This window comes from Nerophis lumbriciformis, linkage group LG07 (genome assembly GCF_033978685.3).
Source record: "Nerophis lumbriciformis linkage group LG07, RoL_Nlum_v2.1, whole genome shotgun sequence".
In the NCBI taxonomy this organism is placed as follows: Eukaryota; Metazoa; Chordata; class Actinopteri; order Syngnathiformes; family Syngnathidae; genus Nerophis; species Nerophis lumbriciformis.
The window spans coordinates 24337369-24481547 of record NC_084554.2 but is presented as its reverse complement, the minus strand read 5'-3'; the positions used below and the strand labels follow the sequence as shown (position 1 = coordinate 24481547).

At 41.7% G+C, this 144179-nt stretch overlaps 3 protein-coding genes and 1 pseudogene across 5 annotated transcripts; 3 read left to right on the top strand and 1 right to left on the bottom strand.

Annotated features, from left to right (window-relative positions):
* Nucleotides 1-49231: 49231 nt before the first annotated feature.
* On the top strand, nucleotides 49232-50084 carry LOC140678936 (uncharacterized; annotated as a pseudogene).
* A 12978-nt stretch (nucleotides 50085-63062) lies between these two features.
* fbxo15 (F-box protein 15) lies at nucleotides 63063-85887 on the bottom strand. 3 transcript variants are annotated; one of them, XM_061965614.2, is made up of 9 exons: nucleotides 85621-85887; nucleotides 85304-85408; nucleotides 83488-83715; nucleotides 71627-71818; nucleotides 71436-71565; nucleotides 67783-67865; nucleotides 67168-67313; nucleotides 66895-67019; nucleotides 63063-65394 (listed from the first exon to the last, which is right to left on the bottom strand). In XM_061965614.2, the coding sequence occupies exons 1-9, from the start codon at nucleotides 85686-85688 to the stop codon at nucleotides 65128-65130; spliced, it is 1344 nt and encodes a 447-aa protein (XP_061821598.1). In that variant the 5' UTR covers nucleotides 85689-85887; the 3' UTR covers nucleotides 63063-65127. The 3 variants fall into 3 exon arrangements, with proteins under 3 accessions (XP_061821598.1, XP_061821599.1, XP_061821600.1); XM_061965615.2 differs by lacking the exon at nucleotides 85621-85887 and adding an exon at nucleotides 84870-85012 and having other exon boundaries at nucleotides 85304-85400; XM_061965616.2 differs by lacking the exon at nucleotides 85621-85887 and having other exon boundaries at nucleotides 85335-85410.
* Nucleotides 85888-92807: 6920 nt separating this feature from the next.
* Nucleotides 92808-99950, top strand: cbln2b (cerebellin 2b precursor). Its single transcript, XM_061965617.2, has 4 exons — nucleotides 92808-93083; nucleotides 93245-93738; nucleotides 96521-96640; nucleotides 96716-99950. Exons 2-4 carry the CDS (start codon nucleotides 93454-93456, stop codon nucleotides 96911-96913), a joined length of 603 nt encoding a protein of 200 aa, XP_061821601.1. The 5' UTR covers nucleotides 92808-93083; nucleotides 93245-93453; the 3' UTR covers nucleotides 96914-99950.
* An 11908-nt stretch (nucleotides 99951-111858) lies between these two features.
* LOC140678935 (uncharacterized) lies at nucleotides 111859-123794 on the top strand. Its single transcript, XM_072913407.1, has 4 exons — nucleotides 111859-112020; nucleotides 120335-120544; nucleotides 121527-121656; nucleotides 123001-123794. The coding sequence occupies exons 1-4, from the start codon at nucleotides 111859-111861 to the stop codon at nucleotides 123792-123794; spliced, it is 1296 nt and encodes a 431-aa protein (XP_072769508.1).
* Nucleotides 123795-144179: the final 20385 nt, after the last annotated feature.

Genomic DNA, 144179 nt, shown 5'->3' with positions numbered 1-144179 from the left:
TTATATAAGCCAAATTATCCCGATCCAGACATTACTTTAATTCAAGTAATTATTTCCAGGGCTTGAATTTACAACCATTTTAGACACATGTGCCCAAAATGTAATCTGTGCAACTTCAAAATTTGGGAACAAACAATTATTGTATTATTAGCGAAAGTCGAGGCATTAGCCTCTATGTTGTGAATGAATAACAGAGGCTAATGCCATGACTTTCATTGTGTTTCAGTGTATCTTGAAGGATCATGCAAGTAATTGTTTCTTGATGCTGTAAACAAAATGTCACTGTGCAAATCCATGTTTGTTGTTGTACTGAATACAGATTGAAAATAAACCGACTGAAATAATAATGAATAAGTTCTAAGTCTTTGTTAGCCGTTTGTGAAGTTTTGTGCTTGTGCGCTATGTTCGCTCGCATCCTGATCTCCTGGGGGCTAAGCCCCCCCTGTCCTTAAAAGCTAGTGTCGCCCCTGCCGGACACGTTTGTTACTGGATACTGTCTACTATGCTTATGCCTTTGTATGTGTAAGTAATATACAACTAAAACGTATTTGATCCTTTAATTGACACAGGTACTGTTTAAGACTGTCAGAGTGTGTAGGTGACGAACCCCAAGATGCACAGAAGGCGGCAGGCATTGTGCGGGGAAAGATTTAATGTTCAAAAAATAAAGAATAAAGAAAAGACACCAACCAGGAACTAGGAATGGACAAACTGGAAACAGTGAACAGGGATCCAGCAAACAGGGACTAGGAACAAAAAGACAGTAAGCTACAAACAGCTACAAAATATAGCTTACTGCATACAGCGACACTGATAGACACGACAGGTCGGAACGACAATAATCCAGCACTGACTGGAGGAGAAGGCAGGTTTAAATAGCAGCTGGCTGATTGACACCAGGTGTGGCCAGGTGCCAATCAGCCACAGCTGAGGGGACACAGCACTCAGGGAGACAAGTAGGAAATAACCTAAATAAGAGCGCCGACAGGAAATAAAGACAGAGGAAAATCTCAAAACATAACTAAACTGTCAGTGACAAACCTGACAGTAGCCCCCCTTCCCACAACGGATACCAGACGTTCTAGGAACCCCCCCCAAAAAAACAGTCCAAAGTCACGGGAGGGTGGAGGGAGGACAAGGTGGTGGGCAGCCAGGCCAAGTGTTCCCGCAACCAGCGGGGAAGAGTCAGGTGGCGACGGCGAGTTGAACGCCGTCGCAATTGGCGAGGCGGTCGCCCATGGAACGACCACATTCGTGGTCGACGAGAGGATGGTGGCGCCCTCTGCTGGCCCACCGGGGAGGATGGTGGTGGCGCCCTCTGCTGGCCCACAGGGGAGGATGGTGGTGGCGCCCTCGGTTGCTGGCCCAACGGGGAGGATGGTGGTGGCGCCCTCGGTTGCTGGCCCACTGGGGAGGATGGTGGTGGCGCCCTCGGTTGCTGGCCCACCGGAGATGATGGCGGCGCCCTCGGTTGCAGACCCACCGGAGATGATGGCGCCGTTGGTTGCAGACCCACCTGAGATGATGGCGCCGTTGGTTGCAGACCCACCGGAGATGATGGTGGCGTCTGCCGGCCCACCGGACTGCATGGTGGCGTCTGCTGGTCCACCGAACTGCATGGTGGCGTCTGCTGGTCCACCGAACTGCATGGTGGCGTCTGTTGCAGGCCCACCGGAGATGATGGCGCCGTCTGTTGCAGACCCACCGGAGATGATGGTGGCGTCTGCCGGTCCACCGGACTGCATGGTGGCGTCTGCCGGTCCACCGGAGAGGATGGCGCCGTTTGTTGCAGACCCACTGGGGTGAGGAATAGCTGTGCCTCCCCAGCTGCACAGCTACTCATAGCCCCCCCCTCAAGGGACGGATCCAAGACGTCCCACGAGAAGCCAACACAGGACAGGGATGGGTGGGAGGGATCACAAAAAGACAGTAAGCTACAAACAGCTACAAAATATAGCTTACCGCATACAGCTACACTGATATCGACACGACAGGTCGGAACGACAATAATCTAGCACTGACTGGAGGAAAAGGCAGGTTTAAATAGCAGCTGGCTGATTGACACCAGGTGTGGCCAGGTGCCAATCAGCCACAGCTGAGGGGACACAGCACTCAGGGAGACAAGTAGGAAATAACCAAAATAAGAGCGCCGACAGGAAATAAAGACAGAGGAAAAACTCAAAACATAACTAAACTGTCAGTGACAAACCTGACAAAGACTACAGTATTGTTCAATCAACGTGTTTACCTTTTGTAAATGATTTCAAGAAAATACAAGAAAATATCAACAATACATTTGCTTTGAGGCTAAAAAAGTGTGTCTTATTCAATTACTTGATTAAGCGAACAAACTAATCAATAGATTACTTGATAACTGAAATAATCCATAATTTTATCTCTGTATCTAATTAATATGCAAGTATAATGATTGACTCTTGTTAATATTGACAAATGCGCTGTTTTAGATTGCAATATTGTTTAATTAATGACACTCACTATGTATGTCTAGCTTGTGCGCTATTTTGTGCTTAGCTGCTGTGTAGTTGCTCCTAGTAGCCTATAGCCTACCATGTTTACCTTTTATATACGAATTCACTAAAATGATATAAAAAAACAAACCTATGTGCTTATTGGAGGACATTTAGATGGCTATGATCTTTGCACAAGTAAACGTGCTGCAGGACTGCTTGTATCGTGGATTTGTGATGCAAGCCGATATGGTTTTTTTTTTGCTGATATCAGACCAATATCTGATATATATATTAAATCGGGGTACACATAATTAGTATGAGTTTTTTCGCAAGGAATTAGGTGTTCTTGTATGCAGAATTGTTCATATAGGGGCTGTGCTTAAAATACTAAGGGGCGCAGATGTTGGACATTGGACACTGTTGCTATAATACTACAATATTGTTTTTTTTACAACGTACATTTTGGAATGGACATTGGTTATATACAGTTGCATGCCCCACTTTTCTTACGATTGGGTATCTGAGTAATATTTTCGCCAAGATTGCCATACAGTGTTTATCATCGCGTCAAACAAACTAGCTCATGTCATCCCGTGGAATACAGTTCCCAAACAAAGAGTCCCTCTCAGTTTTTTTTTTTACTGTTTTATTGAGTACGACTGCAAAGAAGCCACCATGGGGCCAAAGAAAGTTGTGAGTGCCAGTACTTTGATAAAGAAGGTGAGAAACACTATTTCAATAGCTATACCGGCCCTAAAAAAGTACAGCGGGACTAATGAATTAAAAACTATACTATACTGCCTTTGAAAAATACCGGTACTTTTTTTCATCCGCATGCTGTCGTGTGGTGGTGACTTACAGAGCCAAGGCACATGATGTTAAATGTGTCAGCATGCACATACATCTGCATATACATGCAAAAACAGTGTGGAGAGGAAGAATAGCAAAAAAGAGCATTTCAGCTTGTTAACAAAGAGGGTGCGTGAAGCACAATATGGAGGTATTTGGGCGTTAAAACTAATGATAAAGATGACGTTTGAAACACGGAAGCGCCACGATGCAAATGGTGTTGGTTTAAAACACGCCTCGCCAAAGGTGGCATTAAAGCAGTGGTTCTCAAACTTTTTTTGTCATCCCCCACTTTGGACAAGGGGGACTTTTCAAGCCCCACCTGCCCCCATCGCCACAACAGAACGCTAATGCCAAGCTTAACATTTTCAAATTTATTGAACATCAAGTAACATCAAGTTGTATACATTCAAACTCAATAACATAAAATAACATCAAGTTCAATAATGAATAAAATAACTGTGCAGCTGTGGTATAACTTGCATCAAGTTCAATAAGAAGTACAATAACTTGCATAAAGTTCAATAATAAATAAAACAAAAGTGTTATAACTTGCATCAAGTTCAATAATAAATCAAATACAAGTGTTATAACTTGCATCAAGTTCAATAATAAATCAAATAAAAGTGTTATAACTTGCATCAAGTTCAATAATAAATCAAATAAAAGTGTTATAACTTGCATCAAGTTCAATAATAAATCAAATAAAAGTGTTATAAGTTGCATCAAGTTCAATAATAAATCAAATAAAGGTGTTATAACTTGCATCAAGTTCAATAATAAATCAAATAACTTGCATCAAGTTCAATAATAAATAAAATAAAAGTGCCACTTTGCAATCTTTGCAAAAAAAAGAGGAGCTATGCATTTGGCAAGACAGGGCAAGTGACAGCACTTTGCCCTGGGAGAGCCACTTTGATTCACTGTGAAACAGCACGGCCGTATGATCAGCTCCCATTTCCTCACACAGTGCAGAGAACAGTCGCGCTTTCAGTGGTCGTCCATCCATCCATTTTCTACCGCTTATTCCCTTTTGGGGTCGCGGGGGGCGCTGGAGCCTATCTCAGCTACAATCGGGCGGAAGGCGGGGTACACCCTGGACAAGTCGCCACCTCATCACATCCACACACTAGGGCCAATTTTAGTGTTGCCAATCAACCTATCCCCAGGTGCATGTCTTTGGAGGTGGGAGGAAGCCAGAGTACCCGGAGGGAACCCACGCAGTCACGGGGAGAACATGCAATGTTTTGATCAAATGTACCGCGCTCACAACATGTTAAAACCTCATTGAGTTCAGGGCTGAGCTGCCTTGACGCGAGTGCTTCCCGGTGAATGACGCAGTGTGTCCAATGCGCATTTGGCGCAACCCTCTTTATTAAAGCCTACAGCCTGTTTCTTGACCCTGCCATGGTCTGTGCGCCATCAGAGCAAAAGCCCACACAGTTTTCCCATTTAAGGTCGTGTTCTTTGAGGAAACTGTCCATTATCTTGAACAGCTCATCAGCAGTGGCTCTATTTTTGATGTATTTGCAAAACAGCAAATCCTCGCACAGTGACTCGCCATTCACAAAGCGGACGTATGCGATGAACAGGCAGTCTTTATTGCTGTCAGTAGCTTCGTCCACTTGTAAAGCAAAACGACTTTATTTTAATTTGTCTCCGAGTTGTTCCTTAAGATCACTTGCAATGTCGCATATACGTCTCGCAACTGTGTCGTTTGACAGTGGGACAGCTTTTCATTTTGCTGCGCTTGTCACGTCAAATTTGTTCCGCTTAGCCCCGCCCCCATTAGTTACTGTTGCTATGTCTGTCAAACTTTTGCTCCTCCAGAAATTTAAAGCCTACAGGAAAAATAAGTAATTTACATGTATTTATATAGCAGATTTCACAGACAGAATCACAAAGTGATTTACAGTGTGTATAGAAAATGAAAGCATAGTAAAAAAAAAAATCTAAGAATATAATAAAAATAAAAAAATTAAAGTGAAATTTCCTCCCGTTCCTCGCGCCCCACCTGTCATGTCTCTATTCCCCACCAGTGGGGCGCGCCCCACACTTTGAGAAACGCTGCATTAAAGTATTACAATCTTTGCTTCAAACTTAGGTAAACATTTAAATAACAATCACCCAAACCTGCACGAGGAGTTTAAAGGTAATACAGTAAACTAGCTCCCCTGCTGTGAAGATATAGAAATGTAGACACACACACAGCTGATAATCGGCTCCATTATCCATAATTATTTAATATATTGCCTTTTCTTTGGCCCACCCCTATAATGTTATTTGTTTTCTCTACCTACAGTAAAAACAAAAAATTCAGCATCCATCCATTTTCGTCATATCTTAACGGAAAAAAAATCAATGACTTGTGTGTTGTTTGGGAACACTTGGTAATTGTTATGTGCAGTAAAACTTTTTCAGAAACTCAACTCACCTTAATGTGTGTTCTTAAATTTGTGTTCCGATTAAGAGAACAGTTTTGGTTTTGAGCATTGTTTTCTCTAAATGCATACATTTGTCTAAAAATGGCTCAGGACACGCATTATTGTGTTTCCTGCACGCCATCTTCATTACTCAAGGAAAATGTTAATTTTAAAGATAATTCAACTGCAATTTTAAGAATTTGTTTTTGAGTCGTCTGCTTGAAGCGTCCCTCTGTCTCTGACTCGTTCGTCATCATGTTACATGAGTGCGTGACTGTTATGATTTTGCTTACTAGTTTCGATGACCCGCCTTATCTTGCCTCTGATTTGCCAGTTCGTAATGTTTTACCCTTACCTTAGCCAATTGTGACTCATCATGCGAACGCCAACAAATCCAGGTCATTGTATTTCGTCCATATTTTTTTTTGTGCTTGGATTCGCAGTCCATTTTCTCTCTTAGTAGCTTGTAGCTTTGATGTAAGCTACGTAGCAACAAAGGTCTAAAAATAGCAAAGCTACAGGAAAAGTTGACTAGTTAAAGTAGCTAAGCTACCGCCAAGCTACTGGAAAATATAGTTAAGCTACGTGGCTTAGCTACATGGAGCTTGTTACTACTACCCATCACTATCTGGAACAGGTTAATTGGATTTACCGTACAATATTATAGGCTATACTGCTTGGTTCCTTACGACTCTGTCTACGTCTGACCTTTTTGGAACGAATTACTAACAAGTACCACTGAGCTAATTGTCATACAGTATATACTGGTACACTATTCATGCATGAAATATGGTGTTTTCATTCGTTGTAATTCCAGCATGGGAATTCAAGCATATTGTAGGAAAGTAAATGATCCCTCTTTCTAAAAAACACTCTTATGGAATAAAACAATTCAAGCATATTGTAGGTATTCAAGTATATTTGTCACGGCCAGGGCGCATTCCAATGCGCCCTCATCTGTTCGTCCTGACGAGCGCACGTCGGGACACGCCCACGGCCGCGGCGCACATCCAGGGATGTGCCGTGCGCGTCGCCGCCCTGCAGCAGCCACCAGCTTTAATCATTTACCGGCAGTCAGCACACCTGCCAGTAATGAAGGAGCTGCCTTCATAAGTCTGGACAATTTAGCATGCCGGCGCCGGAATATAATCTTCTGTTGTTGTTCAGTAAGCTATTCTTCTGATGCTTGATGCAACTCTCGCTTTATGCTCTATCTGTCCTCTCTGTGATTTCCCTGCGTTGATTGTCGTGTCCTTCCTCACCCCGCAGTTCCCTGTGTGCATCCCCGAGTCAAGCTGTGCGTCTTGTGCTCCCGGATCTTCCCTGCCTCCCCCACGCTTCCTGGTTTTTGACTCCTCGCTCGCCCCCGGACTACGACGACTCGCTCCAGCCTCTCGACCACGCTTCCGCCCTTGGACTACCCTGCCTGCTTTGCCCTTGTCGAACAGCACCACTCCTCCCAACACGGACCTCCAACATTTACGGTAAAACGCTCCAGTTAAATACTACACATAATCTTACACCATACACACTCTTGGATTTTGTCACACTACATTTGCTTAATTCGTATATTTAGTATTGTTTGATTATTATATATAATTGAAATATATATAAATAAATTATAGAACATAAACGCCCTCTGGTGTCAGTTGCCGTCATCTTCCCCTGCAAACCATAACAGTATTGTCGGAAAGTAAATGATCCCTCTTTCTAAAAAACACTCTTATGGAATAAAAAAATTCAAGCATATTGTAGGAATTCAGGTATATTGTAGGAAAGTAAATGATCCCGCTTTCTAAAAAAACACTTTTATGGAATAAAAAAAATTCAAGCATATTGTAGGAATTCAAGTATATTGTAGGAAAGTACCGGTAAATGATCCCTCTTCCTAAAAAAACCTCTTTCTAAAAAACACTCTTATGGAATAAAAAAATTCAAGCATATTGTAGGAATTCAGGTATATTGTAGGAAAGTAAATGATCCCGCTTTCTAAAAAAACACTTTTATGGAATAAAAAAAATCAAGCATATTGTAGGAATTCAAGCATATTGTAGGAAAGTAAATGATCCCTCTTCCTAAAAACACTCTTGTAGAATGAAAAAAGTAGAGTGATCCAGGGTTATTTACCAACATTGTAGTGGCATTGTTCGCCCTTCACGCTGCTCCTCTAATTCAAAGGGAAAACTCATTAATCTGCTCCTCCCCTCTTGGCCTCTCCTCTCCTTCCTGGAATCACAGAGCAAGTTTTTCTTTCAGCTTTCATCAAGAAGTTTTTCTTCATGCTATCGTATCATTTGCTCGACGCTTCAACGGTGCCGAGTCGTGTCATTTCACGGCACAACACTTTTTTTGTCAGCCTGTGTGAGTGACAGCAGCAGGATGAACTCTTGGTAATTAATGTCTTCACCCTGTATGCAGAGGAGATGCTTGTCAAAAGGCTTGCATCTGTTCTAAATGCAAGGAAAGTTGCATCGTGTTTCCAACTGACCCCCAATAAAAGAATGAAAGGTCACCTGCAAAACAAATAAATACGATACCGATATTGGAGTCTTGGCTATTACCGATATTGATTTGATACGACATCAGCACAAATCATACATTCTTGTATTATTTTGTCATGGGGCTTTTTAGAGAAGCTTTGATCAAGTGAAATTACTCAAACAGAGAACATTGGTAGGTTTGAAAAACTTTAGCCAATTTATTATTAGCTGTCTGGAATTTATTTCGCGCTTTTCTATTGTTAGATACTCAAAGCGCTCACAGAGAAGTGGGAACCCATCATTCATTCACACCTGGTGGTGGTAAGCTACATTTGTAGCCACAGCTGCCCTGGGGTAGACTGACGGAAGTGAGGCTACCAGTTTGCGCCTACGGCCCCTCCAACCACCACCTATCATTCATTCATTCACCAGTGTGAGCGGCACCGGGGGCAAGGGTGAAGTGTCCTGCCCAAGGACACAACGGTATAGCTCGGTTGGTAGAGTGGCCGTGCCAGCAACCTGAGGGTTGCAGGTTCGATCCCTGCTTCCGCCATCCTAGTCACTGCCGTTGTGTCCTTGGGCAAGACACTTTACCCACCTGCCCCCAGTGCCACCCACACTGGTTTAAATGTAACTTAGATATTGGGTTTCACTATGTTAAAGCGCTTTGAGTCACTAGAGAAAAGCGCTATATAAATATAATTCACTTCACTTCACACAACTGCAGCAATTTGGATGTCAAGAGGCGGGTAGCAAACCTGCAACCCTCAGGTTTCTGGCACGGCCGCTCTACCCACTACGCCATACCGCACCACAATTACATTTATGCTGTCTTTAAATTGAAGTGGAGTGGTAAATATTTTTTGGGTGACACTGAGGCCCTGTCTATATTAAGCCAGATAACTCCTTAAACAAATAATTATTTAGCCGAAGCCCTGTGTCAGCCACACTAAACCATTATTTAGGTTCCTCACCTCGGATAATTTTTTACACGGGTAAGTGCGCCGTGTATTTCTTGAGTCTCCGGGTCTTAGCTTTGTATGGACTCATCCATCGTTTACAAAATAAGTTCAGAGAGGAAGTGACGCCAGAAAGACCGCGCGCCACACAGGAAGTGACGTGAGAAAGAACGCGCCACAGCCAGCTTTATAACAACGGGCATCGTAAAAGTTAAAGTTAAAGTACCAATGATTGTCACACACACACTAGGTGTGGCGAGATTATTCTCTGCATTTGACCCATCACCCTTGATCACCCCCTGGGAGGTGAGGGGAGCAGTGGGCAGCAGCGGTGGCCGCGCCCGGGAATCATTTTGGTGATTTAACCCCCAATTCCAACCCTTGATGCTGAGTGCCAAGCAGGGAGGTAATGGGTCCCATTTTTATAGTCTTTGGTATGACTCGTAACGCGCAATTGCAGCTATTTCGGATACAACACATCTCAGACGGCAACATAGCAATGTTGAGCGACGGTTTTGGATAAGCCCTGGAAGAACAGCAGCCTGGTGGGATATGATTGTCACCGAGTGTGTTGTGCCAGAGGAACGGCAAGAGAACTTTCGAATGTCCAGGTCAGCTGTGATTCTACTCAGCAAAAAAACTTTGTCCATTTGTCCAAGGGGAGACAACGAGAATGCGGGCTGCCTTGCGAAAAACCGTGAATGCATTTGGACTTGCAAAGCAGACTGTCAGTTATTGTTCGCGATGTATGTCAAGCGATTATTCAACGTCTAGTTTTGTACTCCATAACTATTGTGAAGCCATGAAGTGGTTGCGGCCGTCAAGTACGACCGCCAATTTCAGCCTACAAGCACAGTGTCCTGAACAGAGTATCGAGATCCCTAGATCAATTGTTGTAAAATGTTATTTATCACATTGTTTACTTTCACACGTCCATTAAAGATATTATTCATGTATGATGTCTCAGGCGTGATTCACTACAATAGTCTAACAGCTGCTAATAGTGAGACAAGCAAGGTTTAAAATAAATGTGGCAATTGTCTACATTGAATTACAGAGTAAGGATACACTTCCAGGTCAAAGGCAACTATGACGTGCGCTTTTTTTTTCGGCGGACGGAGGGGGGAAGGGGTCTTAAACGGTGGAATTGCGTGTGTGTGGACACGGATAAGGTTAGGTGGGATATAGCCTGGATAACCTTAGCCGGCTTAGTGTAGAAGGGGCCTGAGTGGCCACAAAAATGTATTCATGACGCAGTGAGTGAAATGATGCTGCCATGTTTGTCTCTAGATACTTTCTAATATGCCTTAGAGACTAACAGACTGATTTACTAAAGGTTTGCGTGTATTAAAACATTATAACTTAAACATAACTTTATGGCACACAAGAAGCTAATCTACTAAATGTGTACAAAGTGGATTGTGTGTGTTAAGTGAGCAGAATAAGGCGTTCAATCCATTGTGCGTCTTCATTATTATGTCGAATATATTCTGATCATCCAAACACAAATATATTATACGGCACACGCACTGTGATTTATCAACACTCATCACTGTTTTGGGAGCACTATTTTGCATTTTATATCGCACGTGAAAGAGGAGTGCTGGCGCTTTAAAGACACCCCATGGACAGAGAATCCTCCGTCCTATACGTGAACATTTCAACATATTTGGACAGTCAGAAATGACAAAAGTATTAGACTTAATTTCGATTCAGCAACATATTTTTATGATTTCATATCTGAGAGATGACTTAAGGCAGTAGTTCTCAAATGGGGGTACGCGTACCCCTGGGGGTACTTGAAGGTATGCCAAGGGGTACGTGAGATTTTTTTTAAATGTCTGTCAAAAAGAACTGTGAAAAGAAATGCAGCAATGCAATATTCAGTGTTGACAGCTAGATTTTTTGTGGACATGTTCCATAAATTTTGATGTTAAAGATTTATTTTTTTGTGAAGAAATGTTTAGAATTAAGTTCACGAATCCAGATGGATCTCTATTACAATCCCCAAAGAGGGCACTTTAATTTGATGATTACTTCTATGTGTAGAAATCTTTATTTATAATTGAATCACTTGTTTATTTTTCAACAAGTTTTTAGTTATTTTTATATATTTTTTTCCAAATAGTTCAAGAAAGACCACAACAAATGAGCAATATTTTGCACTGTTATACAATATAATAAATCAGAAACTGATGACATAGTGCTGTATTTTACTTCTTTATCTCTTCTTTTCAACCAAAAATGCTTTGCTCTGACTAGGGGGTACTTGAATTAAAATAATGTTCACAGGGGGCACATCACTGAAAAAAGGTTGAGAACCACTGACTTAAGGGACTGAAGAAAACTAATTCCACTGATTTGTTTTGGTGTCATTTAATACTTTTTTAATGATGATCATTTTTTTCACATAGAATATATGTCACTAACATATATCCTTTATGATAAAAACTTCTTGAAGTACGCACATGTTTCGTCTTGAGCAGAGTAGTGCAGCTTCTCTCTCATACACCTTCAACGGTAAAAAAGAAAAAGAAAAAGTGGTGTGAATGTAGATGCACAGCACAACTGCTTCTAAAATGCCCATAAAAAGTGGTAAATGCCTCCTACTTGTTTGAAAACTTAGCAAAACGCCACAGGTAGGAGCATGATGACATGAACGTGCAGTAAATGAGTGTCTCCGTAGTCACAGTACACGGAAATCCTCATTTAAATAAGGTGGTCTATACCTTTTTTCAATTGCACACAGCATCTTAGTAGATCACATGCAACACGCTCACTAATAGTACACACTATTTCATACATTGCACAGGCTTTTAGCGCGAGGTATTTGGAGCTTAGTAAAGCTGGCCCTTTGTATGTTTAAGTAATATGCAACTATAATTATTTGATACTTAATATTTGATAAATTGACAAATGTTTTAGACTGCAATATTGTTCAATTAAGAACACTTTACATATGTTTAGCTTGTGTGCTTAGCTGTTAAGTTTACCTTTTGTTAAACTACTTCACTACAATACAAGAAAACATCAAACTTTTGTGTTATTGGAGGGCATTTAGCTGGCTATCGACCTTTGCAAAAGTTAACGTGCTGCTGGATTGCCTTTATCTGAAATTTTAGATGCAAGCCAATATATTAGTTTTTTGCTGCTATTGGACCGAGACACCTTTATTTTGGGTCGAGCTTCATACAAGCAAACCGACCAAACCAGTTGGCGCCAAACGACTTCTGACGGAGTAGGTCAGAACTTTTCATTCTGTCACTCACATGCATGTGACCAGGAATGCAAAAAGGTTGGGCAAATATATGCCCATTGCCAAAATGATGCTAATTTTAACATAATGATGATCAAAGCATCATCAAACCGTTATGTCGGAGTCGCATGGTTTTGCGGTGGTCGTTTCCCCAAGATGCAGAAGGACGTCCGGAAGCAATGTGCAGGTAGGAAGGTGATTTATTCAAATAGACAGGACAAGTACAAACCCCGTTTCCATATGAGTTGGGAAATTGTATTAGATGTAAATATAAACGGAATACAATGATTTGCAAATCATTTTCAACCTATATTAAATTGAATGCACTACAAAGACAAGATATTTGATGTTCAAACTCATAAACTTTTTTTTTTTTTTTTTGCAAATAATAATTAACTTAGAATTTCATGGCTGCGACATGTGCGAAAGTAGTTGGGAAAGGGCATGTTCACCACTGTGTTACATGGCTTTTCCTTTTAACAACACTCAGTAAACGTTTGGGAACTGACGAGACACATTTTTAAAGCTTCTCAGGTGGAATTCTTTCCCATTCTTACTTGATGTACAGCTGAAGTTGTTCAACATTCCGGGGGTCTCTGTTGTAGTATTTTAGGCTTCATAATGCGCCACACATTTTCAATGGGAGACAGGTCTGGACTACAAGCAGGCCAGTCTAGTACCCGCACTCTTTTACTATGAAGCCACGTTGATGTTACACGTGGCTTAGCATTGTCTTGTTGAAATAAGCAGGGGCGTCCATGGTAACGTTGCTTGGATGGATGGCAACATATGTTGCTCCAAAACCTGTATGTACCTTTCAGCATTAATGGCGCCTTCACAGATGTGTAAGTTACCCATGTCTTGGGTAGTAATACACCCCCATACCATCACTGATGCTGGCTTTTCAACTTAGCGTCTATAACAATCTGGATGGTTCTTTTCCTCTTTGGTCCGGAGGACACGACATCCACAGTTTCCAAAAACAATTTGAAATGTGGACTCGTCAGACCACAGAACACTTTTCCACTTTGTATCAGTCCATCTTAGATGAGCTCAGGCCCGGCAAAGCCGACGGCGTTTCTGGGTGTTGTTGATAAACCCAAATGGTTTGTACAAAAAATCAGACACAAGCCAAGTGGGGAGCCAAAAACACAAGATAATTGCCAGGGGTGAACAGCGAGAAAGTCTTACACTAGGAAAATACAAAAGCGTGGTGAAAACAGGAACCAACATTAATGTCGCGAAGAGCAAGCAAGACTGCCAGGCAAAATGTGGTGCGAGGCAGGAATAAATAGCTCTCTGATTAGTGACCAGGAGCAGGGCACAAAATATTTTATTTTTCCTAGGGGTGGCGTAACAGGAAATATTTGGGACGCACTGGCTTAGCTGAACATTAACGAAACAAAAAGAAATATCTTAATTAGGTCGGTCAAATTTCACAAGTTATGTGATTAATCCCCCCCAAAAATATTATTATTCATGTGTCAATGCAGATTAATCACAACGTTTATTTTAAGACCACATGCTCCTTTATCTAAATCGCTGAACAATTCTAAATACATCCAACTTCAGACAGAAAAATAAAACAATTTGCATACATCTTATTGGGACAGAACATGTTTAAAATAGCTAAAATCTAAAATTAAAACTTTTTTTTTTAAACGAGCAAAAATGCTAGAAGTACCACAGATAATGCAGCAATGTTGTCAGCAAACGAACGGCAGATCGGTTAAGCAACACTTTTGTAGCAATTGTGATTAATCATTATTAATCCAGTCTCAAAAATTTTATCAACCTGATTAAAAATTGATAGTTTGACAGCACTGGTTTTAACTGGAACCCCCGATCCGAAAATACAACTTTTTCCAAGTATGGAGGTACACATTTTGTCATTGGCTTTGTTGCAGCAGGGATAAAAGAGGCACCATATGATGATGCAGTGCACAAGCTTTTATCTTGAAAATGCCATCTACTTACCTTCATTTCCAGCCCCTGCCTCACAGTGGTTTCCAGGGAAACGCTGCATCGCTAACGATACAGCATCCACCTGCAAACTTTCTCACATCCAAATCAAATCTTGATGAATAGTGATTACTCGAATTAGGAATAATGTTTGGAAACTTCCTAAAATACACACCGTTGTTGTAAGTGTTTATCAGTGATGCAAAGGCCTTGTCTTTGTGAACCATGTCAAAGCAGCGAGGTCATATTATTAAACAGGAAGCCAGCGATCAATATTGGTTGCACCAGGAGTACAAATTAGATGAATTCCAGGAAGGCTGCTAATGCCACCCTCACCCTCGTCCCCCCCGTATGACTACAAACAGCCCCTGCAGGTATTCAAGGTTATCGCTTAGTCCGTCAAGCAACAAATCTGACAGATTTCTCGGAATGTTTGTGTTTTGCTATCTAAAGTCCTGACATGCAGAACGACGCTACATTAAACATCTGTCACAAATCCTCCCCCCTCCTGAGATAGCGCACAACTCTGTCGCACATCTGCACACTGCAACGCCTCAGGGATTGGGGGAGATCTGCTGACAGTAATTTTCACACTTTTACCAGCCATGGAGGTGTTTGGAAAACATTGAAATTTACAAAAGCCATCATGCCGCATGCTCGTTTCTCTGCAGACTTCTAGGGTAGCATTGTTGTTTCTACTGCTGTCTTTTCAATACTTCCCTCTTTAAAAAAATAAATCTTAATTGCTCTTTATCTTCCCATGGGACAATACTATAGAAAAACAATTCGGATAAACTATAGAGTAGTCCTTGTACAGCTTGTATGGAAGTGTGGACTTACCCTATTGTAGTGGTTCTTAACCTGGGTTCAATCGAACCCTAGGGGTTCGGTGAGTCGGCCTCAGGGGTTCGGCGGAGGTCAAAACACTCCCGACTCATAGTGTAAATAAAAACTTCTCCCTATCGGCATATTAAGGATACGGCAACAGCAGAAGTCAGACTGATTTGCAGGTGTGTAATTTGTTGTGAGTTCATGCACTGTGTTGGTTTTGTTCTTTGAACAAGGTGATGTTCATGCACGGTTCATTTTGTGCACCAGTAAAAAAACATGGTAACACTTTCACCATTAATTAGTTGCTTATTAACATGCAAATTAGTAACACATTGGCTCTCAACTAGTCATTATTAAGTACTTATTAATGCCTTATTTAGCATGGCCTTATTATAACCCTAACCCTCTAACCCTGACCCTAACCCTCTAACCCTAACCCTAACCAAATATCTATAAATTAAGTCTTTATTACTTAGAATATGTTCCCCTAGTGTTCAAATAACTCTAAATTAAGTCTTTGTTACTTAGAATATGTTCCCCATACTAAAGTGTTACCAAAAACATATAACTTTGTCTGGAATTTGAAAAAAAAAAAAACATTTTATTTTCCACTAAAAAAGGGTTCGGTGAATGCGCAAATGAAACTGGTGGGGTTCAGTACCTCCAACAAGGTTAAGAACCACTGCCCTATTGTCATGTGACTTGCAATTCTCTGCCAAAACACTAGGGGGCTGTTTTCTTTTTTTTTTTAGCAATGGGTTGTACTTGTATAGCGCTTTTCTACCTTCAAGGTACTCAAAGCGCTTTGACACTACTTCCACATTTACCCATTCACACACACATTCACACACTGATGGAGGGAGCTGCCATGCAAGGCGCTAACCAGCACCCATCAGGAGCAAGGGTGAAGTGTCTTGCTCAGGACACAACGGACATGACGAGGTTGGTACTAGGTGGGGATTGAACCAGGGACCCTCGAGTCGCGCACGGCCATTCTTCCAATGATAGCTCTTGTTGTCTTGCTATTCAGCTTCCTGTGTAATTCGGTTCGTTGTTGGAAATGACTCAAACCACTTTTATTGTACATGTTGCTCCGAAATCAGAAAATATGTTTGATTTGTTTTTTAATAAATAAATAAACTTTTGCGGGACGGAAAAACGGGACTAGTTACATACCGGAAATGATTTACGAAAAACATAGTATAGTATGCGTATGTTTAAGCTGTACACTGACTACCTAAGTTGTATCCAAGTTGCCTTTCTCTAGTATTGTCCTTGTCCCTTGTCGGGATGTGTACCAAATCCAGAACATTTACAGGTGCCGACCAAATTATGTTGTTACAAATGAGCACAACCTCACATACTATCAAACAGTAGCATATTTTGATACCTTTGTTGTGCTCAATCACTTTGCTTGATGCTAATTTTGGCTTGATGCTGATTCACATTGGATATGCTACTGATTAGTATTGGCGAAATTTGGTGATCAACAACATCTACAATATGCACGCTACCATCAAACAGCTGGTGTGTATTAAGTACAAAACTTACAGTATAATACAGTATAATTTGTTGACACCTACGATGTGTAGGTGTCAACAAAAGACAAGACACATTCAACTTAATGGCAAAGACTACTTTATGACTTAATAAACAAATTAGACTCAGAAGAGTAGAAAAAAGAGATGTAACAACTGGACAGCACAGTTATCAATATCAGTTGATAGTAAAATGTTCAATTAAAATGTTGATTTTGTTATTAAACAAATACAAACATAACCATTTATTAACACATGAACACACACAAAAGTACCAACAATTAGTACGATATAGATTCCCAGGTACCTGGGATTTGTTATCGGTTTAAATATGAAAGGTACACATCCTGAGAGACCTGAGACCTTTGTGGGTCTTTTTATTGCCTTTGAAAATGACGTCAAGCAACAGAATGTTCATTTTAAAGGTGAGCCGGATGAAATATGTAAGGAATTAATCTAAACATGTGCATTGTCTGTTCTTTGCTAAGTTGTTTTTAGCACAAGCTATTGAGTGAGCGTACATTGGAGTTCACCGGAACCCGTTTGTCCCCCATTGACTCCCTTTTATAATGGCACATTTTTCAATTTACAATATTTTTTCAAGAAAACCAAATGATTCCAAGCATTTCCCTTTGAAATTTGTGTGAATCCGATTAAATGTGTAATTTGACCCTTCAACTACTAAATATTGCCAGAGAGCCATTGACTACCATAAAGTCATATTGGACGCAAAGTTCAATAAATCAATCATCCATCCATCCATCCATTTTCTACCCCTTGTCCCTCTCTGAGTCACGGGGGTGCTGGAGCCTTTCTCAGCTGCATTCGGGCGGAAGGCGGTGTACACCCTGGACAAGTCGCAACCTCATCACAGGGCCAACACAGATAGACAGACAACATTCACACTCACATTCACACACTAGGGCCAATTTAGTCTTGCCAATCCCAATCAATCAATGAAAGTTTATTTCTAAAGTCCTTAAAGGCCTACTGAAATGCGATTTTCTTATTTAAACGGGGATAGCAGGTCCATTCTATGTGTCATACTTGATCATTTCGCGATATTGCCATATTTTTGCTGAAAGGATTTAGTAGAGAACATCGACGATAAAGTTCGCAACTTTTGGTCGCTGATAAAAAAGCCTTGCCTGTACCGGAAGTAGCAGACGATATGCGCATGACGTCACAGGTTGTGGAGCTCCTCACATCTGCACATTGTTTACAATCATGGCCACCAGCAGCGAGAGCGATTCGGACCGAGAAAGCGACGATTTCCCCATTAATTTGAGCGAGGATGAAAGATTTGTGGATGAGGAAAGTGAGAGTGAAGGACTAGAGGGCAGTGGGAGCGATTCAGATAGGGAATATGCTGTGAGAGGCGGGTGGGACCTGATATTCAGCTGGGAATGACTAAAACAGTAAATAAACACAAGACATATATATCCTCTATTAGCCACAACACAACCAGGCTTATATTTAATATGCCACAAATTAATCCCGCATAACAAACACTTCCGCCCTCCCGTCCATATAACCCACCAATACAACTTAAACACCTGCACAACACACTCAATCCCACAGCCCAAAGTACCGTTCACCTCCCCAAAGTTCATACAGCACATATATTTCCCCAAAGTTCCCAAAGTTACGTACGTGACATGCACATAGCGGCACGCACGTACGGGCAAGCGATCAAATGTTTGGAAGCCGCAGCTGCATGCGTACTCACAGTACCGCGTCTGCACATCCAACTCAAAGTCCTCCTGATAAGAGTCTCTGTTGTCCCAGTTCTCCACAGGCCAATGGTAAAGCTTGACTGTCATCTTTCTGGAATGTAAACAATGAAACACCGGCTGTGTTATCCGGCACAACAGTCAAGGGGTGCATTCTACGGCGGGGGTGCGTTATCCGGCACAACACCTGCCGCAATACACCGCTTCCCACCTACAGCTTTCTTCTTTGCTGTCTCCATTGTTCATTAAACCAATTGCAAAAGATTCACCAACACAGATGTCCAGAATACTGTGGAATTTTGTGATGAAAACAGACGACTTAATAGCTGGCCACCATGCTGTCCCAAAATGTCCTCTACAATCCGTGACGTCACACGCAGGCGTCATCATACCGAGACGTTTTCAGCAGGATATTTCGCGCGAAATTTAAAATTGCACTTTAGTAAGCTAAATGCCGTATTGGCATGTGTTGCAATGTTAAGATTTCATCATTGATAAATAAACTATCAGACTGCGTGGTCGGTAGTAGTGGGTTTCAGTAGGCCTTTAATCACAAATATCTCAAAGGGCTGCACAAACCAACATCCTCGGCTCAGATCCCACATCAGGGCAAGAACAATTTAAACCCAGTGGGAACAACTTGAAACCCTGCAAAGGACGGCAGATGTGAGGAATTTGTAGAAATCATAATAATGCTTCTGACATGGAAGAAGAAGGGTTTTGAACAGCATTTAGATTGAAAACACTTTAAAAGGCTCAAGCCAAATGCAATCCCGGAGCGAAAGACAGAGTCAGAACCTGCGGAAAAACAGTGACAGAAGAACAGACCCGGCACTCAAAAATGAAAGAAAACGTAGGTAAGTTGCTCATATTCTATTTAGTGTCCTCTTCTACTGATGTTTTCCTCAAGCTGCTTGGGGAAATACTGAAAGAGCATGAGCATGCTGTGGGCCCTGTGGGGTCTATGAAAGAGGAGATGGAAGAGCAGGGATGTCGGGAAATGTATACTTATTTTTTACTCATAATGTCAACCATATCAGTTTTGAAGTAACCATTGACCAGGGTGAAAAAATATGCAAATAAGTGAAGAAAATATTTGTTTTACATGCCTTAACAAACGTCTATGCAGGGAAATGGGATCCAGTTCTGTAGATGACGTCACACTAGAGTTGTAATGATACCAATAGTTTGGTACTGGTACCATAATTATTTTGGTACTTTTTTAAATAAAAGGGGACCACAGAAAAATTGCATTATTGGCTTTATTTTAACAAAACATCTTACGGTACATTAAACATATGTTTCTTATTGCAGTTAAGTCCTTAAATAAAATAGAGAACATACAAGACAACTTGTCTTTTAGAAGTAAGTAAACAAACAAGACTCCTAATTAGTCTGCTGATGTAAGCAGTTACATATTGTGTCATTTATCATTCTATTATTTTGTCAACCTTATTAAGGACAAGTGGTAGACAATGTATTATTAATCTACTTGTTCATTTGCTGTTAATATCTGCTTACTTTCTCTTTTAACATGTTCTGTCTACACTTTTGTTAAAATGTAATAATCACTTATTCTTCTCTTGCTTGATACTTTACATTAGTTTTGGATGATACCACAAATGTAGGTATCGATGCGATACCAACTCGTTACAGGATCATACATTGGTCATATTCAAAGTCCTCATGTGTCCAGGGACATATTTCCTGAGTTTATAAACATAATATACATTAAAAAAAAATGAAAGAAGATGTTGTGATGCCAAAAAATATCGACGTAATCATAGTAGTATCGACTGGATACGTGCCTGTACTTGATATCATTACAGTGGATGTCAGGTGTAGATCCACCCATGGCGTTTGTTTACATTTTGATGCCGGTGAGCACAAAATATATACAAATATATAAAGAAAGCATGTTAGTGAAATTTCAGTCAGCTGGATGCACACACTTCATATCAGACCCAAAAACTGGTATATTAAGAGCTCCATGATGTGTTCATGGACATAACTCTTCATTTAATCAGAGGTAAACCTACAGTAGACCTTCTTGTTCTGTGAACATTAAACATTTTGGAGAAAGTTCCTTTCTGTTCTGGCATGCTTGAGTGGATTTGACAGCCCCATCAAATACCTTCCACCCTCCAACGTGACCTCTGACCCGCAAATGTGCGGTCGTCTTCTCGGGGGAGCTTATAGCTGTTGAAGCACCACTTTCAGAAAAGTTGACTTCAGTACAATATTTCATTTCTTCTAAGTTCCCTAATCACCTCCAAGCTCATGTTAGGCACAGAATCCAGATAAAGTCGCACAAAGAATGAAGAAAAACTACAAAAATATTGTATTATTATTTCCCCAGCTTGGAACCAAATGACCGCCTTGTCCTCTTGTGGCTTGATAGAATTGCGGTACAGTACTTTTAAAAAGACCTTTACTTACCATTGTAGCAGATATTTTTCCCACTTTGCTTCCTCGGGGAGATTAACTGAAGGTTCAAGTGCAGGACGCTTGCTAAATGTGTGGAGGAACAGCTGCTTGACAAACACTGCAATGTCTCCTTTTACTTTTTACGACCTTTTACTCATACGCTTCATTTTCGTAATCACGCATTCCTCTCAGGTCTTGTCCTCGCTGTGCAGTTTTGTGGCGGTCCAGTGTAAATCTTTGATGAGATTCCATAATCCTCACTGGCTTCCTTCCCTTGTTAAGACTTATAAGATCAGATGTGAGACTTCCAAACAAATCCCAAGAGACATGTGCTCGCTGCTGTTTATCATTTCATGTCAAAACCTCTGCAAGTACGCCATTTTTTGTTACTCACAGGACCAACCAATCACTGATGAGCTCTTAGGGCTACGTATTGTACATTACAACTGGTGATATGTCAATAAACTATTAGGGTTCTTGCTGTGACATGGACAAAATTTAACAAAAAAAAATGTGTATTAAATGTTTTGTCATGTCCAAAACAAATAGGAGTCGGAAGATTCAATTGCAAGTCACAGAGATGGAAATATTACTGAATAGATTTTTGAGTCAGAGAGCACTCAAAATCAATAGGGTTCTGGCTGTGGCCGAGGACAATCTGCAAGAATTAGGATGACCAAGTAAGAATTAATGCTGACAAAAATATGAATAAACATAAACTGCTCAGTGGCAGCATGGTGGAAACAGGGGTTAGTGCATGTGCCTCACAATACGAAGGTCCTGAGTTCAATCCTGGGCTCGGGATCTTTCTGTGTGGAGTTTGCATGTTCTCCCCGAGACTGTGTGGGTTCCCTCCGGGTACTCCAGCTTTCTCTCACCTCCAAAGACATGCACCTGGGGATAGGTTGATTGGCAACACTAAATTGGCCCTCGTGTGTGAATGTGAGTGTGAATGTTGTCTGTCTATCTGTGTTGGCCCTGCGATGAGGTGGCGACTTGTCCAGGGTGTACCCCGCCTTCCGCCCATATGCAGCTGAGATAGGCTCCAGCACCCCCCGTCACCCCGAAACGGACAAGCGGTAGAAAATTGATGGATGGATGGATGCTCAGTGGCCTTGTGGTTAGAGTGTCCGCCCTGAGATCGGTAGGTCGTGAGTTCAAACCCCGGCCGAGTCACACCAAAGACTTTAAAAATGGGACCCATTACCTCCCTGCTTGGCACTCACCATCAAGGGTTGAAATCGGGGGTTAAATCACCAAAATTATTACCAAGCCCGGCCACCGCTGCTGCTCACTGCTCCCCTCACCTCCCAGGGGGTGGAACAAGGGGATGGGTCAAACTTAATCTTAGACTTAAACGCAGAGAGTAATTACACCACACCAAGTGGGGACGGCGTGGCGCAGTGGAAGAATGGCCGTGCGCGACCCGAGGGTCTCTGGTTCAATCCCCACCTAGTACCAACCTCGTCATGTCCGTTGTGTCCTGAGCAAGACACTTCACCCTTGCTCCTGATGGGTGTTGGTTAGCGCCTTGCATGGCAGCTCCCTCCATCAGTGTGTGAATGGGTAAATGTGGAAGTAGTGTCAAAGCGCTTTGAGTACCTTGAAGGTAGAAAAGCGCTATACAAGTACAACCCATTTATTTATTTATTTAAGTGTGTGTGTGACTATCAGTGGTACTTTAACTTTGTGTATTGTTTACCCCAAAGTACCTAAACCATCTCGTGTCAAATAGCACTCAAAATCAATAGGTTTGTTGCTCTGGCCGAGGACAATCACATCTGTAAGTTTTAAGATGATCAGCTAAGCAACAAAATAATAAACATGCACCAATTGAATGTATTACCCATCAGGGACAAGAGATAGAAAATGGATCGGATGGCTGGAACTACCTCGACAATCTTGTGTCGGATAGCACTCAAAATCTATAGGGTTCTTGCTGTGGCAGAGGACAATAATTTCTGTGCATTTTAAGATGATCAAGTGAGAATTAATGGTGGCAAAAAACATACTGTATAAACGTGCACCAATTTGATTTTGTACCTTGACTAGCTCGAACATCTTGTGTCAGATACCACTTAAAATCAGTAGGGTTCTTGCAGTGGCATACAACATTCACATATGTGCATTTTAGGATGATCTAGTGAGGATTACGGCTGCTAAAAAAGTAATAAACATGTACTTGTTGATATGTTTTTACTTGTAACTACCTCAAACATCTTGGGTTGGATAGCAGTTAAAATCAGTAGGGTTCGTGCATAGAACAATCTGTACATTTTAAGATGATCAAGTGAGAATTACTGCTGGTATAAACGTAAAGAATAAATATTCACCAACTAGATTGTTTACCCTTAACTACCTCATACGTCTTGTGTCGGCTAGCACTTAAAATCAATAGGGTTCTTGCTGTGGCATAGAAGAATCACATCTGTGAGTTTTAGGATGATCAAGTAGGAATCACTATTCGCAGATGAGTCATAATAAATATATTAAACATGCACCGATTAGTTTTTTTTACTTGAACTGCTGCAAACGTCTTGCCTCAGATAGCACTCAAAATCAATAGGGTTCTTGCAGTGGCACAGCACAATCACATCTGTAAGTTTCAAGATGATCAAGTAAGAATCACTGCTGACCAAATAATTATAAACATGCACCAATTGATTTTTAACCTTAACTACCTCAACCGTCTTTTATCGGATAGCACTCAAAACCAATAGGGTTGTTGCTGTGGCAAAGAACAATCACATCTGTATATTTTAAGATAATCAAGTGATAATTACTGCTGGCAAAAAAGTAATAAAACATGCGGCAATTAGATTATTTTTTTTTACCCATAACTACCTCAATCGTCTTGTGTTAGACCACACTCAAAATCAATAGTGTTCTTGCTGTGGCATACAACACTCACACATGTTCTTTTTAAAACGATCAAGTGAGAATTACGGAAGGCAGAAAACATTATAAATGTGCACCATTCTGATTTTAGAGCTTAACTAACTCAAATCTCTTTTGTCAGATAGCCATCAAAATCAATAGAATTCTTGCTGTGGCAAAGAAAAATCACATATGTATGTTTTAAGATGATCAAGTAAGAATTACTGCTTGCCAAAAAACATGCACAAATAAGATGTTTTACCCATAAATACTTCAATCATTTTGTGTTAGACCACACTCAAAATCAATAGTGTTCTTGCTGTGGCATACAACACTCACACATGTTCTTTTTAAGATGATCAAGTGAGAATTACGGAAGGCAGAAAACATCATAATAAATGTGCACCTTTCTGATTTTAAAGCTAAACTAACTCAATTGTCTTTTGTTGGATAGATTTTTTACCCATAACTACCTCAACTGTCAAAATCAATAATGTTCCTGCTGTGGCATAGAACTGTCACTTCTGTTTTAAAGGCCTACTGAAACCCACTACTACCGACCACGCAGTCTGCTAGTTTATATATCAATGATGAAATCTTAACATTGCAACACATGCCAATACGGCCGGGTTAGCTTACTAAAGTGCAATTTAAAATTTTGCGAGAAATATCCTGCTGAAAACGTCTCGGTATGATGACGTCAGCGCGTAACATCACGGATTGTAGAGGACATTTTGGGACAGCATGGTGGCCAGCTATTAAGTCGTCTGTTTCCATCGCAAAATTCCACAGTATTCTGGACATCTGTGTTGGTGAATCTTTTGCAATTTGTTCAATGAACAATGAAGACAGCAAAGAAGAAAGCTGTAGGTGGGAAGCGGTGTATTGCGGGCGGCTGCAGCAACACAAACACAGCTGGTGTTTCATTGTTTACATTCCAGAAAGATGACAGTCAAGCTTTACCATTGGCCTGTGGAGAACTGGGACAACAGAGACTCTTACCAGGAGGACTTTGAGTTGGATACGCAGACGTGGTACCGTGAGTACGCATGCAGCTGCGGCTTCCAAACATTTGATCGTTTGCCCGTACGTGCGTGCCGCTATGTGCATGTCACGTACGTAACTTTGGGGACTTTGGGGAAATATATGTGCTGTATGAACTTTGGGGAGGTGAACAGTACTTTGGGCTGTGGGATTGAGTGTGTTGTGCAGGTGTTTGAGTTGTATTGGCGGGTTGTATGGACGGGAGGGGGGAGGTGTTTGTGGCATATTAAATATAAGCCTGGTTGTGTTGTGGCTAATAGAGTATATATATGTCTTGTGTTTATTTACTGTTTTAGTCATTCCCAGCTGAATATCAGGTCCCACCCGCCTCTCACAGCATCTTCCCTATCTGAATCGCTCCCACTGCCCTCTAGTCCTTCACTCTCACTTTCCTCATCCACAAATCTTTCATCCTCGCTCAAATTAATGGGGAAATCGGCGCTTTCTCGGTCCGAATCGCTCTCGCTCCTGGCGGCCATGATTGTAAACAATGTGCAGATGTGAGCAGAGGTGGGTAGTAACGCGCTACATTTACTCCGTTACATCTACTTGAGTAACTTTTGGGATAAATTGTACTTCTAAGAGTAGTTTTAATGCAACATACTTTTACTTTTACTTGAGTATATTTATAGAGAAGAAACGCTACTTTTACTCCGCTACTTTTATCTACATTCAGCTCGCTACTCGCTACTAATTTTTATCGATCTGTTAATGCACGCTTTGTTTGTTTTGGTCTGTCAGACAGACCTTCATAGTGCCTGCGTTTCAACAAATACAGTCACTGGTGACGTTCACTCCGTTCCACCAATCAGATGCAGTCACTGGTGACGTTGGACCAATCAAACAGAGCCAGGGGTCACATGACCTGACATAAACAAGTTGAAAAACTTATTGGGGTGTTACCATTTAGTGGTCAATTGTACGGAATATGTACTGTACTGTGCAATCTACTAATACAAGTTCCAATCAATCAATCAAAAGTGTGAAGGAAAAAAGATTTTTTTTTATTTCAGCCTAAAGACTGACTGCACAGTTCCTGTCTTCACAATAAAAGTGCCGCTCCATCGCGCCTGCGCTTTCAAATTAAGAGTCTCCGAAAGCCTGCGCAAACAAGCTAGCAAGCTACGGAGTTTGCCGCCAATGTATTTCTTGTAAAGTGTATAAAAACGAAAATGGAAGCTGGACATATAAGATGCCAAAAACCAACCACTTTCATGTGGTATTAGACAGAAAGGAGGAACTTTTCTTCTCCTCCATTTGAAAACGTGGACGTTTGTCATCACTACTGTCTGATTCCAATCAATGCAAGTCATCAGAATCAGGTAATACACCAACTTATATTCTTGTCTTCATGAAAGAAAGGAATCTATATGTGTTAAACATGCATGTATATTCATTAAAACACTATTAACATGTAAACAAAAACGGCAAAAAAAATAAATATAAATTATATACTGTATATATCAATGTATATATATATATATATATATATATATATATATATATATATATATATATATATATATGTGTGTGTGTATATACCGTATATGTATATATGTGTGTGTGTGTGTATATATATATATATATATATATGATATGTGTGTGTATGTTACTCATCAGTTACTCAGTACTTGAGTAGTTTTTTTACAACATACTTTTTACTTTTACTCAAGTAAATATTTGGGTGACTACTCCTTACTTTTACTTGAGTAATAAATCTCTAAAGTAACAGTACTCTTACTTGAGTACAATTTCTGGCTACTCTACCCACCTCTGGATGTGAGGAGCTCCACAACCTGTGACGTCACGCTACTCGTCTGCTACTGCCGGTACAGGCAAGGCTTTTTTATCAGCGACCAAAAGTTGCGAACTTTATCTTCGATGTTCTCTACTAAATCCTTTCAGCAAAAATATGGCAATATCGCGAAATGATCAAGTATGACAAATAGAATGGACCTGCTATCCCCGTTTAAATAAGAAAATCGCATTTCAGTAGGCCTTTAAGATTCTCAAGAAATAATAAACATGCACCAACTCGGTTTTTGACCTTAACTACCTCAACCGTCTTGGATTGAACAGCACTTAAAAATCAATAGGGTTCTTGCTGTGGCATAGAACAAAGAAGATGGTCATGTGAGAATAGCAGCTGGCAGAAAAGTAATAATAAACACGCCCCAATTTGATTATTGGCCATAGCTACCTCAAACATTGTGTCAGACAGAACTCAAAATCAATAGGGCCCTTTGTCATGACATCAAGCCGACATATATGAAACATTTTTAAGATGATGAATTAGAAAGTAATAATAAACATTAACCAGTTTGGTTTGGGACCTGAGCTGCCGCAAAAGTGCTCAAAACAAATAGGTTTCTTGCTGTGTCCTCGATTAATCAGCCAGGGTGGTTTAAAGAAGCTTAACCAACAATTTTGGTTGGCATAACCCAGCCCTGACCTTATAGCTAACCCCAACATGTTCAGATGATCACAACAAAGCCAAATGAATAGGGTACTTGCTATGTCTTGCTGCAGATCAGTCAAGTTTTAAGATGATTAACAGTTATGCTGAAAATTGTTTTTTTGCCTGATCTGCCTCCAACTTCTTGTATGATACACGGTAGCATTAAAAATCAACAAAGTTCTTGCATTGGCATACATCAGTTTTTCAAACTATTAACCTCAGTGCAGTCAATAGTATTAATCATTGCGCTGTAGAGGAAGGCAGCATCACAATCAGCTAACAATCCTTTAAAGGATTCAATTAACGAGCAGGAAGGAAGCAGCTTGGTAACGGCAGGAGATAAGGGGCCGCATTTGTAAGATGTGTGAAATGACAAAGTGAGCGTTGGCGATACAAGAGGCGGTTTGTCAAGAGTGTGTCATCCTTTTTATTTTCTTCTGCGCATTCGCTCGAAATGGAGGAGAATAAATGGTGGAAGGATGCGAACATGAAAAAGGTGGTTTGAACATTGTGTGTGTTAGTCTTTATAGCAGGATTGCAGTAAGTCAACAAAATATTACTTGTACTTTCAGTACTTGGGCAACTCTCATATGCATGAACTACTTTACATGTGTGCTGGCCCATCTCAGAAAGCTTTCTTTAATTTTTGAGAAGGTTCCTAAGCCGAAGATAACTCATTTGAGTAACAAAGCTGAAAGTAACAGGAGTGAGTTTTAGCATAGAATTGGCAAATGCATTAAATATACTGTAGCCACAATTTATTTATGCTCATAGCATGTTGATACTAAGGACGTTAGAGTGATACAACAAAATAGTTGGAATAAAAAAATAAAAAATAATGTAAATTATTATTATATGTAATATTATTAGGGCTGTCAAACGATTTAAATATTTAATTGCGATTAATCACATTGTTCATAGTTAACTTAAAATTAATCACAGTTAATCGCAGATAGATATAATTTTCATCGTTAATAAGTGTACCTTAGACAGATAGTTTTCAAGTTTTATTACCATTACTGGCCAAATAATTTGCTTTAATGAAATGTGTTCTAAACATGCTTTTTTTTAAAAAACAGCTCAACACAAAAAAGACAAACACGATTTTAATTTTAAAAAAAAGACCTGCAATGTGTTGGTGTCTTGCAAGCTTTTGTATTTTGTAGGAATACAGAATGTGTATTCCGGCTCTAGGAGCACTTGCATTCAGAGGAGGAGGTACACCATGTTTAGATATCAGTTTCATGCATTTATAGCACCAAATGTGGATTGTAACCATCATGATTTGATTGTCAATGATGTTCGGTCATGTAGTCCTTGATATTTCTACCCAAATGCTTTTGATTAATCTGTCATTTATTTTGCAAAAGTTAATGATATTCATATCTCCGTATTACAAGGTCTTAACCTTCTCTATTTATTAATAAAATGTAACATTCAGCCTGCTAAACATTCTGTAATTGCAGATTCAAACGGAACATGCTATGAAAGAATTTACACAATATTTCAGCAATTCAGAAAATCTGCCCACCCATATTCCTCAACTGGCGTACAAATATTGTTTCTATAAGAGTTGGGAAATTGTGTTAGATGTAAACTTAAACAGAATACAATTATTTGCAAATCCTTTTCAACCCATATTCAATTGAATGCACTATAAATACAAGATATTTGATGTTCAAACTCATAAACTTTATTTTATTTTTTGCAAATAATAATTAACTTAGAACTTCATGGCTGCAACACGTGCCAAAGTAGTTGGGAGAGGGCATGTTCACAACTGTGTTACATGGCCTTTTCTTTTGACAACACTCAGTAAACGTTTGGGAACTGAGGAGACACATTTTTTAAGCTTCTCAGGTGGAATTCTTTCCCATTCTTGCTTGATGTACAGCTTAAGTTGTTCAACAGTCCGGGGGTCTCCGTTGTGGTATTTTAGGCTTCATAATGCTCCACACATTTTCAATGGGAGACAGGTCTGGACTACAGGCAGGCCAGTCTAGTACCCGCACTCTTTTACTATGAAGCCACGTTGATGTAACGCGTGGCTTGGCATTGTCTTGCTGAAATAAGCAGGGGTGTCCATGGTAACGTTGCTTGGATGGCAACATATGTTGCTCCAAAACCTGTATGTACCTTTCAGCATTAATGGCACCAGATGTGTAAGTTACCCATGTCTTGGGCACTAATACACCCCCATACCATCACAGATGTTGGCTTTTCAACTTTGCGCTTATAACAATCCGGATGGTTCTTTTCCTCTTTGGTCCGGAGGACACGACGTCCACAGTTTCCAAAAACAATTTGAAATGTGGACTCGTCAGACCACAGAACACTTTTCCACTTTGTGTCAGTCCATCTTAGATGAGCTCAGGCCCAGCGAAGCCGACGGCGTTTCTGGGTGTTGTTGATAAACGGTTTTTGCCTTGCATAGGAGAGTTTTAACTTGCACTTACAGATGTAGCGACCAACTGTAGTTACTGACAGTGGGTTTCTGAAGTGTTCCTGAGCCCATGTGGTGATATCCTTTACACACTGATGTCGCTTGTTGATGCAGTACAGCCTGAGGGATCGAAAATCACGGGCTTAGCTGCTTATGTGCAGTGATTTCTCCAGATTCTCTGAACCCTTTGATGATATTACGGACCGTAGATGGTGAAATCCCTAAATTCCTTGCAATAGCTCGTTGAGAAAGGTTTTTCTTAAACTGTTCAACAATTTGCTCACGCATTTGTTGACAAAGTGGTGACCCTCGCCCCATCCTTGTTTATGAATGACTGAGCATTTCATGGAATCTACTTTTATACCCAATCATGGCACCCACCTGTTCCCAATTTGCCTGTTCACCTGTGGGATGTTCCAAATAAGTGTTTGATGAGCATTCCTCAACTTTATCAGTATTTATTGCCACCTTTCCCAACTTCTTTGTCACGTGTTGCTGGCATCAAATTCTAAAGTTAATGATTATTTGCAAAAAAAATTTTTTTTTATCAGTTTGAACATCAAATATTTTGTCTTTGTAGCATATTCAACTGAATATGGGTTGAAAATGATTTGCAAATCATTGTATTCCGTTTATATTTACATCTAACACAATTTCCCAACTCATATGGAAACGGGGTTTGTAATATACTTATAAATAAAACCTCTGCCTTGTTTTTAATGAATACTTAGGCCTACTACACAACTGTATTGTAATGTTGGTACTTGGAGAGCCAAGATTTTTCTGAGGTGTTACTCGGTGAAAAAAGTTTGAGAACCACTGCATTTAGGTGTTAACTTTGACGGCCCTAATATATAAATTTCTTGGTGGATGCAACTATTGCAGCACCAATTTGAAGAAACACAAACACCTTTGCATTATGTCTATCATTGACAGATGAGGCAGTTTACATTATATTAGATAGAACAATATTGATTCCTGCGTGTGTGCGCTCAGGGAAATTAAGGGTCTAGTAACAGCAGCATTGAGTACAGTACATATACTGAACAAAAATATAAACAAAACAGATCATCCATCCCACTTTACGGGTGTGGTATATCAAGATGCTGATTAAACAACATGATTATTGCACAGGTATGCCTTAGGCTGCCAACGATAAAAGGCTACTATGAAATGTGCAGTTTTGCTTTATTGGGGGTCTGGGGGGGGTCAGAAAAGCAGTCAGTATCTGGTGTGACCACCATTTGCCTCACGCAGTGCAACACATCTCTTTCACATAGAGTTATTTCTTCTGTCGTGTGTCTTTAGATTTTCAGCTCTGTTGAGGCGAGCCAGGTCAACGTGTCATCGTCCAGGTCAATCAGACCTTGTTCGCCATTCGGTGGCTGGTGTTTGGGGCAACTAGTTACTATATGTTCTACTGTCTGGACTGGGTCCCCACACTCGCAGGAGGCATTTCCCGCAAGTCCCCACCTCTTCATTGCTGCTCCGTAGCGTCCGACGCCGGTCCTCAAGCGGTTGAGGGTTGTCCACTGCTTCTGGAGCAGTTCCTGGCCGGAGACGTCTGTGGGGTCGTTGATGTAGTGGTGTAGCCTAGATGGTTCTGCTAACTTCCACTGTTCTCTCCATCTCGTCTTGACCCAGGTGGCCTTGGAAGTATCAGCTGATGTTGTGCTGAGCAGCTCGTGGGTTAGCATGGCAAAGGGGCGCCTTGACTTTAGGCGCACGCCTCGTGGTGTTTCTGTGACGATCTCATGGAGGAGGTTGGATTCGCTGGTCTGTGCGTTTCGGGAGAGGGCCAGTGTGGCTGCTTCTCGTCTGATGTTTGCCGGGGCGATACCAGCGAGGATGGGCAGTTGGTTTACTGGGGTCCCTCGGAGACAGTCTGCAGGGCGCTATTGAGGGCGACATCCAACTTCTTTACATGGGCGCTACGCCACCAAACCGGGGCACAGTACTCGGCGGCTGAGAACACCAGGGCCAGCGTGGACATTTAATTTCACATAGAGTTCATCAGGTTGTTGATTGTGTCCCGTGGAATGTTGGTCCACTCCTCTTCAGTGGCTGTGCAAAGTTGCTAGATATTGGCAGAAACTGGAACACGCTGTCGTATACACCGATCCACAGAATCCCAAACATGCTCAATGGGTGACATGTCCGTTGAGTATGCTGACCATGCAAGAACTGGGATGTTTTCAGCTTCCAGGAATTGTGTACAGATCCTTGCAACATGGGGCCGTGCATTGTCATGCTTCAACATGAGGTGATGGTCTCGGGTGAATGACACAATAGGCCTCAGGATCTCGTCATAGTATCTTTGCGCATTTAAAAGACCATCAACGAAATGCACTTGTGTTTGTTGTCTATAACATACGCCTGCCCATACCATAACCCCACCCCCCACTATTGCCCATTCGATTCACAACGTTGACATCAGCAAACAGCTCTCTCACATGACGCCACACGCTGTCTGCCATCTGCCCTGAACAGTGAAAACCGGTAGTCATCCGTGAAGAGAACACCTCTCCAACGTACCAGACGCCATCGAATGTGAGCATTTGCCCACTCAAGTCAGTTACGACAACAAACTACAGTCAGGTCGAGACCCCAATAAAGCCGATGAGGATGCAGAGGAGCTTCCCTGATATGGTTTCTCTCAATTTGTGCAGAAATTATTTGGTCTCAGACAATCATGGAGGTGCACCTGCTAGATGTGTAGGTCGTGGACTGGTGTAGTTACAGGTGGTCTGCGGTTGTGAAGCCGGTTAGATGTACTGCCAAACATTCCTGCAGTCAACCTGCCGACTGCTCGCTCCCACAAAACGTGTGCTATCTGTGGCATTGTGTTGTGTGATAAAACTGCACATATCAGAGTGGTATTTTATCATGGGCAGCCAACAATCATGCTGTTTAATCAGCATCTTGATATGCTACACCTGTGAGGTAGGATGGATTTTCTTGAAAAAGACAAAATGCTCACGAATGCAGATTTAGACAAATTTGTGAACAATAGGTATTTTGTGTATATAGTAAAAGTTCATGAATAACTCTTGAAAAATGAGAGCAAAAACAAGTGTTGCGTTTATGTGTTCAGTGTTCAAAGCGACTAAAACATGTATAAAAAGAAATACAATAACATAAGAAAACAAAAAAAATACAATTTGAAAAAGAAATAGTCCAAAGCACCTAGTTAGGAGCAGTGTTGGGACTAACACGTTACAAAGTAACGCGTTACTGTAACGCCGTTAGTTTCGGCGGTAACTAGTAATCTAACGCGTTATTTTTTTTTATTCAGTAATTTAGTTACCGTTACTACATGATGCGTTACTGCGTTATTTTACGTTACTTTTGATGTAGTATCGGCTAGAAACAGAAGCGCTGCGGTGTCGTTCTTCTGAATCTTCCTCTGTCACAAGCCGGAGAGAAGAAAAGAGGCGCGGTCTATGTGTGTGTGGGTGTGGGTGTGGGGAAAAAAAGTTGTTGGCACGTTCAGTCCACACACAACGTGGTCATGGCGAGCGGAGTAAAGGAGGAGCTTGAACGCCCCCGCCATTGAATCGGTGTGTTTATAAGTGCAGACTCGGTTGTGCAAAACGAGGGTTTTAAACACATGCTGAACGTACTTGAACCACGTTACGACATCCCGTCGCGCACCCACTTCAGCAATAAGATTGTGCCAGATCTTTATGAGCAGGAGAAGAAAAAAGTTGTGGATGAACTATCCCGAGCATCATCTGTTGTGCTCATGACAGACGGGTGGACGTCCAGCGGAACTATAAGCGCTCACTTCATCACAGCAGACTGGGAGATGAGAAGACACGCCCCCTCTACGAGAGTCACCTTGCGCAGGTACTGACACAAGCAGTGGAGGACTGGAAGATAAAGATATCCCAGTCACACGTGATAATGCCAAAAATCAAATAATTACAGAGAATGAGGCAGGACTGGGACCACAGATAGGTGCTTTGCACATGTAGTGAATTTGGCATCACAGAAGGGAATCTCAGTCAATAGGATGGAGCGCCTCTTTGGGAGGATCAGGAAGGTTTCTTACTTCCACCCAAGCACAACAGCTGCTCATGTGCTTAAGACAAAGCAAGAAATGCTAAAGCTGCCTGCTCATACATGATGTCCCAACGAGGTGGAACTCCACTTATGATATGTTGGAGCAGCAGGCAGCTATATACTCTGCATTGACCCACAACACCCTGAAGACAAATGTCACCCTGTCTGATGATGATGTGAGAGTGGCAGGTGAGGTCCTCCAGGTGCTTAAACCCCTCAAAAGTGTTCCATCTCTACTGAGCACTGAAACTTCACCATCTGTGTCAATGATCCTGCCACTGAAAACAAGTATTCTACAATCCATGGCTCCAAGTGTGGAAGACAGCAGCATCACTCCAGATGTCAGGCTTTATGTTTCAAGGAAGATGATGTGCCTTCTTATGTTGCACTTTAACTTGTTTTTTATTCATGGTCATTGGTCCAAGTTTAAAGAAAGGAGGAATGCCTTTTTATGTTGCACTGTTTTTCATTAATTATGTTAAAAGGAAAATAAAAATGTATGTCAAGTTGATCAACAGATTGTATTATTCTCCAGTGCAATAACAGTACTGAAATGAAGGCAAAAAGGGCATTAATGGGAGCTTTAAAAAAAAAGAAGAAAAAAAGAAGTAACTAAATAGTTACTTTTCACAGTAACGCATTACTTTTTGGTGTAAGTAACTGAGTTAGTAACTGAGTTACTTTTGAAATAAAGTAACTAGTAACTGTAACTAGTTACTGGTTTTCAGTAACTAACCCAACACTGGTTAGGAGTCACATTGTGTTTTATTGGTTGTATTTCTGTTTAGACGTTGTACACTGTTACGCATGTTCAAATGTTGCCTGTACAGTTTATACAGGGTTTCTTTAGGTATCAGCAAATCTACTTCGATGATTTTACATGCCTTATTTGATGCCACTTTAAACCAATTGAATGCCCATGTTCTACTATAGAATAGAACTTTTAATTAACCAGATAAGAAACCCATTGAGATCAAGATCTCTTTCACAAGGGTGACCTGGCCAAGAGGTCAACAGCACAGAGCAGTTTCAAAAAAGTAATACGTTAAGACATATATTTTAAAATACATAAAAGAGAACTGTAACACAATAAAGATTTGCACCTTTTAAAAACACAGGCACTGTGCAAAAGTCTCTTGCGGTCAGTCCCTCAGGACAGAACGGAAGGCTCCAAATGGAAGTAGTTCAGTGAGTTTCAGTTTTGTCTGCAATGCATTCTATGCCATAGGGGCAGCAATGCCCAAAGCTCTTTTGCCAAATTCAGTCCGTACACGGGGAACAGTTAAAACATACAAATTGTTAGAGCGTAATGCATAAGAGTTGCTTTTTCTTTGTAATAAAGTACACAAGTATGGAGGCATTAAACCTAAAAGAGCCTTATAAATGATAGCCTGCCAATGTGTGTATCTGCGTGCACTCAATGAAGATAAGTCTGACTTCATATACAGTTGACAGTGGTGGGTGAGACGACGACAGCCAGTAACAAATCTTAGTGCTGAGTGAAAAACAGTGTCCAAGGACTGGAGGCATTTAGATGAAGCATTAAAATAAAGCACGTCTCCATAATCAATTACGGGCAAGATAGTTGCTGTCACCAATTTCTTTCTGACTTTAAGAGAGAAGCAGTTTTTATTTCTAAAAAAGAAACCAAGCTTTACCCTAAGCTTAGAGACCAAGTTGTTAATATGGGCTTTAAATGAAAGCTCCTGATCAAGAGTAAAACCCAAGTACTTGTAATTTAAGACCTGCTCTATAGGGTTTCCATTTGATGTTACAATATTTGGAATATTTTCCAGTAGCACCCTTGAATGAGAGAAAACCATTACCTTGCTTTTATCTGTATTTAAAACCAAGTTAAGATCAAATAAGCGAGCCTGGATCAAAAGCAGCTTGTAAAAACTCAAAAGCCTGAGTGATGGAGGTTGAACAGCAATAAATAACGGTGTCGTCTGCATAAAAATGGTACATTGGATTTGACAAATTATTGCAAAGATTATTTAAGAAGATAGAAAATAAAATGGGCCCCAGCACTGAGCCTTACTGCAGATATTTATTGTGTATAGTCAAAAGCTTACAAATGTCTGTATAGATAAAATTGTAAGCCTAACAATGACAACCTTCAGTAGTCAAAAGGTTTAACTGTTACTCCATAGTGAAAAAAAAATGGCTCACAAGACTGTTTAATCAAATCAAATCAAATCAAAACAACTATCGGGGAAATAATTACTGAATAAATGTATATTTTTGTTTACGTATTTGTATGCAGAAAATAAACTTTCTATGTGAGACAGTTATTAGTCAAGCATCCTTGGGTCTCTTGAGGCTATACAAGTACCAGTCAAACATTTGGATACATTGAAACATGTGTCCAAACCTTTGAATTATACTAGTTTATGCAGTACTGTATTTCTACCTCAACTTAAGTGGTCTCAAAGTGACAAGTGATTAGAATGGTTTTGATTTGTATCATTACAAGCTACAAAACACTCAGGCCCCTTCTACACTAATGTTATCTAGGGTAAATCCCACTTAACCATATCTGTGTCCACACACCACAATGACTGCGGTTACATGGGCATTTCCAAACGTTTTTGGTGTCCTGCTTTTCAGTTTTCCCTCGGAGGTTAGTTTTCCAATTGTTAGGTTTACGGTGTTTACATGAGCTGCGAGAACTACCGTATGTCGTTTACATGTCACTAGCAGAAAGCCTATAAATAGATTACATTATGGCTTCAGTGAGTGTGTGTTAGTGCTTGACCTACTCAGTGGTCTAGTGGTTAGAGTGTCCGCCCTGAGATCGGTAGGTTGTGAGTTCAAACCCCGGCTAAGTCATACCAAAGACAAAGACATTCACCACACCTACTGTGTGTGACAATCATTGGTACTTTAACTTTAGGGTTAGAATTTGGCTTGTTCTAAAACGGTTTTACTTATGCTAGCAAGTTGGCTAACGTTAGCCAAACTTACCGGGGTCGTCGTCGACAACGTGGCCCCCCTCGAAGCCGACATCCACTCCGCTTGACTCCTCCGCTGCCAAGGTCAGCGGTCTATTCCCCAATATTTCATCCATTAGGTCGTAATGGACAAAACCGGCAGGATTCCAGCCGCTGGTGTTGTTCTGTTTTTTAGCCTTATAGTATGCTGTCTTGAGCGTCTTCCAACGATACTTAACTTTCTCGGTTGTCCAAACATAGCCAGCATCACGCAAGTCTTCACACACTTTTTTATAAATGTCACCGTTTCTGTGCTTTCTTCCATCTATAAGCGCCATAATGTTAAGTTCTTTCAGAATGCTAAGGCAGACCGTAGTCTCCTTGTCACACCAGTAACGCTGACTTTTGCTCGCCATGCTGTTTGTTTGTATTTCTCCTTCTTCTTCCTCGTTCTCATGTCTCTCCCGCCCCGCTTTTGAAGTGTCACTCAACGTAACACCGTAAAGGTGATGACGTTCCGTTCGACGTCAGAGTAAATAGGTCTCGGGTGTATACATGCGTGATTAAACGGTTGTGGACAGGCGTACCCCAGCAGTCCAAACGGTTCATCCGCACATAGGTTGGAGCCCGGAACGTTTGATTTCACGCGTTTACATGTGCAGTGCAAACCTTTTTCCCGAGGGAAAACTGAACAGCAGGGGACCAAAAACGTTTGGGAAATGTGCATGTAACCAGGCTCAGTGCCATCATTTAAGATCCCTTTTCCCTCCGTCTGCCGGCACAACGCGACCTAGTACGCATGCGCAAAAAAAATGTGCGCGTCATAGTCACCTCTGTTCTGGAATGTATTCTTACCCTTTGTTTCAATGTAGACTATTGCCACATTTCTTGTAACAGTAAACCTTGCTTGCCTCACCATCGGCAGCTGTTAGACTATTGTAGTGAATCACACCTGAGCCATCATACATGAATCATATCTTTAATGAACGTGTGAAAGTAAACAATGTGATAAAGAACATTTTACAACAACCAACAGGACACTACACTGTGCTTGTAGGCTGAAATCAGTGGTCGTACTTGACGGCAGCAACCATTCCATGGATTCACAATAGTTATGGAGTACAAAACTAGACATTGTGTAATCGCTCGACATACATTGCGGACAATAACTACTTTGCCAGTCCAAATGCATTCGCTATTTTTCGCGCATTGTCGTTGTCTCTCCTTCGACAAATGGACAAAGTTTTTCACTAAGTAGAATCACAGCTGACCTGGATATTCGAAAGTTCTCTTTCCGTTCCTCTGACACAACACACTCTGTGACAAACATATCCCACTAGGCTGTCGTTCTTCTAGGGCTTATCCAAAACCGTCGCTAAACATTGCTATGTTGCCGTCTGAGAGGTGTTGTATCTGAAATAGCTGCAATCGGCCATTTCCTTCTCTTAAGGTATTGATTAGTGATTTCCAAAGCGCCTGTACATGTACAAGAAGGAGAAACACGGGCATTTCTGGATGATTCGCCTCCATCTTTCTAGTGGTTGCCGCCGAGTTACCGATGAACCTGGCTGTGGCGCCTTTTTTCTGAAGTCACTTCCTCTACGAACTCACTTTGTAAACGATCAATAAGTCCATACAAAGCTAACAGACAGAGATTCAAGAAATAGACGGCGCACTTACCCGTGTAAAAAATTATCCGAGGAGGGGGACCTTAAACGATGATTTTGTGTGGCTGAAACAGGGCTTAGGCTAAATAAGTATTCGTTTAAGGGGTTATCCGGCTTAGTGTAGAAATGTAGCCTAAGAAACACATGTGTTGGTGTCATTTCATAAAATAAATATTGTAGTGTTTGATGTGCGATTTGGAAGCTTCAGTGGTCGCCAAGTGACGAGAATGGTTTTGATTTGCATAGACCAAATATCACCACAAGTTACGCCACATATGGACGAGAAATCCTGTGATACCTCCCTAGTAGCATATATGATGCATGTTGGGAGCTCAAATGGTGATTAGATTAGATGATTAGAATGATTTTGATTTGCATAGGCCAAACATCATCACGAGCTACAAAAACCTAAAAAACACATGTTGGTGAAATTTTAAATGAGAAATATTTTAGTGTTCCCTGTGATGTTTGGAAGTTTAAGTGGACACGCAATGACAAGTGATCAGAATGATTTTGATTTGTATCATCACAAGCTATAAAACACTAAGAATATTTAACACATTTGTTGGTGAATACGGCATTTGCAGATAAGTTGCGCCAACTATGCACTGGGAACCCTGAGATACCTCCCAAGTAACATATATGATGCATGTTGGAAGCTTACTGATTAGAATGGTTTTGATTTGCATAGGCCAAACATCTTCTCACGCTACAAAACACTAAATAGTTTGTCTGTGCTAACGTTTATAATAACAATATCACTAATACTTGGTTATTATTCAAGTCACAAAATGTAAATGGAGTATTGTTGCCGTTTTTTAAATGGTTATTTATTTAACTTTAAGGGCAAAATAGAGGAGCTCCCATTGGTTCCGCTGTAAGCAGACTTTTATTTACGGTTATTTAATATTTAGAATGCATAAAAAAAAACCTCCATCCGGCGTCATGTCTTTCAAAAAGACTGTAAACGACAGACAAAATTCCCAAAAAAGTGCAGTTCTCCTTTAAAGCTCGAGATCGCCAAACATTTCCAACAATTGGCATTTGAGCGTATCAATGCTCGTCTGCCCCATACTGAAGCGCAGTTGAGAATTTCAAAATTGAATTTAAACAGTGGCCATATATGTAATTAAAATATGTAATACGTAAAAGCTGCTGATGGTGTGTTTGATGGAGAAGCAGCTAGAATGAGATTCCGTCGAAATTCCACTCTCCAAGTCCAAGGTAAATGCTCTACATTTTTATTACATTACTTCATAAAACTACTGGATTTTTTTGTACTACATTCTATTGTATTGTTTTTTACACAATATTGTTTTCTTACCGAAATGTTTGCTTTTCTTTTTTGAAAGGCATTTTAAAAATTGAAGTTTTTTGGGGGCTAACACCAATATAAATGATTTAAATCTATTTCAATGGGCAACGTTGAATTGAGATGCAAGTGTTTTGAGCTAAGAGCTCCCTCATCAAACTCATTTAGCTTGTAAGTCAAGATAGATAGATAGATAGTACTGTATTGATTCTTTCAGGAGAGTTCCCTCAGGAAAATTAAAATTCCAGCAGCAGTGTACAGAATTGAGATCGAATTTAAAAAGTAAAAAGTAAATAATGGGGGTATAAATGGAAATAAAATATTACAATAACAATAAAAATTAAAGCTGCAAGCAGCGATGGACGGGACCGACTTTGACGGCACATACAATCCAAACCGAAGCAGTAATTAAAACTCTTTGGTCAACTTTTAATCAGAAGGGTTCAATCTCTCTCCTGTGCTAGTTTGAAGCTGACACAACAAACACGCTCAGAGGAGATAATGTTTGAAAAAAGGTGACCGGTTTTTACAAAACTTTTGTTTTGAAGGGGGAGTTGTAAACTTCCTGTTGATTTTTGCTGGGGGTTGTCAATATATGAAATGTAGGTCTAAGTGAGACCTACATAGAGGTGTTCCATGTCTCTAAGACATTCCTACTGGAAGGTACAGGCAGTTTTGTCTGAGTTTTCTTCCTAGGAGCAGTTGTGTCTGTGTTTTCTTCCTAGGGGGCGCTAGAGCGCAATTTTGAGTTTAAAAAAAAAAAAAAAAAATGTATTTTATTAGATTGCAATTTTTGCCAGTCCTGATGTGTGTGTCAAATTTGGTGAGTTTTTAAGCATGTTAAGGGGGTCAAATTACAGCTCAAAGAGGCGGCAGTATAATAATAAAGAATAAAACGTTACAATTACAATAGGGTCCTCTGTCCCAAAGGGACATTGCGGTCCCTAATTAAAAGCAACAATAAGAATAAAACTATAACAGTAAAAATAAGAATATAACAAGAGAAACTAGGCAGTGGTGACCATATTATGAAAAGTGATTAATATTATCATTATTCAAGTGTTTATAGGCCAGTCTTTCTCAAATAGTGGGTCGGGCCCCCTTGATGGAGCCAGTGTGTTGTTTCCTTTAATGTTAATAAGCTTAGAATGTCATGCAGAAATATAGTTATCACAATATTATAGACAAATTATACTATTTATAGTTACAGTGAAGAGTGGGGGGGCGCAAAATATTTTCTTTTTCCTGAGGGGGTGAAACAGAAAATATCTGAGTGGCACTGTCATAGCCCAAGCCCACATGGATGTAGCTCATGTCCTATTTTCAACAATTATTCAATGATAATCGCCTTCTTTATAGACATAACTGTTTGTAAACAACATCTATTTTCAAATTTTCACGGACAATGTATAGAATATCCCCCTCCTAAACACTATTTTGAAGAGGCTTCGTCCTCACTTATTTTAAATAAATACTGCATATTAAGAAAGTTATTAAGTGTTTACTGAATCTTCAGGGGGGCCGCGACAGGTTGCTACGTTGTGACGATCCAAGGCTTTGCTAAGTGCCCTCGAGAGCGACTGCATTCCATTGATTTCTTTAATCACTTCAAGGTAATTATGCAGGAATACGCTGCAGGTGCTTCTATGGAGGGGAAGCAAGCGTGTGATGGCAGGGTGGAATGCTTTCTGTCGTTAAAAGACCGCAATACCATCCGCACTCTGCGAGAAAAATATTTCACTATACGAATTAGAAATGGGCACTGAGGGTTGGATTTTACTGCAACAGAACAGAGCACCTGCATACATTACAGCAAGCTTTTATAGTCCCCATTCCCCCCCCCCCCCCCCCCCCCCATCTTTAGCTCTTATTATTTCATGTTTGGAGAACATTTCAGTGCAGATAAAGTGCTGTATTGTCCACCTGGGATTTGAAGGTGATTACACTTACAAAGTTGATCTCAATGATGCAGAAATGTGCAAACCAAGTCTATCTGGAGTAGAAAAGAAGGTGAGGGATGGAAAATAACAAACAATAAGTTAATTACTTAGAAAATGAGTCACTGCTTTCTAATAAGATGATGAACCTTATTTAGGCCCTTGGGGGATTTTAGGCATGAGCAACACAGAGGAATCTTTAGGAAATCAAGTTTCCTTTACTGTCGTAACTCACAAAAGTGAACCTCTTTACAATATATTCTTAAGGAACAATACTATAGAGTACAGCTTGTAGCAGTTTACTATCCACTGAAACAGCACAAGTGAACACCAAGATAACGAGAGTCATGGGCTGGGGCAGCATGAGTGCTGCCGGCACGAGGGAGCAGTGGTTCGTCGAGGGAAACTGACATTTCAACAGCTGGAACACATGGGTAGCCCCTCATGCAGCCCCAGCCCACAATACTACCACTACCCTGCTTGACTGTAGGCAACACACAAGTGTCTTGGTACTCACTTCCCAATTAATGGCTGTTTGTTTAGTTATTTTTAGTGGATCGTACATCTATGCTGTTAAACAAGATATACACGGACTACAATAAACGGGTAATATTATATTTTTTTCCCCACATTTTAAAACACTTCATTGTGGTCTACATAACACGTAATTATGGTTCTTTGGTCAAAGTTTCTGTGTTGGCCCTGCGATGAGCTGGACTTGTCGAGGGTGTACCCCGCCTTCTGCCCGAATGCAGCTGAGATAGGCTCCAGCACCCCCCGCAACCCTGAAAAGGACAAGCGGTAGAAAATGGATGGATGGATGGATGGATGGATGGTCAAAGTTTTGCATAGATTATGTTTTACAGACCATATTCAAACCGTCTCTTCAGGATGCACCATCTTATTTACGTGCCTCCACTTCGACTGAGTCTTCTCCCCGTCAGCCATGTTGTACTTTTTACCACTTAAATATAGAGTCTACTGACAGATATAAGTACAAATTATACATTACTTTGTACCTGAAATGGCAACAGTGGAGGATGCATGTGCATGTACGAGCCAATCTGCCCCACAACAAGAGGATCGAGACACAGAAGGACCTTGTGACTACATCGTCGGACTACAATGGCGGACTGGCGCTTGGCTCTTCGGGTAAATCTCTATATGGGGATAACCGCTAAACTCTCACTTGGGAAAAAACGTTCCAAATGGCTCGCTTGGAGGCAGTATGAAAGAAGGCAGGATTGTTTTATAAATATCTCCGTCATGCCTCCATGGTTTGAGTTCCCATTTTCGGGACTTATGCAGATCCCAAATACAAAAAAAACAGGTACCAATAGGTAAGAAAAATTGGTTTTACATATTATGCCTCTTTAAAAGTATTGTATAGTGTAATGAAAATGGCTGCTGAAATGTGAAGGGTGTACTCCCTTTTTTTTTAAATAAAAAATACTGTATCTCATAAGGAATTGTAATAATAACAATAATAATAATACTTAGGAATGTGCCAATCCCTCCGCCACGGATTTGTATTCGTAAAAAAGTACTTGATCGCAATTGCCAATTAATGCCTTTTAATGCTGATCAAAAACGCCAATCCCCTCTGGCTGACACTGTGTTTATTTGTATTCCCCCAACTGGCAAGTGACTAGCAGCTAATTATGTATATCAATACACAGTGTGGAGACGCTCTACCAAGGTAATTACGTATTGTATTTTAAATGTCATTATGAAGTACAATTATCACTGGTGGATAAGACTTAATATTTTACACACAGAGAGCAAGCCAGGAGCAGGCATGCTAATAGCTAAGCTCGCTTTAAACAACACCAAGAAATTAGTGCTTAGTAAAGTTTAAGAAGTGTGGATGGAACCATGTAACGGTAACAGCAGAAAGTAAGCAGTTATTTATAGAAAATTAACAAGTAGATTAATAAGAGTACAGAGAGAGGATAATATAACAGCTGTTGGTGTGTCAATATTGTCACAGTCAGTACACAACATGTAAGATGTTAAATTGGTGTTGTCAAGTATGTTATACCAAAGATAGTATCTGTATATGATCAACACTAAAGTGATTAGATCAATATTTTTATTTCTCAAAATCGTGTTTTACTTGGACAGGGGAGAACTTTGAGAGCAAAAACCCGAAGGATTTAAATGAGTAGTAGTTAGTACGTTTTGCTTTTGTTTAGTTGTTGTGTGCTATTGACTTTGTTTTGATCAAAATGAAATATAATAAGGAATTAGTTAAAATATTGTTTTGGCATTGTTAAACTGCAGCACTCGCCATAAATAAATTGAAAAATCTACAGGTTTTGGTATCAGCCGAACTCACTTATGCATAATTGGTGACGGAATCGGCAGCGTACAACCCTTATTGGAACATCCCTATTAATAAGTCTGCTGACAAGGCCTGGGAAAGCGTATTTTAAATATAAGCGACTACACTCAGTCGGTAAAGGTGATTTGAAAATGAGGCAACTCCACTCTGTCACAGGAGGCGAGCAACATCAGTTCCACTGACACATCTGAAATTGGTTTTGGACTGCCCGTGTACAAAGAGAGGTCCAGGCTGACATTTTGCAGGCCGCACGCCGCAAAGAAGGGTAACAACACATAAAGGACAGACCCAACGAGTTGACGAGCTGTAGCGGAAACATAAAACAACAAACTTTGAGTACAAACCCTGTTTCCATATGAGTTGGGAAATTGTCTTAGATGTAAATATAAACGGAATACAATGATTTTCAAATCCTTTTCAACCCATATTCAATTGAATACACTACAAAGACAAGATATTTGATGTTCAAACTCATAAACTTTATTTTTTTTTTTGCAAATAATAATTGACTTAGAATTTCATGGCTGTAACATGTGCCAAAAACGTTGGGAAAGGGCATGTTCACCACTGTGTTACATGGCCTTTCCTTTTAAAAACACTCAGTAAACGTTTGGGAACTGAGACACATTTTTTAAGCTTCTCAGGTGGAATTCTTTCCCATTCTTGCTTGATGTACAGCTTAAGTTGTTCAACAGTCCGAGGGTCTCCGTTGTGGTATTTTAGGCTTCATAATGCGCCTCACATTTTCAATGGGAGACAGGTCTGGACTACAGGCAGGCCAGTCTAGTACCCGCACTCTTTTACTATAAAGCCTCGTTGAGGTAACACGTGGCTTGGCATTGTCTTGCTGAAATAAGCAGGGGCGTCCATGGTAACGTTGCTTGGATGGCAACATATGTTGCTCCAAAACCTGTATGTACCTTTCAGCATTAATGGCGCCTTCACAGATGTGTAAGTTACCCATGTCTTGGCCACTAATACACCCCCATACCATCACAGATGCTGGCTTTTCAACTTTGCGCCTATAACAATCCGGATGGTTCTTTTCCTCTTTGGTTCGGAGGACACAACGTCCACAGTTTCCAAAACAATTTGAAATGTGGACTCGTCAGACCACAGAACACTTTTCCACTTTGTATCAGTCCATCTTAGATGAGCTCAGGCCCAGCGAAGCCGACGGCGTTTCTGGGTGTTGTTGATAAACGGTTTTCGCCTTGCATAGGAGAGTTTTAACTTGCACTTACAGATGTAGCAACCAACTGTAGTTACTGACAGTGGGTTTCTGAAGTGTTCCTGAGCCCATGTGGTGATATCCTTTACACACTGATGTCGCTTGTTGATGCAGTACAGCCTGAGGGATCGAAGGTCACGGGCTTAGCTGCTTACGTGCAGTGATTTCTCCAGATTCTCTGAACCCTTTGATGATATTACGGACTGTAGATGGTGAAATCCCTAAATTCCTTGCAATAGCTGGTTGAGAAAGGTTTTTCTTAAACTGTTCAACAATTTGCTCACGCATTTGTTGACAAAGTGGTGACCCTCGCCCCATCCTTGTTTGTGAAAGACTGAGCATTCCATGGAATCTACTTTTATACCCAATCATGGCACCCACCTGTTTCCAATTTGCCTGTTCACCTGTGGGATGTTCCAAATAAGTGTTTGATGAGCATTCTTCAACTTTATCAGTATTTATTGCCACCTTTCCCAACATCTGTGTCACGTGATGCTGGCATCAAATTCTAAAGTTAATGATTATTTGCAACAAAAAAAATGTTTATCAGTTTGAACATCAAATATTTTGTCTTTGTAGCATATTCAACTGAATATGGGTTGAAAATGATTTGCAAATCATTGTATTCCGTTTATATTTACATCTAACACAATTTCCCAACTCATATGGAAACAGGGTTTGTACGTAATGGTTCATAGTAACAAAAGGCCCTTTTCCACCAAAAGTTACTGGAACCTCTGGTTCATGGATCGAGAGGGTCCTGTGGAAGTGTGTGGTGTGAGTTTCCACCATATTTCACAGTTCAAGGAAGTTTATGGAGTGCCCATCCATCCATTTTCTACCGCTTATTGCCTTGGTTTACTATATTTCTGCATTGATACCATGCAAATAAACAGACACTATTAGGTAATTTTACAAAAAAGTCAGTGAATGAAATACAAAGCAATCATATAGAAAACAATATAGTGTACCGAATTGTTCAGAACAAGTCAGGCTTTTGTCCACAGTCAGAGAGTCGTTCTCTCGGTCAATGATGAAGTCATGAGGGTCAGTCGATTTCTTTTGGTCCATTTCAGCTGTAAATAATATATAAATAATACATGTCAGGGTTTATTTCACGCCGACAACACAAGCACATCGGTTTTATCATTAGCTTGTTAGCATTAGCATTCTGTTCACTCAGGTTGAGGCTAATAACTACACAAATGGAGCGTCACTGACTACTTTTACAACATTTAATAAAGAAACTACTTAATATTTGAAGTTATTTACCTTTGTTCCACTCGTGTGCTGACACCTTTTTTCCCACATTTATCCAACAAAGACAGAGTAGTAAGCAGCTGAGGTCGCCGCTTCGAGTCCGGCTTCATAGTCCTTTGTAAATACGTATAAAAGAGTCCTTCTACTTCTTGTAGCTTTGCATGTTGAAATGAAGTTTGTAAAAACGATTAAACAACAGTAAACTGCATATATTTTAAAGACTACGGCTGATTAAAAACACTCCAAAATAGTTCCACTGATCAGCATTCTTCAGCACACATATGCCCCATACAATTTCCTGCATTTTGAAAGCTCCTTTCGTTATTCTTTCTCTCCGTTTATTGTAATAGAAATACACAAGAAATAAACAAGTTGCCGAGTATATTCCAATGGCGGGCGTGTGTTTGAAAAATGTTTTTTTTAACGCCCCCAACTGTGTTAAACCAATCAGTGTTCGACAGCAAAGCCCACCCCCTGATGGACTAAATCTTCACAGGTAATGTTGGTGGAAACACAGGGGGAACTTTATTTACACGTAAGTGGGAAAGTTCCTGAAAAAGTTCCTGCGGTAGAAAACGCTCTAAACTCAAATCACAGGTTGAAAGGAAGCAATCGTGAGTTATATGACATGCAAACATGTGGAAACACCACTGGACATACAGGATTTACAGCTATGGATTATACTTCAAAATAAAACATTAGATTATTGTAGCTTGTCTAAATGGAAATTGAAAGTTTTGATGGTGCACTAAAACACCCATAGTAAATCAAAACTTATAGTCAATTATATGTAGTTATATACAGTAGGGAGGGATTCATATGGCCCCATTCGTAGCGGTTTACCAAACACATGAAACGTGACAAATTGGGGGTCTGCACTATCCACTTTAGCCGCCAGATGGCAGTATAGTGTTGAATATCTTTAAAATGTGTTTTTTGGCAATTTCAACTTTGACCACAGCGTCAGTTGCCATGTAAAGTGCCGCTTTCCATCATTTTTAGCAGACTGGATTGCAAAATGACTAACCCCCACTTACTCTCTCACAAGATGGGGCCAAATTAGTCCTTTCCCCACTGTATGGTCATGTACATGAGACTAGATAACCAGCATGTAACAAGTAATATTCCAATTTAACATTTACTTCAAGTGCTTGTTTGCCACGGTCACGCAGCTGAAGATGGATGGCGGTAACTTTCGGACACAACTGTCACTGATCTGAGCATGTAAGATATTTGCCTCACAACACACACACACATTCTTGTATTTGTTACCTTCTTGAGACCTCTGAAAAATGCCTACCTCTTTAGGACCACCCTTTCGAGATATATCATGGTTTGTATTTACAACATTAATAATATATACATACTATGCAAATATTAAAAAAATCTTGTGAGAAATGAGTTGGAATTTCACAAGAAAATGGTTCACAAGAAAAACTTTGAATTTTGGCAGGATTATGCTAAGTCGTAATTTTACTCAACACAAGTCAACATTTTACAAGAAAAGCTTAAAATGTTGGCATTTTTATGAGAAGTCGTAACTTTATTTGACAAAAGTCACAAATTTATAAGAAAACTAACATTTTGGCAATACTATAATAATATTCGGAATTAAACAAAAGTCTTAATTTTACTGTAGAAGCTAACTGTTAACGGCCACTATGGTCTTAGTACCATTGTGTAATTCATCATCCTGTGGTCACATATGGGACGTGGGCTGTCTTAAGTCAGCAGCGGAAGTCGTAAAATCAGCTGTTCACCTGGCGTTTTTTTTTCGGGGATGAATAGGGAAGTCCTTTAGCTGCCGTCTTATTTTATCATATTGCTGCTTTTGTTAATTACCTGTCAATGTTTATTTTTGTATGAACATTAAATCAACCAAAAATCCTGAATTTGGAGCAATGTTTACGGACTCTAGTATCTGGCTCTCTATTAAATGCAATGTTTTTTCCGTATGGGGACCATGATTTTGGAAGGTACTTTTCCTTGTTGTCTCAAGAAGGGTAGAAATACAAGAACACACGCACACACACACACATATACACACACACACACACACACACACACACACACACACACACACACACACACACACACACACACACACACACACACACACACACACACGTTGCTGGGACTGCTAGTAGGTATGTGTGCATAGGCGCCTATCTACATTTCTGCCTGTGGGTGCTCGGTGTGTGTGTATTAAAAAAAAAAAAAAAAAAAAATATATATATATATATATATATATATATATATATATATATATATATATATATATATAGACGTTCACCGAAGTTAATATCCCATATGATTTGTGGCTTTATTATTTTGTAAAACAGACCAAACTTGCCACAAAATTAACTACAACAAGATTGATTTTTCTAAAATTATTTTAAAGATTGAAAGTTGCCATCAGTGCATCAGTGCTCGGCATTGTCCGTGGGTGCTCGGGCCCCGAAGCACCCACGGGATCGGCACCTATGTATGTGTGCGTGTGCAAAAACAGCTGTGAGTGACAGCCATGAATGCCCGTCATCTTAATAGGGCCAATGACAATTTGTATTTAATTTAATTTGTAAATGTAAAAAAAGATAAACATTTGTTTTTTTAAATCTGTTCTTTTAAACCATTAACACAACATGTGTTTTTGCTCTAAAAAATTTAAAATGTAGCTTTCGGTTTAACATTTGTAATAGGTTTTTCCTTAAGTCTTGTAGTATATTAAACCAATGACCGTTATGCTGATGACACCCAACTCTACATGCCCCTAAAGCTGACCAACACGCCAGATTGTAGTCAGCTGGAGGCGTGTCTTAATGAAATTAAACAATGGATGTCCGCTAACTTCTTGCAACTCAACGCCAAGAAAACTGAAATGCTGACTATCGGTCCTGCTAGACACCGACATTTATTTAATAATACCACCTTAACATTTGACAACCAAACAACTACACAAGGCGACTCGGTAAAGAATCTGGGTATTATCTTCGACCCAACTCTCTCGTTTGAGTCACACATTAAGAGTGTTACTAAAACGGCCTTCTTTCATCTCCGTAATATCGCTAAAATTCATTCCATTTTGTCCACTAGCGACGCTGAGATCATTATTCATGTGTTCGTTACGTCTCGTCTCGATTATTGTAACGTATTATTTTCGGGTCTCCCTATGTCTAGCATTAAAAGATTACAGTTGGTACAAAATGCGGCTGCTAGACTTTTGACAAGAACAAGAAAGTTTGATCATATTCCGCCTATACTGGCTCACCTGCACTGGCTTCCTGTGCACTTAAGATGTGACTTTAAGGTTTTACTACTTACATATAAAATACTACACGGTCTAGCTCCATCCTATCTTGCCGATTGTATTGTACCATATGTCCCGGCAAGAAATCTGCGTTCAAAGAACTCTGGCTTATTAGTGATTCCCAGAGCCCCAAAAAAGGTCTGCAGGCTATAGAGCGTTTTCTATTCGGGCTCCAGTACTATGGAATGCCCTTCCGGTAACAGTTAGAGATGCTACCTCAGTAGAAGTATTTAAGTCCCATCTTAAAACTCATTTGTATACTCCAGCCTTTAAATAGCCCCCCTTTTTTAGACCAGTTGATCTGCTGTTTCTTTTCCTTTCTCCTCTGCTCCCCCCTATCCCTTGTGGAGGGGGAGACACACTGGTCCGGTGGCCATGGATGAAGTGCTGGCTGTCCAGAGTCGGGACCCGGGGTGGACCGCTCGCCTGTGTATTGGTTGGGAACATCTCTGCGCTGCTGACCCGTCTCCGCTCGGGATGGTTTCCTGCTGGCCCCACTATGGACTGGACTCTTACTATTATGTTGGATCCGCTATGGACTGGACTCTCACAATATTATGTCAGACCCACTCGACATCCATTGCATTCGGTCTCCCCTAGAGGGGGGTGGGAGGGTGGTGGGGGGGGGGTTACCCACATATGCGGTCCTCTCCAAGGTTTCTCATAGTCATTCACATCGATGTCCCACTGGGGTGAGTTTTTCCTTGGCCTTATGTGGGCTCTGTACCGAGGATGCCGTTGTGGCTTGTGCAGCCCTTTGAGACACTTGTGATTTAGGGCTATATAAACAAACATTGATTGATTGATTGACTGACTTCTCCACAAGGGAGTCACAGGTATTCTTCATGTCAATCACACACACCAGAGGCCAAAAAAATAGGACCTAATTTATGAGTGATTTTGTCTCAAAAGTGGGTCTTGAAAAAAAGGGTCTTATTGGGTCAATATACTTTACCGACATGTCGATGTTTGTGCATTTCGGGGGTTGTTCAGTAAATGTAAACATGGTAGTAGCGGTTATGGGTCATTTAAAAGTATGTGTAAATAGACAGTCCGAAAATCAATACGGTCTACACAAAGACTTTACTCAGCCGTAGCTCAAGCAAGCATTTCTTTGTGAGGAAACAAAATAAGCAAAGAAATTGGTTTTAGGAAACAAACTGCAGATTTTGTGGCTTATCACTTTTCTGGAAAAATGTATCCAATTCAGTCTAGGGTTATTACAGAGAAAAGAAGAAGGGTGCAACAACCAATGCCTATTGATATGAAAAAATAAGTTATTTTGTATTTCATACAGAAAATGGTCTCATTTCAGATGGATGGATAACGAAAGCAACCTTCGTATTTCGCACCCTGAAACTGTTTTTCACGTGCGTATTCACAATGACTGAAGAACCTTGACAGGGCATACCGTCCACTGCTGAGGTGGCAAAGGTGACACAGGGCACTGCTGGATCTACAGATATGAGTATTAGGCGCCCATACAAAAGGGGAGGGGTTGAAAATGCACCACCGGCAAAAACGCCATGACGTTGATGAATGCTGTCCTCTAAGTGTTAGCTAAAATTATCTGATGAGACACTGTACGTGTTCCAACTCACAAGGTTTATGTGACGCCAGCATGAGGACGTAGTCACCATGTATGAAGGTCTGACCGCATGAAGCTGATTTGACATTGCGAAGTAGACGGATAACAAATCTTCCATCATCTTGCCATGTGGCAAGCAAAGCAATTTCACAAACAGCGCGTTTTGACTAATCATCACAAGGACAGGACATTAAAAAACCAATTATATTAATTGACTACATTTGAAAAAAATAATCATACACATGTGATCAATATGATTAGAATAAAACACCTGGTCGAAATATTCTCTTTAACCTTTGAAAGAGAGTGAGCCTCACAAAGCACTTCACTGCCCTCTTTTGGCCATTCTCCTGTTTACCTGTACAAAAGTCTATCACTGTCAAAACATATGGATCCAATATAAATAATGCTCCTTTTCTCCCATGTTTGTAATTTACTGTGATGGACGAGCACGCTTCTTTTCCATGTAAGTGATCATGTTTACAGAATGACAAATCATCCTTTCCACTTTCAGCAATTACAAAAAGTCATTATTATTCACGTGTGTGTTCCATTTGTTTTACTTTTTTTTTTCCTGCTACAGCTTTTAGGAAGTGAAACAATTTCTCAAGGGAAAACAAATATTTGTTTCACTGACAGCAGAAATGACTGATTTTGAGAAAGTTTAAGTTAAAAAAATGATGCGATCCATCAGCACTACAAGTGGAGAAATCATATCCTTTTAAGTGCCGTGATGTCATTTTACTGTAATAAACACATCTGGTGTGAAAATTACAAAAATAAAATATCAAAGTGACAATGGGATAAACAAGACATTTACTGGAAGGACAAATATGAGGCGCTATTTAAGTTTTTGAATAAGTAACACATAGAAATTGATTCTGGAAGACACACCCTGCTGATAATTTATTCCACAGAAGCAAAGGTTTGCACTCGTGTGGTTTTGTACTTGGCAGATCCATTAAACTATCCCACAACGTCCTTGGCTACGCACGTGCATTTCAAATAAAATGAGGATGAAGAATGACACTTTGCGGGAATTGATGAGACAGTAACTCTAAAATATGAACAGTAGTGTGATGTAAAGGAGCTCAACTGTCAATTTGTACATGATAAAGCCTTGGCGTTACAGATGAATATTCAGATGCTGAACAGTACTATATATGGTATCTTCCTTACACCTCTAATAAGTATTCTTAAAAGGCAGTACTATGAAACTAAACTTAGATGCACTTTATAGAGTAGTCTGCGTACAGCAGTGTTATTCAAATGGTAGCCCGGGTGTCAAATGGGGCTCAGGAATGACACCATGGTTCAATTCTAAACTTTGGAGAGCAGCAAATTCCTAAAAATCACTAGAGTGCTGCTGTTGTATAAAAACATTTGGACATATTTACAGATCCTTGCATTGACATTTTAACCTTGCTAACAAATATAAAACACTGGTGTCCATACTAGTGATTCACACAACAGAGGGGTTCCTCAAGGCACCCCTGTAAGTCCTCTCTTTTTAGGCAGTTTATATTATTTTTCGTAATGTGATTGAGGTAAACTAAGGTGTTGCTGCAGCTTGTTTACTTCAGATGCAGTCAGTAGTCATTTTTCAACTTTTTTAGTTACACTTGCAGTTTTCCTCAAGGTTCCATTTTAAGCTCTTTCTTCATCATGTGGGCTATTCAATTGGTGCACCCACGGACTCACATTTTTGCAGCAGATTCTTAGAAAACTTTGGTGTCACAGGGTGGTGACCCCAAGGATGCAGAGAATGGCAGGCTGAATGCAAGTAAAAAACAATGTATTACTTACAATGAAACATGGAACCAAAACAGCACACACAGCATCAGTCTCATACGGAAGAATGATCCAGCACTGAATGAGGGACCCAGGTAGAACTAAATAGAACTAATTAAACGAGGAACAGGTGTGCTGGCAGGACATGGAACAGAAAGTAAAGGTGCTGCAAAACACAGAGACCAAACAGGAAACACTGACAAAACAAGAGCACCTGGACAGGAAGTGATTCTAAACACAAACATAACCAAACTGTCAGTAGCACTTTTGACAGTAGCCCCCCTTCCTATAACGGATTCCAGACGACTTTTTGGACAAAAAGTCCAAAACTAAGGGAGAGTGGAGGGAGGAATGACGAAGGGTCGCCAAATTGCGCCCCTGTCTCAAAAAGCCGAGAAGAACCGGGGAAGAGCCAGGTGGCGGTGGCGAGTTGAACACCATTGCATCTGGCGAGGTGGGCGTCCACGGAATGGGCACATCCGTGGCCAACTAGAAGGCAGACGCGAGTGGCCACGGCAGACCAGTGGCTGCAATCGTCCATGCCCAGGTCCTTGGCAAAGCTGCTGATCGCGCGGAGGGTGTCCATGAAATGGCCACACTCTAGGCCAAAGAGGGAGTTGCGTGCAGGCGCCTGATGGCCGCTTGTGCAGCAAGTAAGCTGGAAATCGCGAAGGCGACTCCAGGACAAGCACCGACGATGGGCCCACTAGAGCGGATAGGGCCGTTGGACGGCCCGCCGGAGACAAAGATGGCGGCTGCGCCATCGGACGACCCACCGGAAAAGAAAATGGCGCGGCTGCGCCGTCGGGCGGCCCACCGGAGACGAAGACGGTATGCAGGCCCACCGGGGTTGATGGCGGCGCCCTCAGGTCCACCGGGGTTGATAAGCACACCGGGGTTGATAGGCACACCGGGGTTGATGGCGGCCTGCGCAGGCCCACCGGGGTTGATGGCGGCGTTCGCAGGCCCACCGGGGTTGATGGCGGCGTTCGGAACCCACCGGGGTTGATGGCAGCATTCGCAGGCCCATCGGAGAGGATGGCGGCGTCCGCAGGCCCACCAGGGAGGATGGCGGCGTCTGCAGACCCACCGGAGAGGATGGTGGCATCTGCAGACCCACTGGAGAGAATGGCGGCAACTGCAGACCCTCTGGAGAGAATGGCAGCGTCTGCAGTGGCCTTACTGGGAAAGGTGAGAGCTGTGCTTCCCCTGTCGCACAGCTGACCTTAGCCCCCCTCTCAATCCCAGACGTCCCCAAAGAAGCCAACAGATGACAGGGATGGGTGGGAGGGAGCTTGAAAACATCTCTTCGATTCAGCCATCAGTGCCAAAATCCTGTCAAGCCTCTCGGCCATGGAAATCTCCGCGGGGTCACTCACTGGCTGGATCATTTCTGTCACGGGTGTGGCTCCGAAATGACAACACAGGCACGGCTTTTTAAAGACGGGCTCTTTGCTTGAGTTTATGCCGTGAAAACTACAGGACAAGACATGAAATACAATGTTTTAGACATAAATCAGTCACAGGCAAATAAAGTGCTAAACAAAATAGCTACCTCGTGGCCACCTGCCACTTCGGAGGTTCTTGGGCAGCAAATATTTCAGTCTTGTGCATACTAAATGAGCGTATAATAATTAAACCAATGTACTTTATAAATATACAGAACAATTCGACACAATATGACAAATACCTTGTTCAGCTCGCTAAATGTTCTTGCTGCTGCTGATGGCTCGCTCAAAGTCCTTTGCATGTCTGGGCGAATGCAGGTCTCGCAACTTCCAATAGTAAACCAAAACCTCGCGAGAATAGCGGTGTAACAAAGGAAATAAATTGCCCTTTTTATAGTAAACAAAATATGTCTTATTTACAAAAAATGTAACATGAATTCACAAACATAATCATTTTCAACAAAAAATATTAACCCTTAAAACAAAAATATTAAGTGTAAGTTTCAACGACACTTACACTCCCACCAAAATCACTCATTGTCTCTCAATGTAATTTTTTAAGAAGTATCCTGGTTAGAGTCTGTTTTACTGTGTAAGTCAGTCTCAAGTAGGGTCACGACTTTGTGAATAGGTCTTTCTAGGTATATCAGTCTCGTCAGTGGTTTCCTTTTGTCAAAAGTGGTTTCACTGGTCTTCAACTTCACTTTTCGAACTTTGCCGTCTGGGCTTTCCAAAGTTTCTATCACTCGAGCTAGTTTCCATTTACATCTTGGAGCGTTGTCATCCTGTATGATCACAATATCATTTACTTGCAGGTTTCTTGAAACTTTCTGCCATTTCTGTCGCTGTTGGACCTTTGTAGCTTTTCTGTATTTTCTACACTTAACACAGCGGTAGATGTGCGATGAAACAACATTTCCACATCCTAAGATCCATATTCCATTTGCACGCAATTCATTTGTAGTCATGCCTCTTCCTTGGTGATGTACACGTTCATGGTAATGTTTGACGAGTAGGGCTGACACGTGAGATTCTTTGGGAAGAATTGCGGGATGTTTCACATCATGATGTAAGGCTGATTGGGATAATCTTCCTCCCACCCTGAGAACATCTGACTTGTCCAGGAAAGCATTCAACTGTATTAGTCTGTTGTGCTTGTGTAGAGAATTTTCTTTTTGAGATCGGATTTTCTTTATTTCCTCAGGGAAAGCTTCTCTTTGCACTAGCTTGATGATGAACACTTCTGCATCCTTTCTCTCTTCAAGATCTGTGACTTTGTTCGTTCTTTGTTGGATACCTTTATATTCTTTGATGAATCTCTTGAGTCTGGCGATGGCCTTTATTGCTCTTGACCAATCGGAAAATTTCTGTAAATGTTGTAGCACTGGGTTTGCTTCCTTTGACTGTGTTGTGTGCGTGTGACCTTTACGGAGTTCGGGATCTGTTTCTTCGATCTCTCCCACCATTTCCTCATTGACTGGAATGTCTTGTTTCCACAGGAAATCTGGGCCTTTTAACCAGTTTGATTCTTTCAGCTGAGTTGCACTTAAACCTCTTGAGGCATGATCAGCAGGGTTGTTTTCTGAGCTGACGTGCTGCCATTTTTCAGGACTTGTGCTTTGTCTTATTCGTTGGATTCGATTGGCGACGAATGTGTGAAATCTTTTTGCATCGTTGGATATGTATGCCAATACGACTTGTGAATCTGACCAATAATATTCCTTGAGATTTTCAATTTCCAGTTCTCGCTTGATTACATCTGCGTTGCGGACTGAAGTCACAACTGATGATAGTTCGAGTCTTGGTATGGTGGTTTGTTTAGTCGGTGCAACTCTCGCTTTACCCATGACTAGTGAACAACTGATTTTTCCTTCTTTACTTATTGCTCTGACGTATGAACATGCGCCATAACCTTCTAAGCTTGCGTCTGAGAAGTTATGTAACTCGTACTGTACAACATTGCTGTCTTGTGAGTAACTTCGTGGGATTTTCAGAGCTGCCAGTTTGGGCAGGTCTCTCAACCATGCTTCCCACCGTGGTAGTATGTGGTCTGGGAGATCGTCGTCCCAATTTACTTTGTCTTTGCACAACGTTTGGAGTATTTGCTTTCCAATCAGTATGAATGGGGCGACAAACCCAAGGGGGTCATAGACTGATGCAACTGTCAAGAGCACCCCTCTCCTTGTCAACGGGTTGTCTTTGACTTGGACTCTGAATTGGAATTCATCTGCCTCGATACACCATTGTACTCCGAGTGCGCGTTCAACGTGGGGTTCTCCAAGAGCCAGGTCTTGGTCTTTGGCTTGAGCTTGTTCTTCTTGGGGAATTGCTTCGAGCACTTCTTTATTGTTTGACACAAACTTATGCAAATGGAGTTTGCCTGTCTTGCAAAGTGCTCTTGACTCTTCGACCAGCTTTATAGCTTCGGCTGTTGACGTTACACTAGCAAGTCCATCATCAACGTAAAAACCTCTTTGTATGAACTTGACAGTCTCTTTGCTGAACTTGTCTTTACCTTGAGATGCAAGATGTTTGAGTCCAAAGTTACAGCATTCGGGAGAGGAAGCTGCCCCGAAAAGGTGCACTTTCATCCTGTACTCTGAAGGTTCAGAGTTCAAATCACCTTTGTCCCACCAGAGAAATCTCAGGTAGTCTTGATGTTCCTTGACAACATAGAATTGATGGAACATTCTCTCCACGTCACACATGAAGGCGATGGGACCCTTTCCGAAGCGGCATAACACTCCGACCAGTGCGTTGGTAAGGTCTGGTCCAGTCAGAAGATGATCGTTGAGAGAGGTTTCCTGGAAACGGGCAGAACAATCAAAAACCACGCAGATCTTTGCAGGCTTATGGGGGTGGTAAACCCCGTGGTGAGGGGTGTACCACGCTGTCGTGTTATCCAGCTCTTGTACTGGGACTGTTTCTGCGTCTCCGTGGGTTATGATGTCGTCCATAAACTTGACATAATCCTTGTAGTATTTCTCATCCCTTTTGAGTCTACGTTCCAATGAAGACAATCTGTGTTCAGCATATTGTTTGTTGTTTGGAAGATTTGGATTGTCTGTTTTGAATGGTAGTGGAAGTTCGTAGTGACCGTCTTCCTTTTGTCGTATGCCTTTTGTCACCTTTGTCATGAACAAAATGTCTTCTTGAGAAATTGGATTGTCGTCTGTTGCATGCTCAGAGAAGTCAGATTCCAAAGCCTTTATCACATCAATAGGACTGACTTCCTTTACTTGAGTTCTGCATACAAAACGCACTTCTTGTTTGAGTTCAACTGCTGGTTGTGACACAGGAGTTACTTCACGCACAATGAGTCTGTGACTTGTGCCGATGGCATCATTGTGATTGTGGACTTGAGACGAGCAACCAACTATGCTCCAGCCGAGATCGGTTAGCTGTGCGTAGGGTTGGTTTTCTTTGCCTGCAAGAACTTTTCTTGGTAGAAGGGCTTGTTGACAGTTATAGCCGATAAGAAGGCCAACTTCACATTCGAGCATTGGTGGTAACTTATCTGCTAGCTTTTCCAGATGAGGCCACTTCAAAGCGGTTTCAGACGTCGGGATATGTGACCTGTTAACTGGGATAAACTCTCTAGTAAAGACTGGTGGTAATATGATTTTCTTTCCCCACTTATATCCTCTGACTTGAAGGTTTACCAGCTTCTCACATGGTATAACTGTTGACTTGTCAGACATAGTAGATAGCCGCAGACTGGCTTTGCTTTTATCTGTGTTGAGATCTTGAGCTACTTCATCCAAGATGAAAGATGTATCGCTCTGTGAGTCGAGAAGCGCATACACTAGAACTTCTTTCTCTGGGTGGTTTGTGGATGAGACCCAGACAGGTAGTATAGAGGATGTCAATGTGCTTGAGGTGTCTTGAGTTACCCTGTTAGAGATTGCGGTAGATTTGTCTTCATCCTTTGTGACTTTAGTGTCTACTTTGTCTTGAGAGTTATCTTCACTCTTTGCAGGTGTTGCCTTTTTACGTTCCATGAACTTGTCGTCATGCAGACATGTAGGATGTCTCCTTTGACATTTCTCACATGTGCTCCTTTTATCGCACTTCTTTGAATGATGTCCAGTCTTTAAACATCCGAAACACAGCTTTTCTGTCTGTGCAAACTTGATACGATCTTGAACCATTTTTTCCGTGAACTTGAAACATTTATCAAGCGTGTGGCCATTCCTTTTGCAGAAGAGACAGGTTACAGTATATGTGTGACCTGAGCTTTTTGAGTGACTTGAGTTTGTAGTAAACGCTTCTGCTCGAATGATTTGACTGCGTGAATGTTTGGGTTTACTTGTGTCCAAACCTTTGAGTGCTTGCAATGAGGCTATGGGATCGCACGCTAAGTCAGCTTCCATAGACACAAACTCCACAAACGTGCGGAAGGATGGATACTCTCCATTATTTGTTCGTCTTATTTTCATGGCTGTGCGGTTCCATCTTGTAGTCAACCAATCTGGAAGTTTCAACAAGAGTCTCTGAATTTCCATACAATCATTGAGAACTTCTAATACCTTTATGTGTGGTATCGCAGCTTCACAACTTCCAAGAAAGTCAGCAAATTCCCTTAACTTACTTCCATCTTTGTAGCTTATTTTCGGCCAACCATGAAGCTTGTCTCTGAAGCATTTTCCTATGGTGAACAGATCTCCAAAACGCTTTTCCAGCACTTTCCAAGCTGAGTCGTACGCTTCATCTGTGCCTAATAGGAAAAATCCTTCTACTGCTCTTTTTGCAGATCCACCGAGATACTTCCTGAGATAGTAAAGTTTCTCATTTTTGGGAATGTTCTTTCTTTCAATTAAGGATTCGAATGACAACTGCCAGTCTTTGAACTTTAGTGGGTCTCCAGTGAACAATGCAGGTTCTGGAGTTGGAAGTCGATTTGCACTTATTGCTTCTGCTAGTATGCTAACTATATCCGAATTTGACTGTGGTTGCGTTACAACCATTTGAACTTGTGTGTCTTGAGGGATGAATGGTGGACTTGATGCTTTGAGTGTTTGACTTGTGGCCTTTGCTTGTATGATAGGAGTTTGTTGAATGTGTGGAGCAAACGCATGGCTTGTAGCATGAAAGACTTGGGTTGTGTTTATAGCTTGAAAGGGAGTGCTTGGTGTGATAGGGATTGCTTGGGTTTCACTCGCTGCTTTAATACTGTGTAACAAACTTCGACTTTCAGCAGTACTTTCAACTTCATCGTAAACCTTTACGCGAGCTTTGGCAGCATTCATTTTCTTAACTTCTTCCAAGCGGTCGATCTTTCTACGCTGCTCTTCTATTGCTTGTTGCCTTGCAAAATTCTCAAGTTCCAATTTTTGTAGTTCAGCTGTTTCCTTTTCCTGCTCGTCCATTACTGCTAGTATTTCTTGAGATGCAGCTGCTTCAGCTTCCATTCTTTTTATTATTTGTGAGCAGGATTGTCCTGAACCACTTTTGGACCTTTGTGATATTGACCTTGATCTATAACTTTCAGATCCTAAGCATGATCTGACATCTGGCCACGATCTTCGTCATCCTCAATGTCTCCTCCAAGCCATTTCTCAGCTCTGTTGACTATAAATCCGGAGAATGACGTGCATGCATCAACTTTACGTCTAATGTCTGCTTCAGGAGATTGTATTTGACGTATCTGGTCATAAACGACTTGCACATCTTTACAAGTGATGTTTATGTTATTGATTAACTCCTTTAATTCACTTTCTGAAGCTTCCTTTCTCAGCATTACTCTGCTCAATCTTGCTTCATATCTCCATTTTTCAAAAACAAATGCATATTTGTGTTGGAGTCTCTTTAGTTTCTCCTCTTGAAGCTCTTTACCCTTTTCGGTTACCGTATTTTCCGCACTATAAGGCGCACCTAAAAACCACAATTTTTCTCAAAAGATGACAGTGCGCCTTATAACCCGGTGCGCTTTATTACGATTAATTTTCATAAAGTTTCGATCTCGCAACTTCGGTAAACAGCCGCCATCTTTTTTCCCGGTAGAACAGGAAGTGCTTCTTCTTCTACGCAAGCAACCGCCAAGGTAAGCACCCGCCCCCATAGAACAGGAAGCGCTACCTACCGCCCGCCCCCGGAAGAAAAAGAAGCGCGCGGATATTTCGTTTCATTTCCTTTGTTTGTCTACATCTGTAAAGACCAGACTACAAAATGGCTCCTACTAAACGACACGCTTATAACGCAGAATTTAAACTTAAGGCAATAAGTCATGCCGAAGAACACGGAAATAGAGCAGCAGCAAGAGAATATAACATAAATGAATCAATGGTGCGTAGGTGGAGGAAGCAAGAAGATGACCTGCGCCAGGTAAAGAAGACAAAACAGAGCTTCCGAGGGAACAAAGCACGATGGCAACAGTTGGAGGACGAACTCGAACAGTGGGTTGTTGAGCAGAGAGCAGCAAGCAGAAGTGTCAGCACCATCACTATTCGAATGAAGGCAACAACGCTAGCAAGCGAACTTCACCTGGATGATTTTAAAGGTGGTGCTTCTTGGTGTTTTCGGTTTATGAAAAGACGCAATCTCTCCATCCGCACACGGACCACTGTTTCACAGCAACTGCCTAACGACTTTAAAGAAAAGCTGGCTACTTTCCGTGCATATTGTAAAAAGAAGATAGCGGAAAAAAAGATCCGGCCAGAGAACATTATCAACATGGACGAGGTTCCACTGACTTTTGATATTCCTGTGAACCGCACTGTTGATATAACGGGAGCACGTACGGTGAATATTCGCACCACTGGGAATGAAAAGTCGTCCTTCACGGTGGTTCTAGCTTGCCATGCTAATGGCCAGAAACTTCCTCCCATGGTCATATTCAAAAGGAAGACCTTGCCAAAAGAGACCTTTCCAGCCGGCGTCATCATAAAAGCTAACTCGAAGGGATGGATGGATGAAGAAAAGATGAGCGAGTGGTTAAGGGAAGTTTACGCGAAGCGGCCGGGTGGCTTTTTTCACGCTGCTCCGTCCATGTTGATATATGACTCTATGCGCGCCCACATCACAGATGGTGTCAAAAAACAAGTGAAGCACACAAATACAACACTCGCCGTCATTCCGGGTGGATTAACCAAAGAACTCCAACCGCTGGATATTGGTGTCAACAGGGCATTCAAATCACGACTGCGAACTGCGTGGGAAAAATGGATGACCGAAGGCGAACACACCTTCACTAAGACGGGCAGACAACGCCGGACAACATACGCCAACATCTGCCAGTGGATTGTAAATGCCTGGGCAGATATTTCTGTCACAACTGTGGTCCGAGCTTTCCGGAAGGCAGGATTCACAGAACTGCTGCACAACAACAGCGACACTGAATCCGATGATTTCGAAGAGACGGAGCCCGCCATTTTGGAAGCCACGCTAGCGCAACTTTTCAATTCGGACACCGAAGACGAAGAATTCGAAGGATTTACCGGTACGAATGAAGAATAACTTCAGAAAGTGAGCGCTATGTTTATTTTGTGTGTTGTGTGTTGTGACATTAACGTTCGAGCAACATTACCGGTATGTTGCTATTGCTCTACACCATTTTGAATTTTACTATGTTTGTGATTGCACATTTGTACATTTTGGGACAGAGTTGTTAGAACGCTGGTTTTCAATATATTATTAAAGTTTGACTGAACTATCTGACTGTTTTTTTGACATTCACTTTAGCGCAGCGTTTTTTTGACATTCACTTTAGCGCAGCGTAGGCGCGGCTTATAGTCCGGGGCGGCTTATTGGTGGACAAAATTATGAAATATGTAATTCATAGAAGGTGCGGCTAATAATCCGGTGCGCCTTATAGTGCGGAAAATACGGTAATGTTCTTAGTCTTTCACTTTTACGAACAGTTTGTTGTTCTGTAGCTTGCACTTCATCATGTTCTGCAACTTCGTTAAGTGGTAACTCTTCTTTATCTTTGTCAGTCATCTTTAGCGTTTGGTTAACACACTGTTTAAATTCCAAAAATACTTCTTAAAATTTGCTTAGTTGAACTTTAACTTATAAATATCTTTTTAAAAACTTAAAATGCTCTTTTGACCTTAAGCAGAATGCACAAAACTCTTAATTCAACGACAATGCATCACTTTGAGATACAGTAAAAATCAAGTAACTTTTGACAAATATACTGTAGAAACGTATAGTGGACCTTTAAACTTGACTTAAACCACTCATTTTTCCTTTAGCACTGTCCTTTCTTAATTTCCACTGTACTCATTCTTATAACCTTATACATGCATTGCTTGGTTGCTTGTGTGTGATGAGCTTTGGTAATGGCGCCCTCTGGTGTCGTACCACGGTACCGTCACCCACTGCACCTGCTGTCGTCTTAACGTGCTTCTCACCGGCGCTGGGCTGGGCGAGTTTTCACTGAGGCTCCGAAATGACAACACAGGCACGGCTTTTTAAAGACGGGCTCTTTACTTGAGTTTATGCCGTGAAAACTACAGGACAAGACATGAAATACAATGTTTTAGACAAAATAAAGTTGATTTGATTTGATTTGATAAATCAGTCACAGGCAAATAAAGTGCTAAACAAAATAGCTACCTCGTGGCCGCCTGCCACTTCGGAGGTTCTTGGGCAGCAAATATTTCAGTCTTGTGCATACTAAATGAGCGTACAATAATTAAACCAAAGTACTTTATAAATATACAGAACAATTCGACACAATATGCCAATTCCTTGTTCAGCTCGCTAAATGTTCTTGCTGCTGCTGATGGCTCGCTCAAAGTCCTTTGCATGTCTGGGCGAATGCAGGTCTCGCAACTTCCAATAGTAAACCAAAACCTCGCGAGAATAGCGGTGTAACAAAGGAAATAAATTGCCCTTTTTATAGTAAACAAAATATGTCTTATTTACAAAAAATGTAACATGAATTCACAACCATAATCATTTTCAACAAAAAATATTAATCCTTAAAACAAAAATATTAAGTGTAAGTTTCAACGACACTTACAACGGGAAGGTGAGCGTTGCTTGATGCGTGACCCCTAGGATGCAGAGAATGGCAGGCGGAATGCAAATAAAATAAATAATTTATTACCGTATTTTTCGGACTATAAGTTGCTACGGAGTATATGTCGCACCGGCCGAAAATGCACAATAAAGAAGTAAAAAAACATATATACGTCGCACTGGAGTATAAATCGCATTTTTGGGGGAAATTTATTTGATAAAATCCAACAGCAAGAATAGACATTTGAAAGGCAATTTAAAATAAATAAAGAATGGTGAACAACAGGCTGAATAAGTGTACGCCATATGACGCACAAATAACCAACTGAGAACGTGCCTCGTATGTTAATGCAACACATCATGGCAAGAGTCATTCAAATAACTATAACACATAGAACATGCAATACGTTTACCAAACAATCTGTCACTCCCGATCGCTAATACCGATGAAATCTTCCTCCCCGGTGTCGCCTCTGGTTTTCGCCGTTTCCTTTCTTTCTGCTGCTCGATCACCGTTTTCTGCTGCATATTTCACTACGTCCTGCTTGTAATCTGCAGTATATGATTTCCCTTTTGGTGCCATTTTAGTTCAGCCCTTCTCAGTTTTTATAAGTTACCGCCAATGTTGAAATAATCAATTTTAATAGCTACGGATATAGCAGCAGTTAGCATCCCATGACCCACAATGCACTTCTGCCATGACGCACAATGCACTTCTGCTATGACCTGCCCCCGCCAAATTCTTATTGGTTGACGTGTGTGACGATTGCTGACTTGTGTGTGTGACGATTGCGGACATTTGCTTCGTCTCTTACGCGAATGAGATAAATAATATTATTTGATATTTTACGGTAATGTGTTAATAATTTCACACATAAGTCGTTCCGTAGTATATGTCGAAACCAAACTATGAAAAAAACTGCGACTTATAATCCGAAAACTACGGTACTTACAAGGAAGCGTGGAACCAAAAACAACACACAAAGCATGAAACACAAAGTTTTTTTTTTCAAACTTTTTTGCTTATATCTCGCAATCAACTTCAGCTCTACACAAAAACACTAAACATAAGTTATTTTACTAATTTAAACCTGTGAAATTTTCTCATCAAAAAGCCTTCAAAAAGGGTAAACATTGAAAAAAAAAAGACATTTCTTGAGACATGTACAATAAAATATGAATCCAAAATGTCTTACCATTCTAAAACTTAAGGACTTTTACATCCTGTTTGACTTTGAAGATAATTAAAATTGCATGTCACCAGAGGGTTAAACACTACTGACTACTGTGTGCTCTCTTTCTCAAAGTGTTGTGACAAAAGCAATTGATCACACATAGGGTGATACCTCTTTTCCCCCTTGGTGATACATATTTGTTTCCATCCATAGAACTGTTAAAATTCTGTAACACCAATTATATGTTTGTGCCAGAACATGTGCATCATTAAACTCGTATTTCACTTTAAATTATTAAACAAATGTCAAGATAATGTGATAAAGTTAAACTTGACAAAACATTAGGTATTCTCAGTAGTCTTTCCCGAAATACTTATTGACTTTGCCAGTTGACACATAAACTGCTAAGTTGACAAGAAATAATTGCTTTTGTTGCTCCACCTGCACCATGTTCATTATGACTTCACCGTCTGAGTCCTGATAGTGGATAAGAAACTGTTCAGCGGCGTAGAAAAGTGAACACGGCATCTCCTTGCACTTCATGGACACTGAAGAGCTGACGCACCAAAAAGGTTTGTTGAACTCATCAAGAAGAGTAAGAGCCATAAAACAGCGGTCCTGGTGAAAAGGAGACATATGAGCTACATGCAGAAATGAGGCCAAATAGTGCACTGTGTAAACTAGACAACTACAACAGAGGGCATAGGCAGTGCTTGTGCCTAACTGATTTAGAAGGAAAGTAAAAGTACAATATCTGGGGCAAAACATTTTTTTCCACTGCAGCATGTCAGCCTTGCTTTGGCACATGCATTGACCTATAGTATGGCTCTAGACTACAGGTCTCCAACACAGAGTCGCAACCTTCCTATACGCAAACCAGGCACTGTGCGTAGGGCCCATAATCCATTAGGTGCCCTGTTTTGTTTGAAGAAGTGCATGTAAAGTGTCAATTAATATATAAGACGGAGCTTCATATAAGATTTTACTGCAAAACGTATTCCTAGTCCGTTCCTCTTATGTCACTGGTAAGAATATCATGTCATATTTCTCTAGATAAGGGTCTCTAACCAGTAGCTTGTGAGCTACCATAAACTCGCAAGGTGATTTCGATTAGTCCACCAAAAGATCAAAGAATATTTGAATAAACTGTCAGGATTTTTTTATAACCGTTTATTTCAGACATGATAAGCATCAAACATAAAGACAATGAACTCACTGTTTGAGTGAATATCTGCTTCCTAAATAAATTGCAGTTAGAAGGTTGTCAGTCATATACAATTACCTTTTTTGTCTATGTGGCTCACTGGAAAGACATGCATACTGAAATATAAATGTGAGTTGTGGAAACCAACATTTTGTTAATGGTCAGGCAAAACAAGTGTATTTCTTTTGTTTGGGTTAAAATAAGCTATGAAAATAAATGTTACAAAAAATGTGTAGTTCTCAAACCTTTTTATTTGGAAAAATAGCTCTCAGAAGAAAAAAAAAGTTGGAGACCCCTGCTCTAGACATTCTCAATGGCCCCTGCGGCGTGTAGCATTAGTGTTGGTTTTGTAAGGCGCTTGTACTGGGTTCGATACTCAATCGGCGTTATGTCAAGAATGTTTGCAAAAAAATTATTGTTTTAGTTGTATTAAATTTGTTATTTTGTACTAAAAAAATTATTATTGAACAGTTTATTTCCCATTAATTAGTTTAAGGACAAAACATGCATCAAATTAAATTCAACTTTGATTCGTTTCACACACAAAACAATTTTGTTATGAGGGGGCCTTTGTTTCGGACCATAAATTAGCCAGTGGCGTCCATGCTCCAACATATAGTAGCTCTCCAAAGGGTCAAAGAATATCGGCTTCATATTTTAGTATTTATGTTCAATATGGTCATTGTGCCTCCAATAATGACAAACTATTTTAAAAAAGTTTTAAATGTACAACTTAAAGATTGCAATGTTATATAACCAAAACGCAGTCATTGAACACTACGGTACACTTTAAATCTAGGTGGATTTACAGTACATCAAGCCTCTTTGAAATAACTTAATTCATTATTACCATGTTTACAATAAATTCCTGACTATAAAGCGTATTGTATGTTTTATAAATAGTATAGTGTTACCTTTATTTGGCCATGTAGGGCCTCACACCTCCAGGGCAGAGTGACGTCGCCTGACAGAGGTGTGTGCTGCCGAAAGGAAGTACCATCAATGGCAGCAAGTCGGACAAGGCCATTGCAGATCTGATCTGAAGGGAAAAGTTTTGCATGGGATACATTAACCAACGCCGTAACACAGTTTCACTTTGTATGGTATGCACATATAATACATATATAACATGCAAAGAAATTCTACATTTTAAAAATATGTCAACAGTTGGCATCAAAATACGTTACCTCTACGGCAAAATAGCTGAGGGAAGCATTCAGACATGATCTCGCATTCACTGCTGTGGAGAACTATGTGGAGATGGTAACCATGGAGACCATAATCGGGGTCAATGTCATCAAATGGGGCTTGGACCACTGGGTCCACGTAGGGCCTTTTGAGAGGAAAATATGTGATCTCGAATGTAACCGGTAGAGGGGGCTATGTGCACACTTTGTTGACTTATGAGGCATGCTGCAAGGATGAGTGAGGTTTATGTCATTATGATAAACATAAAAATAAAAAGCGCCTGCCCTCCTCTTTAACAAGCCATTAAATTACATTTCATTTTCAAATGGGAATTATTTGTACCAACACAACATTATGACCTATGCTTTTAATTTGCATACTTAAATCTCTCAAAACCCTATCCAAACACAATAGCTGTAGCTGATGACAGTGTTGGGGAAAAGTGTTGCCAGAATGTTGACAATATAACAACGACTACCATAGTGAAAGTGCTTCTGACACATCACCAACCGGTGCTTCAAAGATAAGTCACCTCGGGAATGAATGCTGTCAGTTTAATCTGATGGTGACACACTTTATGCTGTCTAAACATGTGAAGATGAGGTACATCCTACCAAACAGAGGAGCCTTGGGTGCTTCTTTCCAGCAGCCTATGGAAGTGGAGGGTGATTATGACAAAGGCGATGCGATGCTGGCCCTGTGAACAAAGCCGCATGCAATCATTTTCTATGAGAGGAATAACAGAAAAGACCCCCTTAAAGAAGCACACCTGGGTTATTTTCTGCACAGTCCGTGCTCCAAGATCCATGACATGGGTTATATTGTTACCTGTTTTGGGTTGTTTGTTATAGAGGGTCAAATGGGACACAATTAAATGAAATAATACATCTTTAAATAATTACTTAAATAATCATTATTAATTTTAATTTAAATGAAATACATACAAACTGTATCAGTACATTTGAATGTTTAATATTTTAAATATTAAAATATTTAATGAATTATGTCATGATTTAATCAACATCTGATTTCATTATATTTTTGTGTGTAAATGTGTATGATTTTTAAATATGTATAATCTGTACTGTTAAACTGATCACACAAAATGGTTGATTATATGACTGAAATAAACTTATTTCATTCAAACTTATTTCATTCATTCATCTCATGATTTGAAATAATATTTCACAATTTAAATAATTATTTCATGATTTAATTAATTATTTCCAAACCTTTTTCACCAAGTACACCTCAGAAAACACTTGACTCTCCAAATACCACCATAATGACCAACATTAAAATACAGTAGCATAGTAGGCCCTAGTATTTATTAAAACAAGGCAGAGGTATATTAAATACTTTGACCACTGTAACATTACACACAATTTGAACAGTAACACTGTGTTTGAATATAGGAAAATAATACATTGTACTTTAATCAAGTTATTCTTTGGCTAACACTAGCTGGAGCCCGCGTACCACTAGTGGTACACGTACGGCGTGGACTGCTTGGCAGAGCAGCAACTTGAGGGTTTCAGGGTCGATCCCCGCTTCTGCCATCCTCGTCATTTCCGTTGTGTCCTTGGGCAAGACACTTTACCCACCTGCTCCCAGTGTCACCCACTGGTTTAAATGTAACTTAGATAATGGGTTTCACTATGTAAAGCGCTTTGAGTCACTAGAGAAAAGTGCTACATACATATATTTCACTTCACTTCACCACAGTTTGAGAACCACTGAATTATTAAATCATTTCATGAACCTGTGTGTTACATCCATCCATCCATTTTCTACCGCTTGTGTCTCTTGGGTTCGCGGGAGGTAATGGAGCCTATCTCAACTGCAAGACAAGTTGCCAACTCATTGCAGGGCCAACACAGATAGATAGACAACATTCCCACTCATATTCACACACTACGGCCATTTTAGTGTTGCCAATTAACGTATCCCTTGATGCTTGTCTTTGAGGTGGGCGGAAGCTGGAGTACCTGGAGGGAACCCACGTAGTCACGGGGAAAACATGCAAACTCCACACAGAAAGATCCCGAGCCCGGTGATCGAACCCAGGACCTTTTTATTGTGAGGCACACGCACACCCACCGTAATACATACACGCATAAAACAGACATACTTTACAGCAGGAATATTTTACTAAAATTGATTTGAGGGCCACATTTCCAGAAAGCTAAAGACTGGAGGGCCAGACTTCTCCCTTCACTATATTCTTATTCCGGACAACCGCTAAAGTCTTATTTATTTAGGAAGAGTGAGCCACACGGTGGTCTTAGACTATTATAGCATGGTGAGAATATTATAGCAAATATACACTTTAATTCATACATTTGTCAACTTCTTTTTATCAAGCACACACACATATGCTGCTATAGTGCGGCCTTCAGGCTGCTATGTGTTGTTTTGGAGAAATTGATGCATGTTTTGGTACGTCTAATCACTGATACATTGCTGAAAGAATAATGGCTCCAAATGTGTAACCTTAAGTTCAAGCTGTCTTCAACAGATAAAGAATAGTACACGCTTACATTTTTAAAAAGGAAGAACTAGCCTCAGGTATTTTTTTTTTAACTTCAAATAACTTTAATTAACTATACATCTTTCTGACACAAAATCCTCTCATCGATGGATGGAACAACTCAAGCGTCTCCTTCTTTGTAACTTAGTTTTCCTTGGACTGACCGCTACCTTTGTGAACAATTTGGGAGTCATTGACCTATTGGACATATCTGCTCTTTTTGCTGTAAAGAGAGTGAATAATTCTTCATGGGGCTCGCTCTTGTGGAGAGCCTTGCTCATGGTGTTTACGTACGCAATCGACAACGCTTTTGTGGGAGTGAGACCCACGCTGTAATAAATGTATTCACTTGCTACCTGTTTTAATGAATACTTGTGGACTCTTTTCCAGAAAACCCAACCCTTGACTGTTCAATAAACCAAGGCTGGTAGAGTCTGGCTTTGTAGTTAGCATGTAGGCAGCACAATTAGGAGATCTGGGTTTGAATCTGCGTTTGGGGTTTGCGTGTTCTCCCTGTGCATGTGTGAGTTTTTTCTAGATGCTCTGGCTTCCTCCCACATTACAAACATATGCATGTAAGGTTTAATGAGGACTCTAAATTGTCAGTAGGTACAATGTGAATGTGTGTGTGAGTGGTTGTTTGTCTAAATGTGCACTGCCATTGGCTGGTGACTAGGGTGTCAGTGGCGTGTCTAGGGTGTGGCCTGCGGTGGCACATGCACCCCCCTTCATTCTGATAGATCACTCCAAGTGCCACCTCACACAGAGGTGGAATGATTTTAAGCAGTGTTTTTCAAACTGTGGTATGAGTACCACTCGGGCTCAATCTAGTAGTACGCCAAATAATTGCTGAATTCAGGAGTTCCCAAACTACAGCCCGTGGATTGTCCCAAGCGTATTTTTAAAAAATAGATTAAGAGATATTGTAAATTCGTATGCCGCCCGGGGAGTGATGTCCACAGCAATTATTATTGACCATGTGCATTACAGTAGTATAACTTGCACAGACTCATTACATAGGTTCAATTATGGACAACCTTTCCAATTCATGGTCCAATTATTAAAAAACCAACACAGAATATGTGATACAAAAACACACAACGCGCCCACTAATTTATGTGGACATTATAAAAACTGTCTAATAATACCATACACAATTCAAATATACACCCATTTAACACATTCCCTAGGCCTGATGGGTAATATTAGACTTAGACAAACTTTATTGATCCACAAGGGAAATTGCAAAACACATTCCAAACTTCGACATGTTTGACGCATTTTAGATGCTTGACGGACATCGATAGAAAATGCATGGATGGCTAGATATTTCTGATGAATTACAAAACTTTAAGGAGGTCGTCAGGGAATGGATGGATGGATGGATGTATGAACCTTCTTAACTCAACTTTAGTCGGGATTCAAAATCAGTACCACTGCCTTTCAAGAAAAGCACTAACGCTATGCGCCACAAGAGCCAATGAAATTGTGGTGATATTTGCATTATATTCTTATCAGTGACAGAGCAGAAAGAGGCTAGGAATTATTTAATTTACTAAACTTGAATAACCTTACTCTCTCACACAACTCAAAAGCAAAGTCTGATTTCCATATGTTATTTTTTGTTGTTATTCTATCTGCACTGTCATTTTCTAACTATTTCTGTGATTCCTGCGGGTTTTTTCCTTTGGCTTAAAGCTACCAACATTTTGGAGCACGCGTGTGTGTCATAATTACCTTCCAAAGTCCCATGACAATGTGAGGCTTGAGTAGCTTCAGTTCAATGACTTGGTCCTGGCCATAGTCTTGCATGCTTTTGGTTACAGTCTCCATGTCAATCACCTCCATGAAGGACCTCCACCCTGGTCTGACACAATAAATTTCACAGGAAGAACAGATGTGCTGAAGATGGATGTTGACTGTCTTACGCCTTTAGTCCGGGACACGTAAGTGCTACTCTCCTGACGCCGTGGAGCTGAACGGTAGAAATGTGATGGTAGTCAGGCCAGTTTCCATACCAGCACAGCACCACAGAGGTTTCAAAGAAACGGAGAAAGCTGAGATCATATGTGGTTCCACGGCTTGATCTGTCAGTGGCTGTCAGCTCCCAGGTAATGTTTCTTAAATGACAAAACAAAGTGCATATTTCATTTTCAAAGCATGGACATGTCTATGTTTGCAGGAAAGGAAAAGTGCACATTTTTTTAGATAAAAAGTTGTAATATTACATTACCGTAAACTTCCACAAAAATGTAATCCCAAAAGTCTGAGACCAGTATTATAATGAATATTTGTTAAACATTAGGGTTGTCAAATTAAACGCATTAACTCATGCGATTCATCACAAAAATGTGCGCAATAATCTTGTCTAAACAAAGATTATTCACATAATGTATTTTGACCGCTCCTTAACCTAACTGTTAATGGCAAATTTAACTTTAAAATAAACCCAAACAGGATTTTAGATAAAGCTGTTAGCAGGTTTTGAGCATACAAATGACATAAATTAATGTGCAACACATTAACAGTGTTCCTGTATGACATTCTAACAATAACATTTTAAATATATTGGGGTCTTTAATCGAAATGATGCAGAGAAGTACTTTATTGTGTTTAATCGTGATTAAATCACAAGTGTGATTAATCTGATTTTTTATCTTTTTAATATCTGACTATTGAAAACATAATTTCTCCAGTTCACACAATAACATGAAAACAGTCTTTACTGATGTTAGTTATAAAACTAGTTCTGGTGAATGATTAATTTTCCAATCATATAAATCTCACTTGGATTATTCATGATTAATCACAGGTTATTACGTGTGTGCATATTTTAAATTAACTAAAAAAAAAAAAAAAAATAAATAAAAAAATATATACAGGTAAAAGCCAGTAAATTAGAATATTTTGAAAAACTTGATTTATTTCAGTAATTGCATTCAAAAGGTGTAACTTGTACATTATATTTATTCATTGCACACAGACTGATGCATTCAAATGTTTATTTCATTGAATTTTGATGATTTGAAGTGGCAACAAATGAAAATCCAAAATTCCGTGTGACACAAAATTAGAATATTACTTAAGGCTAATACAAAAAAGGGATTTTTAGAAATGTTGGCCAACTGAAAAGTATGAAAATGAAAAATATGAGCATGTACAATACTCAATACTTGGTTGGAGCTCCTTTTGCCTCAATTACTGCGTTAATGCGGCGTGGCATGGAGTCGATGAGTTTCTGGCACTGCTCAGGTGTTATGAGAGCCCAGGTTGCTCTGATAGGGGCCTTCAACTCTTCTGCGTTTTTGGGTCTGGCATTCTGCATCTTCCTTTTCACAATACCCCACAGATTTTCTATGGGGCTAAGGTCAGGGGAGTTGGCGGGCCAATTTAGAACAGAAATACCATGGTCCGTAAACCAGGCACGGGTAGATTTTGCGCTGTGTGCAGGCGCCAAGTCCTGTTGGAACTTGAAATCTCCATCTCCATAGAGCAGGTCAGCAGCAGGAAGCATGAAGTGCTCTAAAACTTGCTGGTAGACGGCTGCGTTGACCCTGGATCTCAGGAAACAGAGTGGACCGACACCAGCAGATGACATGGCACCCCAAACCATCACTGATGGTGGAAACTTTACACTAGACTTCAGGCAACGTGGATCCTGTGCCTCTCCTGTCTTCCTCCAGACTCTGGGACCTCGATTTCCAAAGGAAATGCAAAATTTGCATGGTTGGGTGATGGTTTGGGGTGCCATGTCATCTGCTGGTGTCGGTCCACTCTGTTTCCTGAGATCCAGGGTCAACGCAGCCGTCTACCAGCAAGTTTTAGAGCACTTCATGTTTCCTGCTGCTGACCTGCTCTATGGAGATGGAGATTTCAAGTTCCAACAGGACTTGGCGCCTGCACACAGCGCAAAATCTACCCGTGCCTGGTTTACGGACCATGGTATTTCTGTTCTAAATTGGCCCGCCAACTCCCCTGACCTTAGCCCCAGAAAAGGAAGATGCAGAATGCCAGACCCAAAAACGCAGAAGAGTTGAAGGCCACTATCAGAGCAACCTGGGCTCTCATAACACCTGAGCAGTGCCAGAAACTCATCGACTCCATGCCACGCCGCATTAACGCAGTAATTGAGGCAAAAGGAGCTCCAACCAAGTATTGAGTATTGTACATGCTCATATTTTTCATTTTCATACTTTTCAGTTGGCCAACATTTCTAAAAATCCCTTTTTTGTATTAGCCTTAAGTAATATTCTAATTTTGTGACACACGGAATTTTGGATTTTCATTTGTTGCCACTTCAAATCATCAAAATTAAATGAAATAAACATTAGAATGCATCAGTCTGTGTGCAATGAATAAATATAATGTACAAGTTACACCTTTTGAATGCAATTACTGAAATAAATCAAGTTTTTCAAAATATTCTAATTTACTGGCTTTTACCTGTATATATATATATATATATATATATATATATATATATATATATATATATATATATATATATATATATATATATTTGGAAACAAATGCAATTTTATAGTCAGAATGACATCCGGAATTTTTTTTGGAATGTGTTTTACTTGAATGCAAATGAAAGTCCAGTCAGGGAGTATTTTGGGTTGAAATTTGCCAGCGAGCACAGAGTCTTCTCACAATAAAGTTAAAGTAAAGTTAAAGTACCAATGATTGTAACACACACACTAGGTGTGGCGAAATTATTCTCTGCATTTGACCCATCACCAGGGGCGCCGCTAGGGATTTTGGGCCCCATGAAAATAATCTTTACAGGGCCCCCAACACAGTGTCATTATTTTTTCTGTATTATAATTTCATCATCATTAGGGGCCTCTCTGGGCCCCTCTCCATCATGGGCCCCTAGAATCCGTCTCCTTGACCCCCCCTTTTCGGCGCCCCTGCCCATCACCCTTGATCACCTCCTGGGAAGTGAGGGGAGCAGTGGGCAGCAGCGGTGGCTGCCGCCGGGAATCATTTTTTGTGATTTAACCCCCAATTCCAACCCTTGATGCTGAGTGCCACAATGACCTGATCACTGTCCATATAGCAACCTGGACCGCCTTTCAAGTAACTATCTACAGCAGGGGTGCTCATTACGTCGATCGCGAGCTACCGGTCGATCGCCAGCCAGGCATTAAAAAAATACTCCTAAAAATGAGCGATCATAAATCTTCACTATGATGTCACTTTCGTCACCTGATTGACATTCACGGCACCCGAGGGTCTTCTGAGATGACGCTGGCTGCTGCCAGCTCATTAAAATTACCGACAGGAAGGCGAGAAACACTTTATTTCAACAGACTCTGGCGCCGTACCTGTCGTCAAAACTCCAAAGACCGACTGCACATCCATCCATCCATTTTCTACCGCTGATTCCCTTCGGGGTCGCGGGGGGCGCTGGAGCCTATCTCAGCTACAATTGGGCGGAAGGCGGGGTACACCCTGGACAAGTCGCCACCTCATCACACACAGTTGCACAATAAAAGCGCTGCTTCATCCTGCCTGCGCTAACAAAATAAGAGTCTCAGAAAGCTGGCGTGCTCAAGCTAGCAAGCTACAGAGTTTGCCGACAATGTATTTCTTGTAAAGTGTATACAAAGGAGTACGGAAGCTGGACAAATAAAATGCCAAAAACCAACCACTTTCATGTGGTATTGGACAAAAAGGAGGACTTTTTTTCTCCTCCATTCGAAAATGCGGACGTTATCAGCACCACTGTCTGATTCCAATCAATGCAAGTCATCAGAATCAGGTAATACACCAACTTTTATTTTTGTCTTCATGAAAGAAAGGAATCTATATGTGTTAAACATGCTTGTATTATCTTTAAACACCTTTAACTTGTTAACAATATTAACTATATGTGTTAAACATGATTGTATTATCATTAAACACTTTTAACTTATTACCAGAGGTGGGACCAAGTCATTGTTTTGCAAGTCACAAGTAAGTCTCAAGTCTTTGCCCTCAAGTCCGAGTCAAGTCCCGAGTCAAGACAGGCAAGCCCCGAGTCAAGTCCAAAGTCAAGACTGGAAAGTCTCAAGTCAAGTCCTAAGTCCTGCATTTTGAGTTTCGAGTCCTTTCAAGTCCTTTTAACCACAGACTAATATATTAACACAGATTGTGTATGCTTTTCAAACGCTGTATTTATTTATTAAAACAAGTGCATTTTAAATTGCAGGAAAGAAAATTGTGCTGACATTGCACTTTATAATAGCACTATTAACCAGTCATTTTAAACATTAACTCATTCCTTTACAGAACAAACACATTAAAAAATAAAGTGCAAATGTACTTATTTGTACAAAAGTGTTAACATTGAAAAAACATGACATATACGTGAACATAACAAAAAAGTTGTACTTTTTATATGTCAGGACCCTATGCTGCATTGCATTTGCAAAAGACCAAATTAGCCAAGAGTCTGTCAGTCATTTGTGCACGATAGGGGCGTAGTATTTATTTTACCTTTATTTTACTATTTTTGTCTTTTTTTAGGTGGCTAAAATACGCGGTGCTGCTGACCGCCGTCTAACGTTACGTGTGATATATTGACTAACGTAACCCTGCTTAAAAAAAATCACTGAACAAAAAGTATGAATAAGGTAGTGAACTGCAACAGATTCCCGTGTTTGCAATAACGTTAAAACGTTAGCAGTGAGTTTACAGCCTCACTGATTTAACTACACAGCAAATAAAAGTCACGTTACTTAGCCAATAAACGTTATCTTACATTCAAAACTTACCGTTCTTTGTGCAACTTCAAATGCCGGACGAAGTTGGAAGTTGTTGCCTCTCCATCAGTAATTTTCGAACCGCATGTGTTGCATACTGCAAACCGTTTTGTGTTGACCACCTTGTAATTTTTATACCCAAACAAAATTATTTTAGGTATCATTTTTTGTTCACTGGCGTGTGGTTTGGACATGTCTTCTTCGTTGGTTGTCCTGCAATTTGATTGGATGAATGCTGTGTGATGAAACCAAAGTAGATCTAATTTGATTGGCTGTTGTACTGAGCTCAGTACAACAGCTGGTGTGCTCTAGAGCACACCAGCTGACACACGCAACGCCGATAGACAAGTACACAATGAAAAATACGGAGCGCTCCCGAATAACTTTTTCATCTTTGGGTTTTGGGGAAAGTAGCAAGTCATGTCAAGTCATGTCAATTCAAAAGGCTCAAGTCCAAGTGAAGTCACAAGTCATTGATGTTAAAGTCTAAGTCGAGTTGCAAGTCTTTTTACATTTTGTCAAGTCGAGTCTAAAGTCATCAAATTCATGACTCGAGTCTGACTCGAGTCCAAGTCATGTGACTCGAGTCCACACCTCTGCTTATTACCAATATTAACTATATGTGTTAAACATGCTTGTATTATCATTAAACACCTTTAACTTGTTAACAATATTAACTATGTGTTTAACATGCTTGCATTATCATTAAGCACCTTTAACTTGTTAACAAAAACATATATTTCATAAATAAGTAAATATAAATTATATATATGAATGAGGTAGATCCCCACGACTTGATCAATTGAAAAGTAGCTCGCCTGCAGAAAAAGTGTGAGCACCCCTGATCTACAGTTAAGGTGATAAGAGCATTTGAGAGCAAAATAAATTGCATGATTAATCTGCGTATGCACAATTATAATGCAATATTTGTTGTCATTAATCACATGAGTGAACTTGTTATTTTTGACAGACCTAGACAAAAAACATTTCAGTCCCACAGGAATGCATCTCAAAGCAGCATATATTAAGTTAAAGTTAAGTTAAAGTACAAATGATTCATGCATTTATTATCGTTTTTCTCATAATATTTCAACTCTAATAGCTACTTTTACTATCATAGCATATTTTTCCCTACACGGTGTCCCATTCTTTTGTAATTTTCCAATAAAAGCAGGTTAATGTAAATTGTAATAAAAGAGCGATGTGTAATTTAACAGACAAGTTATTTTGTTTGGTTTATTACATTTTTAACTCACCCAACTAGAGTTAAACAGCTATTCTGTTTGCTTTCTCAGCAGTCCAGGGACTTAAGTGAAGCTGCTAATGGATTTAAAACGCAATAAAAACATAAATCTCCAGCTGCTTTGATGAATATATGGCCCTAATTCCCTCTAAACTGGGATTCAGGACGGTCCCTATTGTGATTCAGCACGAAGCGCCATCCAGTATGAATTAAAAGGAGGAACAAAAGCAAAAACTGGAGCAGCCCAAGAGAACCAAGATGACCTGGGGGATTTGGCCCGCCACTGTCTGTGTGTGTGATGTCTTGTGAAATGATTATTAGCAAGGTAAATGTTTCGAACAGACAAACCCCCACGGGGAAGTGTCTGTTAGTGGGGAAGTGTGTGTTGTAGATGAGAGGTCGGACGGTAAGTAATTTATTTCAGCAATTCACACAGCCTCTGCAAGGCACACAGCCTCTGCAAGGAACACAATTATGTCTACTTCCCCTTCTGTACCAAAGCGACGGCCACAGAAGTCAAAATTGAGTGTCGAACAGTCTCTAATCAAAGGTGATAAAAAAGTACAAAGCAGGCGGTTAGAGTTCCACCTACCATCTTGGTTTGCTGGCATCCCCCCTGAGCAGGCATTGTGAGACCTCCTTTTTCACCTTTAATAATACTGTCATTAAATGTGATGTGTATTATAAAAAAAACTTTTTGTTTGGATGCCAGCAGCTTTAACTGGCCTGTGGCTTTCACTTGTTAGCAAGGTTATATCTCTGAAGTTCTACTGTGCACTCAAAGTAAAAGTTTACATACACTTGTAAAGAACATAATGTCATGGCTGTCTTGAGTTTCCAATAATTTCTACAACTCCTATTTTTTTTGTGATAGAGTGATTGGAGCACATACTTGTTGGTCACAAAAAACATTCATAGAGTTTGGTTATTTTATGAATTTATTATGGGTCTACTGAAAATGTGACCAAATCTCCTGGGTCAAAAGTATACATACAGCAATGTTAATATTTGGTTACATGTCCCTTGGCAAGTTTCACTGCAATAAGGCACTTTTGGTAGCCCATCCAGAAGCTTCTGGCAAGCTTCTGGTTGAATTTTAGACCACTCCTCTTGACAAAATTGGTGCAACAAACAAAATGTGTTGGTTTTCTGACATGGACTTTTTTCTGCAGCATTGTCCACAGCTTGTTTAAGTCAGGCCTTTGGGAAGGCCATTCTAAAACCCTAATTCTAGCCTGATTTAGCCATTCCTTTACCACTTTTGACGTGTGTCTGGGGTCATTATCCTGTTGGAACACCCACCTGCGCCCAAGACCCAACCGCCGGGCTGATGATTTTAGGTTGTCCTGAAGAATTTGGAGGTAATCCTCCTTTTTCATTGTCTCATTTACTCTCTGTAAAGCACCAGTTCCATTGGCAGCAAAACAGGCCCAGAGCATAATACTACCACAACCATGCTTGACGGTAGGAAGGTGTTCCTGGGTGTTTAAGGCCTCACCTTTTCTCCTCCAAACATATTGCTGGGTATTGTGGCCAAAGAGCTCAATTTTTGTTTCATCTGACCCCAGAACTTTCTTCCAGAAGGTCTCCTGTTGTCCATGTGATCAGCAGCAAACTCTAGACGAGCCTTAAGGTGTCGCTTCTGGAGCAAGGGCTTCCTTCTTGCATGGTAGCCTCTCAGTCCATGGCGATGCAAAACACGCTTGACTGTGGACACTGACGTCTGTGTTCCAGCAGCTTCTAATTCATTGCAGACCTGCTTTTTGGTGGTTCTCGGTTGACTCTTGATCATCTTGACCAATTTTCTCTCAGCAGCAGGTGATAGCATGCGTTTTCTTCCTGATCGCGGCAGTGACAAAACTGTGCCTTGCACTTTATACTTACAAACAATTGTCTGCACTTGGTACCTTAAGTTGCTTTGAAATTATTTATTTGTTCAGATCTGTGCTGAGTTCCTTTGACTTTCCCATTGTCGCGTTTGTAACCGAGTCTAATGACTGCATCACATGATCCCTATTTAAATAGGCTCAGAGAAGTCAATAGGTGCCGTCAATCATAATCACTCACATGAAGTTAAGAGGCCATGCCATTAAGCTAATTTGATTTGATTGTAACTTGTAACACCAAAATTGATATTGTATGTTTCTGCATGTATATTTTTGACCCAGCAGATTTGGTCACATTTTCAGTAGACCCATAATAAATTCAAAAAAGAACCAAACTTCATGAATGTTTTTTGTGACAAACAAGTATGTGCTCTAATCACTCTATCACTTTATCACAAATAAGAGTTGTAGAAATTATTGGAAACTCAAGACAGCCATGACATTATGTCCTTCACAAGTGTTTGTAAACTTTTGACCACGACTGTAATTCAACGAGAAAAACAAAGACACCTGGACTTCCTTCACAGGCAAGTTTCTGAGAGGACATCCAACTACAAAACATCCTCATCAAGAGAGCGACGCGGATGGTTGACTGCCTTGTTACATTTTATTTAAAAACTTAAACAATCTTATAATAAATCCTCTATAAACTGTATCATAACTAATAAATATGAGTAATTGCTTTAAAGCGATTTCATTTGCTCTGTAAAGAGAATGTATACATAGTAATGAATTAAACATTTAATAAATAACACAAATATATCCTAATAACCTCGTAGTGCTAAAATCAACTGCATATATAAAACCAATTGTGAAAGTAACAAAGTTGACCAGAGTGCTTTACAAAAAAAAAGTAGGTCACTGTATCATGTTTACAAATACAAGATTTCTCTCTGAGCAGGAGATTAATCTGCTGATAGTGTTACGGCTCAAGCTCCTGCCGCCGCAAGTCAGCTGTGTGCTCCTCTGAGCGCACCGCTGGACACGCCCACGGGCGTTCCGCTCCTGCTGTGTTGATTGTAGATTGCGTGCAGCCGCGCACGCAATCTACAATCAACACACCTGGCGCTGATGAGATTTCCCCTGCCTTTTTAAGCCAGCATGTCCTGCATTCCAGTGCCAGAACGTAGTTACTTGTACCTGTACAGTAAGCCTCAGACGTCTCCAGCTTTCCTCACCTATGTGTTTCCTTGCTCTCTGTGTCTCCCCTCCTCTGTGCTCACCGTGTCATGTCCTGTGTCGTCATCCTGCAGCCTCGCGTCATGCCCTAGTTTGGAGCTGTGTGTCTTGTCTCCCCAGATCCCCTTTGGACTCCCTGCTGCCTTCCCGGATCTCGACCTTTCGCCTGCCCCCGGACAACAACGCCTCGCTCCAGCCCCTTGACCTGTCCCCGGACCTCCTTTCCCTTTCTTGACTTCCGCATCTGCCACATCACGCACCTCCAACACTTCCCGTTAACACTTAACAGATAATCACTTCACATAATCCCAAACCACATATTTGGCTTAATTACACACGTCACACATTTGTACAAATAAACACGCTTCAAGCGGAACGACGTCCCTGTCTCAGTGCCGTCTCCTTCCTCACTGTACCGTTACAGTACGTTCTGGCCATGTCAAAACTAGACTGCAGTGACAGAGCGAGACCCACACTCTCTTCCCGAGCCCCCACGAGCCCCGACATTGCAGCAATGCACACGGTACTCCAGCAGCACCAAAAACATTTTTCTTCACTGGAAAGAACACGAGGCTGCGTTCGCTAACCTGCTGGCTAGAGTGGACACCATAACCCCGAGCATTCCTGCCTCCCCCGCGTCCTGGAACCCCTCCTATGCCCGGGAACCAAAGATCGCCAGTCCCTGACCATTTGAAGGTAACTTTGATCTATGTCGAGGATTTCTAGTCCAGTGCGAAATTACTTTTTCGACACCAGCCTTCTCGCTACGCATCTGACGGGGCCAAGATTGCCTTTTTTTCCCCTTCCTAGCCGGAAGAGCTCTCAGGTGGGCCACGGCCATAGTCGACCGAAACAATGGGCTGGGCACTGACTATCCCACCTTCCGCTCGGAGTTCCAGGCCGTCTTCGACCACCCGGTGGCTCTCGTTCCGTAGCTGACTACACCCTTCAGTTTCGCACCCTAGCGGCAGACAGCGAATAGGGCAACAAGGCTCTCCTGAGGGCCTACAGACGGGGACTCAGCGAGGAGATTAAGGACGGTTTGTTACGAGGTCGACCCACGTCTTACCAGGACCTCATTATGCTGGCGCTTCAAATGGACCAGAGACTTATCGAGCGAGCTGCAGAGCGAGGACAAGCAGCCCTTGAAAGGAGCTCCAGAACAGCAGTCTACGAACCAGTCTCTTCCCCGGCCTCGACTAGACTGGAGGAACCCATGCAGCGAGGCAGGGCACGTCTAGCTGCGGAAGAGCGGGAAAGGAGGTTCCGGCAGCGCCTGTGCCTCTATTGTGGCCTGGCGGGCCACGCAATCAAGACCTGCCCGACGCGGCCAAAAGGACAAGGCTCACTAGCTAGGGGAATCCTAGTGAGCCAAACCTTTGTTCCCCACACCAACAAAGACCCCGGTATTCTTTTCCCTGCGACCCTATCCTGGAGCTCGAAGAATCTGACAGTTGGGCCTATCTGTATTCGGGAGCTGACGAGAGCTTGATGGACCGGGAGTTCGCTCGTCAGGCGGGAATCAAGCTTCTGTCTCTGGACAGCTCTTTGCTGGCCCAAGCCCTGGATGGACACCCTCTCGGCCCAATTACTCACCGCACAGAACCCTTATTCCTAACCCTTTCAGGCAACCATACTGAAACCATCAGCCACTGGGTCCTAGACGCCCCAATCGCCCCACTAGTCCTCGGCCGGTCTTGGCTTCGCTAACACAACCCCCATATCTCCTTGCCCTCGGGGAAGGTCTTGGCCTGGAGTACAGCCTGTCGCGCTCACTGTGTCAGGTCTGCAGTACACCTGTCCAGTGGCACAAGACCCGTGTCACCCCCTCCGGACCTTGCCAAGATTCCCGCTGTTTACCATGACCTGGCTGCCATGTTTGATAAAGAACGTGCACTCTCCTTTCCTCCGCAAAGACCATATGACTGTGCCATCGAGCCGGTACCTAATGCTGTCCTTCCCTCCAGCCGCCTGTACAACCTATCCCTGTTTTTTATGGCAAAAAGGAAATATGCAATATGTTCCTTTTTTTTTTTAAGTGGAACATTTGATGTGAAGTAATTGGAGTTTTAAATAGGTCAATAACTAAAACAATTTTAATTTGATTGTATATTAATTTTTGAACATTGTCAGTTAAAAAAACACTAACATGTTCAGAGATTCAAAAGGGTTCCACTCATAAAAGTGTTAAAAATATGTCAGACATTATTTATTTTTATTTTTTTAAGCTTAAATGTCCTGGATCAACTTCAAGCTATCGGTTATGAGCTTTTAAGAAAAAAAAAGTGTAGTTTTATGCAGTTTTGGTGAAGGAAAACTTTGTTATGGCAAACACACAAAATACACAATATTTTCCCTAAAGAAAAAATAAAAAAGGTGGGATATTTGATGTAAAGTACTTTCAGCCTTCAATAGGTCAGTCGATAATTTATTTTTGATTTTGATTCATTAATATTTTTGAGCAAGACAGTTTTAAAGAAAACAACAGCCTGTATTGTAGCTTTGAGTCAACATTGTAACGTTTCATCGTTAAATTTCACCTTCGCATTTATTCTAATTGTTATGGGTTTTTTGTAATAGTATTTTTAGCATGTGCCGCGGGCCGTTAAAAAATTAGCTGCATGCCGCAAATGGCCCCCGACCGCACTTTGGACACCTCTGCTCTATACTATGAATGAATATGCAATTGAAAAAACTGTACACAATTAAGCATGCGCTTTTGATCTTACCGGAGTATCTGATCTGTGTGACTCGGCAACCCTGTGTGATGGCTGATGACTCCAAGGTGTGATCTCCACTTCTTCCTGGCCCACGCATCCCGAGTCTTGATGTAATGCAACTTCCAGCTGTCCACAGGCCGAGCCTGAGACTCCAGCGTGTTCGTCTCATGCATCTTCCCGACCATGTTGATGGACTTCTTGTTCAACAGCCTCCTGTACATATTCCTCCACAGAGCCCTGCATTGTTTATAATCAAACAACAAATACATTGGAACACAATATTTGTATTTCTACTACTACTTATTTCTAAAAATCAAGGATTCAAGGATTCAAGGAGCTGTATTTGTCATACTCATACACATTTGGCTTCAGGTCTTAGCAAGTATTAAGAGAAACAGTAATAAAAATGCAATAAATACAATCAATAATAAATAAAAAATAAAACACGAGGAACTTTTCTTTCAATCAGACATTGACCAGCTTATAGTATATTTTGCATATAGTGGAAGGCAGCAGAATACACAACCTACTATTAATTTTCGCTGTGTTTTTGCCAAGTGTGGCTTATACAAGCAACATTTACTGTCTTTATTCTATTTGTTTAGTTTCCGCCTCCAGTTTCTAAATATTCAACTGATGACAAGAAAAAAGCTGGCTTCAGTGCATTGGGAATTTATACAGTAGTAGCAATGACAGGTAACCTGACTCTCGCCAAACCCTTGTAGTTCGCTGAGCTCTACACAAGGGTCTGGGCTCGAAGGCATTGCAAACTCCTTCCAGATAGCAAAAAATAATGAACCAATCAGGATCGCCGGGCGGGATTTCATAGATGTGACGTAGCGCCGAAGCGACTGTTTGATTCAAACAACAATGGCGGCACGCAGCGAGGAGTCGTGTGCTGACATTCTGCTATTGCAACTGTTTTGTCAAATCTATCAAATATTAATTATTTAAAAGATGAACAAAGAACAATTTTGAAGGCATTTATTGGTGGCAAGGATGTTTTGGCTCTTCTTTCGACCGGGTTTGGATTTCCCAGCGTCGCTCTCAACAGCGTCACGGGTTGATTTCAATGCGAGTGGTTGAAGTAGAACGTCATTCAAGATAACGAATAAGTGGTTTATCCAATCACATACAATTTTTTTTTTTACAAGGCTCCGCCTTCTGAAATACATCTCCTATTGAGAACTCCCAGATTTGTGTGTGGAGCTCAGCGAACTACAAGGTTCTGGCGAGAGTCAGGTTAAATGACAGGGGCATTGGAGAATGGAAATAATACATCCCAAATTACGATTTGAGGAAAAGCTTCAGACTTGAATTCTAACATCTCAGATCTAAACAACAGGTCCATCATTCAACTGGCAAACACAATAGTCCAGGATATCACTCACCCACTACACCAATATATCATCCCACTACCATCAGGGCGCAGGTACAGAACCATCAAATTCCGGAGGGCCCGCCTCATGAATAGCCTTATCCATGTAGCTTTCGCCGCCCTAAACAGCAGGCCCGGCCGACCTGTCTGACAAGCCTGTAAATGTGTTGGTGCTGTCACTGTCATGTATGATGTCTTTTTGCTATTTTTGTCCGTGATGTGTAATGTTTATTGTTTAAATGTACGGTCAGTGAAAATGAATTTCCCCACGAGGACCAATACATTTATATCTAAATCTAAATCTTATCTCTGCAAAGGTTCTTCTGACCGGGCTTTTTACTTGGGAGGCTTGCACGATTGCATTTGAATCAATACATACTTTTCAGAGTAGATTTGCAATATTGGGGGTCTTTAATGCACTGTGTGTAGATGTGTAATAATACCCACTCATCATTGGCAAGCTGATAGAAGCTCTTACTGACGTGACCAATGCAGATAAGTGTAGCAGCATCCAGGTAGGACAGGATCTTATGCAGGACCTCTGATGGCAGTCTGCACAACATGTAATTGGGCACCAAAAGCAGATAGAGAACATGTTATTTGCCACTTTCTCTTCAGAAGAATGCCATTTGCAGTGCTGCCTAAAAGTCAAGTACTAAAAGTAAACAGCAAATCGTGAACACAAGAGTATTAGGAGTACTAATGCATACTGTTTGCTACATACAGTATATTGTATGAGAGAGAATAAACGAAAAAATAGTTACCTTTCCAAAAAGTTTTGAGGATATCGAGATAGTGTGTTACCGCATTGAAACCTCTTTGATGCTAACATGTTCGCACTTGTTATGTTAGTGGTGCACTTATGCTAGCAAGGACGGCTATAACCGACTCCGCTGAGATATATCGATTTTCAAAACTTCAGTTTTTCGGGAATTGTTACCAAAAAACTGTACGTGAGCGTCTGTTATCAATGTTGATATGTTTTATACTTCTTGTTGACACTCCCGACGTGTGGTCGCGTAGCAACACCCCATGGTCAAGGCTATGTAACCAGCGTTACCCAATATGTGTTTCCGGTGAGAGGAACGTTTACTTCCGCTTTCAAAATAAAAAGGGCACCAACTAACTAAACAATGTACAATAACTTAAACAAAATGTAAGTTAATGCCTACCCTACATTTTTTTTTACATTTTTTTCCTTTATTTTGTTTCAGAAAGTAGAATATTTGAGCTGAAATGCCAATTAAGATGTAAAAACTAGTGAACACGTCACAGCATATGATATAAAACTTAGTGTGGGGAAAAAAAGAAGGTCTCATTTATTCCGTTTTTAAATTGATTCATAAATGTAGATTAATGTATTGAAAAAAATCTAATTAAATTATATATATATATAACCAGTGTGGAGTTTGCTTGTCCTCCCCGTGACTGCGTGGGTTCCCTCCGGGTACTCCGGCTTCCTCCCACCTCCAAAGACATGCACCTGGGGATAAGTTGATTGGCAACACTAAAATTGGCCCTAGTGTGTGGATGTGAGTGTGAATGTTGTCTGTCTATCTGTGTTGGCCCTGCGATGAGGTGGCGACTTGTCCAGGGTGTACCCCGCCTTCCGCCCAATTGTAGCTGAGATAGGCTCCAGCCCCCCCCCGCGACCCCAAAGGGAATAAGCAGTAGGAAATGGATGGATGGATGGATATATATAACCGTTTTTTTTTGTTTTTTTTGTCTAGAAAGCCTTTATCATAATTTATCTACCAAATAATATTATGCAAGAATCGGGTTAAATTAAGAATAGATTCTAAATCGGATCGTCACCCAAATAATCGGACTTGAATCAGGAGTTGTTGTAAGAGTCCTATCCCTAATACCAACTCGCCCATCCATCCATTTGTTATGCAGTTGTCCCTCTCCACATTGCGCTTTAGATATTGCGGTTTCACAACATTGCTTTTTATTTTTTTAAGCATATTGTATATTATTGTTTCCCTAAATTAAGCATTTTCAAGCACAAACATGACTAAATAAACTAAAAATATCAATACCACAGTGGTATTGGTCACTAGATGAGACCAAACCAATCAGATCATGCTGTTCAGTAGTGTAGCCACTGATTGGCTCAGCCTCAGGCAACATTGCTGTATTGGATTACAAGAGTGTAAAGGTGACTAAAGGCTGTTATTTCATGGGGTTTCCGAACCTTTTTTGACTTTGGGGACCACCTTTTCCATTAGAGAGGCCCACTCGTATATTAACACAGTATTATTATTCTTCCTATTGATTTTAATCATATTTAATAATTTTATCTAACCTACTTAAAAGTTTACAACTTTGTCAAATAATATTAAATCATGTCTTAATCATTAAAAGTATTTTTTACTTCATACATAAACGCCAGCCTTAGGTCAGGCTGATTAGAAAAACAGATAAATACTAATAAATACTAATATTAATAATTACTAAACCAAAACACTGCATAAGTTGGCACTCATAAATAACTGACAAAAAAAAAATGTACAAACAATCACATTGTGCTAAAAGGAATAACCAACATTAATAATGAATATATTTTTCACTTAAACTGTCAATAAAATTAAAGAGCAAATGAAAATACAGCTTCACCACATTAGTCATAATTATTGCTCTTAAGAAACTTATCTGCGACTTTTAGCTCTAGACTTCTTCTGTTTGTTTGATATTGTCATTACTGCCACAAGTGATAAACAAGTGTATTACAACTGAGTACCGCCACGGCCCATACTGATATTTTTTGGTGGCCCTCTTGGGGGCGCTCGCGGCCCAACAATGGGCCCTATGGTTATGGTTAAAAAACACTGGTCTAGAGGCCTTTCACTATGTAAAAATAAAATTATTTACAAGGTCCTAAACAGCTTTTTTATGATCTATCTATGTGCTGTCATGTCTGGAACCGATTACAATGAGCATTTGACAGTAAATTGTAGCAATTATATTTTAATATTGTGACGCTCAACCACGTTAGTGTGAACGCATGAGTCACTAATTTCTCGTGTCACATCGACAGACACACCATTTGCATTTTTAAGAGCAAGCCAGTGATGTCATCAAGTTGTGTCGCTCACACGTCTCACATGACATGACACAATCACTCCGCGTGTCACTCAAAGGTTTCTTTCAGGGCAGCACGGCAATCTGGGCTAGTTGTAAACGTGAACACGCAATATGGAGTCTTTAATAGCTGCGCTCGGACAGATGGACGGGGAGGACAGATGGATAAGGATGGGCGTGGCGGCACTGAAGTGAAAGTGCATTTTGGAGTTGACAGAGCTTGGTTTTTATGCATGATGTTTTAATTGCATGTGTTCAACACACACAAGACAATATGTCCCCAACTACCGCAGGAGATTCCACGTCGGTGTGGACTCACTTTTTCTACACCGGGGAAAAATTTGTTTGTTGAGAAACACGCAAGTCGGGATGAGGCTGAGTCGTTTTCCACAGGAAAAAAAAAGCAGATGGCTCGCTTTAAGACCCGTCACATCACGGACCTCCCCGTTCCTGGAAGCCAGTAGGCACTGCTATCTGTCAGGGGAAATAAACATAACGCTGACTTCAGTCTGGCCAATCAGCTTTCCTAAAGGATGTGCGGCCTCTTTTAGGGCAATGGCAGCCCCTGGTATGTTGATGCCATGTAGGCCACATCCCTTTTGCTTGCATGTCCCCCCCGTACTTGACATTTGATGTTTTCCCCGTCGCTACGTGTCCTTCTTAAAGGCCCCGGGGTCGGTTGTGGCTCTCGGATACCTGATGTCACTCCTCCGCATGGTTTGGCAGGCGGCTCTGACAGTGCAATGTTTGTCAAATAGGGTTGGGAAAGGAGAAAAGGATCACTGTGATTATGGAATATTGTTTTTTCTTTCATGCCAAGCTTACGCAGGAGCATTGTGCGTGATGTTTACTTGCATCAAGATACCACTCCAAAGCTTTCAGTGCAGCGAGCAGGTCTTTTCCTTCAATCCATTTGCAAGCGTCAAAGAACCATTGATTTATGTCGTTCCAAACCGCATTTCTTTTCATTGAAATGACACATTAAGATGTGCTTTTTTTCCCCCCCTCCATTATTGCCTGAAAATGGCTCAGACGTTATGACATATTAGTGTTCATCTAGTAGGTGCCATTCTATTAATATGGAAGGAGTCCTTAAAAGAGACACTGTGCACTATACCTAAGCTGCCCATTGCCCATTCATTTCGATTGGGAAAATGTGAAATTCCAGGAAATGTGAGCATTTTCGTGAACATCAGTGAGGATGAACTGCAAATGTCTTGACTACAAACACTCACTGTTTTGCCGGATCACCATGACATCTGGTAAACACCTTCAGTGGACTGATAGGCTAAAAAATATGGCTGCCATCCACCCAAACACCTCAGATTCCCGATCAATCATTGACTCTTTGTCTACAAACTTTGTAAAGATTATACAACTTGGCCTGTATTACATGTATGCGAGCATGCATCTTGAGCACACATGTAAATAACATTTTAAAAAAAAGCATGTAAACAACACGTTTGAAAGCATTAATTGTCCTTACTTTTACACTGTCAGAATTAATTGAACAATACAGGGGTACTTAAACTTAAGACTGTTCTGAGATAAGAGCTTTTTCTCAGCTAATTTTTATGCTTCAGGTTGTAGCAGAAATTTGACTTATAAGCATCCCCGCCCTTAGTTGGTGTAGCAAATGTCACAGTGAACCCCGTAGGATCCGACCAAAACATTGTGTTTTACTCGCTATAGCATTAGCTTACAGCTAGAGATGGACATAACATTGTTTTTCCAAGCATAGGAAGAAAGGAAGTGGGTGCTTCAAAGAAAAAGAAAGAAATCACCAAAAACATGACATGACTTGGCAAAGCAGTTCAAGCGTAAAACTGCAACCCTGCACCATACTGAAGCAGCGCAGCGCAAGGCCGGACCAGACGGGCACGGACCCCCGCCTAAGAGGAAGCGAAAGCCACGCGACGCTACACACAAAAAAAAACAATTAAATTAAAAAATACATTTTTTACAAAAAATGAAAACCTCACACCCTCAGCGAGGTCTCTTCCCAGGAATGGCAGGCCACCAGACTGCGCCGGCCGAGGAGGTAATGAGGGGCACGCTGCACCCCTGAACCCCAACCCACCCGTGCATGAGATGTGGGAGTGTATAAGGCCCCACCAGAGTGTCCACTGTGTAGTTAAAAATAGGAGGTCAGCCATTATAGCCGAACTCCAGTCCCTATATATACAAACCCCGTTTCCATATGAGTTGAGAAATTGTGTTAAATTTAAATATAAACGGAATACAATGATAGGAAAATCATTTTCAACCCATATTCAGTTGAATATGCTACAAAGACAACATATTTGATGTTCAAACTGATACAATTTTTTTATTTTTTTTGCAAATAATCATTAACTTTAGAATTTGATGCCAGCAACACGTGACACATAAGTTGGGAAAAGTGGCAATAAATACTGATAAAGTTGAGGAATGCTCATCAAACACTTATTTGGAACATCCCACAGGTATGCAGGCTAATTGGGAAACGGTGGGTGCCATGATTGGGTATAAAAACAGCTTCCCAAAAAATGCTCAGTCTTTCACAAGAAAAGATGGGGCGAGGTACACCCCTTTGTCCACAACTGCGTGAGCAAATAGTCAAACAGTTTAAGAACAACGTTTCTCAAAGTGCAATTGCAAGAAATTTAGGGATTTCAACATCTACAGTCCATAATATCATCAAAAGTTTCAGATAATCTGGAGAAATCACTCCACGTAAGCGGCATGGCCGGAAACCAACATTGAATGACCGTGACCTTCGATCCCTCAGACGGCACTGTATCAAAAACCGACATCAATCTCTAAAGGATATCACCACATGGGCTCAGGAACACTTCAGAAAACCACTGTCACTAAATACAGTTTGTCGTTACATTTGTAAGTGCAAGTTAAAGCTCTACTATGCAAAGCGAAAGCCATTTATCAACAACATCCAGAAACACCGCCGGCTTCTCTGGGCCCGAGATCATCTAAGATGGACTCATGCAAAGTGGAAAAGTGTTCTGTGGTCTGACGAGTCCACATTTCAAATTGTTTTTGGAAATATTCGCCATCGTGTCATCCGGACCAAAGGGGAAGCGAACCATCCAGACTGTTATCAACACAAAGTTCAAAAGCCAGCATTTGTGATAGTATGGGGGTGCATTAGTGCCCAAGGCATGGGTAACTTACACATCTGTGAAGGCACTATTAATGCTGAAAGGTACATACAGGTTTTGGAACAACATATGCTGCCATCTAAGCACCGTCTTTTTCATGAAAATGCTGCTTATTTCAGCAAGACAATGCCAAGCCACATTCAGCACGTGTTACAACAGCGTGGCTTCGTAAAAAAAGAGTGCGGGTACTTTCCTGGTCCGCCTGCAGTCCAGACCTGTCTCCCACCAAAAATGTGTGGCACATTATGAAGCCTAAAATACGACAGCGGAGACCACGGACTGTTGAACGACTGAAGAAGCTCTACATAAAACAAGAATGGGAAATAATTCCACTTTCAAAGCTTCAACAATTAGTTTCCTCAGTTCCCAATCGTTTATTGAGTGTTGTTAAAAGAAAAGGTGATGTAACACAGTGGTGAACATGCCCTTTCCCAACTACTTTGGCACGTGTTGCAGCCAGGAAATTCTAAGTTATTTATTATTTGCAAAAAAAAAAAAAAAGTTTATGAGTTTGAACATCAAATATGTTGTCTTTATATTGCATTAAATTGAATATGGGTGGAAAAAGATTTGCAAATCATTGTATTCCGTTTATATTTACATCTAACACAATTTCCCAACTCATATGGAAACGGGGTTTGTATATATCATTTTTAAAAGACATGTTACATGTTAAAATTGTGTTTTTTGTGGATGTGGCGGGGAGCCCCAACTACATTGATTTTAACTTATTTATATGGGAGACATTGATTTGATATACAAGTGTTTTGAGTAAAGAGCTGGCCGTCACAGAACCAATTAAGCTCATAAACTGAGGCTCCACATGAGTAGTAAACTGTGGTTTTGTTGTACTGATGACAAGATATGGTAAATAGCCAACAAATGATCCTTAAATGCTTCATTGTCCATCCATTTTCTACCGCTTGTCCCATTCGGGGTTGCGGGGAGTGCTGGAGCCTATCTCAGCTGCATTCGGGCGGAAGGCGGGGTACACCCTGGATAAGTCGCCACCTCATCGCAGGGCCAACTCACATTCACACACTAGGGCCAATTTAGTGTTGCCAATCAACCTATCCCATGCAGGTGCATGTCTTTGGAGGTGGGAGGAAGACGTAGTACCCGAAGGGAACCCCCGCCGTCACGGGGAGAACATGCAAACTCCATGCTTCATTATGAGGTTTTTGATAGCAAATAGCAGTGCATTTACATCAATAAATATATATAGCTCGGTATAGCTCGGTTGGTAGAGCGGCCGTGCCAGCAACTTGAGGGTTGCAGCTTCGATCCCCACTTCTGCCATCCTAGTCACTGCCGTTGTGTCCTTGGGCAAGACACTTTACCCACCTGCTCCCAGTGCCACCCACACTGGTTTAAATGTAACTTAGATATTGGGTTTCACTATGTAAAGCGCTTTGAGTCACTAGAGAAAAGCGCTATATAAATATAATTCACTTCACTTCATGCTTCATTATGAGATTTTTGATAGCAAATAGCAGTGCATTTATATCAATAAATATACTGTTCAGCAAAACTGAGCATTTTAAAGAGTAAATGAGAAGAACTAGCACGTGAAGAGCTAAAAGCCACCACTGGGTGGCGCCAAAGCCTCTATTTGGCCGTGTTGTGTGTCAAATTGTTAACATTATACATGAGTGCCGCATGTGCGTCGGCAAGGCAAGGTTATGCAGCGCACACCAGCCTGCGTTGTGGATTAATCAGGAGCAGACATGAGAAAGCAGTAGCAGCATGTAGATGACACACACTGGGAGACAAGAAGTAAACTTGTGTGTAAAAAAACAAATCCACAAACTCTATCGGTCCAAGTGTGTGTTCTTAGTTGTGAGTAGCACAAACAATGGGCGTGGATTATCCATCGAAAGAGAGCCCAGAGACCTTGGCTTTTTTTTTTTTTTTTGAACCAGCATCTGAGCAGTGAGCTCAGTCGGTGATCGGCAGAGGAGAAACCAGCAGCATGGAGTGCGCAGGTAGGTCACACACTACATGTTTCAGCTCCAAAAAAGTAATTCTATAAGAATACGATCAAAGTTTACACATTTTTACGCACGGATTACGCACTTAAATGGAATAACTGGCCGGTGCAAAGTTGACTTATTTGTAATTAAACAATTGGTTTGACTTTTCTCAGGGTGTGCAACAACCTTTGTGTGAATCCTTCCACAAACACGCAAAAAAAAACTAACTAAGGCGCACAGGAAGGAGGGGAGCCGGGGAGTCAGAGGGTGTTTAAGAGTGAGAGAGAGGGAGGAGAGAAGGGGAGCCAAGTCTGGACCAGGTGATCGAGTGCTAACAAACCTCCAAGGGGGCTGCCGGGTTCGAACACAGGATAAAGCGACCATGGTGCCAGCGCGCTGCCCGGGACTGGTCCTCATCTTCCTCCTCCTCCTCCTGGGGTGCGCCGTGGTTGTGTGCCTCGGCCAGAACGACACGGAGCCCATCGTGCTGGAGGGGAAGTGTCTCGTCGTGTGTGACTCGAACCCTTCATCGGACGGAGGGGTCACGTCCTCCCTCGGCATCTCGGTGCGCTCCGCCGGGGCAAAGGTGGCTTTTTCGGCCGTACGTGGAACCAACCACGAGCCGTCGGAGATGAGCAACACCTCCATGACCATCTACTTCGACCAGGTGGGCGAGAAAAAATAGCATTTAAAAAAAATAATCGGTAGCAGTTTGTACGTTAAAGACCCCTTAATGCGTAATGTGCTATATGTCAAAGAGGATACAACTGTGCGTAAATGGTGCTTTGTATATGTGCAACCAAAATCAAGCGTTTTTACGCAGAAAACACGCACTCATTGTCTAACTTCTTTGCAGCGTTGCGATGTAATCTAAATAAACAGCAACTGGTGCGTAATGGTAATGGTAATAGGTGTGGGGTTTATTTTCAGGTTCAATTAACACACTTTTACGCAAAAAACTACATTTGGTGACTTAAACGTGTTTAAAATGAGGATTTTATTAAGTAGCTGTTAATATTTAGACACCCTAAACTGGTGCGTAATGGGTGTTGTTGTCCGATGCATGTGGGGGAGTGTAAATAAGGTAATGGGGGAGTGTAAATAACTTAATGTGGCCTTACATTGATTTCGTATCTGGCTGTGTTATTTTACAATCCAGGACACTTCTTTCCAAAAATAAAACATTTGACAAGTGTTTAAAAATTAACCTTCCATTAAGTAACTGTATTTATTTAGTATACCTTAAGCTGGTGGGAAATTGGTGTTTCTGTCCACTCCAACCATTTTAAGCACATATTTTAAGGGGGAGTGTAAATGACTTAAAGTGGCCTTACATTAATTTCTTATATGGGTATGTTTTATTCTCCAAACCAGAATATTTTTACTGAAAAAACTACATTTGACAAGTGTTGAAAAATGATAATTCCATTTAATATAACTGTCACTATTTGGTCACATTAAACTGTTAATGATGTGTGTAATGGGTGCTTTTTGTCCACCGCAACCATTTTAAGCAAAACGTTTAGGGACAAGTGTAAATAATTTAACATGGCCTTACAATAATGTATCTTTTCTTACCTGGGTCTGTTTTATTTAATTTTTTCAAATCCAGAACACTTTTACTCCAAAAAACAAACAAACCAAAAAACTACATTTAATAAGTGTTTAAAACGAATGACTGTATGAAATAACATTATTTAGCCACATTAAACTGTTAATGACGTATTGGGTGTTTTTGTGGACTGCAACCATTTTAAGCATAACATTTGAGGGGGAGTGTCAATATTTTAAAGTGGCCTTACAGTAAAAAAAAAAAAAATCAAATTTGGAACACTTTTACTGAAAAAACTGTGTTTAAAAGTGTTTAAAAATGATGATTCCATTAAGTATAACTTTCACTATTTAGCCACATTAAACTGTTACTGATGTGTCTAATGGGTGCTTTTTGTCCACTGCAACCATTTTAAGCATACAGTTTAGGTTTGAGTGCAAATGATTTAATGTGACCTTACATTAATTCATATTTTCTTATATGGGTCTGTTTTATTTTAGTTTTCAAATCCAGAACACTTTTTAATCAAAAAAACAAAAACATAAAAACTACATTTAACAAGTCTTTAAAGATAATGATTTCATTAGATAACATTATTTAGCCAACTTAAACTGTTAATGACATATTGGGTGTTTTTGTCCACTGCAACCATTTTAAGCATGACGTTTGAGGGGGAGTGTAAATCATTTAAGGTGGCCTTACATTTATTTTTGTTTTTTAATCCAGAACACTTACTGAAAAAACTTCATTTGATAAGTGTTTAAAAATATATATATTCCATTAAGTAACATCATTTAGCTATTTTAAGCTGTTAATGACAAGCGTAATGGATGTGTTTGTCCACCACAACCACTATAAGCATTACGTTTAAGAAGTGTAAATTATTTAATGTGGCTTTACATTTACTTTATTATCTTTTTAAATCCTGAACACTTGACAAGTACATTTGACAAGTGTTTAAAAATGATGATTGAATTATGTTACTGTCAGTATTTAGCCACATTAAGCTATTAATGATGTACCGAATAGGTGTTTTTGTCCACTGCAACCATGTTAAGCATAACTTTTAAAGGGGAGTGAAAATGATTTAAGTTGGCCTTGCATAATTTTTTTTTTCTAGGTGTTTGTTTTCAAATACAAAACACTTTTACTCACAAAACTATGTTTGACAAGTGTTTAAAAATGATTGCATTAAGTAACTGTCAGTATTTAGCTACCATAAGCTTTTAATGGCATGCTTAATGTGGTTTTGATTTGAGGTGGACTTATATACATGTTTTTATCTGGGTGTGTGTTTTTTTTATTTCAAATCCAGAACACTTTTACTCAAAAAGTACATTATACAAGTAAAACTTGTTTCAAACGGATACTCATATCAAGTAATTATCAGTAGTTTCTCACCTTAGCTGTTAATGATGAGTGTCATGGGTGTTATTGTCCACTGCAGCCATTTTAAGCATAGTCTAAGGGAGAGTGTAAACAATTTAGAGTGGCCTCATATTCATTTTTTATTTAAAAAAAAAATCCAGACCATTTTACGCAAACGCCATTTCACAAGTTAAAAATAAATGCTTCCAACTGCTAGTATTTTGCCACCATAAGCTGTTAATGACGTGCATAATGGGTGTTTTTGCCCAATGCACTCATTTTAAGCATTAAGTTTAAGGGGGCGTGTACTGTAAATGATTTAACGTAGCCCTGTATTCATTTGTTATCTTAACTTCAAAAACAGCCACCTTAAAAAGATTACACTTTTTTAAATTGTAGTTTGTTTGTTTTTTCAAGAGAATTTTGCATATTTTCTGTTGTTTATTAGATGCTTCTGCTGATTGGAACAAAACCAAAATATCCAAAATGTATTATAATAAAAATGAGAATAAAACTCTTGCATTTGCAGGTTTTAGTGAACATAGGCAACCATTTCGACCTGAAGGCGAGTGTTTTCCAGGCTCCAAGGAGGGGAATTTATAGCTTCAGCTTCCACGTAGTGAAGGTCTACAACAGACAAACCATTCAGGTGAGCCTTTCTCATTTCTGCAGCTTCACGGATTAAAAAATAGACAAAAACAGCAACCCGATTCATGTTTTTTAGGTAAACCTGATGCAGAATGATTATCCAGTGATATCAGCCTTTGCTGGGGACCAGGACGTCACGAGGGAGGCGGCCAGTAACGGAGTACTGCTGATGGTGGAGCGGGAGGACCGTGTTTACCTAAAGCTGGAGCGAGGCACCCTCATGGGCGGATGGAAATACTCCACCTTCTCAGGCTTTCTGGTCTTTCCTCTATAATTCAACCCAGGATGCAGAGACTCTGCTTGGATCAACAACAACATGCAATTTGTTTTCATCTCTAAGAACAGCCAAGGAAGCCGATGAATATCCTGATTTCCCTTCTTCTCTCCCTCCTCTTTCTCACATTCGTCTACTATTTAGTCTAATATGAACCTTGGAGATTTAAATATATTCATCAACTTTTTGGCAGATGGAACGTCGTGGTGGTGTGTTTGGGATTTTTTTTTTCTGGCTTGGGAAACTTTGCCAAAAAGGGACACACAAAAAGGAGGAGAGGACATAAAGTGGAAGGTGATGTGTTTTGCTCTATTTTAAGTTTTGTATAGCCTTAAAGATAACATGGTTTCCGTCCAAGTGAAGTTTATGGAATTATCGGACAACCGCAGAGAAAGAAGTGCTTTTTTTTGCACGAATGGAATTTTCTTTTGTTGATGTTTTTGTGCTGTCAATGGTTTTAAGTTTGGATGCTGAAAAAAAGCCAACATTCAGGCCAGAAAAAGAAGAGTTATTTATAACAAGAAGAAGACGCCACAGGAGAGCCCTTTATTGACAAAAAAAGAAAAAAACTATAATTTATTAAGTACATATTCACATTAGTGTGTGTTCTACATTGCGGAATCAGCATATAGCTTTTGATTGATTTTAATGTTCAGTGACGTTGCTCACTAAATGTACAATGTGGAAACAATAGAAGAATCCCAATATATGTCCCGCTTAATAAAATATATTGTATTGTATAGACAAAGAGCATACTTCTTTATTGAAATGAGCCTAAAGTGTGGCAGGGTCATGCAATGGCAAATGAGGCATGTGGTCGCTGTCCATGGTGCTGAAACGACTTCGTTTTAATAGAAAACAGTGATGAAACAGTGAACGTAGGCTTTTGTGGCCCCAAACAAGATTTCATTGTTGGCCCCATTTCGGTCTTCGATGACTGACTGCAGCCGAGTGAGTATTGTAATATAGTCGTCCCTCGCGTTTTGAAGTTTGCGGCTTGTAAAGATGACTATGTGAAGTGAAGTGAATTAATGTTATGTAATACCACCCACTATGTGGGTGGTATTACATGTCTGGATGGCTCTCCTGATGTTAAAACACATATTAAGAAAGCCACAAACCGTTTTTTATGCTCTAGTTATAAAAATATTACATTTTGAATTTTTACTTCGCGGAAATTCATTTACTACGACGAGGCCCTGAGCCAATCAACAGCGAGAAACGAGAGTTTACTCTATTACTTTTGGTGACCCAAAGTAGATTTGGCTATGGTAGTATGTGCATACAAGACACAACCAAGAAAAATGCAATTCAAGTATGTTGATAATTATATATTAGGAAATAATGTGTTGTTAATACTTAAAAAAATATGTAAAAAAAATATAATAATGATAATCATGTATAAACAATAAACAAAACAACTACATTGATTAAATCCAATATGTTTAATAGTCATGTGTTAATATTCCAGATAATGACCAAAGTTTATATGAAACTTGAAGAAGAAAGTAACAAAAATAGGTAGATAGGTCTGGGGGTGGGGTGGGGGAAGTATCCGATATCACCTTTCACAGTGAAGCCTTCAGCATTGATAAGAAAAGTAAAATAAACCCAATAAATAGGCAAAAACTATGACGAATCAAATGTTGTCTAGACTTTGTATCATTGGAGAAAATGTTCAGCTACAATATAAACTTAAATAGAACGGTCGTCTTAAAAATATGGCGGTAAATCTGTCACAATGACGGAGTTCGAAATAATGTAGTAATTAGCAATTATCTGTATGGGCTTTTGAATGAAAGCGGCCGGGACGCTCCTTTTCCAAAGAACATGCTGACTCAGCTGTGGTAAAAGTTTAGCAGAAACAAAATAGAAGCACCTGCACAACACGACAACCATGTTGATCAGATACTGAAATGATAAGTCGCCATAATCATGTGGCTCTCCCTAGTCGTTGTAGCCCTAAACAGTTGCATTGAGTGTTTATGCCAGGGGTTGGCCCTGTTTTATAAGATTATAAATTGGTATGGCAGCTATAGTGTCGCTCTAAAAATAGAAATAGCTAAAATAGAAACTTTTAGTTTCATACAATGATAAATATTCAGACACGTGGATAAATGGGTCATAATATAATCAAAAACACACGTGTGTGTATTTCCTGGCAATATTCAAGAACAGTTTGCCAAGATCATCTAAAAAAAAAAAAGTTAACATATTATAAGGTGTTTGGGTTCTTGTTTTGGGGGGGACTCTAGGTGAAATTCCCTGCTAGGATGAGATGTGTTTCAGACTTTAAGGCAGTCAATGCAGAGGGAGGGAACACAAATAGAGTTATGTTGTTGGTCTCCTAATCGCTTCTTAACATGAGCCCTTTGGGTTGAAAAGGACACTTTTATTCTTATTTACTGCTGATTGTATTAGTCATAGACCTTTTTAGTGTCGTAATTACACGTAAATCAAGGGTTTAGTCAGGGAATAAACACTTGAGACTCACCTCATTCCAGACTGAATGTGGTATATTATGATATTTTTGTAATATATTTTTTGTTGTTGTAAAACAATGCCTGGCATGATTACACCTGGGGGTGGCAGTGTCATGCTTTTAAGTTGGTACCGAGGCTTTAAGACACAAAAGACACAGAAAAACTAAATACTTTTTTAGTGGAAAACAAGAACCCAAACCTGAACCCAACTTTGGTGACCTGAGGGCAGCCTTTGTACAATCTGACACATTAAGAGCCCTTTTGTGGAGAAGAGATGGCACATATTGCCAACTCTCCATCATATTTTCCCCCCAATTAACAGATTTCTACACGTTGACTTTCTACAATTGTACAGTGAGAAATTGAAACTGAAGTAACAGTTAATAAAGTAAATAACTAAAATAAGAATAAAAAAATTAAATAAATATAAAAAAACGTGAAAAATAAAGGACTGCAAGTAACAGGAGTGAGTTTTTAGCACATACATTTGATTAAATATATATATATATATATATATATATATATATATATATATATATATATATATATATATATAATTTTTATACGTTTACAGGTAATTGTATTGTACATTTTATTTCCTGGGGAGGCAAATGGTACAGATCGGGTGGAATGACCCATATATGTCGTCCTTTGGCCGAGGAACAGCTTGGAAGCTTTCAAAAAGGATATATTTGTCGCCATTTTGTTTTCATCATCAGTTTTCTTTTTCCGTTGCCTTATAAAAATCATACAAAACAGTGCAAGTGAGAACAAAAGACGTGCTGATGCCAGACATATAAAGCCAGCAAATCAGAGTTGACTAAACTGGCCTTTTAAAGTGTTAATTTTTCCCATATTGAGAATGAAACTGAAACTGAATCATACAGGATAGATCATAAATATATTTTGCATCCATATGTGCATTTTAAAAGTACAGAAAGGGTTGAAAAGCATAAAGATGTATCTTCCCCAATACTGTAAAAATGACACCACAGTGCCGTTATTAAGATATGTAATATGAGGCCAAATTGTACTTAGCAGTGAATGCAGAGTTATCCACACAATACGCAAGATACACTCATTATTTAAATATAGGGTGACTTTTTACTGAAGCACAGATGGCGTTTTATTCTTTCCTGGCTGGGTAAAAATAAGTATAAAATTGTAGACACTGTTAAAAAGCACTGAACTCATATGGCCTTTTTATTCTTTTATTGTAAAGGGTATTATTTGTCCGTCCATAGTGTCATGAAAAACCCCCTTTGAGGACTGGTGCTTTAAAAGACATGTTCCAGTAAGATCCAAAACAAAAAAACAAACCGTGCCTAAATAAAATGACGTAAAGGACTCATCAGATAAATGTCATCTTTGTTGCAGACGCTCATGCAAGATGTCAGTCATTAGTGAGCTTGTTTTAGTGTATAAACACCCACACAGGCTACAAGTGTGCATTTCCCCCTTCATGCGTACGAGTGGGTGCAACGCACGCTCAACTCCTGCATGCTTATTGCGCCTCGCAGACACGTCTATTAGCACATCTGAAAACAAAACAACACTGGGAGTGTTTGCGAAGCGAAGAGTTGTGTCGTCTGAACATCAAGATGGCTTTAATTGGCATTCACTGCATTTCTTCTCAGCTGTCTTGAAACACTAAACATTTAACAAAGTATGCTGCCTCACCAGAGGAGGGACAGTTTGCATGTATAGTGTTGCCTGTTAGAAAAAATGTTTCACAAAAAGAGGAGAATTTCTCAGATGACGCCAATGTGTGTTGATATTTGCAATGTTGGGCAAAACACCCACCTGTAACGGAGTTCTCACGGTGATTGGTGGGGAACAAGGAAGTGTTGTGTGCAAGTTAGAGCTGTACCGAGTTGGAATTGAGCACTGCTGTTCAGGGGCGGACTTACCATGAAGCAAACAGGCAGTTGCCCGGGGCCCCAAAACATGACATAAAAAAAACACAGCAACTGTTAAACTGCTCTCTTTTTCAAGCTCTCTTTTTCCCACCAGTCCCACAATTCTGGCCTTCACAAAAGTAGCGCTACGCTTCACATTCGGTCCAACTGCACTAACAAAATAAAAATCCCCACAAACATTGCTTATACTTTCTGAAACGCTGATCAATGTTCTTGCTAATTGCAGTCAAAATAATCTACTAAAGGTTTGCATGGACTAGAACACATGCAAACAAATCTACTCAACTTGTGCGCAGACGATTGCGTCTCTTTAGTGAGCAGTATAAGGAGCTCAGTCCATTTAGTGTGTCTGTCTTCACGAATATATAGAATATATGCTGATCGTCAGAATACCCACAATACTGGGAGGAGAGGATGCAAATGTAATTACTCAGAACACGCAGTGTGTGATTTATCAAGGCTAAAACTGTTCTACGGACGCTAGTTTGACAATGGACAGAGAACCCTCGATCCATGTGCGTTTCAACATCTTTGGAATGTGAGAAATAAAAAATATTACATCTATCGTCTATTCAGCAATATTATTTTAGAATTTTTATGGCCGCTGGATGACTTACGAGGCTGAATAAAACTAATTCAACTGATGCGTTTTCGTGTCTTTTGGCATTTCTTTTTAAAATGACATTTGTTTTTTTAATTTAGGAAATGTATTGTTATAACATAGCTCCTATTGTATATGAAAACATACCATTCAAGATTCATTTTCGTGCGTTTGGATCATTTAGCTGTACCAATGCACTCTTGTTGTGATAGTCCACCTCCTTCCTGCAGGGCGCATATCAGCGAGCTAAAGACAGTTTCTGTTGTTTTGATTGCGGTTCTATATCGTAGAAAAGGTGTAACAGATAATATATGTGTGCTGCATCGTACATAGGTTGGAGCCCATATTAAAATGAAAGTGGAGGGAAACTATTTTTCAAGGCCACAGCTAGTAGTACAGTAAAAAAAACAATTTAAATAAGGCGGTCTTCCACAGTTATTGGTCTTAGTAGATCACAGACAACATGCTCTCTAATAGTACACACAATTTTACAGTTTGCACATGCTTTTTAGCGCGTGGTATTTGGATCTTAGGATATCAGGCCCTCAGTTGTTAGTTTCTAACAACATGGTAAATATTTTTTTTTTTCATGTGGAGGTCCTCGGTTTGCCTTGGGCCCCTGAATGACTACATATGCCCCATGCTGCTGTTAAAAAAATAAAAATAAACATTTCAAAACAGGTTACAAAGGCTCCTAATTTGGCTGCTGACATATTGTCTCATTTTAGTTGTATTATTTTCTCGAAACCATTTTTATCCTACTTGCTAATTTACTGTTAATATACGGTTACTTTCTGTTGTATCATAGTTACTGTATACACTATATTGCCAAAAGTATTTGGCCACCCATCCAAATGATCAGAATCAGGTGTCCTAATCACTTGGCCCAGCCACAGGTGTATAAAATCAAGCACTTAGGCATGGGGACTGTTTCTACAAACATTTGTGAAAGAATGGGCCACTCACAGGAGCTCAGTGATTTCCAGCATGGAACTGGCATAGGATAACACCTGTGCAACAATTCCAGTCGTGAAATTTCCTCGCTCCTAAATACTCCAAAGTCAACTGTTGACTTTATTATAAGAAAATGGAAGAGTTTGGTAACAACAGCAACTCACCCACATTGGGGGTTAAATCACCAAAAATGATTCCCGGGCGCGGCCACCGCTGCTGCCCACTGCTCCCCTCACCTTCCAGGGGATGATCAAGGGTGATGGGTCAAATGCAGAGAATAATTTCGCCACACCTTGTGTGTGTGTGACAATCATTGGTACTTTAACCAAGTGGTAGGCCACGTAAGCTGACAGAGAGGGGTCAGCGGATGCTGAGACGCATAGTGCACAGTCAGTTGCTACAGAGCTCCAAACTTCATATGACCTTCCAATTAGCCCACGTACAGTACGCAGAGAGCTTCATGGAATGGGTTTCCATGGCCGTGCATCTGCATCTAAGCAATACATCACCAAGTCCAATGCAAAGCGTTGGATGCAGTAGTATAAAGCCCGTAGCCACTGGACTCTAGAGCAGTGGAGACGCGTTCTCTGTAGTGATGAATCACGATTTTCCATTTGGCAATCTGATGGACCAGTCTGGGTTTGGAGGTTGCCAGGAGAACGGTACATTTCGGACTGCATTGTGCTGAGTGGGAAATTTGGTGGAGGAGGAATTATGGTGTGGGGTTGTTTTTCAGGAGTTGGGCTTGGCCCCTTAGTTACAGTGAAAGGAACTTTGAATGCTCCAAAATACCAAAACATTTTGGACAATTCCATGATACAATGCAAATTCAATTAATTTGTTTCAGGCACCCAAAAATATGAACACAAAAGACATTTCAGAGAGAATAATTATAATTGTACATGCGGAAAACAATGTCAAATGCATTTACAGTGGAACCTACATTTATGCACCCCTCATTGTATGAACTTTTCGAACCACAGATTGGATAAAAATATGCTTTGTCTCAGGGTATGAATGTTTTACCCATTGTGTGCCTTGCAGCCATTTTGTGCCCGGCAGCACATTGATTTTGCTTAGGCGCGCTGATTGATCTCCACTGCACATTCAGTCAGCACATTAGTGCTGTCGTTAGCTACTGTGCAACTTTGTGAGCTTTTCAGGTGCCGTTAAGCCGTTGTACAGCATTTTTCTAGTTTTAATAGCTTAATATGAGTAAAAAAAAAGCTATGGACAAGCAATGTGGGGTTTGAAACATTCAGAAAGTATTTACAGCGTTGTCGACACTCTTTCCTCCCCCCCTGATTCACCTTATGCCGCATGCCAAGAAAATCAACTGACAAGGTAAAGTGGATTTAGTTTTTTTATTCCTAATTATTGGAGTGACCTGGCTGTTAAAGTTAGGGAGTTTTGTGATTTCAAACAGTGAGTGCAACAAAGGGTTAGTGACAGTGCGTGTGTGCGTGTTAGCAAGGCGGCTGCTATGAGGACAGTTCAGCTAGTTGTTATTGTTTTGACTTTGTTATTAAATAGAAAGTTGATCCGTCATTGTTATGTTGCTTGATACAAAGTACTGTAAAGCGCTTTACACTGTTTTCAAACAGTACAAACTTTGACTAAAAAATGGACATTTGCATAGCTTTGATGAGCTGAAGGCCGTTCGTGATGACAGTAATGTGTGTTGAGGCCCTGAGCAAGAGTCCGGTCATTCAGGGCCTGGGAGGATTTGGGCTTATAGTTCGTAAGGAGTACACAGATTTAGCTTTCTCCACTTCCCTGTTGAAGTGGTACTTTGCTTCTCTGTAGCTCCTCCACGCAGCCTCCTTCTTCTTGCGCAGCTGTCGTAGCTTGGGTGTGAACCAGGGCTTTTCGTTGTTATAACAAGCCCTGGTGCGCGTTGGACTGATGCACGCCTCATTGAACTGTATGTATGAGATCACAGTGTCAGTATACTCGTCCAGATTGTCCGTGGCCGTTCCAATTGCCTCCCAGTCTGTCGTCTCCAAACATGCGCGCAGCTCCCCCACAGCCTCAGCGGTGTACTTCTTAATGGTCTTCATAACAGGTTTAGCCAGTTTCAGTGTCTGTCTGTATGAAGGGATTAAGTGCACCATCACGTGATCTGATAGTCCGAGAGCAGCACGCGGGACTGCATGGTATGCCTTGCTTATTGTAGTGTAACAGTGATCCAAAGTGTTCTCCTCTCTGGTCGGGCATTTAATAAACTGCCCATACTTGGGTAATTCCTGGCTCAAATTTCCCTTGTTAAAGTCACCAAGCACGATAACAAGAGAGTCCGGAAAAGACCGTTCCACATGTAAGATCTGGTCTGCAAGCGTGCGTTGAGCGTCATGCATGTCCACGCTGGGCGGTATGTAAGCAGCCACCAGTATGAATTAAATGATCTCACGCAGTGAGTAAAAGGGCTTACTGTGAATGAAAATATATTCCAGAGCAGTAGAGCAGTGTTGGGTTATAACCGTCACGTCTGTACATCAGTTGTTGTTGATGAAGAAGCAGACTCCACCGCCTCTAGCTTTGCCGGAGAGCCCCAGGTCTCGGTCCGCGCGAAGAAGATGAAAGCCCTCCAGTTGAACCACGCTGTCCGGGATACTCGCGCTCACCCACGTTTCCGTGAAGCACAAAACACAAGATGAGGAAAAGTCCTTGTTTCTCCTCATCAGCAACGCTAGTTCGTCCATCTTGTTGGGAAGTGAGCGGACGTTGGAGAGAAAGATTAGGAGTGGACTGCCACAATCAGGTGGTTAGGTACCCCATACTCTCTAAGCACTCCTCACAGGAATTTCCAAAGGACATAGTCGAATGCCTTCTCCAAGTCCACAAAGCCCATTTAGACTGGTTGGACAAATTCCCATGCACCATTGAGGACCCTGCAGAGAGTACAAAGCTGGTCCACAGTTCCACCACCAGGACAAAAACCACAGCGTTTCTCCCGAATCTGGGGTTTGACTATCCAGCACACCTGAATTGAATTTAGCGGGAGGCAATGGAATTTGATCCCACAAGAGGAACCACCACCCTGGTCTGCAAATCCAGAGGTACCGCCCTCGATGTCCACACAATGCTGCAGAGCTTTGTCAACCAAGACAGCACCACAGCATCCAGAGGCTTAAGGAACTCCGTGCGAATTTCATCCACACCTGGGGCCCTGCCACCAAAGTACTTCTTAACTAACTCGGCAACCTCAGCCCCAGAGATGGGAGAGTCCACCACAGAATCTCCAGGCACTGCTTCATCATAAGAAGACGTGTAGGTGAGACTGAGGAGGTCTTCGAAGTATTCTCTACACCGACCCACAACATCCCTAGTCGAGGTCAGTAGTCAATAATGCTCCCCACTGAGAGCACTCCTCTTCTCGTCAGTGACTTGCTTTGAATGCAGATCCCAAATTGCAGTGTCAGACTCCACACACCATTTAACTCTGAGAGGTCTTTCGATAGAGAGGTGATCATTTTCTAAGTCTAGCTCCTTGACCTTGTTTGCCCTCTCATCCTGGTGCACTGATGTGAGCACAACTCTGCTATTGGAAACCCACTTAGTGAGCTTGAAACCGCCAGCTGCACAAAGTCTGAAGGTCTTGGATTAGAGAAACAATTATCTCTGTGCCAACAGATTTTAGACAATCATCTACGTAGAAATTCCTTAAGATAGTGCTTGTGGTTTGTGAGCTGAACCGTGCCTGGTTGTCTTCTGCACACTTTCTTAGTGCATACATTTCACAACTTGGTGCTGAAGTTCTTCCAAATATACAGTATATTCTTCAGTTCCTGACTAAGGATTCCTTCTGGCCACCACAAAAATCTCAACATGTTTGTGTTTTCCGCGTGAACCCTGACTTGATGAAACATACCTTCAATGTCAGACATGAAGGCAATTGGCTCGGATCTGAATCTCATTAGCAAGCCAATGAGAGAACTAGTCAGGTCAGGTCCTTGCAACAACTGTGAGTTTAGTGAAGTGTTTTTGATAGGTTCTGCAAAGTTGAAAACCACTCGCAACTTGTGCTTTGTTGGTTGGTAAACCCCATGATGCGGGATGTACCATGTCTTCTTGGCAATTTCACAGGCCTCTCTGTCGCAAGGATCTCCTCAGCATATGATCTCCCTATTGTTTATGTCATGAACTTTATGTAATCCTGATGAAACTCTTAGTTTTTCACCAGTTCCCGTTTCAGACTTTCTGCTCTTTGTACTGCAAAGGCTTGATTTTGGAAAAGTGACATACTTGTTTCTCAAAGAACCCAGGGCTTACAAGATGGCACCCCCCGTGGCTGACGTATTTGCGTCGTCTTCCCGACAACAACCATGTTTTTTATTTATTATAGTCCTAATTTGCATCCTAAATGCAAAGTTATTGCACGCAACAGTGAGTTATAACAGAGATGCACTTCTGGACATCAGAAAAGCTCACCATGAGCTCACTTATAGTCTGACGGACTTCAACTTTCTGCTATGATGATACCCCGCTAACCACAGCGAGACCAAAACAACAACAAGGCGGCGAGGCAAGAGAGCCGGACTACATGCTAGACTAAAGGCTAGAGCTACACGACCACCACTACCTAGCCTGCTGCTAGCTAACGTGCCCTCGCTCGACAACAAGCTGGATGAGCTGAGAACCAGTATTACATCCCAGCGTGAACTGAGAGAATACTGTGCTCTTATTTTCAAGGAAACCTGCCTTTCGGACAGCATTCCAGACTCTGCCATCCAGCTAGCAATGCACTAAGTCTACCGTGGAGACCGGAAAATGGCTTCAAGAAGGCGGCGGCGTCTGTTTTTTTGTGAGTACCAGCTGGTGCTTAGACGTACAGGTGGTTGAAAGACACTGCTCGGACAACACTGAATTTTTGATGGTGAAATGCAGACCCTTTTACCTGCCAAGAGAGTTCAGTGCAATGTTTATACTGTCTGTTCACATCCCGCCACGGGCGGACTGTACAACAGCGCTGGGGCTGCTGCATGGCGTCATCAGTAAACAAGAGACCGCACACCCCGATGCTGCGTTCACGGTAGCTGGGGATTTTAACCACCGCAATCTAAAGAGTGTCCTCCCGAAATACCATCAGTATGTGAACTTTCCTACGAGGGAGAAAAACACTCTGGACCAGGTGCACTGCAACATGAGGGGAGCCTATAAAGCTGTACCCAGACCACACTTTGGACTAACTGATCACATCTCAGCTTTTCTATATCCAGCATACAGACAGCGCCTCAAGCAAGCCCCTCCAGTGAGAAAAACTGTTAAAGTGTGGAATGAAGACTCTGAACTAGTGCTTCAGGACTGCTTTGAGAGTACAGACTGGGACATGTTCAAAACTGCTGCTCAGAGGGATGATGGTACTGTGGACATAAAGGAATATGCTTCCAGTGTAACTCGCTACATCAGCACATGTGTGGAAAACATTGTGCCCACAAAACAATACAAGATATACCCAGACCAAAAACCCTGGATTAACTGTGATGTTCGGTCGAAGCTACATGCCCGCTCCACTGCATTTGTCTCAGACAACGCTGAGGACTACAAGAAGGCCAGATATGACCTGCGTAAATCCATCAGCGAGGCCAAGGGACAATACAGACTAAAGCTGGAGGGATTCTACTCCACCACAGATTCCCGGCGCATGTGGCAAGGCCTGCAACACATCACAGACTACAAGCAGGGGAGCAGGGGGGTCACAAACAGCCAACCCTCACTGCCAGATGAGCTGAATGAGTTATATGCCCGCTTCGAGGTCCTCAACACCAACAAACAAAGAGGGGTTCTGACCACGGAGCGCACGCAGGACCCACCACTCACTGTGACAACAGCAGAGGTACGTACAGTTCTGAGGAGAACAAACCCACGGAAGTCAGCCGGCCCAGACAACATCCCTGGCCGGGCCCTCAGGGTTGTTCATCAGAGCTGGCTGACGTACTTGCTGACATATACAACTTGTCACTAGCACAAGCTGTTGTGCCCACCTGCTTCAAGACCACCACCATCGTGCCCCTGCCAAAGAAAAACACTGTGACCTGTCTGAATGACTATCGCCCCTTTGCACTCACCCCAATAGTGATGAAGTGCTTCGAGAAGATAGTCATGTCACACATCAAGAAGACCATCCCAGACACACCGGACCCTCTACAGTTTGCCTACCGGCAGAACCGGTCCACTGAGAATGCATTCAACACCGTCATCCACACCACCCTTACCCACCTGGAGGGCAAGGACACCTATGCCAGGTTATTATTGGACTACAGCTCTGCTTTTAACACAGTCATCCCACAAAAACTCACTGCTAAACTCCTCACTGTTGGTCTCTGTTGTGTTGTCTGTCTATTAGTAAATAATGCAGACGAGGCGTGTTGGCTGAGTTCTAAACGTTTACTCATAAAGCGTGCTCATAACCACATTCTAGCTGCAGGCATGGCCACATACCACCTTCCGGGCTGCCACGCATGCTCATCATTCCTGTTGCATGCTGGGTAGTGTAGTTCTTATATTCCCTGGCACATAACATCACATCTTTCCCCCTATAAAGAAATAGTGTTTAACTTTTCATTCTTTTAGCATTGCAACCACATCTGCAAATAACTTTTCTCTACATAGACATTTCTTTCAATAAAGACAAAGTGCAAAAATGTCAAAGCATCATAAACAGTTCTGTCAACCCTTTTTTTTTTCTTTTTTTTTTTTTTTTACAACTCTCAAAACCTCAGAGTCCTTAACAACTCTCAATCAGCCTCTTAGGTGGCTGAACATGTCTCTTAGGTCTAGAGTTAGACAGTCTCTCAACAGCAGGTGACGCGGACACTGCTGTCAGTCCTTGGTCAGCAAGGTCAGGCTCAGTGTCAGCAAGTTCTGCAGGTCCAGCTGAGTCCTGTTGAGCCTTTTCCTGAGCTGCAATGTTGCCTTCAGTCAGCTGTAGTTGAAGATCCGTGCTGTTCCTTCTCAGAGTCGGTCCATTTTCCATCTGGATCCTATACGAACGTGGAGCAACTTTCTCTTCCACCTGTCCTTTTTGTCTCCAAGTGCCTGTAGAAATGTCTCTGAGACACACAACGTCTCCCGGCCTCAGCATAGGCAGGTGTTTTGCCGTTCTATCATGCAGCTGTTTTTGCTTTGCTTTTTGTACTTCCTTAGCGTGTCTGACTTTGTGTGCGCCTTTGGGTGTCAGCAAATCCTCGTTGACTGGTAGGTTGGAGCGAATGCGCCTACCCATCAGCATTTGGGCTGGTGACAGTCCATTTTGTAGAGGTGCACTCCGGTAGATCAGTAAACTTTTCTGAAAGTCATCTTTGTCCTGTGATTTTTTAAACAAATTTTTTACTGTTTTTACAGAGCATTCTGCCAAGCCGTTGGACTTTGGATAAGTTGGACTTGACGTGGAGTGTTGAAACCCCCATTCCTTGGCAAAGGCAGCAAACTCACAACTAGAAAACTGGGGACCATTGTCAGAAAACAGTTCGCATGGAACACCATGTCTGGCGAAAACAGTCTTTAAATAACTGACAACTGCTTTGCTCGATGTTGACTGCAACGCTCCAATTTCCGGATAGTTTGAAAAGTAGTCTGTGACTACCACGTAGCTCCTTCCATCAAAGTCAAATAGATCAGTTCCTACTTTGTAGTACGGTCTGTGGGGCACAGGATGAGTCATCAGTGGCTCAGCTTGTTGTTTTGGCCTGTAAGTTCGGCAAACTCCACATGACGTTGTTGTTTGGCTAATATCCTGATTGATCTTTGGCCAGTACATTACTTCTCTAGCCCTCCTTTTACACTTGACTTCACCGAGGTGGCCTTCGTGTATCTTTTCGAGCATCTGTTTGCGCAGTGAGTACGGAATAACAAATTTGCTCCCTTTTAGCACAATGTCATCCACCACTGTGAGCTCAGCTCTACAATTCCAATAGTCTTGTATTTTCAAGGGGCAATCCTTTTTGTTGTCAGGCCATCCATTCTGTACTGTGCTCTTGAGTTCTTTCATAGTTTCATCTGCAATAGTCTCTCTCCGTATGTGTTCTGTTCTGTCTGCAGTCACCGGCAAAGATGTCACTACCATATCTACATATGCCTGTATTTCTGTGCTATTTTCACTGTCTGCAAGTTCTCTCTTATCCACTGCTCTAGACAATGTGTCAGCTGTGTACATATATTTTCCTTGTGTATACATCATGTGCACGTCATATTTTTGCAGTCGAATTAGCATGCGCTGTATTCGTACTGGACAGTCATTCAATGGTTTGTTCATGATGGACACCAACGGTTTATGATCAGTTTCCACTTGAAACATCTGTCCATATACATATTGATGGAAACGCTCACATGCATACAAACTTGCTAACAGTTCTTTTTCAATTTGAGCATACCTGGTCTCGGCACTTATCAGTGCTCTGGATGCATAGGCGACAGGTAGCCACTGCTCTTCATGTTGCTGCAGTAGCACTGCTCCCAGGCCGTACTGCGATGCATCTGCCGAGATCCTGGTGCTCTTCTCGGGGTCATAAAACTTTAACACAGGCTCCTGTGTAAGAGTCTCTTTCAGTTTCAGAAAACATTGTTCTTGCTCGTGGGACCATATCCATTCATTCTTTTGTTCAAGAAGACTCCTGAGAGGTGCTGACTGTGTTGACAGTTGTGGGACAAACTTGGCAAGATAGGTGACCATCCCTAGGAAACGTCTGACCTCATCTTTGTTGGTTGGCCTTTCCATGTTGATGATTGCTGAAGTTTTTCTCGGGTCTGGCTTCACGCCCTCTTCACTCACAACATCTCCCACAAAGGTAAGTGACTTCACTCCAAACTCACATTTTTCTTTGTTAAGTTTCAGGTTCATCTCCCTTGTCTTGTCTAGCACTTGTCTCAGTCTTTCGTCGTGTTCTTTTCGGGTTGAGCCCCACACTATGATATCATCCATCATTGTCACAATGTATGTGCTCTAAAATCATGTGAATGGTCTTATGATATACTTCAGGCGCTGACAAGATGCCGTATGGTAGACGAAGAAACCTGTACCTGCCCTCCGGGGTGTTAAATGTGCACAGTCTTGAACTCTCCTCGTCAAGCTTCATCTGCCAGAAACCTGATGAAGCATCTAATTTGCTGAACCATTTTGCTCCAGCAAATTGTGCCATGATCTCTTCCCTGGTTGGTAACTTGAAGTGCTCTCTTCTGATCGCTTTATTTAAGTCTCTTGGATCCAAGCATATTCTTAGGGCACCTGTTTTCTTTTGCACAACAACCAGCGAGCTGACCCATTCAGTTGGCTCATCTATTCTTTTAATGACTCCCAACTTTTCCATTCGTGCTAGTTCATCTTTCAGTTTTTCCCGCAGAGCAAATGGGACTTTCCTGCACGGGTGCACAACAGGAAACACATTTTTATCTACACATATTTTATGTAGTCCAGGTAGACATCCAAGTCCTTGAAAGCAGTCCTTATACTCTTCCATGAGTGTGTCCTGAGCATTTGTAGTTTCTTGAGATGTCACCACAAACACTCTTTTGACAAGATTGAGCTTTGTGCATGCACTGAGTCCCAGGATTGGTTGTACACTCATATCCACGATCAGTAGCTGTGCTCTCATTTGTCGACCCTTGTGTTTAAAAGTTGCAATACATCCGCCTTTAACAGGAACTCGTTCTCCAGTGTATCCACTTACTTTGGTTTTTACTGGATGGATTTTGCTCTTTACAGTCAGTGTTTTGTAATCTTCCAAAGATAGCAGGTTTACGTGAGCACCTGTATCTAACTTGAATGGTATTGTCGTCTGATTCACTGTGATTGGAACAATCCATTCTTCTTTTTCAATTGTGCATGCTTGCACCACATTGACAAGAAACTCCTTATCATCATCTTCTTCAACTGTGTGAACTTTCTGTCTTGAAGCTGCTTTGCAACACTTTGCATAGTGATTGCTCCTTCCACTGTTGTTACATGTTTTTCCATATGCAGGACAATATTTTGGCTTCTGGCTGCCTCCACATTTACCACATTTAAATTCCACAGATTTGTCTTTTTGATCCTTTTGTTTGGTAAACATTTTCTTTTTCCATTGTTCTTTATGTATGGCATGCACTGTTGTTTCACCTCTCCGTAGCTCTTTTGCTTGAGCTCTGGTGGTCTCAACTGCTCTACACATACTGACACACTTATCTAACGTAAGCCCAGTTTCTCGAAGCAGTCTTTCTCTCAGTGCATTATCCATTGTACCACAAACAATCCTATCTCTCACTAATGAGTCTCTCAGAGTGTCAAATTTACATGTTTTGCTTAGTGTATGAAGCTCTGCCATGTACTGATCAAAAGGTACTCCTTGCTTTTGGTCATGTGTGAAAAACTTATACCTCTCAAATGTCACGTTTTGACGAGGCACAAAGTATTCTTCAAACTTTGTCATTAGCTGTTCCAAAGTCAAATTAGCTTCATCCAGCTGAAAGCTATTATATATGTCCAAAGCATCTTCTCCAATAACATGCAAAAGTATATGAGCTTTCAGCTTTTCATTATCACCTCCTGCTCCGCTTGCTGCTAAATATATATTAAATCTTTGCTTAAAACGCTTCCAGTTATCAGCAAGATTAGCAGTTAGTAGCATTGGGCTAGGTGGACTTAGCTTTTCCATGACTGCACTTTGGGGTAAGTTACCGGGACTCCACAGCTCTTTGTGTTGTTGGCTTTCCTCCAACTCGGGCACAAGATCCTCTTCTATTTGTTCAATTTGTCCCTTGTCCTCTGTGTCACTTTACCGCCGCTCATAGTCTTCACACACCGTAGCAAACTCCTCAGAAATGTGGCGTCCTTCGCACGTTTTCACTCACGCGACCAGAGACATCTTCCTTCCTCTCGTCTTTTGTGGCTCCCTCGTGGCAAACATTCCGTCCGACGCTGCTCACGGCTACTTCTGACACCATGTGTTGTCTGTCTATTAGTAAATAATGCAGACGAGGCGTGTTGGCTGAGTTCTAAACGTTTACTCATAAAGCGTGCTCATAACCACATTCTAGCTGCAGGCATGGCCACATACCACCTTCCGGGCTGCCACGCATGCTCATCATTCCTGTTGCATGCTGGGTAGTGTAGTTCTTATATTCCCTGGCACATAACATCACATCTGTGACTGGGTGCTGAACTTTCTCACAAACCGGCCCCAGTCAGTCAGAGTCGGCAACCAGACATCAGGCACAAAGGTTCTAAGCACAGGGACCCCCCAAGGCTGCGTGCTGAGCCCCCTGTTGTACACCCTCTTCACACACGACTGTGTGGTCTCCCAGAACAAAACCAGTATCATCAAGTTTGCAGATGATACTACGGTCGTCGGACTAATCACCGGGAGAACTGATGCAGCATACAGAAGGGAGGTAGCGGAACTGGTGGCCTGGTGTCAGGATATTATTATCTTCTTGAACACAGACAAGACCAAAGAGATGATTATTGACCCACGCAGAAGGAGTGCACAGTACACACCTCTGTACATAGGGGAGACAAAGGTGGACAGGGTGAAAACCTTTGAATTCCTCGGGACCCGCATCAGCGAGGACCTCACCTGGGCTCACAACACCCAACAAACAATAAAGAAAGCCCAGCAGCGACTGTACTTCCTAAGAAGGCTGAGAAAATTTGGCATGCCACCCAAAATTCTCAGCAACTTCTATAAAAGGTTGAGAGTGTCCTTACCAGCTCAATCACGGTCTGGTATGGAAACTGCGCTGCTAAGGACAGGAAGGCACTCCAGCGAGTGATTAAAACTGCTCAGTACATATCAGGAGCAGCCTTCCCCTCTCTACAGGACATGTACTCTATCAGGGCCACCAGGAGAGCACACAAAATCATAATGGACAGTACACACCCCCAGCACAGTCTCTTCAGCCTCCTACCATCAGGCAGACGATACAGGAGCTTGAAAGTCAGGACTACGAGACTGACAAACAGTTTCTACCCACATGCCATCAGGCTTGTGAATGCTAACTTGTGAATGCTAGCTCCCCGAGCTACACCCCCCCTTTTTACTTTTGTCTCTTGAACAAAAGACAGCTACCATGACCACCCCCGAACTGTGAACCATCACTGTAGACACTTTCACCTTTGATCACTAAATACACTTAACTGTGGCTGTGACCCAATGTCACCTCCATATTTATACTGTTGACTGTGAATCAGAATGTGCAATAATGTTATGTTACTCATTGTGCCTTGTATATAAATTTTTTATTTTTTATTTTAGCTAAGTACCTTGTGACTTGTTGAAGGGTAGACTAGCAAAGTAAGATTTTTATTGTACGGCAAACAGTCTGTTTAACTGTGCTTAACCGCTGCTGCCCACTGCGCACCACTGCTCCCCTCACCTCCCAGGGGGTGAACAAGGGATGGGTCAAATGCAGAGGACAAATTTCACCACACCTAGTGTGTGTGTGACAATCATTGGTACTTTAACATACAGTATAACAATAAACAATCTTGAATCTTGAATCTTGAATGTCCATCAATTAGCTTCTCTGACTGTGATACCGTTTCCATGAGGTGTTTGTCTTCAGATGACATCTCCACTTTTTCAGTCATATATTGCTCAGGGAAGTCAAACTTCATCTGCTGCTCCATGATTTTCTCCAGCGTTACCACTGATATCCTGTTTACCTGTGGCCACTCAGCATCTCCCTTGCTTTTGTTTTCTTCTTTCTTGTCCAGCTAAGTAGAGTCTTTACTGCATATGGGCCATTTCCTTCATTGTTCAGAACCTTCCAAGGTTTAAGTGCCTTTGGTACGTTTGTTCCTTTTAACAAGCCTATTCTTCCATCAATATGTGTCAGCTGAACCTCCTTCAAACATGGCCACATCATTTTGTTGAGAAATGTTTTTTTCTTTTAACTGGAATCTCAGTTTGTGTGAAGACTTGTGGGAGCTTTAAGAAGTTGTCTTCATCTAAAGCGCTGACCTCTAGTCCGTTGACAACATGTTCACTGACTATCCCTTCCTTTCCCATGGTGCAGAGCATAATTTTTTGTAATTTTTCCTTCTATCTTAAGACTTCTCATCAGCTCCTCCGTACAGAAGGTTCCAGTGCTTCCTGGTTCTAGGAACGCATATGATTCTACTACTTTGTTGCTCCTCCAACACTTGAACTTTACTGAAACGATTGACAGTGCACAAGCCACTTCTCCGGCCCCAGTCCAACCACAAGTTTCATTACTAATGGGAGCTGAACCCTGGTCAGGTTTCTTACTGTTTTCATTTTGTCTGTCCAAATGCAAAACGGTGGGATGTTTCTGAGAAAATTTTTGACAAATATGTCTTTGTTGACATCCTTTAATTAAATGTCCTGTTTCCTTGTGAGGCTTCTGTTTAACTAGAATGCAACTCATTTCTGAGCTATTGCAAAGCACGCCACCCTGTGTTCCATCCAAACAACTTTTTTGGCGAAAATCCCAATTTTCTGACTGCCCATGTCGAAAGCTGCACTCACTACTTTGCTGTGAAATCTTTTGGTAAATATTTGTGCCTGTTTTCACTTCAACGGCAGCTGCACAAACTAAACAATTCTCATTCAGCACCGCAAGCTTTGCGATAGCAGCAGCTATAGCTGTTTGCAACTCCAACTCCCGCCCTGCGATGAAGTGGCGACTTGTCCAGGGTGTACCCCGCCCACCGCCCGAATGCAGCTGAGATAGGCTCAAGCACCCGCCGTGACCCCGAATTGGATAAGCGGTAGGAAATGGATGGATGGATGGAACTCCAACTCGTCTTTTCTTGCCTTAAGCATAGCCTATTCTCTTTCAATCAATCAATCAATCAATCAATCAATGTTTATTTATATAGCCCTAAATCACCGGTACCGGTCCGCGGACCGATTGGTACCGGGCCGCACAAGAAATTAAAAAAAACATATAATAATAATCATTATTTATTTATTTTTTTGTTTTTATTAAATCAACATAAAAAACAACACAATATAAACAAACCCCGTTTCCATATGAGTTGGGACATTGAGTTAGATGTACATATAAACGGAATACAATGATTTGCAAATCCTTTTCAACCCATATTCAATTGAATGCACTACAAAGACAAGATATTTGACTCATAAACTTTATTTTTTTTTTGCAAATAATAATTAACATAGAATTTTATGGCTGCAACACATGCCAAAGTAGTTGGGAAAGGTCATGTTCACCACTGTGTTACATGGCTTTTCCTTTTAACAACACTCAGTAAACGTTTGGGAACTGAGGATACACATTTTTTAAGCTTCTCAGGTGGAATTCTTTCCCATTCTTGCTTGATGTACAGCTTAAGTTGTTCAACAGTCCGGGGGTCTCCGTTGTGGTATTTTAGGCTTCATAATGCTACACACATTTTCAATGGGAGACAGGTCTGGACTACAGGCAGGCCAGTCTAGTACCCGCACTCTTTTACTATGAAGCCACGTTGATGTAACGCGTGGCTTGGCATTGTCTTGCTGAAATAAGCAGGGGCGTCCATGGTAACGTTGGATGGCAACATATGTTGCTCCAAAACCTGTATGTACCTTTCAGCATTAATGGCGCCTTCACAGATGTGTAAGTTACCCACGTTTTGGACACTAATACACCCCCAAACCATCACAGATGCTGGCTTTTCAACTTTGCGCCTATAACAATCCGGATGGTTCTTTTCCTCTTTGGTCCGGAGGACACGACATCCACAGTTTCCAAAAACAATTTGAAATGCGGACTCGTCAGACCACATCTTAGATGAGCTCAGGCCCAGCGAAGCCGAAGGCGTTTCTGGGTGTTGTTGATAAACGATTTTCGCCTTGCATAGGAGAGTTTTAACTTGCACTTACAGATGTAGCGACCAGCTGTAGTTACTGACAGTGGGTTTCTGAAGTGTTCCTGAGCCCATGTGGTGATATTCTTTACACACTGATGTCGCTTGTTGATGCAGTACAGCCTGAGGGATCGAACGTCACGGGCTTAGCTGCTTGCGTGCAGTGATTTCTCCATATTCTCTGAACCCTTTGATGATATTACGGACTGTAGATGGTGAAATCCCTAGATTCCTTGCAATAGCTGGTTGAGAAAGGTTTTTCTTAAACTGTTCAACAATTTGCTCACGCATTTGTTGACAAAGTGGTGACCCTTACCCATCTTTGTTTGTGAATGACTGAGCATTTCATGGAATCTACTTTTATACCCAATCATGGCACCCACCTGTTCCCAATTTGCCTGTTCACCTGTGGGATGTTCCAAATAAGTGTTTGATGAGAATTCCTCAACTTTATCAGTATTTATTGCCACCTTTCCCAACTTCTTTGTCACGTGTTGCTGACATCAAATTCTAAAGTTAATGATTATTTGCAAAAAAAAAAATGTTTATCAGTTTGAACATCAAATATGTTGTCTTTGTAGCATATTCAACTGAAAATGGGTAGAAAATGATTTGCAAATCATTGTATTTCGTTTATATTTACATCTAACACAATTTCCCAACACATGGAAACGGGGTTTGTACATTATATATCAATATGGATCAATACAGTCTGCAGGGATACAGTTCGTAAGCACACATGATTGTATTTCTTTATGAAAAAAAAAAAAAAAAAAAAAAATATTGTGGGACAAGTTTTCAAGCGTTGACCGGTCCGCAGCTACAAAAAGGTTGGGGACCACTGCTTTAAGAGACACGTGGCTGACGTATTGAACGCCAACCTGGGATATTAAGCACTGTGCTTTGTTCTCTTATTACCTTGTGTTAAAACAACAACTTAAATATATAATTCACAGATTTAATCTTTATCATATAATTAGTCAGTTTTACATATCTTTGAGAAAAAAGAGCTATTCTTTAAGTGAGAATATAGTTTTTATGAACATTTCAGCCTTTCTAGCTGATTGCAGATGAGAGGTATGATTATATTATTATGCATGAGGGGAAACAAATCTTTAGAAAAGGGGTCTGCTGCCACAGACTAATTTTCCCTCAGTGCTGGTCTCTGCAATGACTGATTGTGAGCACTGGAGTAAGCCTTTCACAGCATTATTTATTGTCAAGCTACTCCCAGGCGAAGCTCCAGGCACTTCCTTTTGGGGCTAGAATGATGCTAAGGGGGCCGCACTCAGCTTAATATCTAATGTGGGGGCAAGTTAAAAGGTAAGGTTATCATATGTAAAAGCCATTTTCTGGGTGTTTCCTTCCAAATGAGCTCTGCTAATTTCATGGGCGGGATAATGGAGGAATGTTGTCTGGAGGGTAAGTAGGCACAACTTGCAGGAGATATCAAATCTGCATAGAAAGCATATTTGTTGCTGCTCTACTTCTGCTGTAATTTTCAATTTTGGTGCAATGTTTTACTACAGATTGAAGTCATGCCAATGAAAGTATTGTACTTTATGTAGTGGTGGTCATTTATTGATTTACACAGAGTACCGCGTATCTGCTTGGTGTATAATTTTGTAATTTAAAATTATTAAGTATATGTTTATATGTTCCACAAGGTATTAAGTAATTAAGCTTGATTAAAATAATATACATTGATCAATAATATGATTTGGTCTGCATTGCATACAGCAGTGTTTCTTAGCGCCTAGAGCAGGGGTGTCAAACTCAAATACAGAGTGGGACACAATTTAAAACTGAACAAAGCCGCGGGCCAAGGTTGAACAAATAATAATAATAATAATTAAAATATATCAATGGCATATAAAATACAATTTAAATAAAAATGTAATGCCTCTTTTCTATTTGCAGCCTTCTGAGGTAATATCAACATTAACTTTTTCCACAGGCTAATAAATTAGAAAAGAAAATAACAATGAATAAACCAACCATTCAGGACTTTAAACTGCTCAGTTTGCAACACACTGATCTAATCTGATGTGCCCAAGCCAGATACCTGCCATCTTTTCTTGGATGCTAGTTCATTAATGTCGGGGCACAGGCTTTGAGCTGAGGCATCTTTCATTATCGAACAAAGTTGTTCATCAGTCATTATATCTCGTTCACCCGGACCACAGTCTTGGGGGCGTGCTTTAAAGACACTGCGTTTATCGTCCTCCACGAGCTGTCGTCACGTCTGCTTTTCAACCATTCCAACAACTTGCCGGCCCGATCACAAAATATGTGCGACTTCAACACGCACACACGTAAATGCAATGCATACTTGATCTTCAGCAATACAGGTTACACTGACGGTGCCGGTATAAATAACTTTAACACTGTTAGAAATATGCACCACACTGTGAATCCACACCAAACAAGAATGACAAACACATTTCGGGAGAACATTCGCACCGTAACACAACATAAACACAACAAAACAAATACCCAGAATCTCATGCAGCCCTAACTCTTCCGGGCTGCAATATACACCCCCGCTACCAACAACCCCCCCCCCCCCCCCCCCCCCCCCCTCCGTGCGTCGGTTGAGGTGGGCGGGGTTGGGGGGGCAGGGTTTGGTGGTATGTATTGAAGGTCTGTATACGCAAGCGGGAGGTCCGTGGGGGCTGGAGAGAGAGAGGTCGAGAGGTCTGTGTCCAAATCGGGGTTGGGTATCGAGGGAGGCAGTCCGAATCCAGATGGGTCCAGGGAAGTAAGGCGCACAGCTCACGGCAGCATCTGCCGCTAGGTGACATCATACGCAAATACGGTGTAAGCTTTCAATGTTATGCTGATGATACCCAACTCTACATGCCCCTAAAGCTGACCAACACGCCAGATTGTAGTCAGCTGTGTGATGTTATGTGAACAAAACCATGAACAAACCGTTGAATGACTGTCCAGTACGAATACAGCGCATGCTAATTCGACTGCAAAAATATGACGTGCATATGATATATACACAAGGAAAATATATGTACACAGCTGACACATTGTCTAGAGCAGTGGATAAGAGAGAACTTGCAGACAGTGAAAATAGCACAGAGATACAGGCATATGTAGATATGGTAGTGACATCTTTGCCGGTGACTGCAGACAGAACAGAACAAATACGGAGAGAGACTATTGCAGATGAAACTATGAAAGAACTCAAGAGCACAGTACAGAATGGAAAGGCAAACCAACAAAGATGAGGTCAGACGTTTCCTAGGGATGGTCACCTATCTTGCCAAGTTTGTCCCACAACTGTCAACACAGTCAGCACCTCTCAGAAGTCTTCTTGAACAAAAGAATTATGATGATAAGGAGGAGTTTATTGCCAATGTGGTGCAAGCATGCACAATTGAAAAAGAAGAATGGATTGTTCCAATTACAGTGAATCAGACGACAATAACATTCAAGTTAGATACAGGTGCTCACGTAAACCTGCTATCTTTGGAAGATTACAAAACACTGACTGTAAAGAGCAAAATCCATCCAGTAAAAACCAAAGTAAGTGGATACACTGGAGAACGAGTTTCTCTTAAAGGCGGATGTATTGCAACTTTTAAACACAAGGGTCGACAAATGAGAGCACAGCTACTGATCGTGGATATGAGTGTACAACCAATCCTGGGACTCAGTGCATGCACAAAGCTCAATCTTGTCAAAAGAGTGTTTGGGGAGACATATCAAGAAACTACAAATGCTCAGGACTCACTCATGGAAGAGTATAAGGACTGCTTTCAAGGACTTGGATGTCTACCTGGACTACATAAATATGTGTAGATAAAAATGTGTTTCCTGTTGTGCACCCGTGCAGGAAAGTCCCATTGCTCTGCGGGAAAAACTGAAAGATGAACTAGCGCGAATGGAAAAGTTGGGAGTCATTAAAAGAATTGATGAGCCAACTGAATGGGTCAGCTTGCTGGTGGTTGTGCAAAAGAAAACAGGTGCCCTTAGAATATGCTTGGATCCAAGAGACCTAAATAAAGCGATCAGAACAGAGCACTTCAAGTTACCAACCAGGGAAGATATCATGGCACAATTTGCTGGAGCAAAATGTTTCAGCAAATTAGATGCTTCATCAGCTTTCTGGCAGATGAAGCTTGACGAGGAGAGTTCAAGACTGTTCACATTTAAACACCCCGGAGGGCAGGTACAGGTTTCTTTGTCTACCATACAACATCTTGTCAGCGCCTGAAGTATATCATAAGACCATTCACATGATTTTTGAGCACATACCCGGAGTTGAGACAATGATGGATGATATCATAGTGTGGGGCTCACACCGAAAAGAACACGACGAAAGACTGAGATAAGTGCAAGACAAGACAAGGGAGGTGAACCTGAAACTTAATAAAGAAAAATGTGAGTTTGGAGTGAAGTCACTTACCTTTGTGGGAGATGTTGTGAGTGAAGAGGGCGTGAAGCCAGACCCGAGAAAAACTTCAGCAATCAACAACATGAAAAGGCGCAACAGGGTTCAGCTGGACCTACCAAACTGGCTGACACGGAGCCTGACCTTGCTGACCAAGGACTGACAGCCGTGTCCGCGTCACCTGCTGTAGAGAGACTGCCTAGGCCAAAGAGACATGTTCAGCCACCAAAGAGGCTGATTGAGACTTGTTAAGGACTCTCAGGTTTTGAGAGTTAAACAAAAAAATAAAAAATTGTTGACATAACTGTTTGTTATGATGCTTTATTTCTTTATTGAAAGAAATGTCTATGAAGAGAAAAGTTAGTTGCACAGGTAGTTACAATGCTAAAAAAAATGAAAGAGTTTAAGCTAGAAAAAAAAAAACACTTTATTGAGCTAAACACTATTTCTTTATAGGGGGAAAGATGTGATGTTATGTGCCAGGGAATATAAGAAATACACTACCCAGCATGCAACAGGAATGATGTGCATGCGCGGTAGCCCTAGAAGTGTTGTTGGATGTAGCCATGCTACTGCAGTTAAGCACACAAAATGAAATAGTCTGGAAAACACACAAGACTTTGTAACAACACGTGTGCGAGGAGTCATCAGTTGAACAACAATGCACTGTTGGTTAGAACCTTTGTAAATGTATGCTTTCCATGTGACTTCTTACCACCTGCTCAGCTCTAATTGGCCTTTCAGCATTACTACCACTTGTAAATACTCTTTGTTTTCCTTGATGAGCATGCGCGGTAGCCCTAGAAGTGTTGTTGGATGTAGCCATGCCGGCAGCTAGAATGTTGTGATGAGCACACTTTATGAGTAAACGTTTAGAACTCAGCCAACACGCCTCGTCTGCATTATTTACAAATAGACAGACAACACAAGCTGGAGGCATGTCATAATGAAATTGAACAATGGATGTCCGCTAACTTTTTGCAACTCAACGCTAAGAAAATGGAAATGCTGATTATCGGTCCTGCTCGACACCGACACCTATTTAATAATACCACCCTAACATTTGACAACCAAACAATTACACAAGGCGACTCGGTAAAGAATTTGGGTATTATCTTTGACCCAGCTCTCTCGTTTGAGTCACACATTAAGAGTGTTACTAAAACGGCCTTCTTTCATCTCCGTAATATCGCTAAAATTCGTTCCATTTTGTCCACTAGCGACGCTGAGATCATTATTCATGCGTTCGTTACGTCTCGTCTCAATTACTGTAACGTATTATTTTCCGGTCTCCCTAAGTCTAGCATTAAAAGATTACAGTTGGTACAAAATGCGGCTGCTAGACTTTTGACAAGAACAAGAAAGTTTGATCATATTACGCCTATACTGGCTCACCTGCACTGGCTTCCTGTGCACTTAAGATGCGATTTTAAGGTTTTACTACTTACGTATAAAATACTACACGGTCTAGCCCCATCCTATCTTGCTGATTGTATTTTGCCATATGTCCCGGCAAGAAATCTGCGTTCAAAGAACTCCGCCTTATTAGTTATTCCCAGAGCCCAAAAAAAGTCTGCGGGCTATAGAGTGTTTTCTATTCGGGCTCCAGTACTCTGGAATGCCCTCCCGGTAACAGTTAGAGATGCTACCTCAGTAGAAGTATTTAAGTTCCATCTTAAATCTCATTTGGATACTCAACCCTTTAAATAGACCCCCCCTTTTAGACCAGTTGATCTGCCGTTTTTTTTTCTGCTCTGCCCCCCTCTCCTTCGTGGAAGGGGGGGGGGGGGGGGCACAGGTTCGGTGGCCACGGATAAAGCGCTGGCTGTCCAGGGTCGGGACTCAGTGTGTACAACTCGTCTGTGCATCAGTTGGGTACGTCTTTGCGCTGCTGACCTGTCTCCTCTCGGGATGGTCTCCTGCTGGCCCCACTATGGACTGGACTCTCACTATTATGTTGGAGCCACTATGGACTAGACTCTCACAATATTTTGCTAGATCCACTCGACGTCCACAAGGTTTCTCATTGTTATCCCATTTGGTTGAGTTTTTTCTTCCCCTGATGTGGGATCTGATCTGAGATGTCGTTGTGGCTTGTGCAGCCCTTTGAGGCACTTGTGATTTAGGGCTGTATAAGTAAACATTGATAGATTGATTGATTGACTTCCAAGGCGACGGAGGGTATCTGAGGGAACAAGGGAGATGACAAAGGCAGGTGAGCACGAGGGCAGAGATCACACAGAGAGAGATACAGAGAGAGAGAAGCTAGATACGTGTGGCTTACAGTACTGCAACATGAACCTACGTTCCGCCACAGGAACGAAGATTGCGCCGGCTTAAGAAGGCAGCTCATTCATCACGGGCAGGTGCGCAGATTGCAGATCTCCTGCAGCCTTGCGGAGGCGCGACCGTAGCGGAGAGGGAATGCCCGTGGGCGTGGCCCGCGGTGCTTTCACTGGAGCGCACAGATTAATGAGAGGCGGCAGGTATCTGAACCGTAACAGTACCCCCCTCCTTATGTGAGGCTCCCGAGGAGCGTCGAGGTGCATTAGTGTGAGTCCTGTAGAAGTCCTCCAAAAGTGATGGGTCAGCCAAGTAGGAGCCCGGAACTCAGGATCGGTCCTCAGGACCATAACCCTCCCAATCCACTAAATAAGCTAAACCCCTACCCTGTCGACGAACCCTAATAATCTCTTTGACAGTCCTTCATAGGGGGTCACCGCTCTCGAGGACCCTGAGATGGGGGGGGGGAACAGGGACAGGGACCAAGAGAGAACTGACGGCCACAGGCTTAAATTGGGAAACGTGTAAATCTGGGTAAGACTTCATAGATTGCGGTAGCGTGAGACGTACGGAGGCCGGGTTGATGATCCTCTATGGGAAATGGTCCCACGTAGCGTGGTGCCAACTTTTGAGCTGATGCCGGAAGATGAAGGTCCTTGTTACGCAGCATCACTTGCTGCTCGGGCTGATTAGTGGGAGCCGGTATGCGACGTCGGTTTGCGCTGCAGCGCATTCTTTCGGAGGCCCTCAACAAAGCAGCGCGGGCGGTCCTCCAAATGTTGTAGCAGCGTCTCAGGTGAGCTTGGGTGGAAAGGACTGCTGCTTTGACCTCCTGCTGGTGGAACAGGGGAGGTTGATAGCTCAAAGTCACTCGAAAGGTGACATACCCGTTGCAGAGCTGGCCAATGAGTTGTAGGCGTACTCCACCCAGGGAAGGTACTTGCTCCAAGATGTGGGCAGCCATACAGCGCAGCATGGTTTCCACGCACTGATTGGCTCTCTCCACTTGACCATTACTCTGGGAGGGGGTAACCGGAGGTGAGACTGACCGTGGCCCCAATTCCCTTGCAAACAATCTACCAGACATGGGAGATGAATTGGGGGCCACGGTCTGACACGACATCCATGGGGATCCCATGCAGTCTGATGACCTGTTGTTTGAGCAGTTTTGCGGTCTCAGCGGCGGATGGAAGCTTGGAAAGGGGAATGAAGTGTGCCCCTTTGGAGAATCTATCGATTATTGTCAAAATGGTGTATTACCTTGAGAGGTGGGCAATCCCGTAATGGAGTCCACAGCGATGTGGGACCAGGGTCGGCTGGGGATGGGTAGTGGACACAACAGGCCTGCCGGGGGGCTATGGGTAGCCTTGTTGCGGGAGCAGATGGTGCAAGCAGCGACAAACTCCCGGGTGTCAGCCTCCGTGGATGGCCACCAAAAACGCAGTCGGATAAACGATAGGGACCTGTGCACTCCAGGATGAAAAACGAAGACACTGGAATGATCCCAGTCCAATACCTTAGGGCGTAGTTCCTTGGGAACAAACAGTCTGTCGGATGGTCCGCTGGCAGACCCGGGTCAGAGCGCAAAGCTTCCCTGACCAGACTCTCGACCTCCCAAGTTACCATGCCCATAATACGAGCAGGAGGGATGATGGGATCCGCTGTGGATGGGCTGAGGGTTCTTTCGAGAACTGGCAAGAGAGGGCATCCACCTTCGTGTTGCGGGAGCCTGATCTGAAAGACAGTGTATAGTCAAAACGACTAAAACATTGTGCCCATCTTGCCTGACGGTCGTTGAGCCTCTTAGCGGAGCGAATGTGAATGAGGTTGCAGTTCTGGTGTGGGGGGAGTCGGCATACTCAGGGTTAAGGAGTCCATTCTAGCAAGCAGGCTAGCAAAGGCAACATCTAGCTTGTTTTCCAGTGAAGAGAAGCGCTCTTGGTGCTGCTGGAGTATCCCGTGCATCCCAGCTACTTCGGGGCTCATTGGAGCTCGGAGAGGGAGCCTGGTCTTTGCTCTGACAATGCCGTCTGGTTCTGACATTACCAGAACGTACTGTGACAGTGCTATGGAGAAGGAGACAGCGTTTAGGCAGAAGGGATAGCTCAATAATCTTTTATTAAGGATTGATTATGCGGTGGAGTGTGGATGCTACTAGGTGTGTGACAAGCAGGACTATGTGAAGCGTTAGCAATGAAATATTACCAGGGGGTTGTTGAAGGTGCGTGTTGAGTGAAGAAGCAGACACGTCCAAAAGGGGCTAGGCAGACGAAGGTCCGTATACACAAGCGGAAGTTCCGTGGGGGCTGGAGAGAGGTCGAGAGGTCTGTGTCCAAAGCGGGGTTGAGGATCGAGGGAGGCAGTCCGAATCCAGGGAAGTGAAGCGCACAGCTCACTTCCAAGGTGATGGAGGGTATCTGAGGGAACAAGGGAAATGACAAAGGCAGGTGAGCACGAGGGCGGAGATCACAGAGAGAGAGAGAGAGAGAAGCTAGATACGTGTGGCTTACAGTACAGCGACATGAACCTACGTTCTGGTACAGGAACGAAGGTTGCGCCAGCTTAAGAAGGCAGTTCGCTCATCATGGACAGGTCCGCTAATTGCAGATCTCCTGCAGCCGTGCGGAGGCGGGTCCGCAGCAGAGAGGGAACGCTCTCGCTGGAGCGCATAGATGAATGGGAGGCGGCAGGGATCTGAGCTGTAACACATATATCACTATCATCTATTTTTAATTCAGACAGAATGTATTCATTTTAGCACTGCATAATTGTATTTAAATAACCCTAACCCTAACCCTCATCAGGTTTTATGAGGGTTTTTTTTGCAGTATATTTGATTAGTGTTTGTTTTGGTCATCAGCCTGACCTAAGTCTTAACAATAATTTTTGTGATTAACACGTGTTTTCCTATCTTTTGACCAGGTGGATCAGTTTAACTGTAAGTAGTTTAGATATAATTATTGAATATGATTAAAATGCAGAGTACAATTACTTATTCACTGTTAATATTTAAGTGGTCTCCAGGCCCCTTTGTAGTGGAAATGTTGGGACTCAAAATCAAAAAGGTTAAAAACCCCTGGCATACAGTATACTTTCTTTTTGTTAACACAACTATAAAATTCAGGGTTACAGGTGCCTGCAACTGCAAAGCTGGATTTAACTGAGAAGCTGCAAGACATCACACTATATATCACATCATGTCAAAGTAAAGTTAAAACATGAGAAATAGTGGGGCGTTATTCCAGTGGACAACGGTCATCAAGCATTTACTTTGGGTATGGCATCTATCAGAATGCCGGACACCATGAAAGGAAAATCAAACAGCGACAAAAACATGTCTTTATTCTGATATTATCCCATTAAGTGGTTTAGAATGTGCCAAGTTTGTACGCTCAGTAAGCACTAATACATCGTGAGACATATTATCAACTTAAGACTACATGTGTAACACAACCTACACTCCCTTGCAAAAATGCAAAATGGTTCATTCTACCTGGTAGGCAAAACCAGCATGGAATGATTAGCTTTTTACTCAACACAGACGTCATAATGTCATCAAAGCTCACCTTTATGCATTCACACTCAGCGCCAACATTTGAGAGCCAAGATTAGGTAAAAGAGACATACAAATGTTATAAATCTACTTCTGGCAGTATCAAGCAAAGTTATGTTTATGTTTCAATTTTGCATTATAACATATAATTGTAGTGCATTCAAGAATCCTTGATTATATCTTTAAACAGGGCATCACTAGTTTTTAAAGACTTTAGAGGGTTAACCCCCAGTTATAAATAAAGTTGATTTGATTTGATTTAGATGCAATAACAGTAATCATTATAGTAATTATTATTATCATTAAAATTGTGTATTACTATTATTAATATACACCAATGATAGTCCTACATGAAACATTTAATCCCTACCTTAAACTATGCAGTAAAGGGAAACTTAACATATTTATAATTGTATTCAAGTGAATATTGACATATTGTATGATTACTAAAACTCTCTTTAAATTTTCACATCTTTGAAAAAAAAAAAAAAAAAAAACCTTATTAAAGTTTTTTTACATATAAAATCTTGGAGACATCATGCAAACACGTTATTGAGGTTGCATTATTAATCATTGAGGTTTCCCATTAAGTGCATATAAACATACAGAGTTTGTGTAAGTGGGGCAGGGACTTTAGGTATAGGCATACTTGCCAACCCTCCCGAATTTTCCGGGAGACTCACGAAATTCAGCGCCTCTCCCGAAAACCTCCCGGGACAAATATTCTCCCGAAAATCTCCCGATTTTCAGCCGTAGCTGGAGGCCACGCCCCCTCCAGCTCCATGTGGACCTGAGTGAGGACAGCCTTTTTTCACGTCCGCTTTCCCATGATATAAACAGCGTGCCTGCCCAATCACGTTATTCCATTCGAGGCGTCCGGCATACCGCCGATGAGCATGGTGCAGATGGAGAAGGTCTTCTCGGCGTCCGTGTTGGCGCACACGTTGCCAAAGCCGACGCTGGTCAGGCTGCTGAGGGTGAAGTAGAGGGCGGCGATGTACGAACTGCGCACCGACGGGCCGCCGACCGTGTTGTTGACGTAGGGCATCTCCAAGGGTTTGCCCAGCTCATGGAGCCATCCTTGGGGAAGAGACGGGAGGACAACAGGGTGACAAGAACTAAATCACCCAGACTAGTGATAAATTGTATTATTATGTTTATTTTACCTAAAAATAAACATATTTATTAATTGAAAAAAATAAAATAAATACATTTTTACGATATTTTGCTAAAAACATCAAAATTAACTGTATTTTTATTTGTATTTTTTCTGACTCCTTATTACATCCAGCCATAGAATTATACATTAAAATAAACATATTTGAAACGATTAATTTTAAATGATCATAATAATTCATTTAAAATGACCATATTTAATTATTAAAATAATTGCTTGTTTATCAACAACTTTAACATTTTATTCATTACATTTTGAAGCTCTCAGAAGCCAAGTTATGTTATATTCCTTAAGATTTATTCATGCAAGTTTGAAGTATCAGTTATCTAAACACAGTTTTGTTTGCATATTTTCAGGATGTATATATATATATATATATATATATATATATATATATATATATATATATATATTTGAAATACTTAACTTGGTGAATTCTAGCTGTAAATATACTCCTCCCCTCTTAACCAGCTATTGATTATTTTAGTAATCTATAAATTAGTTTGTCAGATTCATCGAATATTATAAACACGTAATAGCCTGAATTCCTATTTTAGGGGTATTAGTTCAAATGAATTAAAAATTATGTACATTGAAATTGCACTTTTACATTCATTCATTAACAAAAATGATGAATAAAATGTAAAAAAAAAAAAAAAAAAGTCTATTGTCACAAAAAAAAATGTCACTATTCACCGCCACACAGATCCTCCTACCCACATACCACCGCTGTCATGTTCACAGCGGCAGTGCAGAAGCAATATCCGCTTACCGTATTTTCCGCACTATAAGGCGCACCTAAAAACCACAAATTTTCTCAAAAGCTAACAGTGCGCCTTATAACCCGGTGCGCTTTATTACAATTAATTTTCATAAAGTTTCGATCTCGCAACTTCGGTAAACAGCCGCCATCTTTTTTCCCGGTAGAACAGGAAGCGCTTCTTCTTCTACGCAAGCAACCGCCAAGGAAAGCACCCGCCCCCATAGAACAGGAAGCGCTTCACCCGCCCCCATAGAACAGGAAGCGCTTCACCCGCCCCCGGAAGAAGAAGAAAAAACGCGCGGATATCACCGTACGTTTCATTTCCTGTTTACATCTGTAAAGACCACAAAATGGCTCCTACTAAACGATCCGGTTCATAAAAAGACGCAATCTCTCCATCCGCACACGGATTACTACCGTATTTCACAGCAACTGAACCGCACTGTGGAACGGGAGCACGTACGGTGAATATTCGCTCCACAGGGAATGAGAAGTCATCCTTCACTGTGGTTCTAGCTTGCCATGCTAACTTCCACTCATGGTGATATTCAAAAGGAAGACCTTGCCAAAAGAGACCTTTCCAGCCGGCGTCATCATAAAAGCTAACTCGAAGGGATGGATGGATGAAGAAAAGATGAGCGAGTGGTTAAGGGAAGTTTACGCGAAGAGGCCGGGTGGCTTTTTTCACACAGCTCCGAAGGCGAACACACCTTCACTAAGACGGGCAGACAGCCTCGGACGACATACGCCAACATTTGCCAGTGGATCGTAAATGCTTGGGCAGATATTTCGGTCACAACTGTGGTCCGAGCTTTCCGGAAGGCAGGATTCACAGAACAACAGCGACACTGACTCCCGATGACTTCTACGAGACGGAACCGGCCATTTTGGATCCCACGCTTGCGCAACTTTTCAATTCGGACACCGAAGACGAAGAATTCGAAGGATTTACGAATGAAGAATAACTTCAGAAAGTGAGCGCTATGTTTATTTTGTGTGTTGTGACATTAACGTTCGAGCAACATTATGTTACTATTGCTCTACACCATTTTTAATTTTACTATGTTTGTGATTGCACATTTGCGTACATTTTGGGACAGAGTTGTTAGAACGCTGGTTTTCAATATATTATTAAAGTTTGACTGAACTATCTGACTGTTTTTTTGACATTCACTTTAGCGCAGCGTTTTTTTGACATTCACTTTAGCGCAGCGTAGGCGCGGCTTATAGTCCGGGGCGGCTTATTGGTGGACAAAATTATGAAATATGTAATTCATAGAAGGTGCGGCTAATAATCCGGTGCGCCTTATAGTGCGGAAAATACGGTATTTAGAATTCGGGGCACTCTATGCGGTTGGATTTGTGTCATTTTTTATTAGTAACATTCTGTAGAGGTTGCCCTCTAGTGGGTTCTGCGGACCAGGGTACAACACTGTTTTATATTCATAAATAGTGGTGGGCTTTTGCTTTCCAGCAAATTGTCTTTCCCTCAGTCCGTGTCTCTCTCTCTCTGGCTCCAACTCCAACTGCCGTGTCTTGTTCCGGCTGCTGCTAATAAAGGCGACAGGTGATTAGATAACAAGGCCACCTGGGCCATCTACTCACCTGTCGCTGTCTTCGAGGCCGGTCCTTGCACACCCCATTCCGCGGCAGGCCCGCAGGCCACGCCCCCCTCCACACACTCATTAAATGATTACCGTATTTTTCGGACTATAAGTCGCAGTTTTTTTTCATAGTTTGACCGAGTTCCATCCATCCATCCATCCATCCATCCATCTTCTTCTGCTTATCCGAGATCGGGTCGCGGGGGCAGCAGCTTAAGCAGGGAAGCCCAGACTTCCCTCTCCCCAGCCACTTCGTCCAGCTCCTCCCGGGGGATACCGAGGCGTTCCCAGGCCAGCCGGGAGAGATAGTCTTCCCAGCGTGTCCTGGGTCTTCCCCGTGGCCTCCTACCGGTCGGACGTGCCCGAAACACCTTCCTAGGGAAGCGTTCGGGTGGCATCCTGACCAGATGCCCGAACCACCTCATCTGGCTCCTCTCGATGTGGAGGAGCAGCGGCTTTACTTTGAGCTCCCCCCGAATGACAGAGCTTCTCACCCTATCTCTAAGGGAGAGCCCCGCCACTCGGCGGAGGAAACTCATTTCGGCCGCTTGTACCCGTGATCTTGTCCTTTCGGTCATGACCCAAAGCTCATGACCATAAGTGAGGATGGGAACGTAGATCGACCGGTAAATCGAAAGCTTTGCCTTCCGGCTCAGCTCCTTCTTCACCACAACGGATCGATACAGCGTCCGCATTACTGAAGACGACGCACCGATCCGCCTGTCGATCTCACGATCCACTCTTCCCCCACTCGTGAACAAGACTCCGAAGTACTTGAACTCCTCCACTTGGGGCAAGATCTCCTCCCCAACCCGGAGATGGCACTCCACCCTTTTCCGGGAGAGAACCATGGACTCGGACTTGGAGGTGCTGATTCCCATCCCAGTCGCTTCACACTCGGCTGCGAACCGATCCAGTGAGAGCTGAAGATCTTGGCCGGAGGAAGCCATCAGGACCACATCATCTGCAAATAGCAGAGACCTAATCCTGCAGCCACCAAACCAGATCCCCTCAACGCCCTGACTGCGCCTAGAAATTCTGTCCATAAAGGTTATGAACAGAATCGGTGACAAAAGGCAGCCTTGGCGGAGTCCAACCCTCACTGGAAACGTGTCCGACTTACTGCCGGCAATGCGGACCAAGCTCTGACACTGATTATACAGGGAGCGAACTGCCACAATCAGACAGTCCGTTACCCCATACTCTCTGAGCACTCCCCACAGGACTTCCCGGGGTACACGGTCGAATGCCTTCTCCAAGTCCACAAAACACATGTAGACTGGTTGGGCAAACTCCCATGCACCCTCAAGGACCCTGCCGAGAGTATAGAGCTGGTCCACAGTTCCACGACCAGGACGAAAACCACACTGTTCCTCCTGAATCCGAGGTTCGACTATCCGGCGTAGCCTCCTCTCCAGTACACCTGAATAGACCTTACCGGGAAGGCTGAGGAGTGTGATCCCACGATAGTTGGAACACACCCTCCGGTTCCCCTTCTTAAAGAGAGGAACCACCACCCCGGTCTGCCAATCCAGAGGTACCGTCCCCGATGTCCACGCGATGTTGCAGAGTCTTGTCAACCAAGACAGCCCCACAACATCCAGAGACTTAAGGAACTCCGGGCGGATCTCATCCACCCCCAGGGCCTTGCCACCGAGGAGCTTTTTAACTACCTCGGCAACCTCAGCCCCAGAAATAGGAGAGCCCATCACAGATTCCCCAGGCCCTGCTTCTTCATAGGAAGACGTGCTGGTAGGATTGAGGAGGTCTTCGAAGTATTCTCTCCACCGATCCACAACATCCGCAGTCGAGGTCAGCAGAGCACCATTCCCACCATACACGGTGTTGACATTGCACTGCTTCCCCTTCCTGAAGCGGCGGATGGTGGTCCAGAATTGCTTCGAAGCCGTCCGCAAGTCTTTTTCCATGGCCTCCCCGAACTCCTCCCATATCCGAGTTTTTGCCTCCGCGACCGCTGAAGCCGCACACCGCTTGGCCTGTCGGTACCTGTCTGCTGCCTCAGGAGTCCCATGAGCCAAAAGAACCCGATAGGACTCCTTCTTCAGCCTGACGGCATCCCTCACCGCCGGCGTCCACCAACGGGTTCTAGGATTACCGCCACGACAGGCACCAACTACCTTGCGGCCACAGCTCCAATCGGCCGCCTCGACAACAGAGGTACGGAACATCGTCCACTCGGACTCAATGTCCAGCACCTCCCTCGTGACATGTTCAAAGTTCTTCTGGAAGTGGGAATTGAAACTCTCTCTGACAGGAGACTCTGCCAGACGTTCCCAGCAAACCCTCACAATGCGTTTGGGCCTGCCAGGTCTGTCCGGCATCCTCCCCCACCATCGCAGCCGACTCACCACCAGGTAGTGATCGGTAGAAAGCTCCGCCCCTCTCTTCACCCGAGTGTCCAAAACATGAGACCGCAAATCCGATGACACAACTACAAAGTCGATCATGGAACTGCGGCCTAGGGTGTCCTGGTGCCAAGTGCACATATGGACACCCTTATGTTTGAACATGGTGTTTGTCATCGACAATCTGTGACGAGCACAAAAGTCCAATAACAGAACACCACTCGGGTTCAGATCCGGGCGGCCATTGTTCCCAATCACACCTCTCCAGGTTTCACTGTCGCTGCCAACATGAGCGTTGAAGTCCCCCAGTAGAACGAGGGAATCACCCGGGGGAGCACTCTCCAGTACTCCCTCGAGTGAATCCAAAAAGGGTGGGTACTCTGAGCTGCCGTTTGGCGCGTAAGCGCAAACAACAGTCAGGACCCGTCCCCCCACCCGAAGGCGGAGGGAAGCTACCCTCTCGTCCACCGGGTTGAACTCCAACGTGCAGGCTTTGAGCCGAGGGGCAACAAGAATTGCCACCCCAGCCCGTCGCCTCTCACTGCCGGCAACGCCAGAGTGGAAGAGAGTCCAGCCCCTCTCAAGAGAAGTGGTTCCAGAGCCCTTGCTGTGCGTCGAAGTGAGTCCGACTATATCTAGCCGGAACTTCTCCACCTCACGCACTAGCTCAGGCTCCTTCCCCCCCAGCGAAGTGACGTTCCACGTCCCAACAGCCAGCTTATGTAGCCGAGGATCGGACCGCCAAGTGCCCTGCCCTCGGCTTCCGCCCAGCTCACACTGCACCCGACCTCTATGGCCCCTGCTATGGGTGGTGAGCCCATTGGAGGGGGGACCCACGTTGCCTCTTCGGGCTGTGCCCGGCCGGGCCCCATGGGGACAGGCCCGGCCACCAGGCGCTCGCCATCGTGCCCCACCTCCGGGCCTGGCTCCAGAGGGGGGCCCCGGTAACCCGCGTCCGGGCGAGGGAAATCTGGGTCCTTTGTTTGTGTTCTTCATCGAGGTCTTCGAGCTGCTCTTTGTCTGATCCCTCACCTAGGACCAGTTTGCCTTGGGAGACCCTACCGAGTTCCAGTGCAACTTATATATGTTTTTTTCCTTCTTTATGCATTTTCAGCAGGTGCGACTTATACTCCGAAAAATACGGTAATTGAAAAAACTGAATAAAAATCAATTGTTTTTTGTAATACATTTGTGCGATTAATCTTTGCGGCCTTAAGTTATGCTATAAGGAAATATAATAACACATTGTTATTGCAATGTAGCGGTTGTTATTTCACTAATACTAAAAACAGTTTAAACTGATTGATTCCGTCTTTAAAAAAAAAAAAAAATTACCTAAAAAAAGAGGATCGTCTTGTATCAATTTGCTTTTTTCTCATAAACAAGCTGAGAACTACTAAAAACAGCTTGTGGGTGGCAAAGCACATTGTTACTATATTAGTGGTAGTTGTAGTAACGCTTTTTTTACTTTATGCCTTTTTGCTCTTTTGTTAAAATGTTGATGTTGTTTTTTATGTTAAATAAAATATTTTAGATTAGAACATATTTTAAAAAAAACAAGCTGTACGCTGCACTTAGGACACCCTTGCAGTTGCCGTTTTGTGGCCGCTAAGGTAATTACTAAGATGCAATTCTCTACATTACTTGTGTAATCCTCAACAGTACATATTGTTGCTTTCTCTCCAGTGTTCATTGAGGTTATGTTGATATTTTTGAAGAGGTCCGGTGACCTCTCCTATTCAAAAGGACACTGATGCAATGGAAGAAAACAGCAAGGACGTTGGTGTGTTAATAATACATTTGTTTGCCAAACAAATAAATCGACGCAGACACACATCAGTCACCGAACCGCTTCTGTGAGCAGGCCCATCCCCTGTGTTAGACAAAGTCTGTTTATTCTCTCTGCCACAGCTTGCAATATCCATACTGAAACACACAATTCCCTGAAGGAAATGCAACTCCTTCCAAGCCCCTCCCCGGCCCCGCCACTTCCACCACCGCCAGCACACAGCCTATGCAAGGCAACAGAGGCTCATATGCACTACTCCTTGATGTGATGGTTCCAGAACATCATGTGCCTGCACATCGGATTCAGCCACGGAAGGCCCGAGAGAGACAATTGTGAATGTGGCTTTCGCCCCAACCAACTCTAACGACATTCATTAGAATCGGGAGGAAAGAGACACAACAAGACGGGCTTGTTGACAAAACCAAGATGCCATGTGTGACGAACACATGCACACTGCTTCAACATATGTGAAGTGAAGTGAATTATATTTATATAGCGCTTTTCTCTAGTGACTCAAAGCGCTTTACATAGTGAAACCCAATATCTAAGTTACATTTAAACCAGTGTGGGTGGCACTGGGAGCAGGTGGGTAAAGTGTCTTGCCCAAGGACACAACGGCAGTGACTAGGGTGGCGGAAGCGGGAATCGAACCTGCAACCCTCAAGTTGCTGGCACGGCCGCTCTACCAACCAAGCTATGCCGCCCCAACATATAGTATTTCAGGTCTGGTTCTGGTCACGTTAATCCACCGATTGGAAGGAATACAACACTGGGTTTGAAAATAATACTTTAGCAGCCACAGTATAGGAAAATAAACAACATTATCTATTGAACACATGACTCAATGTTTGAGGAAGAAAATGTGCAGTTGTTTAAAGAGATCAATAAAAAGTTATGGTACAAAGAAAGTTCTAAAACAAAAATATATATTTTTGTATTTTGTGAAAAGAACAGGTCTCAGATAATATAATCTTTATCAATAATACTGTACTGTAGTGTACTTGTGTGGTAATGTGGTGCCAGTATGGATTTTCTTTAAAGGCATTTTGGGATCACTTTCTTACAACATCATTGGAAATAGGGCGGAGATTATTTTGAGATGAGACACTTTTAGCAACAACGGCACAATTCTAATGGGATCCGATGCCGAAGATCAAAACTCAAAGATAATCATGCTTAGTCTTGATGTACAGGTATTATCCATCCATCCATCCATCTTCTTTTGCTAATCCAAAGTAAGGTCGCAGGGGCAGCAGCCTAAGCAGAGAAGCCCAGACTTTCCTCTCCCCAGCTACTTCGTCCAGCTCTTGCCGGAAAATCCAGAGACGGTCCCATGCCAGCTCAGAGAAGGTCTCTCCACCGTGTCCTGAGTCTTCCCCGTGGTCTCTTACCGGTCGGACGCAACATAAACACCTCCCCAGGGAGGTGTTCGGGGGGCATTCTGACCACCTCATCTGGCTTCTCTCAATGTGGAGCAGCAGTGGCTTTACTCTGAGCTCCTTCCGAACAACACTTTCTCACCTTATCTCTAAGGGAGAGCCCCGCCACCCGGCGGAGGAAGCTCATTTCGGCCGCTTGTACCTGTGACCTTGTCCTTTTGGTCATAACCCAAAGCTCAGAAACCTCAGCCCTAAAAATAGGAGAGCCCACCACAGAGTCGCCAAGCACTGATTCCTCATTGGAAGACGTGTGGGGTGGGATTGAGGAGGTCTTCGAAGTATTCCTTCCACTGATTCACAACATCCGCAGTCGATGTCAGCAGCACATCGTTCACACCACACAGTGCACTGCTTCCCCATACTGAGGCGGCGGCGGATTGGGGTCGAGAATCGCTTTGAAGACGTCTGGAAGTCGTTCTCCAGGGCTTTTTCAAACTTCTACAATGTACGAGTTTTTGCCTTTGCAACCACCACTCACAGTCAATGTCCAGCGCCTCCCTTGTAACATGTTTGAAGTTCTTCCGACTCATCACCAGGTGGTGATGGGTTGAAAGCTCCACTCTTCTCTTCACCCATGTGTCCAAAACATGAGGCCGTAAATCCAATGAAACAACCACAAAGTTGATCATCGAACTGCGGCCTCGGGTATCCTGAAGCGTAGTGCACAGTTGGGCACCCTTATGTTTGAACATGGTGTTTGTTTTGGAAAATAGGTGACAAGCCCAAAAGTCTAATAACAAAAAATCTATCTGGTTGAGATCAAGGTGGGCAATCAAGCCTTTCTCGGTCTCACTGTTGTTGCCAACATGAGCGTTGAAGTCCCCCAGTACAACAAGGGAATCACCTGAGGGAGCACTCTCCAGTACTCCCTCTAGGGACTCCAAAAATGGCGCGTACTCTGAACTGCTGTTTGGTGTTTAAGGTGTTGGTATCTCTACCGTAGGAGAGAGGGACAAAGTTGTGTGAGATAAAACTTGAGTAAAAAACAAAACAAAAAAAACAACTAATATGTTTAGAACTACAACTATTTTGTTTTCTGTTGCTTCTTTTTCTTGTTTTTATTTTCAATGTCAGCAGAGCCACCACCCTCACTAAATGCAGATCTCATGCTGTGTGTAGGGCCCTGCAACACGTTCGGCGTGAAGAAGCACAAGTAAAATGCCAATTTATGAATGAAAGAGCACTTCATATGAAATGTTACTGCAAACGTATTCCTGGTCGCTTCCTGTTCCACCACTGGAAACAACCCTGGCAAAAATTATGAAATACCCACACTTGTAGGGTGTTTATTCAGCTGTTTAATTTTGTAGAAAACAGGCAAATAACAAACATGACGCAAAACTATAGTAATTTCAAATGGCAAATATATGGCTTTAAAAAACACAGAAATTCACAAAAGAAATTGTGGCAGTCAGTAACAGTTTAATTCTTAGATCAAGGAGAGTGAAAACAATATGGAATTACTCAATTCTGAGAAAACAATTATGGAGTCACATTGTAAGTGTGATTAGTCTACAGTTAAAAAGGAGTGTTGTTTCACCTTGTGGATTGACATGAATATTTGTTTAAATTTTTTATTCAACCTTCATTTAACCATGAAAAAATCCCATTGGGATTAAAGGGGAACATTATCACCAGACCTATGTAAGCGTCAATATATACCTTGATGTTGCAGAAAAAAGACCATATATTTTTTTAACCGATTTCCGAACTCTAAATGGGTCACAACGTGACATCACATCGGGAAGCAATCCGCCATTTTCTCACTTTCGTCGGTGTGTTGTCGGAGGGTGTAACAACACGAACAGGGACGGATTCAAGTTGCACAAGTGGCCCAAAGATGCGAAAGTGGCAAGAAATTGGACGAAATTTGTTCAAAATACGAGGGTGTGGGGAAACCCGACGAAATGGTCAGTTGTTTGTTCCGCACACTTTACCGACGAAAGCTATGCTACGACAGAGATGGCAAGAATGTGTGGATATCCTGCGACACTCAAAGCAGATGCATTTCCAACGATAAAGTCAAAGAAATCTGCCGCCAGACCCCCATTGAATCTGCCGGAGTGTGTGAGCTATTCAGGGACAAAGGTCCTCGGTAGCACGGCAAGCAATGGCGGCAGTTTGTTCCCGCAGACGAGCGAGCTAAACCCCCTGGATGTCTTGGCTCACACCGCTTCTACCGTCCCTTATGCCACCGAAGATGATCAAGAGAAGAATATCGACCCTAGCTTCCCTGGCCTGCTGACATCAACTCCAAAACTGGACAGATCAGCTTTCAGGAAAAGAGAGCGGATGAGGGTATGTCTACAGAATATATTAATTGATGAAAACTTTATTCATTACTCGCGGTTTTATGTAAATTATTATACATAAACTGTGTTTACCAATAATTTAGCTTAAAAACATTTATTTTTTTCAATCATTCGAGTACATTCGGGTAGTCTTGTGTAAGGCAGTATTTTGTGTCTATTTAGGTATGGTTAACCTGAGTGCTGAAATCGTGGAAAAATATATGTTCTTAGCGCGCCTGAAATGGGCTGTCTGCACTCTCAAAGTGCATGTTGTTGCCAAATGTATTTCATATGCTGTAAACCTAGTTCATAGTTGTTAGTTTCCTTTAATGCCAAACAAACACATACCAATCGTTGGTTAGAAGGCGATCACCGAATTCGTCCTCGCTTTCTCCCGTGTCGCTGGCTGTCGTGTCGTTTTCGTTGGTTTCGCTTGCATACGGTTCAAACCGATATGGCTCAATAGCTTCAGTTTCTTCTTCAATTTCGTTTTCGCTACCTGCCTCCACACTACAACCATCCGTTTCAATACATGCGTAATCTGTTGAATCGCTTAAGCCGCTGAAATCCGAGTCTGAATCCGAGCTAATGTCGCTATACCTTGCTGTTCCATCCGCCATGTTTGTTTGTATTGGCATCACTGTGTGACGTCACAGGAAAATGGACGGGTGTATATAACGATGGTTAACATCAGGCACTTTGAAGCTTTTTTTAGGGATATTGCGTGATGGGTAAAATTTTGAAAAAAACTTCGAAAAATAAAATAAGCCACTGGGAACTGATTTTTAATGGTTTTAACCCTTCTGAAATTGTGATAATGTTCCCCTTTAAACCTCTTTTTCAAGGGAGTCCTGGCCAAGAGGCAGCAAAGTTACACATACATTTACATTCACATTACACATTAAAATGACAGGATGGACATCAAGAAAGACAGTTACAGATAAATGAGGCTCCTTCAAATGCTTTTAGATTTAAAAGCATTTAAGGACAACAATTCATGACTCCAACAGCAGAGATACCGATTGAAACAAAGTAGAGGATTATAGAAATTCTTCAAAAAGGTAAATTGACATGCATTGTTGCAAAAAATGTTGATTGTTCACAGTCAACTTTGTCTAAAATCTGAACCATGTAAACAACATGGTAAGGTTGTAAAAGGCAAGCATACTGGTAGACCAAGGGAAACACCAACGTGTCAAGACAGAAGATATAAAGCAATATGTCTAGAGAACAGAAAATGCACAGCAAAACAAATGAATAACACAATGGATGGAAACTGGAGTCACTGTCTGTGACCAAACGACAAGAAACCACCAAAAAAAAAAAGGGATTTAAATATAGAAATGATAATCGGAAGCCGTCATTAACATTCAAACAGAAAAAAACCAAGGTTACAATGGGCTGAAAAAAAGCAATCGCGGACTATGGATGACTGGGTTAAAGTTATAATCAGTGATGAATCGTAAATCTGCATTGGGCAAGGTGATGATGCTGGAACTTTTGTTCCAATGAGATTCATGAAGACGACTGCCTGATGAAAACATGCACATTTCCACAGTCATTTGATGATATGGGGCTGCATGTCAGGTAATGGCACCGGGAAGATGGCTGTCATTACATCTTCAATATATGTACACGTTTATATTGACATTTCGGACACTTTTCTTGCATGATGAAAAATGATGACATCCGTTTTTAAAGATGATAATGCATCTTGCCATATAGCAAACACTGTAAAAACATGCCACGGCATGTCAATGTCATGGCTTGCAGTCGAATTGAAAATCTGTGGTGGAAATTGAAGAAAATGGTCCATGACAAGACTCCGACCTGGGAAACTGATCTGTTTTATGTATTTTAGTGTTTCTTAAAGCCAGAGCGTTGACATTTGAAATGATTATAGTTTTGTGTCATGTATGTTATCTGCCTTTTTTCTACAAAATTAAACAGTTGAATGAACATCCTCCAAGATTGTTGATTCCATCATTTTTTCCTCTGGGTTATATTAATATTTACTTCTAAATCACACACCCTATTAAAGGGGAACATGATCACAATTTCAGAATTGTTAAAACCATTAAAAATCAGTTCCCAGTGACTTATTATATTTTACAAAGTTTTTTTCAAAATTTTACCCATCACGCAATATCCCTAAAAAAAGCTTCAAAGTGCCTGATTTTAACCACCCGTCCATTTTCCTGTGATGTCACATAGTGAAGCCAACACAAACAAACATGGCGGAAAGAACAGCAAGCTATAGCGACATTAGCTCGGATTCAGACTCGGATTTCAGCGGCTTAAGCGATTCAACAGATTACGCATGTATTGAAACGGATGGTTGTAGTGTGGAGGCAGGTAGCGAAAATGAAATTGAAGAAGCAACTGAAGCTATTGAGCCATTTCGGTTTGAAGCGTATGCAAGCAAAACCGACAAAAACGACACGACAGCCAGCGACACGAGAGAAAGCAAGGACGAATTCGGCGATCGCCTTCTAACCAACGATTGGTATGTGTTTGTTTGGCATTAAAGGAAACTAACAACTATGAACTAGGTTTACAGCATATGAAATACATTTGGGAACAACATGCACTTTGAGAGTGCAGACAGCCCAATTTTCATCAATTAATATATTCTGGAGACATACCCTCATGTCAGCAGGCCAGGGAAGCTAGGGTCGATATTCTTCTCTTGATCATCTTCGGGACGGTGTGAGCCAAGACATCCAGAGGGGTTTAGCTCGCTGGTCTGCGGGAACAAACTGCCGCCATTGCTTGCCGTGCTAGCGAGGTCCTTTGTCCCTGAATTGCTCACACACTCCGGCAGATTCAATGGGGGTCTGGCGGCAGAATTCTTTGACGTTATCGTTGGAAATGCATCTGCTTTGAGTGTCGCAGGATATCCACACATTCTTGCCATCTCTGTCGTAGCATAGCTTTCGTCGGTAAAGTGTGCGGAACAAACGTCCAATTTCTTGCCACTTTCGCATCTTTGGGCCACTGGTGCAATTGAATCCGTCCCTGTTCGTGTTGTTACACCCTCCGACAACACACCGATGAGGCATGATGTCTCCAAGGTACGGAAAACAGTTGAAAAAACGGAAAATAACAGAGCTAATTTGACTTGGTGTTTGAGAAAATGGCGGATTGCTTCCCGATGCGACGTCACGTTGTGAAGTCATCGCTCCGAGAGCGAATATTGGAAAGACGTTTAATTCGCCAAAATTCACCCATTTAGAGTTCGGAAATCGGAAAAAAAAAAAAAAGGTATTTTTTCTGCAACATCAAGGTATATATTGACGCTTACATAGGTCTGGTGATAATGTTCCCCTTTAAGTATCTTTTCCCGAAAACAATAATCACATTCAAATTGTATCACCTCAGGTTAAGCATTCCTATTAATACACTTAAGAGTTCTATGGCAACCAATGGGCCTAAAACGCCACTTCATCCAATGCTGATACATGTCTGCATTTTAATAAAAACACCTTCATGTTTAATATTCACCCACACCTTGCTTTGGATGTGTTTTCTCACTGTTTATGTTAGACAACAGGCAAAGAGGCATGAAGGTTTTTAAATCTCGGTAACACATGCAAGTTCCGTTTATTAGCACGTTGGAGAATGTCACATATAGTGCAGCTTCACTGCACATCACACGGTGCCCAAAGGAGCTGGAAGTCACCAAATAGGATGGGTTTAATAACTATTTGATTTTATAGTAAAAAACATGTATATTTTAAGAGGGCTGGTGCCATATTATTTTTATGGTACATGGAGTTTGTGTCATTCTTCAGCTACCTTCGCATACAAATTAAAAACGCCAGTATTGATCCCAATGCATGTTGATGCAGGTAAAATCAATGTATCTATGGAAAAGGCGATAAAAGCTTGAGCATATGTCAAGCTCATCTCATCATAAACATCGGGGAGGTATGGCTCGGTGAGCATTTCATCGCCTCAGGCATCACACGGAACCTTGAGGAACGCCACGGGCATGTTTTTAGGGCGAGGAGAGTAGTAGCCTACGGATCACCACAGTGAGCTGAGATACAGTATTCATTTCACTGTCAATAATCACCTTCATCCCCCCATCTGACTGCGAAGGAAGATACAGTGAGGAAGGTCACTTTTGCAGCACGGAATAAAATTCAACTATAGAAGACCTATACTCAGGCCGAATAATCCTAATACAGATAAGAATCTAATTACAGTTAAAAGGCACGAAGGTCGTAGAATTTGTGAAACGACCAAAATGGCCTCCAAAGTTATACAAAAAGGTATTTTATAGACATTTAAGGGTCTGCTTTTTGTCTACATGATTATGCTGTGCTCTGCTGTTTATGTTGTGCTGAAGGCCTACTGTGCTGTGCTTTGTTCTGCTATGCTATGGTATTCTGTGCTACATTGTGTAATACAAAGTTAAAGTAAGACTGACACTTGGCTGGAGTCATTTTAAAATGATACCTTTTTTAGGAGGCCATCTGTTAATTTTGTATAGCTTATCAACTTTATCTTCAGCATATACAGTATATACAACGCAGGCCAAAAGTTTGGACATACCTTCTCATTCAATGCATTTTCTTTATTTTCATGACTATTTACATTGTAGATTGTCACTGAAGGCATCAAAACTAGGAATTAACACATGTGGAGTTATGTACTTAACAAAAACAGGTGAAATAACTGAAAACATGTTATTTATTCTAGTTTCTTCAAAATAGCCACCCTTTGCTCTGATTACTTTTCCGCACACTCTTGGCATTCTCTCGATAAACTTCAAGAGGTAGTCACCTGAAATGGATTTCACTTCACAGGTGTGCTTGAAGCTCA

Bases quoted from the DNA above. Each gene is read 5' to 3' on its own strand.
- fbxo15 (XM_061965614.2), bottom strand. From the start codon at position 85,688: ATGTTAGCATCAAAGAGGTTTCAATGCGGTAACACACTATCTCGATAT. The intron at 83,716-85,303 runs GTGGGTATTATT...TAAACAATGCAG, and splicing joins TATCAGCTTGCCAATGATGA to GGCTCTGTGGAGGAATATGT. The intron at 65,395-66,894 runs GTAACACTATAC...CCTTTTCACCAG, and splicing joins CCCTACATGGCCAAATAAAG to GACCGCTGTTTTATGGCTCT.
- cbln2b (XM_061965617.2), top strand. From the start codon at position 93,454: ATGGTGCCAGCGCGCTGCCCGGGACTGGTCCTCATCTTCCTCCTCCTC. The intron at 93,739-96,520 runs GTGGGCGAGAAA...TTGCATTTGCAG, and splicing joins TGACCATCTACTTCGACCAG to GTTTTAGTGAACATAGGCAA. The intron at 96,641-96,715 runs GTGAGCCTTTCT...CATGTTTTTTAG, and splicing joins ACAACAGACAAACCATTCAG to GTAAACCTGATGCAGAATGA.
- LOC140678935 (XM_072913407.1), top strand. From the start codon at position 111,859: ATGCCGTATGGTAGACGAAGAAACCTGTACCTGCCCTCCGGGGTGTTA. The intron at 112,021-120,334 runs GTTGGTAACTTG...TGTATACGCAAG, and splicing joins GTGCCATGATCTCTTCCCTG to CGGGAGGTCCGTGGGGGCTG. The intron at 120,545-121,526 runs AAGCTGACCAAC...GCACCCGTGCAG, and splicing joins CCCAACTCTACATGCCCCTA to GAAAGTCCCATTGCTCTGCG.